This window comes from Callionymus lyra, chromosome 12 (assembly GCF_982586985.1).
Source record: "Callionymus lyra chromosome 12, fCalLyr1.hap1.1, whole genome shotgun sequence".
NCBI lineage: Eukaryota > Metazoa > Chordata > Actinopteri > Syngnathiformes > Callionymidae > Callionymus > Callionymus lyra.
The window spans coordinates 13,504,479-13,648,657 of record NC_141829.1 but is presented as its reverse complement, the minus strand read 5'-3'; the positions used below and the strand labels follow the sequence as shown (position 1 = coordinate 13,648,657).

Below are 144,179 nucleotides of genomic sequence, written 5' to 3'. Positions count from 1 at the left end.
GACTGATGGATGAAAGCTAAGTGAGGATTACCGCTTTAAAAAAAAAAAAAAAAAAAAAGTCAAGAGTTGAGAGGATCACGCAATTATCTTTATCACTGTATACCATGTTAAAAATAGGTCAGCAATATGTCTTGCGTCATCCCACCTGTGACACCGTTTTTCCCCCCCAAAATGTTCTAATAATTCATAGGCAGCAGGATCATCCTGGTCCTCCTGTGTGTTAATCTGGGCTCAGACTGCGTGGATGAAACTATAATACGTCTTATTACATCCATATCATCCATGTATTTTCTAGTTATTATCTATAGTATGGATCCATCTCTTACTAAAAACATTCAAAGAAACAGAATTGTCCTTATGTTTGCTCGTGGGTCAGGTCATATTGTACTTTAAAAACAGTGGCGGTTTAAGCCGAGCGGGGATTTTGATATGATGTTTGCTCGTGGGCAGATTATGAGTCTGGTTGGGAAGCGAGCCCGTGACGGGCTGCAGCTGTAAAAGGTCCACGATGTCAGATGACGGTCAAGGCAGGCGACAGATTTAAGTCCACAGTTGTTGGTACATCAGCCTCTGTAAACCCTCCGTCTGCTCTTTTTGGATGATGTCAGAGACCAGAAGTCGTGATCCGTCATAGCATGTTGGATCATTGAGAGGATCCAACTAGGAAATGGGGGTAACAGGTTATTAAGTAGGGCTGTGTATTGGAAAGAATCTGGCGATATACGATACATATCATGATACATGGCGATACTGTAGTAACAATGATAATATATATGCTTTTTTCTGGCTTTTACAATAAATAAATGAACAAATACTTTCTCCAATCAAATGTTGGAAAGTTTTTCTGAATATGACTCAAACAACCTGGAGCAACATGTAATATCCAGTATCTGTTAGTATTTAATTATTTACTTTAAACTTTGTTTTAAAGCTAAAACGAGTCCAAATATCAGCTTTAAAAGCTGCTGGACTCTGGTGTTTCCTTTATTTTTCACTTATTTCTGATATTTTTTTGTGATTTTTTGCCAGTTTTGTTGTGACTTTGGCACAAAAGAAATGAAGAATATTGCCAACTAGTGGCCGGAGGTTTATTTGCAGCACACAAATGAATAAACGCTGTGAATGTTTTGAGTCTTAATTGTAAAATAAAACATCAAATGATTGATCTTCTATACACAAACTATAGAACTATAAATAAAACAAAATGTTACTTCAAAGTTAAAAGAAAAACTTTTTATTTTAATTTTAAATATTGATACCGTGCTATTTAATATCGATACAGTATCAGGAATAAAAAAAATATATATAGTGATATATAAATATATCGTTATATAATCAATATTTTCCTACACCCCTATTATTAAGTAACACGTGACAGTTATTATTCCAATTTTTGGGGTAACAAGTGCTGTAACTAATTACTTTGTCTTAGATTTAAACAGGCGTATTTTGTTATTTCAATAAAGTTTTGGTCGGTTTTAATATATATTATTAAATAGATATCTGCGATCAAAAGTGAAACAAAAAGTACAAATATGACAATGTATTTATACATTTTGTTTATCGTTCTTACCATTTTTTTTGGATGGTTAAGGTAAGGTAAGGTAAAACTTTATTGATCCCTCAGGAGGTCAATAAATTGTTCTTCCGCTTATGTTAATCAAAGCATCTGATCTTAAACCGATTCGTACACTTGGCCAATTGTCTGTATACCTATATTACAAATATTAACGGTCCATAGTAACTAGTTACCATGAAAGGAACCTTTGAAACAAATGTTAACATGTGACAACATGACAGTTAATGCAAGAAAAAAACAACACTGTTTCTTTAAACATCTTATTTTAACAAGAGCAGAAAATAGTAAAAATAATATACATTTAATTTCAAAAGAACTAAGTTTTTGAATATTAATAAATTACGTGGAGTGCGAAGAAATTTATTATGGAGCTAATGCTCCTCAAAACCCTTGTATTCATTTTTGTTTTTTTTATATTTGTTTGTATAAATTAGATCTAATATTGGTCTCGGAAGGAACGCAACGCATCACTTCAGCCGAAAATATTTCAATATTTCACATTTGTATTTGTAATGTTTGGGATTTTCCTGAACCATGTCCTCGTCATACAATTTCATTCATTTCGAGTGAACTTGAGGATTTACTCGAGAAGGTCAGATCTAAATAACCCTGTTAGCATCTTCGTCCTTCGTCTCCCGACTGTTTCAAGATGTATTATGGGTAATCCTGATCCACCCAGTTTGCATTAAATCCATAAATCATCCGTGTTTAATATTCAGACTGGTGCGATTATAGCTTTAATTTATGCTATGTTTTTAAACTTTTGTAATATTGATGCAGCCTGTTAAAAACACATTTAAACACTATTAAAATGTTAAAATACAGGGTACAGGTACTTTTGAATGGCTCTTCTTCAGGTGCCAAGAGGAAGAGTGTGAATATCTACCGCCACTAGCAACCTTTTTATCTTTTATTTTAAGCAGAACTCTGTTCTTCCTTTTACTCATTTCAAAGCTACATTTATGAAATGTGTGTCAAAGTGAGTCAATATTAATGTTATATCAAAGATGTGTCAGACACTGATGATGATTTCATTAACAAGAACAGTCAGATCTTGTTCAGAGACTCAACACGGCCGAGTGACTGTGAAGAAAAACACTTTCTATTGAGCTCATTGTGGTTCCAGCGTGGACGGGTTTAAGATGATCAGACTTGTGAGGTTTGTGTTGATGACAAAAGTCCTTTGAAGATGGATTTACTCAACAACAAAAAAAAAATCAGTGTTTCTTCAAACCATGGGTGGCTAAATACATTCTACACCAAGCAATAAAAAGCTTTTTATAAAGAAAATAGTGATAACTAGATTTTATATCAATCAATGATTTATGAAAATATATCAGTGTTAGAATATTCAATTGAATTCAAATGAATGCAATTGAATTTAACTTGTCATATATAAAAAGTTCAAACTTCAATCAATTGATTTCTATATTAAAAGGTTAACATTTTCTTAATTGAATAATGGAATTTAATAATATGATTGTAACAATACATACGATATATAGCAGAACAAGAATATATTTGCAGTATAGTCGAGTACTTGATGTATTTACAGATCACATGACTCTTGACGATGTCGTAACTGCTTTCATTTGTATTGAAACCAAAATATGTCCAAATATCAGCTTTAAAAAACTGCTGGATTAGACTGTATCCTCTCGTCCACAGTCATTTCTGGGATTTTTTGAGATAGATTTTTTCCATTAGCAGTGGAGGACGTAATGACTGCCGCCATCTAGGGAATGGAAGTAATATTGCAACACTTATATTAACAAACTCAATCAATATTTGCATGTTAATTGTAATTGTTTTTTATTATTATTATTATTTTTTTAATGGGAAATGTAACATGTCAAATATAAAAAGTAGAAAATTAAAAAAAAAAAAAAAATATTGAATGAATTTGGGGGATTAATTCAATCAATTGATTTCTATATTATAATATTAAAATTTGTCTTTATTAAATAATGGAATTTAATTATATCATTACTATATTTTATATTATTTAAAGAAGCTGAATTAAATCATGAAATAAAAATGAACAAAACGCATTTATATTATATAAATACATCCTATTATGAAAGTATTTCTTATTCTCCAAAGAAAAGAGTCCAAAAACTTGTTATGAATAGTAAAATAACTTTTAAGTTGGTTATTAAAAACATTTAGTCATGATCCGTCTAATAGTTTAACACCGATGACCACAAAAATACACTCAAAAAAGGGCCACACAAAGTTGAATTTCATCCCTGAATGATGCGTCTCTCCTGCACCCTGTGTTGCTGGGACAGAACCTGCGTCAAGAGACACTCTCCGAACAGACAAACTGTTGATGTTTGTTGTGCTGATTCACTTCTTTCACCTCCTCCTTCCCACCTTCCCGGGGATTACATAAGCGCACCATCGTTCACACCACAGAAAGCTGGTTATCACAGTTGTCGGATCCAACGGCACCGAGCCACGTCCCGCTGAGTCCCATCGCTCTCTGCTGCCGCATGCATGGCCGACCAAACAACTACAATACAATAAAATAGCCGCATGTGTTTGAACGCCTCTCCGGGCTCTTTAATGACATTTCCAGTCATTCAATTTTCTCTCTTATAATCTGCACAAAAGCCTTTTCACTGAGGAGGATTATACACTCATTCTGCAGTTCTCATGCTCGCACAGATCACTTTATGTCCACAAATATAAACATCTGAATGGATCAGAGAAGAAAATATAACACAACCGTGACTAAAAACTGATGATAATGTGTTATAATTCAAACAGCTGGTGCGTTCACTGACCCGACCATTGAGTGGGACAACTTGTTTTTTTCTTTCACAATTTGTGTGTGAGATTATGCAAATAATTCTCTTCAAGGTACAGTTTGTTCCAGATGTTTGAATCCTATGTGTTACGCAGAAAAATGACGACGAGGCTGTGGTGGATCGAGGAGGAACTCGCTCGCTGCAGAGGTCCAACTTCGAACAGGAGGATCTTGAAGGTAACGTGCAGTGGTTGTCAAGGGCAACCGACTGAACACACGTAGTAAGAAACAGTGTTAAATATATTCGATAGGATGCACATCTTAGAATAATTGATGGTTATATTGTGATTTTATTTTAATTTATTTTGATGTTAAAATGTTAAACAAAAGCGTTTAAATGTTTTTTAAATAAAGAAAATAAAGCTTGAAAGTACAAAGGTATAACAGATGTTGTACTCAATATTTTTTTAAATAAAAATTTGATGAAATAGTCAAGAAAAAAAAAAAAAAGATTTAAATGGTTAAATAAGTTAAAAATCTGTAAAAAAAAAAAAAAAAAAAGTCTAAATATAAAATAAGACTAAGAAAAATTTGTAAAATAGTGATTTCCAGATGATGAACAAGATCTAAAGCACAATTTGACATTCAGTGACATTTTATGAAAAACTGTAAAGTAAAATAAAATAAACTAAACTGTTCGCATAATCCTGCCCCCCCCCCCAAAGAAAATGTGATGTATTGAGGGTTGTACGTTTCTAAACAAGTCGTGTGTATTGTAAATGATCTTACATATCACGATATATATTATATATTGCAATACTCTAAGACCAAGAAAATATTTGTAGTATTGTCCAGTACTTGACTCTGGTGTTGCAGAATTTACAGACCACATGACTCTTGATGAAGTCGTAACTACTTTAATTTGTTTTGAAACCAAAATTTGTCGAAACATCAGCTTTAAAAGCAGCTGGAGTCGACTGTATCCTCTAGTCCTCAGTCACAGCCAGGTTTTCATTGTTCATCTTAGCTGTGGAGGACGTAATGACACTGCCATCTAGGGACTGGAAGTTTTATTGCGACACTAATAATCGTGTGTCTTCAGGACACAGAACCCTTTACATCGGGGTCCACGTGCCCTTGGGCAGCACCAGACACCGAAGCCACCGCAGGCACCGTCACCACGGACCCAAACACAGACGCAGCCGGGACCGGACCCCCGTCCTGGTGGAGGGGAGAGAGTCCCCGATTTACGGTACCAGACTCAGGATCTTCTCGTCTCGTGCCCGAGTCGACCTCACGCTTGAGTTTCTCCCCCAAACAGACACCCCGTCCCAGAGGGTGCAGTTCCTGCTGGGGACGGAGGACGAGGACGAGGACCACCTCCCGCACGACCTCTTCACCCAGATGGACGAGATCTCCGTGAGGGAGGGGGAAGACCCGGACTGGAGAGAAAGTGCCAGGTTCTGTTTTCATGTAAAACCGTTGCTTGGCTCATTTTGATGTATGGAAGTAGATCCTTGTTGGAATATTGAACGACGAATTTAAAATCTAAATTGTTGAAAATATGTTGTTTTTTTATTGAAATGTTGCAGTTTTTTAAGAGTCGATTTTCTTTTTGACTAATTCATCTCAATAATATTTTGATGGGTTAAATATTAAGCATCGTAACTTTTTTTTATTACCTTTATTAAAAAATGTTGAAATTGAATAGTTTATTTTTTTTTAAATCCATGAACTGCGTCATTTGTATTTTGAGAGGTTAAAATAAATCTATATTACTTTGAAAATGTAATTGATACTTTAACTGAAACCATTTTTAAAATACTTGAATTAAAAAAAAATTGAATCCTTCCGGAAAAAAAAAAAGGTTTTCTCATTATTTTAATTGCGATAATTAAACATGACATTTCTTAAATTCAATGTTTTATTTTAAGCCTTTTTAAATTACAATATAAAAGGTTTGCTGTAATAGTGCCAACATTTTTGTAAACAATTTCAATATATAAATATATATATTGAATTTAGAATTTTAATTACTCGACTTAGGATGTTTCGAACTGTGTAAAAAACCCCAAAAACAATTCATTTTTAAAATTAACTTATGTTCCCGTTTTTTTTTTAAAATAATTCCACAAAAACGAATTCAACATTAATAAACAGAACATATTGAATTCATTTCAATCCAACCATATTTATATCTATATATATATAGAGAGAGAGATAAATAAAAAAGAAAAGAAAAAGAAAGGCTTAAAAATCAACAACATTTCATTGAAAGAAATGTAAAGTTTCAAAGTTTTAAATATTAAATTAAACCTTTCAATATTCTGATAGACTTCCATAGTGATGATGCCATAGACTTACATTTGAATCACATTAACCCTTGTGTTAACTCAGGGTCAAGGTGACCCAAAGGCCCCAAATAACAAATGTGTTTGTGGTTCACCTTGACTCAGAGACAACACAAGGGATACCACAAACACATTTGTTTTCGGGCCACCTCGACACAGAGATAACAACAGGGATACCTCAAACGCATTTGTTTCGGGGCTTTGGGTCACCTTGAGACCGAGAAAACAAGAGTTAAGAGACCCAGAAGGTTACATTTTCAGAAAGTCTCCTATATCACACACATTACGATAGTCAGGTCGGATTTATTTGCCAGGATTACCTGTAGACACTCGGCAAGAATGTTTCCATGGAGAGAAACGGAGACGGTTAAGGGTTATGTAAAGAAAAAAGTTTGTCAACCAGCTGGTGACTAAAATCCCAAACTGCTGTTGCAGGTGGTTGAAGTTCGAGGAGGACGTTGAAGACGGAGGCGAGCGATGGAGCAAACCTTACGTGGCGACCTTGTCTCTGCACAGTTTGTTTGAGCTGCGCAGCTGCATCATCAACAGCACCGTCCTGCTGGACATGAGAGCCAACAGCATGGAGGAGATCGCAGGTGAGGACCCCAACTAGGGACCCGGGAAACAAACGTGTTTGTGGTATCCCTCGTTTGCCGAGACCCTGAACCTTCTCCTCCAGATATGGTGTTGGACCACCAGGAGCTCTACGCTCCGCTGGGAGACGAGCTCCGACACAGGGTTCACGAAACTCTGCTGAAGCAGCACCATCACCAGAACCAGAAGAAGCTTTCCAACCGCCTGCCCATGGTGAGGTCCTGGGCCGACATGGGCCGACGCTCGTCCGACCATCACTTGGACAAAAATGGTGAGAATGAATCGTGCGACATATTTGCACAAGAGTGACTTCTGGTGAGAAAGGTTTCAGTTCATAAGTGTCAGTGATGGATCAAACTGCATTTTGATCACCAAGGTACTTCAATATCTAGTCGGGTTTTGAACCATCAACCTTCTCCCTAAACAAAGCATTTATATACACATTTATACGTGCATTTTTTTCACAATAGCCATTCAAAGGACTGTTTTTCCCCTGGATGCTGGATTATGGCACTCTGGGTATTCCATACATTAGAACCACTGTTTTATCTTAATTTACTTTTTGTATTATCTCATGTTTGAATATAACCTTTGATTTACTTTCAGTGTACACAAATTATACATATATCTTATGATTTTATTTCACAATTAAACCTTTACCATCAACTTATTTTGGAAAATATCTTCAAAAATGTTTTCAATTACTTAAATGATTTGTTTGTTTTTGCCATTATTGCATTTGATCAATTCTTTGCCATTTTTATTCTTGTTTTTTAGTCGTTCTTTCTGACCCAGTGAAAGACTATTACATTTCCTCGGGGGCCACTTTAATCAAAGTGGCTACAATGAGGGACCATTATGAAAAAAAGGAGCAAAACCTATAAAATAAAGTAATTAAATCAAGCTTAATATCCATACATTCTGAACACATTTAATTTAATTTAAATTTATTTAGAGCTCCAACAAAGCTCTTTTACATTCACCTAAACCGTTTTTAAATACTCGGGAAAATGACGGAAGCAAAGAAAAAATTCAGAAAGAAAAAACCTGGACTAATTTTAGAGAATAATAAAAAAAATTAAATAAATACTAAATAAAAACATCATATAAACGTGAACTTTGACCCACAGATACAAGGGTCACATGTGGGATTTCCATTTACTTCTTTCTCTCACATTTATTTACAATTTCAAACTGTCCAGCTCCAACCAACAATCTAGAAAAAACCAGGGGCCTCATGTACAGAGAAGTTTATGGATTTTCCACTAAAAACGGTCATGCACTCAAATCCAGAAAATGGTGCACGTACAAAAATATTCAGTACGAATCACACAAACACTTTTCCCATGTACATCCCCATCAACGGTGTTGATATTATTAAATTAATCAAATCTTCTGAGAGTCTCCAAGTGATCCAAAGAGGTTGTGCGTCTACTAGTTGTGTGATATTTGACGACACTGTGCGACGTGTTCCAGGTCAGATGACGTCATCAAACACTCATTTAGCTGCTCCTGACGGCAGAGCAGACGGTATCAGCAGAGACGCCAGCTCTGTGGACTTGAGTAAGGTACGGCAGCACTCACGTTATTATTATCATTATTATTATCATGAATACAGAGAAATGTACAGAATGTCAAGTGCCATGTGTCGAATGTCATTGATTTAGGATTATAAACATGTTAAATATGATGAGAAAACACACGTGTGTCCGGGTCAATGTTTGACCTTCTGCCCTGTGGAACTATAATCTTCTTAAGGCAACAATGCGGATGAACAATATATATTCTCTCTGCAGCTTTCATTAATGAAACACATTAAAGCTTGAGGATAAAACTCATCATCGATGTGAAATTTCTGCTCAAACAAAAACTCCATTCTTTCCTTTAATGCCTCAGAAAAGTGAACTGAAGATGTTAATATAGTTTAGCACCTTCTCTTGCAATTAAATAGATCATGACTAGCGACAAACTGAGCATCGATTTTCAGAATAATTTCATAGTACCTGTTTTCATTTTGCAATAATTAGCAGAGATTGAAACGGAATATCTCACCTGCTTAGAACTTCAGATCACTGTCACATTTAAGTGTTTGGGGGGGAAAAGATGATAATGAAGCCGAAATTACAGTTTTGTTTAGTGTAATTTACCACAATTCTTGACTTTTCAAGCAAATTTACTGCCAAAAAACCCCCGCAAAACTGTGAATTGCACAGCAATATTTAAAGGCAAAAATCAAACATATTTACCCATACAACACAAAATCTTTAAACGACTGATAATATACTAATACTCCACTGCCAAGTTATTTCTGAGACATTGGGATTAATGCAAGATAGTTTATTGAAGAAACGAGTATATTTACTGTATATGTCATGGAAGAAAAGTACAACAAGCGCAAACGCTTAATTCTTACATGTATAGAGTATATATTATAAAGATTATATAGAATTGTTATCATAATTCTTAGGCTATCATACTTTATTGAAATGTATACTATTCACTTGCTATGATGAAAATAAAGGGTGTACAAACCAAAATTTACAAGTAACATTCAAATATTCATATATAATATAGTGTTTGTTCATTTTTGTGTCGCAATTAAAGTAGCTAGATGGCTGCAATCAATGCGGCCTACGCAATTAAAGAAACTATGAAATCCCCGCAAGATCATGGCGATGACTAAGGACAAGAGGATACAGTGGACTCCATCATCTTTAAAGCTGATGTTTGGATATCATTTGGATTCAAAAGAAATTAAAGTAGTTACGACTTCGTCAACACCAGAGTCAAGTACTCGACAATACTACAAATGTATCCTTGTTACTACAGTATCGCAATATATCATATCCTTGCACCTGCATCATGATACGCATCGTATCGCCAGATTCTTGCCTGTAAGTCAAAAGTAATTTATTTTTGAGTGAATTAGTTGCACCTCAAAGATGTTTTGTTAGAGAATATTTCTTCATTTTCAACGCAAGTCGCTATAGAAAAATACAAAGAGACATATACTGCTGTTCGGGAAACGAATACAAGTAAAAAATGGTTTAATAAGTCAGACAAAAAGTGTTTCCGATACCACACAGACATAAGTAGAAGTGTTTGTGGGTGTTGAACTACAGGTATCCTGTGGTAGAGTGATGACCTGTCAACACTGTCAAGTAGCTGGAATATATATTTTTTATTTTTTTATTTTTTAGAATCCCTTATTAGTCCCGCGAGGGGAAATTCGGTAGTGCTTTTGACAGCCATTCACACATACTGACGGGAGTAGGCTGCACACCTGCGCCAAGTCTACCATCAGGAGCAATCAGGGTAAAGTGTCTTGCTCAGGGACACAACGACACAAGCTGGTCTGGAGCTGAACGATGGTAAAATAAACAGTTTCCACAGGAGATGATGCAGAATTATCCAGATTTTCAATGACCAATGAAACGTCTTGTAACCACTAGGACACAAACAATATACGTGCAGTTGAGTGGACGAACTTGAGAGGCTACCTTTGGTTTTATTTTCAAGTGTTTTTCATTCTTCATGACTTATAAAAAGCCTAGAAACTCGAGCTCGAATTGAAAGCTGAATATTCCACAGTGTTGGTCACTAATCTGTCGGATTAAACACAATAACTCATTTACAGAACCATCCCTGCGTTTTATATTCTCGCTGATGCGTTCAAAAAGTGAAAGCTGCTCTTAGCACAAAGCTGCCGCGGACAATGAGCTCTGATGTGCCGTTACAGACCGACCTCCATTTTATGAAGAAAATCCCACCGGGAGCCGAGGCGTGCAACGTTCTGGTGGGAGAGCTGGAGTTCCTGAACAAGCCGGTGGTGGCGTTTGTGCGTCTGTCGCCGGCGGTGCTGCTCAGCGGACTGGCCGAGGTGCCCATCGCCACCAGGTGCCAATCATGGGGGTCATTTCGTTTCAGGGCGGGAGGTTACATTTCTTAAAGGGGCCGCGACATTTTTTGTGACTGGTGCGGGGAGAATATGAAGAAAATGACGTTGTAGTAAAACTAAAGTAATAAGGATTAAAGGATAAGGAAGTAGTGCCATGATTTTATGTTAAGAAAATACTTTTTCCACATTTCTTCCATTTTATTTTGAAGGACAAAATCCACTGAAAATAGCCTCAAAGTAAAATGAATTGTTCAGAAACCCTTTTAAATGACCAGTTAAGTATTTTTAGTAGTTAGTAATAAATATGTAAATATAGTGGTCGCTCCCCATATTGCAGTTCACCTTCCGTGGTATTTTTTTGTACACTGTACTACATATTCAAGTATATAAAATCAAGCAGCGGTCAGGAACAACATAAAATCATTGTCATTGTTTAAACTGTTAAAGAGAAGTTAAAAAGTGAACTCCCATGATGCCTTGCTACACATTGCTCTATCAACCGACAGCTGATTGGTTGTTACAATTCTGTGTTTAAATTCTATGTTGGTATGTCAAAATTAAGTACCATATGTGATTGGTGCTGGGCGGCCAAGCACAATGAAAGCAGTTTAGGCCACCATTACTAAGAGGGCGAAAAGTAAAAATAAATAAATGTTCTCAATTTGAAAAAGTGAAAAATTTAATGTCGAATGTCACAGATTTATTTAACCCCTGTAAACCCCGCAATTAACGAGGTACCGCTTTATAGTGAAAGGGCCCCAAGTGGGGCGTCAATTGGCCCAGGATCTAAACCAGTAGCAGATTTTCATTTCAAAACTTGGATCTAGAGACAAAATATGTTAAAAGTTTGTATTTTGAAATATCAGGGGGCAGTCGTTCCTCACTGTAGTCAGGGTATATTCCAGAATATACATTTAATCCACACAAACTGTAATCTCAACATCATCATCAAGTAAAAATGATTGGTCTTTCGTCCAGGTTTCTGTTCATTCTTCTGGGACCCTGTGGACGTGGGGCTCAGTACCATGAGATCGGGAGGTCCATCGCCACCCTGATGACAGACGAGGTGAGACGGCACCGAACGAGACGGTGGAATGAGGAAAGCGTTCGAAGATTCACCAGATTTGTACAGTCGCTGTTGCATAAATTGACAGTTCCACAGGAAGAAAAAAAAAGTGTTGAAACACTTCTCAGCACGAAGAGAATCTCAGAGCTTTTCCATGACAAGCTTTTCTTTTGGCGACTAGTCGGGCCCTCATGTCCACTTTCTCTGGTCTGGGATTTAAGCTGTCAGCCATCAGCATGGTGGAGAAGATGCACTTGGACAACTCTAAACTCGGTCAGACATTCTTCGGGCAGATTTGTTCAGAACCCGACTTCGTAGAGCGGAGTCACTGCTTCTTTGTCCGTGAACAGATTGTGAATTCACCACAAGTTCCCTCTTTCTGAGTCGAGCACCAAACAATGCGAAATAATTCTATTTTTCTGACTCCTAAACTAAAAATGAGGGAAATAAACTTCCAGCTCTTACCTTGTAGGACTTGGATTACCTACCCCAAAAAAGACACAAATATTTTATTCTATTGATTTGAACGTTGATTAGCATCCATGCTAACTGTTAGCAAGTGTGTTAGCAACACACTGTTAGCAACCTTGTAGACTTGGATTACTTTATTAAAAAAACTGTAAATATTCGAGTCGTTTCATGCTAACATTAATAAGCATCCATGCAATGTATTAGCTAGTATTTACCTTATGGCTTGGATTGCTTTACTCTTAAAAAAACTAGAACGAACAAAAACAAACATTTGATTCTAATGATGAAAACATCCATGCTAATTGTTAGATAGCTTTTACATTGTATACATGTTAAATTTACTCTAGAAAAGACACCATTTTTGTAAAAAAAACAAAATGCTTTAGGAACACCTCAAAATCGATGCAGCTAACATTGCTAACACGCAAGATAAGGTGGCAAGTTTAGCATTCATGTCAAAGTTCTGTCACTTGACATTTACAATACAAAAAAATACATTCAATCATTTCTATCTACATAGCGTTACAGTTTGGTACAGTCAAGCTCAGCGTTGTAAGCTTTAACTTCAGGCTTTATCAAGTAACAAGGTCTTTGTAATAGGCAACTATGAGCGATCTTTTTAGACTTTGATTACTTTGGAAAAAAACATGCAAATATTTGATTCTACTGATGCAAATGTTGTTTAGCGAGACAGTATTTAAAATATTAGCCAACAGGATATCTGTGGTAATAGTAGCCCCCAGCATGTCTCTGATAGGACCACCCAAACACAGACCAGAAGATAATACCAGCGATAATAACATTTTTGTAGACGTTACAACTCAACAAAAGTAATGCACAGCAACAAGAGACACCAATGAATTCCCAAGAAAAAACAAATATAACACAGGATCTTATCTTCCACAAACAACTCTCCTAATCATACGTTTTTTCCCAGGTTTTCCACGACGTCGCCTACAAAGCTAAAGACAGAAACGATCTGATCGCCGGCATCGACGAATTCCTGGATCAGGTGACGGTCCTGCCACCAGGAGAGTGGGACCCTTCCATCAGAATCGAGCCCCCCAAGAATGTCCCCTCTCAGGCGAGTAGCGGGATTTACCAGCCATAAATAAAATAATAATAATAAAAACAAACCATAACAGCCATGTGAGTGACACTTCAAATGTCCGTTTCTCAGGAGAAGAGGAAGAAAAGCAACCCCTTACAAATGGACACAGAAGGCAGTGAAGAGGATGACGCAGGTCATGGTGGGCCGGAGTTGCAGCGAACAGGACGGTAATGAAGGAAATAACGCATTGAATCTTTAAATCAAATGTAAAAATTAGGGATATTTTATTTAGATTCATTATAAAACTATCAGATTGATTTACAGAAAACTAAAAAAGACTTTACAAGTTAATTTAAGGCTTTTAAATTAATGGTTAAAGGTAGAAGAGTAAAATACTTATATTAAAAGTTTGAATTATTTCTGTTTGTGTCACAAATGTCAGTTTAGTTGTTGCTGCTCGATTCTCCCTCCGACTTCACACACAGCCAAACACTTAAACACACAATAGGACGATTAAAAACAAAACACCACTGAGCACAGAAGTAACACAAAACAAAGAAACAAATACCTTTTCGTCGCAGCAGATCATCGGAATCCATTGTTCTTGAGTCAATAGTTTCGGTCCATATCCATGTGTTTGTGTTTCTAGTGCAAACTGACAGGAAGAAGGGTGTTTGGCTCCTCCCCCTTTTATACACACCTGTTGTTAATTCAACTGTGGGCGATAAGTAACTTAAAGTAATTTAACTTAAGTACTTTTGTTTTAGTACAGTAAATAAGGCATTAGAACAAAAGTGGTTGGATATATAAAACATCTACCTTTTTTTTTTATTCAGGTTTAGCTAAATAGTAATAAATTTACACAAACGTTTACTTCCTGTTAGTGGATGATACACATCCTGTTGACCCCTTCGCTCTACTTCCTATTTCTCCTCTGAATAAAAAGAAAGTGTTTAAATCAGTGAAAAAAACAATTTAAATGTAATTGAATGTAAAATTTAATTTCAAGTTTATCATATTTGTATCGAAATATATCTTATCTGCTTTTTAAAAGCATTGATTAAGTGTTTATTTAATCAATGAATTAAGGAATTTGTACATTGAATGGTTTATCTCGTTTTTATTTATAATTAAATCTAAAAAAGTTTGAAACTTTAAAATGTAATTTTTTCATGTCTTCCTTTTTACAATAATTTATCGATATGCAACAGCACTGTATCCATTTTTGTTCCGCTTTCAATAACCATATTTATTTTATGGTCTATCTATCAATAAAGTTTGTACAAAATAATATATACATTTTTTTTTTAAATTTACAATTAACATGCAAATATTACAGCATTTTTTTTATGTTGCAAATAACCTCCAGGCGATAGATGGCAGCAGTCATTTTGTCCTTAAGGACCAATGAAATGCCTGAGGATAACTGAGGACGAGAGGATACAGTCGACTCCAGCTGCTTTTAAAGCTGATGTTTGAACATATTTTGGTTTAAAAACAAAAGAAAGCAGTTACTCGACAATATTACACATATTTCCTTGTAACTACAGTATCACAATATATTGTATTGTGATAGGTATCGTACCAGATTCTTGCAGATACACGCGTCAATGAGACCTGTTCTTCCAGGTGGTTTGGTGGTCTGATCCTCGACATCAAACGCAAACTACCTCACTACTGGTCCGACTACAGGGACGCGTTCAGCCTGCAGTGCGTCGCCTCCTTCCTGTTCCTCTACTGTGCCTGCATGTCGCCCGTCATCACGTTCGGGGGTCTCCTGGGCGAGGCCACGGAAGGACGAATAGTGAGGCTCATCACAATGAATAAAACACTGAATCCAGAAACCATGACTTACTAACTCCCCTCGTTTATTTTCCCAGAGTGCAATTGAGTCACTCTTCGGAGCGTCGCTCACAGGAATCGCCTACTCACTCTTCGCTGGACAGCCTCTGACCATTCTGGGCAGCACCGGGCCGGTGCTGGTGTTTGAGAAGATCCTGTTCAAATTCTGCAAGTGAGTCCGACTGTGTGGATGAATAATCATCTTGATAGTCTCTTGCTTGTTTAAATCCCCGCACGGTTAATACTCTTGTCGGCTCGTGGATTGATCCGGGGCCAACATCTGGACCGCATGTCCATTTCATTGTCCAGGGACTGTTGGAAATATCGATATGAAAGTGTTGTTAATCCTCTGACCTGCGTCTCCACAGAGAATACGGCTTGTCCTATCTGTCGCTGAGGACCTGCATCGGCCTCTGGACGGCGACCCTCTGCATCATCCTGGTGGCCACCGACGCCAGCTCGCTGGTCTGTTACATTACCCGCTTCACGGAGGAAGCCTTCGCCTCCCTCATCTGCATCATCTTCATCTACGAGGCCTTGGAGAAACTCATCAACCTGGGCGACTACTTTCCGTTCAACAAGAACAACGACCTGGAGCGGCTCACCTTGTACTCGTACGTACTTTTTTTTTGTGTTTGTGTTGTCAAAGATAATTGCGCCGAGGTAACGGTAAATCCCACGACATGTGGCCCGGATTATTGAGTCACCCAGATGTGATTCCGCAGATGTTCATGTGTCGAGCCAGCTGACCCCACCAATGCCACCCTGAAGTACTGGGAGCTCAACAACATCACTGCCTCGGAAATCTACTGGGAGGCGATGGAGGTCAAGGTACCGAGCAGTCTGTTCGTTTTCACAAGGACGGATGAGGAACGTCTAGACAGTACATACTGTGGGGGCCCCACTATTTTTTTTTAGATTTATCGTCTTTTTTATTTTGTTTATTCATTCTTTATACATTATTTCAACATATTTAGGTGCTTCAATGGAACTCGTACCATTTCCACTTATATAAAACATCGAGACATTCACTCTATGTACTGTATGTTTATGACTTTACACAAAAACAAACTTGCATACATGTTTCTTTAGAAAATAAAGGTTTATTTTTAGACTTAACTTTTTGATTCTATTGATACCAATTTATAGGAACCATCCGAATTGTAGTTTTGTAGAGTTGGATTATCTTACTCTAAAAAACACGAAAATATTTGATTGTATTCATGCAAAATGTTGATTAGGAACTATGCTAACTGTTAGCTATCTTTTAATTATTTATGATGATGACTAGATTATCTTATTCTAAAAAAAAACAAGCAAATATTTAATTATATAGATTCAAATGTTGATTGGAAAATATGCCAATTCTTAGATAGCTTTTACCTTGTGAACTTGGATTACTTTAGTCTAAAAGAGACACACAAATATTGGATTCTATTGATTCAAACGTTGATTAGCAACCATGCTAATTGCTAAATATTTTTTACTTTGTGGACTTGGATAACTTTACTATTAAAAACACGCAAATATTTGATTCTATTGATGCAAACGTTGATTAGCAACCATGCTAACTGTAAGCAGGCTCTTACCTTGAGGACCTGGATTACTTTACTCTAAAAAATAAATACATATCTGATTGTATTGATGCAAATATTGATTGGCAACCATGCTAATTTTAAGATAGCTTTTACCTCATGGGATTTGAATACTTCACTTTAATTCATAAGTTCAATCACTTTACAAAACAGTACAAAAATTACATATAATAATCTTTACAATACTGCATTACGGCTTGATATGGTCAAGCACAACGCTCTAGCAAACTTATAAAAAGATGTAAAATGAATGTCCTCAGTTATATTATAAATTGCTTTTGAAGTGAGAAAATATTTTATTTAAGAATATAAATTTTATTTATTCAAAATATACAAAAATAATGTTACGAGGTTTAACTCTTACCTTAGAATGTATGCAACTAACACACTAACAACTGGCAAAGCTAGCTAGAATAGCATTCACTCTGATATTTGCGTTTTTAAGTTGGGTAAGTAAAAACGTAAATCATATTAAATTGTTTGGGAATTTGCCTGTTTATGAACTTGACTTCTGCAAGAAAAAGTGTCTTCGTAATTGCTGTATATTTAAGCATACAGAGTAGTACATAAAACTGCATAATCGCCATAGATGTTATAATAAAAACATTTTTTTTAAAGTTCTAAACTCTGAACCAGATTAATTATTCTTGAAAATGTAATTTACCAGTTGAGTTTTTATTGTTTCTGGTTTAAAAAAATGGATTAGTACTTTTTATAACATTAAATATTGTAGAAGTTTTGTAAAAATGTGTTTTGCAAATTAACTTCAGTTGTTACCATTGGGATTCAAAGTGTTTTTTTAAGTACTGTGTATTCCTAAAAATCCTAGGATAAAATCTTGGATAAAATCCACTAGTACTTCCTAGATATTTCAGTGTGTGTGACATGGATATTGTACACAAAACAGAAGTTGCAGCCACAAAAACAAATCCACCTTAAAGTGGCTCCCAGATGGAGATTTCTGAATTGAGGAGATTAAGGGCATGCATGCTGGATTATATTGGATTAGCGTCTGCAAATCACTATGAAAGCACATTTTTTTGTACTTTTTAAGTGTGTTTTCCGCGAACACTCAGTGGAGGTTCTTGGATGAGGCTCACGTGTGATGATCTGTCCTGCAGGACTGTGTGCAGAAACGAGGGGAGTTCGTGGGCCCGGCCTGCGGTTCGAACGGACCCTACGTGCCGGATGTCCTCTTCTGGTGCGTCATCCTCTTCTTCTCCACCGTCTTCATGTCTGCCTTCCTCAAGGAGTTCAAGTTCAGCAACTACTTCCCCACGAAGGTTGGTTTTTAGAAAACAATGGTCGATGCAAGGGGGCCCTCTGGTGGCCATGTGAGGTACTGCTGATAATTCTCACCATGGACTTTCTTCAGGTGAGATCCATCATCAGTGACTTTGCTGTTTTCTTCACCATCCTCACCATGGTGCTGATCGACTACTCTTTAGGGATCCCTTCTCCGAAACTCAAGGTTCCCAGCGTGTTTAAAGTAAGTTATATGGATGCTTACGTGTCATCAGAATAATTAAAGGTTATATATATCACATTTAAAATGTTGCAACTTTGGCATTTCCTTTTTATAAATGTTAAGCATTGAATCATTATTTTTTGGAACCATTTAATTCAATTATACATCTTATCGTTAGATTTGTTTTTATTTAATAATTTGATTCAATCATTTCGACATTGAAAATATAGTTCGAATATTTTTAACATGATACTATTTTTTCCACATAGTGTTGATATTTTAATTCCAATAATAATAATAAAATGATTTTAAATTCTATATTTTGTCGTTTGAAGCCTTAAAATTCAATGTAAAAATGTTGTCACTATTTCTATATTACATTTTAAAAAGGTTATGAATAAAAGAAATAGATCGAATCTAGAAAATGTATTTCAGTATTATTGTAATTTGTAATATCAAACTCTATGTGTAAAAGAAATTATTTATCAGTTATTTTGAATCTGAAATGTGTAAATCAATTAATTATTCAATTAGTATAAAAAATATTAAATTAAATTACTCAATAAAAACTAATTCAACCTTTCAATATAAATTATTAAATTGAAATATAAATATAATATATATTCAATACATTCATATATTCAATGCTTAAAAAAACATTTAGAAGACAGTGTGATTGTTACAAATTTGTTTAGTTTTTTAGTATTTAGGAAATTATCCGACTAAAATCTGAGACTATTAAAGACGCTCTTTTGAAACTTCTCCACATGTTTCTTTGGCTCAAGTCACAACTAGAAACCTTGTGTTCCGTCGTCTTCACAGCCGACCAGAGACGACCGCGGTTGGTTCATCAACCCTCTGGGTCCGAACCCCTGGTGGACGGCCATCGTGACGGTGCTCCCCGCGGTCCTCTGCACCATCCTCATCTTCATGGACCAGCAGATCACGGCCGTCATCATCAACAGGAAGGAGCACAAGCTCAAGGTGGCTTCAGAATCTTCTCGTCCATGACAGACCCGTCTCACTGTGTGTGTCCACGCTTGCAGAAAGGCTGTGGGTACCACTTGGATCTGTTCATGGTGGGGGTGATGCTGGGCGTCTGCTCCCTCATGGGCCTGCCGTGGTTCGTGGCGGCCACCGTCCTGTCAATCAGCCACGTCAACAGCCTGAAGTTGGAGTCGGAGTGCTCGGCCCCCGGGGAGCAGCCCAAGTTCCTGGGCATCCGAGAGCAGCGCTTCACTGGCCTCATGATCTTCACACTCATGGGCTCCTCGGTCTTCATGACGTCCGTGCTAAAGGTCTTCTTCTGCCTTTTCTTTTCTTCTCTCCCTTTTTTTTTTTACGCCGATTCAAATCTCCTTCAATTAATGGAATGCCGGAAAACAACACAACAATGATAACATTTTAATCAGTGTTAATTTAATTGATTTCAATTATTTAATTCGATAATTTCTATATTAAAAGTTTTACATAAAAAATAAAAAATGGTTTTCAAAATGTTTTTTTTTACACATAAAGTTTGATATTCTAATTCCAATTATTAGGAAATACATTTTCAAAATTCAATATTTTTACATTCATAGCCTTTTAAATTCAATATTAAAATCTTGGTATAATTGTGCCACCAGACAATAGCAACAGAACACCGAACTACTTGATCATGTGATGGCATCGATTCATCCTGACGCATTATAAAGCAAAAGAGACACTATTTAACATTTTTATTTTGAATTAGAAAGGCTTCAAAAAGAAAAATATTCAATATTTTTAATTATAGGAATTAATAGTGATGTGCTTCATGAAGCAGTGTCATGTTGTTTAGAGATCAGTAGGTGGCGCCATCAGTTTAAAAATGATATTTCATTAGAACAGTTGTTCAAAACAAAGGAAAATAGTGCAGAGACCGCCATCTACTGGAAAATAATGACACTGCTTCATGAAGCTTCATCAGACCATCACTAGGAATTAATAGACTAAATGTATGAATAGTTTTTGCTTTTTAACGTGTATTTAGGGGAGAGGGCTGGAAAAATGGCAGTTGAGTGTGATTGACAAATTACTATTTAATAAACTTGTATGGTATGGAAGTACATCGGAGCCTTCAAAATACTGAATGAATAAATTAAACATTTTAAATGTTTAAACTTTAATTATTTGTATGAAAATGTTGTTGTTAAGCGTTGAATTATTTAATAATTGATGAAATAATTGATGTACTGAAAGCTTAAATTTAATTTAATTGAATAATTTAATTAAATAATTTGTTAATTAAAACGTGTATTTTTTAAAATAATTGAATATTTTCAAAGTGGAAAACGTTTCTTACACATAGAGTTTGATAAACTAATTCCAGCTTCAACATTTGAAGTGTTGAATTCAACCATACAATATTCTGATAATGACACAGATATACTTTCATATCGATGGTGTGGTTCAGGAAAACATGCTAGTTGTTGTTGACTCACCTCTAACTGAACAGATACTGTCTTGCAGTTCATCCCCATGCCGGTCCTGTACGGCGTCTTCCTGTACATGGGAGCGTCATCCCTGCGAGGAATCCAGGTAATCTTGTAATAATCTGAGAGATAAAAGTCATTAAAACGTGTTGTTTCAATCTGTTAAAAGATGCCTCTCCATTATAATATGTTTCTCGTACACACTCGCCAACACACACTCGTCTCATAAAAGCAGAGTTTCCCAGCATTCAACGGTGGTTCTGCCCACAGAAGGTGTTAATTGGCCTCCAGTGCTTTTCTCAGCACCTGACTCTCCTTTTTAATTGTCCTATTTTCTTCCTCCGCCCGCTTCACTTTTTCTGCTGCATCATCCGACTGAACGCTAGTTCTTCGACCGCCTGAGACTGTTCGCGATGCCGGCCAAGCACCAGCCGGACTTCATCTATCTGAGACACGTCCCCCTGAGGAAGGTCCATCTCTTCACCGTCATCCAGCTCAGCTGCCTGACGCTTCTCTGGGTCATCAAGACGTCAAGGGCGGCCATCGTTTTCCCCATGATGGTAAGAACAACTGCCTACGGTTCGTCCTATAATAATATAATAATTGTATTTATTTAGCACTTTTTCGAAACAAAGTTACAAAGTGATTGACATAAAACAACTATAGTTAAAAATGACACGATACATTAAAACAGTAATAAAACAATATAAAAAAACACATTTTCCATTCAAGGAAAATATTATTAAATAAAATGATAAAACACCGAAAATAAAGGAGAGTAAAAGCCCATTGATGAACTGAGTTAAGGGTTAAAAGGCATAAAAGCCAGTCTGTAAAAGTGTGTTTTTAAAAGAGATTAAAAAAAAAAAAATCTTATAGACTTAAAGACTCACCTGATAAATGTGTGGCCCGCGTTCCACTTGTTGTCCTTCAACTGTACTATTGCGGCCATCATAAGATACAAGATATTTATTCTTCCTTTATTAAGGAAATGTACAGTAAGTTGTCCCAGAAGTTCCCAAAAGAAGACTAACCATTCTGTTAACATATTTAAAATAATAACGAAATAATTATAATAAACATAAAAACAACAATACATTAAAATGATATCATTGGAAAAGTAATAATAAAATAAAATAAGCATAATAATAAATAATAATAACAAACAATACATAAACATTAGTACACGTAAGTGGGACGAGGGAGTTATAAACATGAATTAAAAAACATTATATTTATTTATTACATTTCCTTATTGCAGGAAAAAAAAGAAAATACTTTTTTTTTTTAAAACATTATTCATTACTAGTTCAATTCTAGCATAACTGGTTTAGGATTTTTGTTTTTATAATTTTTCTCATTTTTGGTTGGTGTTTTTCTTCTTCCAATATATAATAGAGAACACAGTTTTTTTTTCGCTCATATTTATTACATTTAAAATTTGAATTATATGTATTTCAATGAAACTATGATGTCATTGGATTATTACTCGTTTTTTGTTTTCCCAAAATATTAAGTCAAAAGTGGGCAATTCAATTTTATACAGTGGCTGTTTTGAGGGACCGTCAAACAAAAATAAAAGAGAATATCTTATTAAAATAACGAAAAAATATGATTGTATTGCAATTTTTACCCAATGTTAAAGCCCTCTTTTCCCCACTTTCTTTTAATATTCTCTTTTTTCGAGGGGCAATAAACACAAAATCGAAGGATAAAAGTCCTAAAACAAAAACCCTATTGTCATATTTAGGGGTTAGAAATGAATAATGGAAATAAATAAACAATAAAACTGTTTTAACATGATCTACGACCTCATGAGGTCCACATGAATGCAGTCTCAAATACAGTGGCACCGGACCACTAGGTCTATATTCAGACCATTTCTTCTACCTTTGGCGGCCCCTAAGTCAGAGAAAATCCACTGCTCACCTCTACTTCGATCGTCCTCACTATCATGGTATCACGGCTCTTCTAGCTTGAACCATCTCTGACGCCTCACTGGTCTCCACAGGTGCTCGCTCTGGTCTTCATACGCAAGCTGATGGACTGCATCTTCTCCAAGAGAGAGCTGAGCTGGCTGGACGACCTGATGCCGGAGAGCAAGAAGAAGAAGCTGGAGGACGCCGAGGAGGTGAGAGGACAAGCCACCGAGGAGGTGTCGATGGTGATGTATTCATGTTCCTGATCTTCAGGAGGAGGAGCAGAGCATGATGGCGGAGGACGAGGGCGACGGCGAGGGCGCCGAGGAGGTGCCGTTACAAGGGTACGAGACCATTCCAACTACAGGTCATCTGGGGTGTGAAGGTGACCCCTCTCTCTGCAGAGGAATCCCCGTCATCAACATCACCGATGAAATGTCCAAAGGCTCCTTCGGAAACTCCTGGAACGCCCACAGCTGAAGATGAAATATTACTAAAGCGCCGTAGATCTCTTGAGTCTCAAGAAGTCCATCTCTTCGCTCAAAGACCTGAAAACAACAACAACATGTTTAACTAACTTAAAACGTGCTGGATTGTGTTATATTTTTAATCTCTACGTTTGTCTCGCCCTTTAAACCACATTTATTTATCCGTAAAACTGTCAGAAGACACGCTTTCTGGCGTAAAAGAGACATTTTTAGTATTTTTTGTGTTTGGATTTATTTTGGTAAATGGCAACAACGTTTTTTTTTTGCTGGGAGATTATTGTAAAATATCATATATTTTGGATTTATCATGTGAAGATATTAAAGATAAGAGATTTAGCTTGTAAAATTTGCGTTGATATACACAACCATTTTAATAAATAAATTAATAAATGAATGTCCTGTTTAAAATAAGATGCAGCTAATATGTAATACCAACAGTTTGATTCCAAATATGTAGAAAAACTAAAGATTTAATATGTATATATCTATTTTAGTGAACTATTTTATATTCAAATTCTAAATTATAATGTTTAATTTTAGTGATTGTGTTTGGACTGTATAATAAAATGTGTTTGAACATGATTTTTTTTTTATGAATTTTGATTTTTGCTGCTAAACGTCGAACCAAAATTAAGAGAATAAAAAGGGACGAGCATCCGTTAAAAATAATCTATGATAAAGGACAAGAATGGCGGGAAGAAAAATAAGGCTAAATTCCTTTTACTCACTCACTTGGAGAACGAAGCTTCTATAATGTAGGAAGCTAAAAATAAAGCATGAGAAGCTAAAAAGAAGCTAATTAGGTTTCAGTAGAAACTTAAAAAATAATTCTATAAATGTTAAGTTAATAAAGAAGCTAAGTATACTATAGACATTCTTGAAGCTAATGTGGCTAATGTGGGACATATGCATCGAGAAGGCTAAACAAAGGAAGCTATCAAAGGACCTCAGTTAGCGTCATGGGAAGCTAACAAAGAAGCTACAGTTGCTAAAACGAGAAGCAAATATTTATTCTAAATCTTCTCATATCTACATTGAGCTTTAATGTAAAGTCTATTGTTAACCAGATGACACTGTTTTATAAGGAAAGCTAAGAGAAAATCAACAACAGGGGGCGCTAAGAAGATTTTAAAAGATAAATTATGATGCTAACAGAAGAAGCTAATTGTAAAAGCTAGCAAGGTAACAAAGAATGTGATAATTGTCTTCATTGAAACTATATCGGGAGAAAAACAATTAAACACAAATTTGTTAACTAAAAAGGTAATAAAGTTCTCATGTATTCACTCTTTCAACACTATGTATTTATTTTTATGATAAAAACGTTTTAAACCAATCAGAAGCTACATAAGACAAGTCTTGACGTCGCTAACTATCGCTCGCGGTTCGAAGCATCGTAAATTAACGACATTTTAACACGACAAACTCATAAGGAGTAAAATAAACTGGTTTGTTATCTCTTTATCTCTTTATTCATTTTTATAATGTATTTTATTTATCTATCGATTGTTTAAAACTAATTCAGATTTGGATTATTTCATTTAACGTGGCAAGTTGAAGATGAGTCAATCAATACATTCAATAATTTTCTGCCATAAATCTCTTTTTAAGGATTTAGACTAATATTTTACTCTCTGTTATAACAATTGTAATGTAGAATTTTAGATAAATTGATAGTTAAGACTTGATATTTTAGCTATATGCATATAAGTCTATTGTCAAAGATGTTTATGATGCTATAAATCAATAATTATCTTAAGTTCTGATCAATATAAAAGCCTCAGGTGTCTTCTAAAGACGACCATCTCACAAAATATCACAATATTTCAGTTTAAACTTAAAATAAATAATTAGTGAAATCCTCATTTTTTGACCAAAATTACAAGGTGAGGACATCAGTCTTATAAATGGTATAAATTGACATTTTTCTCTCGAATCTCACCGAATGAAACCCCGTCACTGAACAAACAAGCGAAAACGCTTCCAAGCGTCTTCCAGGCAACCTTGGCTCATTAGCCGTTTACTTGTCACATGATTTGACGCGAGGCCAGCAACACGGCGCCGAGTCGGCCAGAGGTTTCCAACAGATGGTTCTCGGAGAGAGGCGACACATCCCCGGAGCACGTCAAGCTGCTGGCTCATGATATTGTTTTTTCTTATACGCGAGAGTAGCTCATGAGTGTCGACCCCGTCAATGTTCCCCATCATGTCGTACGACTGACGCCTCCCCCCCCCCTCGCATCGCTGTCAAACTGTCACTTCTCTTTTCTCTGAGGAACCTTTCGTGAAGCTTTCGGGAATCCAACCTGCATCCTGATTCTGGAGACAACAGCTTTTTTTTTTTATAAGGAATGTTTAATAGCAACATTTAAACAGATCCAAAGACTTGATTTGGCACAAAGTTGGTGTTGGTTGGTTGGTGGTTGAATTCCTTCTCTAGGTTACGGTCTACGGTCGCCGGCTTCGACCGCTCTTGAGCCAAGACACAAACTCTTTGGCCGCCTGGTCCTTCAAGTAGCTGCTGAGGTCGCTGGTGTAGGTGCCGTCCGCATGGCGTCTGTGCAGACTTGCATTAAAAAGTTAGCATCTCAGAGAAGAATTGTTGAGGAGGTGAAAAAAAAGGAGAGGAAATTACCCGTTTCTTTTGGAGTTCTTCAGCCACTGGACGAAGTCTTGAGCTCTTCTGGTCTCCAGGTATTTACTGTAGTCGTTGGAGAAGGTTCCCTCGGAGTGACGCTTCATGGCGAGCGGGTGGACGGGCTCGGACGAGAGCGAGTTTTGCTTTATGAATCTAGAGAGAGTGTGAGGGACACCATGATCTAGTGAAGGTATGAAACAGTTTGACATTATCAACCTGTGTGTGATTCAAAGTGTGATTCATTCTTATTAGTGTTGGTGAAGATTTACTTATTATTTCTTCCTTTTGTTTTGATTTTTTTTTTTGAAGAGTAAATAAAACCTTCTTTGAACCATCAGACATTTAACACTATATTTAAAGATGCAATTAAACATTAATAAATGCCTGCAAAAACATCATTTTTACGTTGGTATCATCAGTATCTGAAAAAATATTCTCCTGAAAAAAAAGCTAAATTTTATTATTTAAGATTTGTTGAAATACTTTTTGGAATTTTCAATTGTTTTTTATTTTTTCCAATTTTAACAATAAAAACGTTTCATTTATTTACAATTCATATTTCTATTTATAAAAATAGTATTAAAGTATATTTTAATTAATTATTTTTGAAAACACTATAGTTAATATATATGCTGTAATTATTTGCAAACATTTTTATTTAACACAAATTTAAACAGGATAAAGTTAATGTCTACATATCTTATAACTTATTTTAGTTTAATATATAATATTTAACTAAAAAACAATATATATTTTTTTGTCTGTTGGTGATTTAAACAACTGTTACAATTATTTTTGGGTTTAAAAAAAAAACGGGTTTCCAATTACTTATTAGAAGTTAATGTGTCTTTTATATTTGAATTAATTATTTTAGAATACTTCTGTGACACATTAGTATCATTTTTTTATTATTTAAAACAGAAAACTTTCACGTATAAACTCTATATATCTAATTGTTAATATTCAATTTAATTTAATTTTCTTTAGCTGATTATTTAAATAACTTTCTTATATATAGATATATAAATGACATATATAATGAAATATTGCTATGTGTGTCTTTTAAAACAGTTTCCACATTAAGTAAATATTAATTTGATTTAATATTAAATATTCATTGACTTTCTCTTGAGGCTCTAGAGTTCTATCTCTTTTTTTTTGAACCTCTAAACAGTGACAATGACGATCATTTCACATGCTTTCAAAAATACTCGTTCAAAGAATATCCAGCAGCAGAAGAAGCAGGAGAAGAACGGTTGAACTTACATGGGGTTCAGGTGTTTGTCTTGATCTGGAACCTGGCAGCTGCTGTGGAGGATGACGAGGAGCAGGAGAGCAGCCAGAGAGTTCATGGTTCAAGTTCCTGCAGCAGGAGAAGGAGTCAGAGACGGCAGGAAGGAGGCAGCGACGCTCTCACCTGTACGACTGAGAGTACGGCAGCAGCGTCCCCGTTCTCCTCTTCGCTTTCATGCTCCCTCCTGGCGTCCTCGCTCTTATAAAGCTGATCTCTCCCAGGTGACCTCTCCGTCACCGAGTCGTCTCCACCGTTCCTCGCACTCCATTAATTCAGCTTCTGCTTCACTTCTTCAACCTGTTTGACTTCCACAAACAACGGAGCTGGCGTCGGCTTCAGGGTCAAGTTCACGCGTCACCTTTGCGCTGATGGCTACGGACCATTGGTTACACCTCAGGTGCTTCAGGATGAATTGTGTTAAACATCTGAACTGTGTTGAGCATGGACACAATAAAAGCGTCTTTAACATGAAACACAATGAATATTGAGAAAAACAAAAAGAAATTGAACCCATAAATTATAAGTAAAGTAAACATTTTTTAATGTATTTTTAATGGCTTGTATTTAAAGGTTTACAATAATATAACTTGTAGATTAAATTACTACATTTTTTATTAAAACTGAAATACTTAATACTACTAATATTAATACTAATATTAAAATGCAACTTTTTTATACAGTATATATATACTGTATATATATCATCCTCTGCTACTGTTTTTTCTTCTTTTAAATACAATTACTAAAAGATAGATTATATATATTGATAAGAATAAATGATTTCTTCAAATAAATATATATATACATATATTTATGTCTAATACTGTATCTTTAATAATATAGATAGATGGATGGATAGGTGGAGTTTTATCTTGACCTTTAAAGTATATACTTTATTGAATATTGTTTTGATTGTTTATGCGCTTTGTGACCCTGGTCTGGAAAAGCGCTATATAAATACAAATTACTTACTTACTTACTATAGATGGATAGATGGATAGATGGATAGATGGATAGATGGATAGATGGATAGATAATAGATGTTAGATGGATGGATGGATAGATCCCTCTGAAAAATATATAACAAAGATTAAATATAAACATATTTATATATACATATACAACTAACACAGATTAAAAAAATATATAGAATTAATATTAACTTCACCAAGTTTATTTTCTGTGGTTTTTATGTTTTATTTTTTATTTTCCAGTCACTTAATAAAGTATTTTTCTTATATATACTAATCTTTCATATATATATATATATATATACACGGTCTTTTTTAATTATAAATCACACACACTATAAAAAAGAAAGTATTCAAATACTGCTAACGACCTTTTTGTCCAGCAGGGGGCGTTAAAGTCTCCGAAGGGAAACCTTAATGATCCAAACCAGAACAGGAAGAAAAAAACGATATCAACCAGTTCCAATGAAAATCAAGAACTTCAGACTTGTAAAATATTTATTCATAAAAGTCACATCCATAATTAAAAAAAAATCGGAAAAGTCAAATGAGGAGAAAATAGAAACATGATCATATGTATAAAAACACTCTGATATGTAAACTCATAAGAAGCTTCGCTTTTATTGTTCTTGGATCTATTCTGGTTCATCTACTTCTACACAGTGACGATGCCTTCAGGAACCTCATAAATCTGATCCAGAAACACTATCTTTGAAACAATGAGCTTGATTTTTTTTTGTTTTTATTTCAGCTTGTGCTGTCTCCAGTTTCCTCCCTAAATTACCCTTCATTTTGTTCCGTGAGCTAGTTCCACCCTGCCTTTTACCCTAAGTAGCTGGGACAGGCTAGGATAATCCACCTTGACGTGGTTCCCCGAGTAGTCCGTGTCCAGGAACCATAGAGGGACACCGTCAACATATCTGAACTTTACAAAACAATAAAAACGGTATAAAAAGTGATATAAAAAAAGTTGTGATCCGGCGTCTTCATCTACTGGGGCTGGACGAGGCATCTCTGCAGGAAGTGACTCATCAGCGAGTACACGTGGTGGGTCGCCGACCCGCCGAGGGAGTGGTCCTTGTCCGTGTACCACTGCGAGAACAACACATCCGTCCATCAACACCATTCCGGCGTCAATATTAGACCCGGGCCAATATTTACCATGGCCTCGAACGCCACTTCGTGGGCCACCAGAGCTTTGGAGATCTGCGCCGCCTGCTGGAAATGGACGTTGTCTGCGGGAAAAAAGACGCGAGAGACGTGACTGAACGCACGAGGACATAATGCTGTTTGTGCTCGAAGGCACTTCCTCCCGCTTCCGTTCGTCTTCGAAGGCAAATAAAGAAGGCGCCGACTCACCATCTGCCGTGCCGTGAACCAACAGGTAGTCCACGGTATTGAAGTTCTTGGCTCTGGACGTCACGGTTGAATTCTGAGGAGATGAAAAAACACTTTTAAAAAGAAGATATGAATATTTAAAGGTTGAATTTAAACATTTTGAAACTTTGGACCAATCACGTGACTGATCGATCAAGTAGCTCGGTACTCTATTACTTTTGTCTGGAGGCACTTTTATACCAACAATTTTGCATTTAAATTAAAAGGGAAAAAACTGAATTAAAACAATATTTTTTAATATATTTTGATTTAGAATATCAAAATCTATGTTAAAAAATAAAGAAATACATTTGGAAAATAATACATTTTAAAATTCAATTATTAAAAAAAAGAAAAAATAATCAGTTCAATATATAAATTATTTAACTCCAATTGTTTAATACAAACAAATTGAACCTTTTAATACAGAAATTCTGGACTTCTATTTTTTATAAAATTAATTCAATCTTTCTATATAGAAATTTAGTCAATTAATTAACAATAACAAATTCAACATTTAACCCTTATGTTATTTCAGGGTCAAGTTGACCCGAATAAATGTGTTTTTCTTCACCTTGACCCAGAAGCAACACAAGGGACACAAATAACACATTTATTTTTGGGCATTTGGGTCACCTTGACCCTGAGATAACACTGTATATAAATTACTGAATCAATTTATTTATATATATACTGTATATTTAAAAAAAAAACACCCTTTTAAAATATACATTATTTAATTAAATGTTTAAAAATACAAATAAAATCGATCCTTGAAAAACATTTCAATATAAAAAATTTAAAGTTTTCAACATTTGAAATATTAAATTAAATATTCTGATGACACTTATATACTTTCATACCAGACACATAAATAACAAGACACAATATTGTGCGGCAGGACAATTCACATGTGTGTAACAGTGTGTAAATCTCACTCTGTAGGCGTCAGAGTTCTCAGTAGGTTTTCCCATGTAGCGTTCAGTGTAAACAGCATCTGTAAAGATAAGCACAGACATGGTGCATACCTCTGCCAAGGATCTCATTTCATTTCAAAAACTAAAGATTTATATGAAGGATTATTCAATTTGTCAAAAATGATGTCACTAGCGGGACTTGTAATCAAACCATAAGTGATAAGTAGGTAAGCAAGTAAGTAAATTATATTTGTAGAGCGCTTTTCCAGACCAGGGTCACAAAGTGCTTATATATACTTAAAAGATCAAGATAGCACCGAGAACAACTCAAGAGTCTCAGAAAATAAAGGAAAAGCCTGCACTCAGCCAGTGAAGAGTTTTAAGGATTGGAGAAATGTGAGTTCTTCTACTAGAGCGGGTGAGAATTCTCTCTGCAATAAGTCAAGAACGTTTAAAGCACATAAAGATATAGATGTTTCGATGATGACTATGGTCTACGATATGTTGACCATTGAGCAACTCTTTAGGAAACAGTCGGATACTGTTGGTTTGCCAACTTCAAGGGACTCGTTGTATAAAGAAAGCGGGCGGGATTAAAGCTGGCTTGAGGAGGAGTGAAGCCAGTATTACGTCATAATGGACTCCGCTCTGGTAACCTTTCGTTCGCTTATATTTCAGACGACTTTGCTCACTAGCATCTCACCCACCGTAATATTCCCACTTCGCCACCGGTGCGACGGCGATCCCACACTTCAGAAGTCCAGATCCAGCACCCAGAGCCATGGAGGTGACGTACCCACCGTACGACTGCCGACAAAAAGAAAAGTTACCTCGAGACACAAAAAAAAGATTGAGGTGGAGAAGGACTCACCCAGCCCCACATGGCGACTCTGTCCTTGTCTATGAAGCCCATGTCCACGAACCTCCTGCACCGAGACCCAAGAAGCATCAACACCTCATCTCCTACCCCGAGGGTCGCGGTCGTTACCTCACGGCCTCGAGCTGATCCTCCACCTCGAACGTCCCCAGGCGCTGATAGATGGAGTGCATTATCTCATCGCCCTGGTAACCGCTGCCTCGCCCGTCGAAGCTGGCGACGACGATCCCGTGCGAGCTGGACAAGGTGGTCCCCCAGTTCAGCTTGAAGCGGTAGTCCACCTTCTGGCTGCCGGGGCCGCCGTACCTACGCCGGGCGGATTGCATCGTCTTAACATCCACCGTCATCAGCAGAACTCGGTTTTTTTAAGAACCTACACATCAATCAGGAGCGGGTACTTCTTGGACTTCTTGAAATTGGGCGGCAGCATCATCTGGTACCACAGATCTAGACACAAGGACAGAGTTCATCTCTGGGAGAAAACGAACTGAACCCGAGACTCACCGAAGCCGGCGACTTTGAACGTGCCGTATTTCATGGTCGGCATTTGGAATTCAGAGAGAATGTTCTCCAAGTCCTTGTTGTCTTCCAGAACTGCGATCTCTGGAGACAACCAACATTGTTGCACTTGTCAAAACAACAAAATGTTTTTGGAAATATTGAAAACTGGTATAAATCTAAGTAACATCTCGGACTCTCAGCCCTGAGAGAGACACTAAAGTGATTTATGGTCAGAGAGTTTTTGGAGAGAGCAGAAATATAAAACAAGAAACTGACTCAACAAGAATCTTTATCTAAACAGATTCACATGTGGTTATTGGCAACGGAGATTTTACGACACTGCAGTGACACTCTTCCGACACTGGGGGAGCAAGTGTCCACTTATTTTAAGGGGTGTATTGGAAAGAATCTAGAAATGCGCTATATACTATAATATAGGGGCAACAATACTATATATTGTGATACTGTAGTAACAAGTATATATTTGTAGTATTGTCGAGTACTTGACTCTGGTGTTGCAGAATTTACAGACCACATGACTCTTGATGAAGTCGTAACTGCTTTCAATTGTTTTCAAACCAAAATATGTCAAAAAATGTCTGCTTTAAAAACTACTGGAGACGACTGTATCCTCCCGTCCTCAGTCATCGCCATGTTTTCACTGTTCTTCTTAGCTGTTGATGACGTAATGACACTGCCATCTAGCGGCCGGGAGTGTAATTGCAACACAAAAATTAATAAACGCAGAATGTTAAGTGTAAATAACTTTTTTTAGATCAGATTATTTTATTTTTTACACCCTATTGAAATATTAACATTAAAAGAAATAAAAACGAAACAAACACGTTTTTTAATTGATTCAGTGCTGTTCGAAGTATCAATACGGTATCATTTAAATATGAAGTATATCAATATTTTCTTACATCCCTGGATGTTAAACAAAATTATTTAAAAATGAATAAATAAATAAAAATAATAAAATGTATTTATGAAATTGACGTATAATAATATGTTCCATTTTATTTTATTTGCAGCACAAAAAAAACGCTTTGAATATTTGCATATTAATTCCCAAAAAGTTATAAAAAAAAAAAACACTTCTTTAAAAAATACACTATAAAAACTATGATAAAAAAAAATAAAGAAATCGATACAGTGCCGTTGAATATTGATATAGTACTGTGAGAATATTCATATTATACTCCCTGGAATCTTGTCTATTGCCTTCTTAAATATAATTTAGTAACTTACAATCAACATTAAAGGAGTTAAATTAAACATAGAAACAGGAACCTAAAGTAAGAAAAAAGTCTATTCTTAGTGATTTGACAGACGGGCTCACGATGACACAAGTACTAGAAGAGCTGACGTACTTGCACCTGCTCCTCGGTTGTCCATCAGGGTGTACAAGGGCAGACCAGGTCCTGGTGTCCAAACAGAAGATCAGGTTATCTCTGGCAGCAGAACAAACCGGATGAAACCGACCGTAGCAGTCCAGGCGGTAGAAGGAGGCGTGGAAGCTGAAGTAAGCCGAGCTGTACTGACATCTGTCCTCGGAGAAGTCGCAGGTGAGGCAGCGAGAGGTGGACGAGCTGCCGAGCGTCAGCCTGACGACGAGACGAGGACGAGATATGACGAGATATTCTCTTATCTTTGAATGACGAGACGAGTGTCTTACTTGTACATGTTTCTCTTCACTGCCGTTCCTTTGTATTCGTTGCTTACGTAATATCTGCAAAACAAACAATTAAATAGAAACAATTTCAACCTTTTAATAAAAAAGTTATTGAATTAAATTATAGAATAAAAACTAATCCAACCCTTCAAAATATTAAGAATTAAATTAAATTATTAAATAAATTCAACCAATTAGTATAGAATTGATTATATATTATATAGATTAAAAACAACCTTTGAAATGTCAACTTATTAAATCAATTTATTAAATAAAAACAAATTCAATTAAGTATTTTAATATACAAATTGTTGAATTAAATTAGTAAATAAATAAATAAAATAAAATATATATATATTATATATTATTTAAAATATAAATATATAAATTATTAAATTTAATTATTGAATTCAAACAAATTTAATATTTCAATATACAAATATTGAAATAAAGTATTTAATAAAACGAATTGAACCTTTTAAAATACAATTATTTAATGAAAACATTTAATAGAAACAAATTCAACTTTTCAATTTAAAATTATTGAATTAAAACAAATGTAACCTTCAAATATACTAGTTATTTTATGAAATGATTAAAAAAATAAAGAAATTCAACCTTTGAAATGTCAACTTGTTAAATCAAATTAATAAATAAAAACAAATTAAAGTCTTTAAATATACAAATTGTTGAATTCAATTATTAATAAAAACAAACAGATTTTTAAATATATGAATTATAAAATTAAATTATTGAATAGAATTTATATATTCTTATATACAAATTAGTGAAATAAAGTATTCAATAAAACAAATTGAACCTTTTGATTTACAAACAATTCAGTGAAATTTAAAACAAATTCAATCTTTTAATTTAAAAATGATTTAATTAAATTGTTAAATAAATTACATTTAATATTTGAAAATACAACCAATTGATTTAAGATATTGAATACAAACAAATTCAAATTTCCAATATACAAGTTATTGAATTTAATTATTCGACAAAAAACTAATTTAACCTTGTGAAGTTATTTAATTCAATTATTTAAAAAACATTTTCAATCCTTCTAGTTGAATTACAAAAAAATACATAAACATAGGAAATGTTTAATTCAATCCTTCAATATTCTGACACTGATATACTTTTATAAAAAAATATTAAAAATATTTTGGAGAGATTGTCACGCGTCACAACTCACATGGCGTCTTTGGTCAACTTGGTAATAAAAATCACTTCCCACTTCCCGGAGGTCACGGGGGTCGCTCGACCCTATGGGAGAAACCATGACTCAGCAGAAAGACAATTTTATTTGTATTTTTGACTCACATCTTTGAAATGATGGATGTGTTTGTAGCCGCTGATGTCGCTCTTGATTTTGTAGAAACTGCTCTTGTCCTCGGCGAAGAATATGGGCAGAGGAACGTACTGACGACCGAACCAAGACGTTAGCGAAACAAACCCAAGAGGAAGATTCTGGAGATCAACTCACGTATCCGATCCAGCCGGTGGACGAGCTTTGCTCATATTTCTACACGGATTAACCAGAGGGTCACTGGAAGCAATCGTCACGTTTCAACTCAAAACTACCTGACTGGCTTTCCAGCTGCTCCCGTCGTAGTCGTAGATCTGCACGACGGCGAAGTTCTGCTTCCTGGCGAGCCACTGCACGGCCACGCGCTCGTCCGTGGCGAAGGTCACCGAGCAGAGGATGTGGTCGCTGGAGTCAGAGAGAGAAAACCTGAGCGACGAACACGACCTCATGACGGCAGGAAACAGACCCTGAAGCCACGGACTCCGGCGGAGACACTTGAGATCGACGAGATGGATTTGTCGTGTCCACGATGAAAAGTTTCACTTTGGTGAGCGAAGATCCAGCCTGAAGAACAAACATTGAGATAATCCACCTTCGAATTATTGTCTGGATCAACAGTGTTGTTACAAGAGCTTCTACTAATAAATGTATAATCTCTTAAACAAAATGTTCCATCTCTGGAACAAATGTACAAACATCGGAAAAATAATTGTACAAACCCTGAAACTAACTTACAAAAACGTTTTCCAAATGTAAAAACTTTCAAAAATAAAGTCCAAAACAAATAACTTAATATCAAAATATTTTTATGAAATATTCAAAAAATAAAACTTATTCGGAAACAAATGTACAAACCTTGACACAAATTGAAATATTCGGAAATAAATTCAGAAAAAATGGTTTTGAAAAACTTTACCAATTCTGAAAATGTTTTACAAAACATGAAATATTTTTGCAAACTTTGAATTTGGTTTAAGAAAGAAATTCAAAAATATATATTTAAAAAAATGAACAAATTAAAACTAATTCAAAATCTCTAACACAAGTGTTAAAACTATAATATAAATATATAATAATAAGATATTATTTTTTATAAATTCACAAAAATGTTAACAAATGTAACAAACTATGAAACAAATGAACAAATTTTACTAAATATTGAAAAGAAATTATATAATAGTGTAAATGTATATATAAATGTATGTACAGTATGTATTGGCATTTGTACATTTTCAAAAATATATAAAGTACATTTATTGAATTTTTTTCTTAATTTACATCAGAGTCAGTTTGAATATTTTGTATTTGTTTTTCAGACGATTGTACCCGTCAGCCACCATACTTTACCGACAACTTTTACGATCATTAATGGTGGCGCGTGAGACACAAACTTAATCAAATTCAAAGTCACCTTCGGGAACGGAAGAGAAACTATTTCCGGATATTGATTCGATCCGAACCAAGAAAATTCCACTTTGCCGACGTCTGTGTCATTGAACTCGGCGTACGCCAGGAACACCCCGTTAGAAGACCACCACAGAGCCCCGTTAGAGGCAAACACTTCCTCTGAATTACACACAAAGAAGAACATAATTTAGAAAAGTAGGTTGAAAGATGAACATGGCGGACTCACCCTCGTAGATCCAGTCGGGGATTCCATTGAGTATCTCGTTCTTCTTCCCGTTGAGGGTCAACTGAACTGCTGTGGCTTCGACCTCAGGTTTATAGAAGATGTTGTAATTGTGGACGTAAGCCTGGAAGACAAGAGCAGAAGTTGGTTTTGTGTTTTGTAATTATGTTTCTAGATGATGATTATGAGGCATTTTATTTGTATAACAAATCTTAATAAATATGGATAAAAGCGTGTGAAGAATACTCAGACAAAAAGGTCAAATGAGCATTAAACTGGTGATAAATGATCAAAATAAAGACAAAATGAAATGATAAAATTTAACTGGATCAGAGAAGCCAAAACACACTAAAAACACACATACAGTATATAAGAAAACATTCTCAGACATGGATAGAAACATGCAAACAATGCACCACTAAAAAGACCCACACTAAAACAAACACACACTTAAATAGATATTGCTAGATAACCACACACAAACCCTCACACACATCTGTTAATCCATCAACAATAAAACACACATCAATGCACACACAAGTTATCAAACTGAAAGACATTCATCAAACCTACAGATTCACAAAACAATCAATAAACACAACTTTGTACACACACACAACAATAAAACAAGCACACACAAGCTAATGTAAACACAGACATTACCATACGCAACTTTACTTTACACACACATGTATACAGGCACTCACACTGACACACACGCAACCTCTATAACACGCAAAAAAACAAACAGACACATTGAGACACACAGAGACACACAAACACTGACAAACGCAAAAACACTGACACACATGCAGACACACTAGCACAAACCCTGACAAAGACACACACAAACAATCACACACATACATACAGGCACACACACAAACACTGAAAAACACACACAAACACACAGAGACGCACAAATACTGACACATAAGACACTGATACACGCACAAACACTGACACACATACACAAACAAACAGTGACAAAAATACACCTACACACTAGAACAGTGAAACACAAAGAGACGCATACACACTGACACACATGCAGACACACAAGCACCAACACAGACACACACTCAGACACTGATACATGCACAAACACTGACACACATACACAAACAAAGACTGACACAAATACACCTACACACTAGAACAGTGAAACACAAAGAGACGCATACACACCGACACACATGCAGACACACAAGCACCAACACAGACACACACTCAGACACTGATACATGCACAAACACTGACACACATACACAAACAAAGACTGACACAAATACACCTACACACTCGAACACTGAAACACAGAGACGCACACACAATGATACACAAGAACCAACAAAGACACACACTCAGACACTGATACATGCACAAACACTGACACACATACACAAACAAAGACTGACACAAATACACCTACACACTCGAACACTCAAACACAGAGACGCACACACAATGATACACAAGAACCAACACACCCCCACACGAAGACACTGATACACGCACAAACACTGACACACATACACAAACAAACAGTGACAAAAATACACCTACACACTAGAACACTGAAACACAAAGAGACACGTACACACCGACACACATGCAGACACACAAGCACCAACACAGACACACACTCAGACACTGATACATGCACAAACACCGACACACATACACAAACAAAGACTGACAAAAATACACCTACACACTCGAACACTGAAACACAAAGAGATGCAAACACACTGACACACAAGAACCAACACAGACACACACGAAGACACTGATACACGCACAAACACTGACACACATACACAAACAAAGACTGACACAAATACACCTACACACTCGAACACTGAAACACAAAGAGACACGTACACACCGACACACAGTCAGACACACAAGAACCAACACAGACACACACTCAGACACTGATACATGCACAAACACCAACACACATACACAAACAAAGACTGACACAAATACACCTACACACTCGAACACTGAAACACAGAGACGCACACACAATGATACACAAGAACCAACACAGACACACAAGAAGACACTGATACACGCACAAACACTGACACACATACACAAACAAACAGTGACAAAAATACACCTACACACTCGAACACTGAAACACAAAGAGACCCACACACAATGATACACAAGAACCAACACAGACACACACGAAGACACTGATACACGCACAAACACTGACACAGACACACAAAATATGGAGACACACACAGACATGCACAACATATCCCTACTACACAACAAAAGGCCAAAACAACACAAAACTGGACAAATCCCTGAAAACGATCTACAGTGAAATACACAAACACAAGAGTCTAAAGTAACACTGGAGTTCACATAAACACACATCAGTCCATCAACTATGTTGGTCAGTGTTGGGGGGGGGGGGGGGGGGGGGGGGGACCCCCTGCTGCAGGACACAGGTCAACATACCTGAGACGCAGCGATGCCGAAGAATGTAAGAACTCACCAGTTTGTTGTCGGTCGGGGCCCAGAGGAAGTACTGGACCTCGTGAAGAGGATCCTGAGCCACGAACTTCCTGCGACCAGTGGAGACAACATTGAGGAGGAGAGAAAGAAAGAACGAAAGAAGAAGGAAGAAGGAAGAAGGCGTCACTCACTGGTTCTCTCGGTGGAAGATGGAGTACGACGCCGTGTAGGAATGTCTCCACTTCTGCAGAACACAAGTTCAGCCCGACGCGGGTCAGAGCGGCGCCGGAGGAGGAACTCACCTTCGTGAAGTTGCTCTCGAAAGCCACGAACTGGTAGTCGCCCGACAGCCAGTAGTCTGTGGCGTCGACCCTCGCCTGCGGCACAACAGGAGGTCACGACCCTCACCGACACATTTGAAACACGTGCAGAGAAACACTTTATAACTCGAGAGACTTCACGGGTGGTCGACGACAACGTTTACACTGTAGCCATTAGCACTGTAGTCAGAGAAACCAATGAGACGAGATAAAGTTGAGATTTTGAAACCCAAACTTACAAAAAAAAAAGAACTAAAGACATCATCCAGTCTGGTTATGCTCGAGATTTCTGCCTGTTTAAATAATTATTTTCAGTTACAGAACAACTTGCTAATGACTGTAACACACAACACTTTGAATAACAACAATAAACACAAACACACAGACTGCATCGACACTAAAACAAACACAACTAAAACACAAGATCATTTACACATTCCATTGTGCCGACTTAAGCACAGACATGTTCAGAAACGCACACACATACACAAACTAACATATACTGAGACAAACACACACACACCTTGACACCCACATGCACACGTAGACACTTACAAACACACTAAAACACACAGAGAAGCCCTAACACTGACACACACGCATAAACACTAACAAATGTACAACACATGCACACACACAGACACACACACACTGCCATAAACACAAACATTGAGATACACAGAGATAAAATACACACATACTGAGACAAACACACACACACACACACCTTGAAATGCACATGCACATGCACATGCACATGCACATGCACATGCACATGCACATGCACATGCACATGCACATGCACATGCACATGCATACATTACACCTTCAAAGAGACACACACCACACACAAACATTGACACGCACACTTTCACCCACTGATACACAAAAACACACCTTGCTTGTCACACACGCACACATTCACCCTCACACACGTACACACACCCAAACACCCACACACACTGTTGCACTGACACACATGTACATAGATACAAACACACAAACACTGACTAATGTACAATCAATGACACACACATATGTACAAACACACACAAAAACGGACTCATGTACAATCAATGACACACAAGTATGTACAAACACACACAAACACTGACTCACGCACAAACACTGACACACACACATACATGAACACACTCACAAACACTGACACACACATACATGCATACATAAAAATTATTTGTTAAACACAAACTTGACTTGTGATTGATTTTTGACTGTTTTTGTGTAGCAATGCTTGTCCTTCCTTTTAAAATATTGCTACTCTTTAAAGTTATTTCATATTTGTATTAAATTTCTTAGGCGTAAAATAAAATATATTTTTTCTTTCATCGTGTCTTGATTTTACGAACCACCAGTGAAGGGGACCCTCGTTATAAAGCGTTACCGTGGCGACGGGTGCGTTACAAAGGAGGAGTTGCTCAGGTAGACGGACTCCTGGTTCGTCTCCAGGTCGTGGACGAAGACATTTCCGTCCTTGGCTTTGTTCAAATACTCGCTGTCTGCTCAGAGACGACAGGCGTCAACACGCGTGTGGCTCCAGGACACGGACTACAGTACCTGAGATCCAGTACAGGCTGTAGGACTTCCATCGGACCGTGTCGTTGAAGTAGTCGTCGAGTGTGTACGGTCGCTTGGAGACGTCGCTTCCTTAAGAAACACACTCATCAGGTTCAGTCTTAGACACAATTAAATCACGTTCTGGCTGTAACAAAGACACTGTTTCTTTGAGTTATATCATATAAAGAAGATCACTAAAATCCCTATAGGAGCCAAGGTCTCAAGCAGTGAAGTTCCCAATTCATTTGAAGTGATTTTTCTCTAAAACACATTATTTTATCTTATATTTAATTACGCACATATAATTGTAAAACATACACTAAACATATATTGTAACCATGTTTTATAATTAAAAAATAATTATACATACATACATTATGCTTAAATAGCAGTTTTAAGTTTTGCTGTCCATCAAAAATTAAACACAATAATTATCCATTAATATATTTTATTATTATTTGTTCACTATTGTATTCTTTATTCGTATTTTATTCAATATTTTTATTTTTGTCAATGTCTTGTTGGACATTGATAAGTTTATTTATAAAAAAGGTTTTGCATGTCTTTGAAAATGAATAATCTTTATTTCTCTTTGTGAGATCAAAGTATAAATATATCCATCAATCAATTTAATCCATCCATCCATCCATCCATCCATATATCAATCCATCCATCCATCCATCCATATATCAATCCATCCATCCATATATCAATCCATCCATCAATCCATATATCCATCCATCCATCCATCCATCCATCAATCCATATATCCATCCATCCATCCATCCATCCATCCATCCATCCATCCATCCATCCATCCATCCATCCATCCATCCATCCATCCATCCATATATCAATCCATCCATCCATCCATCCATATATCAATCCATCCATCCATCCATCCATCCATCCATCCATCCATCCATCCATCCATCCATATATCAATCCATCCATCCATCCATATATCAATCCATCCATCCATCCATCCATCCATCCATCCATCCATCCATCAATGGTTCCATTCATCCATCCATCCATCCATCCATATATCCATCCATCCATCCATCTATCAATTTATCCATTAATCAATCCAACCATCCATATACCCATCCATTTATCCATCCACCGATCCATATATCCATCCTTAAATCCATTCATCCATTCATCCATATATCCATCCTTAAATCCATTCATCCATTCATCCATATATCCATCCATCCATCATCCATCCGCCTGTACATTTTCTTTAAATTTTTTTAGGTTTTACATTTTCCTGTTACAGCCTCTAAATCAGTGGTTCTTAACCTTGTTGGAGGTACCGAACCCCACCAGTTTCATATGCGCATCCACCGAACCCCTCTTAGTGTTCCTTTAGTTTTTCCGTCCGACCACTTTCTTCTTTTGTCCGACATAGTTAGTATGGATTAAAATATTAACAAGGAAATCCAATGACGTACCACCACGACAGTCACATGTTGACTACTGAGCACTAAATTCGCCTCGGCACTGATGGGCCAAACAGTGTAGCGTGTCATCACGAATTGACACAATAATTCTGGTGTGTCCGGACCTCGGCGGTGGAGGCTCTGCCGAACCCCTGAGACCGACTCACCGAACCCCTAGGGTTCGATCGAACCCAGGTTAAGAACCACTGCTTCCTTTAGCTTCTAATGGGAGTCTGGAGGAAAATATTATTGCACTGACCATGATGAGATTGCCACCAAATTTTTACTGTAAGCAGCCAGATTTTTCTTTTCTTTTCTTTTTTTCCACCAGAAATCTGTTAGACAGCGTCTTTATCCTTCCCCTGAACCTCAACTTCTGTAAATCATATCAACTTTATTTTGCTTCTCGAACATGACTGTGTTTGTCTCCTTTATTATATATTTAACTGAAATGTATTATCCGAACAACCAATGATTTAGAAAAAAAGAATCATGAAAATCTAAAGTTTGTATCTAAATTAATTTTGGAAGGTAGTGTACAGGTCTTGCCACAGGAGGGCGCTCTACACTGAGGGAAAAAAAAGATTCTCAGAGGTTTTAGCGTTTCCAAAGTTTAAAATAACGACATGAGTGAAAGTATCGTATCTTCTCGAGGTTCCTCCGGTAAGACTGTGACAAAAGAACTCGGTGGAACTTACTGACGTAAACGGCGGTGATGGTTATCAAGGCGATGACGAGAAGAGCCCCCAACAGTCCCAGCAAGAGCTTCAGGAAACTCTGGAGACACGAAAAAAAACTCTTAATAAAATGATAAAAAAATCAAGTTTTTTTTAACGCTTGACAGATGAAGAGTGACTGACCATGATCGAACCAAGTCTTGTGTCCGTGTTCGTCCGCCTCAGATCACTTCATCTCGAGGAGAGAAAGGCAGAGAGAAGCAGCTCCGTGCAGAGTGTCGGGATTCGAACCTCTCACTGGGGCGAGCCCGAGCGAACCTCCCGCATCATCATCATCAGCAACTTGGCTTTTCCACGAAACTTCTCTGACATATAAACTCATCGCATACTTTGCACTTTTGACACGTGGAACCGGAATTTCAGGTCACTCCACTCGCAGGATCTTATGGTGTCGAGATGCGCAGTGACTCACCAGGAGATTCAAACCACTGACATCTGTTCGGAGAAATGACTCAACGGGCTCGTCCACGCTCGGTGGCTCCGAGTCTCTGGAGAACATTCAGAAATGATGATTTTTTTTTCTTTCTTTTTCTTCCTCCTTTAACCAAATGATGTCCGGAGCAGAGACTTGAACGAGATGTTTCTAGTTCGGTGACGTTGCTACTGACAAGAATCAACAACGAGTCCAATGATTTGGATTATTCTGCACCATAAGTAAGATGATAAAAGTGATCATTGCTTCCGAGGAATTATCTATCGTTTTACTTCTAAATACAATATTTTCCAGGATAAACTGAAACATTTGAAAAAAAGACAATAGTTTTTATATAATTTAACTTGTTATACCTGCTAAACATCTTCATGTTGCTTAGATTGTATCTCTAAAAGCAACACTTCCACCTGGGAACACGTTTCTCTCCTTTTGAATCCATCCAATAATAAAAGTTCAACTTATGTGATCATTTAATTTTTTTTCACATTTTTTAATTTAGACGTCCACCGAAGCAGGAAAATTAAGGTAAATACAAATTCAATTCAAAACTGTATTTAAAGCGATAATAGATGGAAACAATTAAACAAACTTATAAAGATGTGAGGAGAATTATCGTCTTTAGATCCGTGTGATCATCATTCGTCTCAGAGAAATTCATGTTACATCTTAGTCGGACTAAGGCAATATTTTTCTTTTTAAAGATCAACTAATGTGAAAACCCAACTCTCCTGACTCACTCACATGTTTCAAATGTTGAAGTCTTTCTCTCCAAGATGCAGTAAGTCTCTCATCATGACCATGTTTTGAACTTATTACTTTATAAAGTTCTCCCCCGTCTGAAATCCCGGCAAACGAGAGGTTACGAGAGCCGAGTCCGTTATGACCTATTAATCGCTTCACTCCTCCTCCACCCAGCTGTAATCACGGCCCGCTTTGTTTATACAACGAGTCCCTCAGAGGTGGAGACATCCTCGATGGATAACGCTGTGTGACAAGCCTCAATGCTTGACCAATCAGCGCAAGTGTGGTGATCGGAAACAAGATTTTAGTTTCAAGAAAAAACAAGCATTTTCAGTGGGCGGGGCTTAAACACAATTCCTAATGAAAATATTTCAATAAAAAGAGTTTTGTACAAACATAAACATACTGATTTTACAATAGAGTCCAACATCTATTTAAGACAAACTTAAAGGAAATTGCAGCAATAATATGAAGATTGAATAACTCTTAAAAAAAGCAACATGTAAGATTTTAAGTGTCAGAACAGTGTAACTGTTGAAAACCCAATTATTAAAAAATCCAAATATTAGGTCGTGCAGCTTTAGTCCACAGTTGAATTGTCAAAACGTGAAGTATTTTCACAGCACATCTTGTATTCAGTATTTTATTGTGTTGTAGAGCAGCTGTGCAGACATCAGTGAACACACAGAACCATCAACATCCCACATGATTATTCAGTTTGACTCCATCAATGTATTAATCAACCTCTAAAAAGAGCCTTTTTAATACAATGTGAATACACACGTAACAGTTTGAATCTGTGTAAACATGTTTTTACCTCCAGGACGACACCATGAACTCATCAAATCTTAAAAATGTCTTGTTCTCAAGGGAAAGAAGATTTCGGATTGTTTTGAACAACTGTTCAGTAAATTTAAGAGAATCTTGTACCCATGATTTAAACCCCAGAGTTGAATTACTAACCAAAATACTGCATATATTCAATATTACAGTCCTTTATCACCGTATATTATTTAGTTTATTGTTGAAGATTCTGCCCTAAGATCACCAGTAATCCAGAGTCAGTCATCTTAAAAACAATCGTGTTGATCTGATCCAATGTTGCTTTTAAAATAACTAGCATAAAATTAAAACGGATTAAATGACCCTGGATAGAAAAACATTATTGATTCCAAAGGCACTTTTCTTTTTAAACGTTTTTCTAACTTTGGTACGAATCACTCGTCGTCCGAGTCCGAGTCCTCCACCACGTGTCGGGCGTGCTCGGCGTAGTCGAAGGCAGAGAAGTTGATGGGCAGCTGCGACCACTTGTTGCATTTGTTCATCTTATTCCCGTTGAGCGACACCACGAAGTTCTTGACGTGGAGGCACGGGCAGTCGATGCCTTTGTAGAGCATCATGGAGCCCCAGCGCTGCAGCCGGGGAAGAAACCACACCGTGTAGGCATTAGCGCAGCTATGCTATCGAGGTTCAAGATAAGTTACTTTAATCGACCACCCCCTAACACCCCCCCCAAAAATAACCCCCCCCCCCCCATCACACCTGAAATGTCCTTACCTGACCACATGCCTTGCAAGATATGAAGCCGTTGGTCTCGTAATCTAGAAGACGTTCTTGAAGCGTCGTGTTCTCCGTTTGTATGAAGAGCTCGCTTCACATACAAGAACAATCAGAACTTTATTGATCAATAAGAAATGAACACAACATTAACAAAAAAAAGAGAAGGAGGAAGAAGAACAGGAGAGAGATGAAGGGAAAGAACAGGAGGAGGAGGGAAAGGAGGCAGATAGATGGTTAAAGAAAAGAAGAAGAAGAAAGAGGAGAAGGATGGAGGCGTCACGTGTTAGGGATATGGAAACAGAAAAAAAGAAAAAGGATGAAGAAGAAAAAGAACAGGTGGAGGAGAAGGAACTAGAAGAGAAAGAGGAGAAGGAAAAGGAAGAGGAGCGTGATGAAGGTAGAGCAGAAGGGAAAGGAGGACAAATAGAATAAGGATAAAAAGAAGGAAGATGAGGTGGAGAAAGAGGAAGATAAGAGGATGGAGGCGGAAAAGAAAAACATAGAGGAAGAGGGGGGAGGAAGAAAAGGGGGATTAAGTAGAAGAAGGTAGAGGAAAAGGAAACAGAAGAAAGATAGAAAAGCATAAGGAAGTAGAAAAAGGGGTGGAGGAGAAGGAACAAACGCATGAAGACGAGAAGAAGGAAGAGGTGTAGGAAGGGATGAATAGGAGGATGATGAAGGAGGAGAAGGAAAAAACACATCAAGAGGAGAAGTAGGAGGAGGTGTAGGAAGGCATGAAGGGAAGGAGGATGAAGGAGGAGAAGGAACAAGCACATGAAGAGGAGAAGTAGGAAAGGGTATAGGGAGAGATGAAGAGAAGGATGATGAAGGAGGAGAAGGAACAAGCACATGAAGAGGAGAAGTAGGAAGGGGTATAGGGAAAGATGAAGAGAAGGATGATGAAGGAGGAGAAGAAAAAAACACATGAAGAGGAGAAGTAGGAGGAGGTGTAGGAAGGCATGAAGAAAAGGATGATGAAGGAGGAGAAGGAACAAGCACATGAAGAGGAGAAGTAGGAAAGGGTATAGGGAGAGATGAAGAGAAGGATGATGAAGGAGGAGAAGGAACAAGCACATGAAGAGGAGAAGTAGGAAGGGGTATAGGGAAAGATGAAGAGAAGGATGATGAAGGAGGAGAAGGAACAAGCACATGAAGAGAAATATGAAGAGGTATAGGAAGGGATGAAGAGGAGGATGATGAAGGAGGAGAAGAAAAAAACACATGAAGAGGAGAAGTAGGAGGAGGTGTAGGAAGGCATGAAGAAAAGGATGATGAAGGAGGAGAAGGAACAAGCACATGAAGAGGAGAAGTAGGAGGAGGTGTAGGAAGGCATGAAGAGAAGGATGAAGAAGAAGGAGAAGGTAAAGGAGATGGAAAAAGAAGATGAAACGGCTAAGGAACAGTAAGACACAGAGAAGGAGAAGGTGGAGGAAGAGGTATAAGAAAAGGAAGAGGAAAATAAAGAGGGGATGAGGAAAGAAGAGGAGGAGGTGTACAAAGAAGGAAAGGATCATCATCATAGGTGCAACATTTTACCTGAACTCAGGTGAAACGTTGACCTTGTGCATCTGCGCGATGACCTGGATGTTGTCTCCGCTGCAGATCATGGCGTCGCAGCCTCGGCAGAGCAGCTTCAGGTTGGCAGGATCCTCTCGCTTGATGCTCTTCCTCTTCTCCTTGGTCTTCCTCACCCTCTCCTCCATGATGGCCTGCAGCTGAAGCTCTGCCACCTGACGGAGAGAGAGAGAGAGAGTGACTCGCAGCACGACGACGACGACGACGGCGCTTGAGATGAAAGCTCACTCGTTTGTCGTAGTCCTGCTGGCCGAACGTCTGGATCTTCTTGATGGCCTTCTCCATGATGCTCTGGCGGAACTCGTTCACGCTCTCTTTCTCCACCACTCCGGAGCCTTTGATCCCCACCAGGGTGTAGCTGCTGTCTTCTGCCCTTCCCCGACCTTGAGCCTGCACCGTGAGTCAAGTGAGGGTGTAAGAAAATACTTGACACACTTGAATATTACAATAATACATCCATGTATCAATATTTATACCTTTTTAATTGAATGGTTTCTATATAGAAATGATCTCTTTTTTCTATATATATATTTTGATATTTGATTTTTTAGATGTTTTGGTTCCAATATTTCAAAAATAAATAATAAGAATAATAAATAATATACTTTTTTAAAATATTATTCTATTATTTATTATTATTTATATTTATTATTATAAAATGTATTATTATTATAAAATTTCAGGCTTTCGTATGAAATCTTTTTCTTTTTTTTATTCAGAAAATATGATTTTGAATTATTGGATAAAATGATCAAACACAATTAGACTATCGATTTTTTTTTTTATATTTAAAAATATTAAATTTTGTTAAAGAAATGATTAAAAACAAAACAATTCAGCCTTTACAACTCAAACGGACTGTTACAAATGATTAAGAATGCATTTCATAGGAATTAATAATAATATACATTTTTAATTAAAAGTAATTAGTATTTATGGAATTAATATTAATATTCGTTTTCTATCACTATTTCGTTTTCAGGCTTTAAATTATGTTTCGCAATTTAACGTCAGGCCGCTAGACGGCAGGGATCACTACGACCTCCGCAGTTAAAGAGACAATCACATTCCGCAAGATCCCGGCGATGACTGAGGACGAGAGGATACAGTCGACTCCAAAGCTGATGTTGTGACATATTTTGGTTTCAAAACAAATTAAAACAGTTACGACTTCGTCTAGAGTCATGTGGTCTGTAAATTCTGCAAAGCCGGAGTCAAGTACTCGGACAATACTACAAATACATCCTTGTTACTACAGTATTACAATATATGGTATCGTCCCTGTATCATGATACGTATCGTGTCGCCAGATTCTTGCCGCCAGATGTCGAGCGTCAATTTCAATTTCGCTGAACTGAAACTCACTGACCTGGATCATGGCGATCTCGTTGGTGACCAGACCGTAGCGGATGACGAAGTTGCACTGAGGTATGTCCAAACCTTCCTCGGCCACCGTGGTGGCGATCAGCAGGTTGATGTCTCCCTTGTGGAATTTGTCCAACACGTCCCCCTGCTCCGCCTGAGCAACAGAAGACGGTGGTGAGTCCAGAAGGGAAAAAAAAACACCCATCGGCGCCGCTTCACTCACCGCGGTCATCGGCATCACGACGCTCTGGTTCCCTCCCCCGATCAGGTACGCGGCGTTAACCCCGAGGTCGTCGAACTTGGGGTTCTCCTCGACCCAGTGGCTGAGGGCCATGGCGCTGCGACGGGTCTTGGTGAAGATGATTCCTCGGGCCGACTTCCTCGTGCTGAACTCCCGCAGGATGGTGGTCCGTAGTTTGGAGAGGCTGTCGTTCTCGTTTTTCGGATTCTCAGCCAGTTTCTGCAGATCCTCTTTGTGATCTGGACGACAAGATGACTTAGTAGAAATATGACATCGCTTGAATCGCAAGCAAGCTAATGCTAACAGGACGTGATAGTGTGTGCTAGCTCACAGGACGTGATAGTGTGTGCTAGCTAACAGGACGTGATAGTGTGTGCTAGCTCACAGGACGTGATAGTGTGTGCTAGCTAACAGGACGTGATAGTGTGTGCTAGCTCACAGGACGTGATAGTGTGTGCTAGCTAACAGGACGCGATAGTGTGTGCTAGCTAACAGGACGGGATAGTGTGTGCTAGCTAACAGGACGTGATAGTGTGTGCTAGCTAACAGGACGTGATAGTATGTGCTAGCTCACAGGACGTGATAGTGTGTGCTAGCTAACAGGACGTGATAGTGTGTGCTAGCTAACAGGACGTGATAGTGTGTGCTAGCTAACAGGACGGGATAGTGTGTGCTAGCTAACAGGACGTGATAGTGTGTGCTAGCTAACAGGACGTGATAGTGTGTGCTAGCTCACAGAACGTGATAGTGTGTGCTAGCTAACAGGACGTGATAGTGTGTGCTAGCTAACAGGACGTGATAGTGTGTGCTAGCTAACAGGACGTGATAGTGTGTGCTAGCTAACAGGACGTGATAGTGTGTGCTAGCTAACAGGACGTGATAGTATGTGCTAGCTAACAGGACGTGATAGTGTGTGCTAGCTAACAGGACGTGATAGTGTGTGCTAGCTAACAGGACGTGATAGTGTATGCTAGCTCACAGGACGTGATAGTGTGTGCTAGCTAACAGGATGTGATAGTGTGTGCTAGCTAACAGGACGTGATAGTGTGTGCTAGCTCACAGAACGTGATAGTGTGTGCTAGCTAACAGGACGTGATAGTGTGTGCTAGCTAACAGGACGTGATAGTGTGTGCTAGCTAACAGGACGTGATAATGTGTGCTAGCTAACAGGACGTGATAGTGTGTGCTAGCTCACAGGACGTGATAGTATGTGCTAGCTAACAGGACGTGATAGTGTGTGCTAGCTAACAGGACATGATAGTGTGTGCTAGCTAACAGGACGTGATAGTGTGTGCTAGCTAACAGGACGTGATAGTGTGTGCTAGCTAACAGGACGTGATAATGTGTGCTAGCTAACAGGACGTGATAGTATGTGCTAGCTAACAGGACGTGATAGTATGTGCTAGCTAACAGGACGTGATAGTATGTGCTAGCTAACAGGACATGATAGTGTGTGCTAGCTAACAGGACATGATAGTGTGTGCTAGCTAACAGGACGTGATAGTGTGTGCTAGCTAACAGGACGTGATAGTATGTGCTAGCTAACAGGACGTGATAGTGTGTGCTAGCTAACAGGACGTGATAGTGTGTGCTAGCTCACAGAACGTGATAGTGTGTGCTAGCTAACAGGACGTGATAGTGTGTGCTAGCTAACAGGACGTGATAGTGTGTGCTAGCTAACAGGATGTGATAATGTGTGCTAGCTAACAGGACGTGATAGTGTGTGCTAGCTAACAGGACGTGATAGTGTGTGCTAGCTCACAGGACGTGATAGTGTGTGCTAGCTCACAGGACGTGATAGTATGTGCTAGCTAACAGGAACCGATAGTGTGTGCAAGCTAACAGGAGCCGATATTGTCTGCTAGCTAACAGGAGCCGATATTGTGTTCTAGTTAACAGAAGCAGCTATTGTGTGCTAGCTAACAGGATGTGATAGTGTGTGCTAGCTAACAGGACATGATAGTGTATGATAGCTTACAGGATGTGATAGTGTGTGCTAGCTAACAGGACGTGATAGTGTGTGATAGCTAACAGGACATGATAGTGTATGATAGCTTACAGGATGTGATAGTGTGTGCTAGCTAACAGGACGTGAACGTGTGTGTTAGCCAACAGGAGCTAATAGTGTACTAGCTAACATGAGCTAATAATGTGTGCTAGCTAACAGGAGCTAATAGTGTGTGCTAGCTAACAGGAGCTAATAGTGTGTGCTAGCTTAAAGGACTGATAGTGTGTGCTAGCTAACAGGAGCTAATAGTGTGTGCTAGCTAACAGGAGCTAATAGTGTGTGCTAGCTTAAAGGACTGATAGTGTGTGCTAGCTAACAGGAGCTAATAGTGTGTGCTAGCTTAAAGGACTGATAGTGTGTGCTAGCTAACGGGAAGCGCTTCATATATATATAAATAACAAATAACAATATATTTATTTTTCGTTATGTTTCCTACTTGAATAAATAAAAGTAAAACATTTTTTTTTAAATTAAGACACCAAATGTAATACAAAAAAACTAAACAAAAATAGATTATAAATCTTTAAAGCAAAACAAGCCTGTCAAATGTTAAATATACAAAATGGTTTAAGATTTTAAATGAAACATAACAAAACATAAAAAATAGTGTTATTTGAAGTGACCACGAGTTTTACCTTGGAACAACCGGAAGAGGAACCTCTCCGTCTCTGTGATTTGGATGGTATGTTCCTCGCCGGGCGCCTTCTTCTTCATCTCCTCGTCGTAGTACTTGTCCAGGAAGTTGAAGGCATCACAGAGGCGGATGGTGTTGCTGAGCATCACGGCCTCGCAGTACTTAGACAGGTGATTGGCGCAAACCCTCACCTGCAGGTCTCCGTCTTTGGCCGCTGCCAGGACCAGGACAGCGACAGGAAGTCAACTTCAGAGGTTCTCATGGCGAATACAAGCTTGTGGGCCAAACCTTTTCGCTCCTGCTGGACGACCCACTGCTCGTAGTTCTGGGTGCCGACCAAACATTTAGGGCGCAGCCGGGCGTGATCGTGGATGTCGCTCATCATCTTCTTCATCAGGTCCTCAAAGGGATTCTAGAGACATACCAGAGATATTTTGTTGGAATGTGTTCTCTATGTTTATAAACTTCTCTTTGGCAAACGCACCCGTTTTCTGTCTTCAGCGATTATGATCTGTTTGTTCGGTTGTTTCTTCAACTGTTCCGTGTTTCCCGTCATGATTTTGGACGAGTCCAAGTTGGCACAGATCTGTCAGAGAGGAGAGGTTTGTCCTTAAGTCACGTCATGACGGACACTTACTACCTTATATACTGTAGATTTCAGACTATAAGGCACAATGGATTATAATCTGCAATCTCTTACTGTGAGAGTGAGATCTGCTCCATGAGAGTGAATAATACTAAGAAGCCTTGCGTAGTTATACTACAAAGCGTCGCTGAGTTATACTACAAGCCTAGCAGAGTTATACTACAAAGCTTCGCTGAGTTATACTACAAGCCTAGCAGAGTTATACTAGAAAGCTTCGCTGAGTTATACTACAAAGCTTCGCTGAGTTATACTACGGACCTCGCAGAGTTATACTACTGAGCCTCATAGAGTCATATTAAAAATCCTCGCTGAGTTATACTACAAAGTCTCGCTGAGCTATACTACGAAGCCTAGCAGAGTTATACTATGAAGCCTGGCTGAGTTATACTACGAAGCCTAGCAGAGTTATACTACGAAGCTTCGCTGAGTTATACTACAAAGCCTCGCTGAGTTATACTGCAAAGCCTCACTGAGTTATACTGCGAAGCCTCGCTGAGTTATACTACGAAGCCTAGCAGAGTTATACTCCTAAGCCTTGCTGAGTAATACAACAAAGCCTCGCAGAGTAATTTTACAAAGCCTGGTGGAGTTATACTACGAAGCCTCGCGGAGTAATACTACAAAGTCTCGTTGAGTTGTACTACAAAGTGACACGGAGTAATATTACAAAGCCTGACGGAGTTATACTATGAAGCCTCACAGAGTTATACTACAAAGCCTTGCGTAGTATTACTACGAAGCCTTGCAGAGCAATACTAGGAAGCCTTGCAGAGTAATGCTACAAAGCCTTGCCGAGTAATACTTCGGTGCCCAGGGGAGTAATACTACCAATGGAGTAATGACAGAGGAGTGTCACGGAGTTATTCTAATCAGGTATTGTGATGCCTTCAGAGTAATACGACGAAGCCTCGCCGATTAATACTAAAGAGCCTCACAGAGTTATACTGCTGAGCCTTCTGGAGTAATACTACAGAGCCTCACGGAGTAATAATAATACAGAGTTTGCAGAGTAATACAACTAAGCATACGGAGTGGGGTCATAAGGCTGAGTTATAATACACAGTCTGCCGAAGTAATACCATAAAGCCTTGCATAATAATACTACGAAGCCTTGCAAATTAATACTACAGAGCCTGGTGGAGTAATACCACTGAGACTCGCGGTGCAGTTTTATAGTTTACCAAAGTCCTACTAAAACATTTTGACAGATTCCATAGTGCCATGTACCACAACAAAATCATATCAAGGTCAGTAAGTACGACCAGGCTTCACACGTAACTGTGTATCTTTGATAATTGTAGCTCTAGTGCAAATGAAAATGACGATGTCAGAAAATCATTCATGATTCACAGCCGTTTACCCGAAGTATGTGGTCGACCGCCTTTTCCGTCTTGGAGGCTCCGCCCACCCCGGGTGAGGCGGTCAGACCCAGGATCTGAGGCAAAGGGACGACTTCCTTCTCCTCCTTCTTCAGGCTTCTGTTCTTGTGCTTCTGACTCAGGTAGCGCATCATGATGTGGTTGTAGACTTCTCCCTTCTGGGTGTGGTGGCACTCGTCGATGATGACCAGAGTCAGGTCTGCGGCGACACAAAGTCAAACACATTTTAATCGGGATTTGCTAAAAATGCCAAAATGAAAAATGTAAGGTTTTCAACATAAGTGCAATCAGAATATTGAATGATTTGATGTAACATTTTAAATATGAATAATTCGTTTTTTTATTTATTTAATTCAATTATGTTGAAACCTTTACTTACTTACTTACATTTATATATATTTTTATATAGAAATGATCTTTTTTTCAATATATATTTTGATATTTGATTTTTTTTTTTTTAGATATTTTGGTTCCAATATTTAAAAAATAAATCATTACAATCATTATTTTTTTTCATTAATTAAATACATTTTAAATTCAATATATACATATACTTTGAAACCAACAGTTTTATATTAAAATTTAAGGCTTTCGTATAAAACCTTTTTTTTAGTTTAAAAAATATGATTTTGAATTATTGGATAAAATGATCAAACACTATTAGACTATCGATTTAAAAAATATATATATTTAATTTTGTTAAAGAAATGATTAAAAAGAAAAACAATTCAGCCTTTACAACTTAAACTGACTGTTACAAATTATCATGAATGCATTTCAAAGGAATTAATAATAATATAAATTATAATTAAAAGTAATTAAATATTTATGGAATTAATATTAATATTCGTTTTCTATTGAGAATAAGAATATCAAACACTATGAGTTAAAATTTATTTTGAAAACAAACAAAATCAACCTTTAATATAGAATATTTTGAATTGAATATTACAAAAAAGTAATTAAATCTATTTTTCAACATTTTGAATGTTCAATTAGATTCAATATTTTGATGGAACTGAGATCACAGTGAGACGATTAATACTTTGCGATCGAAGCTCTCATGTGGATAAATCCAGCCTCACACTGATGGTTCGAACAGACGTGTATCCAGGAATCCAGGAGGAAAAAAAAAAAGAAAAAAAAAAAAGGACTCGAGCTCTCAAGCGTTTCGACAGACAGCATATGTTCCGCTGAGGTGGCTCCTCCACCCTGGACCAGTCGGTGCCAACAGCAGAGCCGGAAGACTTTGACAAGATCCTGTCAGGTATCATCGAGGGAGAGGTTCTGTTCCGCCCTCAGAGGGGGCTTCTATTTTAAACACCGTGAGATTAGCCAGGAGGGTTCTAGACCACGACTTCCTGTGACTTCATCAGAGATGTCGGCTTCGATTCAGACGGTTCTATGAGCCGTTAAAAACATCCACTTTCAGTGATTGATTTCATTTGTAACTACTTCTAGAACAAGGAGCGTTTTTTTATCCTTGAAGACAAACCTCGGAATTCCACGCCTTCGTCGTCGCCCGTCTTGGATCTGTCCAGGAAGTTTTCCAGAATCTGAGCCGTGCAAATGATGACGTCGTTTTTCTTCACGATCTCGGTGAAGGAGATTTTCAGCTGCGAGTCTCCGCTGACTCGGGCCACTTCGTACTGGCGCTCCAGGAACGGCAGGAACTCGGCCTGGTAATGTTGCTCCACCAGAGGAATCTGCAGGAGAGGCCAAAATGAAAAATCCACTTGATCAGGTGAAAGGAAAGGGGGCACAAGGGGGGCACAAGACTTTACATTCAAATATGTGACATTTTGAAGAAATTAAAGAGTATATACCAAGTATTATATACCAAGTAAGGGAGATTTCCAAAATGTCTGATACTTTTTTTAATTGTAAGGGGGTGTGAAGGGGGGCAGAAGACCCCCATTAAAAAAAGTTAATTCTACCAATTTCGATGAAGACAAAAACTTTTGAAAATGAGCACGTAGACTAGGGATCTCGCAGGGAAGGTTTTAGAGGGGGAGAACAACTCGGTCAGGTGAAAGGAAAGGGGGCACAAGGGGGGCACAAGACTTTACATTCAAATATGTGACATTTTTAAGAAATCAAAAGAAAGTATTATATACCGAGTAAGGGAGATTTTCAAAATTTCTGATACTTTTGTTTCAATTTCGATGAAGACAAAAACTTTTGAAAATGAGCATGTAGACTAGTGATCTCTCAGGGAAGGTTTAAGAGGGGGAGAAAAACTAGTTCAGGTCATGTATAACAAACAAGGTATGGGAGATTTCCAGAATTTCAGCTACTCATGGTAATTGTAAGGGGGCAGAAAAGGGGGGCAGTCGACCCCCATGAGAATTCAGACACATACAATTTTGATGAATAAAAGACTGTTTGAAAATGTGCGTTACAATTACTATTGATCTTTCAGGGAAGGTTTTGGGGGGGGACAGCAACTCGATCGGATTCAGGGGAAAGGGGGCACAAGGGGGGCAGAAGACCCCAATAGATTATTTTTAAGAAGAAATAAAAGAACAAAACATGTATTACAAACCAAGTGAGGGAATATTCCAGATTTTTAGAAATGGGGGACAGGAGACCCCCATGAAAATGTTTGAATCTTCCCATTTTGATGAAGACAAAATGGTTTGAAAATGAGCGTGTAGAATAGACAACTGGATCAGGTCAAAGCAAGGGGGGCAGAAGACCCCCATGAAAATCCAAATACTATTAAATATCTATGAAATTAAAAAAACATGTATTACATAGCAAGTCACTAATATTAACAGAATTTTCAGATCATTTTGTTGGGGGGACCCCCTTCAAAATTCTAATCGGTCCCATTTCAATTAAATTTACAGCATATGTAACAGATATTTAATTATTATTTCCAGATGAATTTTTCAATTTGTAAAGAGCAAACTCTGTCTAAAATTACTGTCTAGAAAAATTAAAATAAATCGATACAATAGAAAAATTAAGAAATGATTTCTGAAATAATACGATATGAATGCGAAAAAACAAACAAACAGAGTTATCTCACAAAAATATAAAGATTAAAAAAAATAATTAAAAAAATTCCTAACCATTTGAAGATACTGATACTCAAACAAACTGAGGTAATAAAAAAAACCATAATATGTTGAGAAGAAATGTTTAGATATTACAGAACGTAATTAAGAAATTGTAAAAAGAAATTAAAATAATAATGTTTAATAACAATGTCCAGAAATAAGAAGAAAAAAAAATATTTTGAATAATATTTGACATAATATGTTAAATCATAAGTTGATTGAAAAAGGTCGGGAAAGTTCCAACAATGAGAGAAAATACTTGTGTGGTCATGTGACTCTCTTCTCCAGGTGTGTTCCTAAATAATCCTGTCGCTCCATCAGTCTCAGCTCCGACTGGAAACTCTTTAATTCGAAACAGAAGAAAAAATAAGTTTGTTCCACTTGGACTCGGCTCGCGGCTCAGGAGTCGTGTTGGGGAATATCTAGAACTCCTGGCACGAGGTCTGTGGTCTGCTGACTCACCAGATCGGTGGATGCTTGCGTGAAAAAGTGGGTCAGAACCCGCGTACCTTGTTGACAAGGACCACCACTTTCCCTGGCCGTCCCTCGGACCTTCTGCTGTCCAGATGTTTCTTGGCGATGTAAACGGCGACTCTGGTTTTACCACTTCCTGTCGGGAGGCATATGATAATATTCTCCCCCTTCAAGGCCGGCCTGGCCACTTCCATCTGATAGTTCCGCAGAACAATGTCGGACTCCTCGTCCGGCCCCCTGCAACCATCTGGAACGTGGAGAGGGTTCGTGTCAGCAAGAAAGCACGAATCCAACATATCTTTTAATTCAACTTTAATGAACCTTAAATGCGTCCAAAACAGAAGAATTTCCCTGAAAACGTTTACAAGTTTAACCGTTTGATCACAGGGACTCGTTTCGATTTGTGGGACTCTCACCAACTTCCTGTCAAAGAACTTCAGTCATTAGGGCTTGCTTAGATTCTCCATCTGGTGAAGTAAGTCCTACAAACTCACTTAGAATTTTTGAAACTTAACGAGTCCATGAGTTGAACACTTCCTGCAAAACAGGTTGTAGTTCTGCGACTTATTTGAAAATGACACTGGTAGTAATTCAAACCCAGTCTAACGTTTGGGACTCAATTAGTTAATCCCACTTCCTGGTAGGTCATACAGGGTTGCTACGGATTACTGCAAGTAAAAGTCAAGACTTTTAAAGACTTTTTTTTAAAACCTTGTGTTATCTCGAGGTTAAGGTGGCCTCGTACATGTAGAATGAGTTAATCCCACTTCCTGTTTGGTCATACAGGGTTCCTACAGATTTTTGAAAGTTAACTTCAAGACTTTTATCTGAGGGTCAAGGTGACCCAGACATTTAAGACATTCTTAGCCTATTTAAATATCATTTAAAATCAAATTTAAGATAAAATCAACAGAGATAAAAATAAACCCACCGCATCAATTTGTGTGTTTTTTTAATTTATTTATTTAAACGTTGCATCTGAATGAGTTAATCCCACTTCCTGTACAGGGTTCCTGTGGATTATTGCAAATTAAATTCAAGACTTGTAAATACATAAAATAAAACTTGATTTAAAAATTACGTAAAATAATATATATAACTAAATCCATTAGTGCATTAGTTGCCTGGTATCCATCTAAGCCAAGAAAAAAAACATTTTTTATTTGATTTTCATTTTTCCTAAATTGCCCAAAGAAACGAAGTAGCGAAGTTGCTACAAAAAAAATGGGCAACTAGAACCGCGATGTGTTTGTTCCGCTAATTTTGGAAAAGCTATAAATTTTAAATAAATAAAGTTTATCAGATATTTAGAGATTTTAAACTAAAGTAAAATCTTAATATTGATGAGTTTTTAAGACACTTTAATGCCAATTAAAACCTTATTTTTTAGATTTAGGAATAAACGCCTTTTGAGATATTTGAACTAACTTACAAGCTAACAACTAGATCATTCTTTTGGGTTTTTCAACGAGTCTCCGGTAATTAAACAAATCTCCATTAACCTAGTGTAATATTAAAAACATGCGTGATGGACGAGTCCTACAGTTGTGGGACTCGAATGGAGATGAAAGTCTAGAGTCAGAGTAAGAGAGCGTGGAAGCTAACGGCTAACGCAATAACTAAAGTGTGTATCATGGATTCTACATGGTCTGTACTTGTAAAAATCCCATGATGCAACACTCCTATTAGCACCTTAGAGCCATTATCAACCACCTGAAGAGTCGTGTTGTATAAACGAGCTTGTTTATACAAGGCTGCTGACGTTTCTTAATATATTCGCGTTGGATGTGTCGAGGAATGTTGGTCGACTCCCTGAACCCACCATTAAAAGCGTCTTTTGCTCAATCGGTCATTTCCTCGTCTTTCTTTTAACGGCAGAAAAAGTATGAGCAACAAAGATGAAGTCGGGCCCCCGCGGGTGAGAAGGAGGTTCCACTCCGAGCAGCAGCCAGACCCAGAACTTTACGTTCTCCCGGGCCAGTTACGGAGTCAGCATGTGGTTTCCATTTGCCGCGTCGGCCACGCGGTGTTTTCTTTAACCCTGTGCGGGTCGTGGTCTCGCAGACGTTGCTCTCTTTGTTGTCACGAGGGCGGAGATGTATGAAGAACTGCGGCTGCAAATACCTCGACATGTTAGTGCTTTGACTCGGTGTGGTCAGCCCGGGGAGAGGATAAATTATAGAGCAGGAATGTGAGAGTTAAATTCAGCTGCACCGCTTTTTTTTTTTTTAAACACTTGATTATGTCTGTCGTGAAGCTTCGCCGTGATACTTCCTGTGAACCTGGTGAGACTCAGAGTAGAGCCATTGCTGCTTAAAAGCTCTTATTTCCAACTTTTATTTTAATAAAAATTCTATCAAAATCGTTTTTTCGGATACTTTTACATATTTCCCTTTTTTTAATTATTAACATTTTGTAATAAAAAAATACTTTGAATTATTTTATTATATGCAAAAACATTGAAATCGATTAAAACCAACATTTAAATAAATATTTTGTAAGAATTTTGTTTAACATGATCCTTAAAATAGTGCTTTTTACATTTTTTATACTTTTATATTTTTTTGTCTTACAGACTTTTTTTTATATTTATGTAGATTTTTTTTTTTCATCTATTAATTGTATCATCAATTTTATTTAATATTATTATTATTATTATTATTATTATAATTTTCTTTGCTTTGTATTTTAAGGGACTAAAATATCCAGATAATTGCAATTCTCCCCTGAATAATATTGTACTTTTATAACAATACTTCACATTACCTCATTTTGCAATCAATGTTAGATATATATTTTTATTTATCCATTTAAAAAAACTAGTGTAAAAAGTGTTCCCCTGATATTAAAAAATGTATTTTCATGTTTAAATAAATGAATAGAGAAAAATATACTATTTTTTAAATATATATTTATATTTAAAATGTTTATATATATATAAAGTATATATATATATAATTCTGCATTTACATTAGGTAATTTTTCAATCCATGTAAGAATATTTTCATTAATTAAAACCTGTTTTTAATTTTTATTTGTAGCACAGAACACTTTTGGGTATTAGGGTACCCCTAGACATTTAATTATGGTTTATAAATTAATATATTTTAAATCTTTTGAAATAAAAAAGTATATCACACATTTAATTTAAAAATCCTCATTCTAAATGTAGAAGTTATTGCGATTTTTGAATAGTCGTCCTATAAGTCATGAAGTCATTGTTTAAATCCTGTTTTATTTACTTGTATTTATATATTTACGCCATGATAGTTATTTCATGTACTGTACCCTTTCTCTTTTTTTAATGTAATGAATAAAGTACTGTGTCTTTGTGTTATTTGCTATATATTTACAAGGTTAGTTATATTTATAATTTTTTAGATTTCTTTTTAAAGTTTTGCTTCATTAATATTTGTAGGTAAAAATGGACGAATATTGTTATTTTTTTAAATGACTCTCTTGTATTTTCTTTTTGAGTTAAAGCGATCTCTGTGATCCAGGAGTGATGAAAATAAGTAGCATCAACTATTCATCCATCCATCCACTCATCCACCCATCCATCCATCCATCCAGTCGAACCTGAACTGAGAGGCTCTGGTGTCTCGGCTACTTTTCCTGCATCTCCTTCTCCGTTCAACTCTGAAACTGTGAGAAGAACAACATCTATTTTATCGTTTTTTAATCAAATAATTATTTAAATCTCATCCATTCATTCATCCATCCACTCATCCACTCATCCATCCACTTATCCATCCATTAATTTTTCTGTGTCTGGTATTTTAATAAAAAGGTATCGTCTTTGAACTATCCTGATGGATGCACTTCTCCAGTTTATAATCATTTAAATAATATTTTTAAAATCAAATAATCAATGAACAATAAAGTATTTTTTTCTTTTTACAGTTCCTTAGATATTAAAATAACACTTTTCATGTCATAACACCATTCATAAATATCATTTATAAATCTAAATATATTTTAAATACTTAACATCACTATAATAGCAATACTTTTGATAAGGTTCCCTCAGACATAAAAAAAAAATATTTTGTAATAAAAAGTTTATTTCACATTCATGAAGAAATATTTTTTTAATCCAGTTTACTTTTGATTTGTATGTTCATTCCAAATGAAGAATCTTCATCCTTTATTAGTTTATTTGCTATATTTACAACATCAGTTATATTTATAATTATTTGGATTCAAAACTAAAACGTTTTGTTTCATAAATATCTTTTATAATTTTATTTTTTTTAAATAGTTTTGTTTAGTAAATATTTTTCATAACTATTTACATTTATTTTTAATCGTTTTGTCTCATTAATATTATTTTTTAGTAATTAGATTATTTGTAAATAGTTTTGTTTCATAAATATGTTTAATAATTATTTTGATTCATTTCTAATCGTCTTGTTTCATAAATATTATTTAAAATGATTTAGATTTTTTCTTATCGTTTTGTTTCATAAATATTTTGTATCATTATTTTGATTATTTCTCATCATTTTGTTTCATAAATATTTTTTATAATTATTTAGATTTTTTCTAACCTTTTTTTTGACATTTTTTATAGTTATTTATATTTCTTCTAATCGTATCGTGTCATAAATATTTTTTATAATTATTTAGATTTTATCTAATCATTTTGTTTCATAAATATTTTTTTGAATTATTTAGATTTTTTCTTATTGTTTTTTTTCGTAAGTATTTGTTATAATTATTTAGATTTTTCTCATCATTTTTTTGGTAAATATTTTTTATAATTATTTAGATTTTTTTCTATTCTTTTGTTTCATTAATAATTTAGAAAAAGTAAAATAAAAGTTTATTATTTTTTTTTACTTTCCTGTAATTTTTTTTTATAGTTAAAGAAGAAAATAAGTATCCACTCATCCATCCATCCACTCATCCATCCGTCCATCCACTCATCCATTCATCCATCCACTCATCCATCCGTCCATCCATCCACTCATCCATCCGTCCATCCATCCACTCATCCATCCATCCATCCGTCCGTCCGTCCGTCCATGCATCCATCCATCCATCCATCCATCCATCCACTCATCCATCCATCCACCCACTGATCCATCCACTCATCCATCCATCAACTCATCCATCCGTCCATCCATCCATCCATCCATCCATCCACCCACTGATCCATCCAACCACTGATCCATCCTTCCACTGATCCATCCATCCATCCATCCATCCATCCATCCATCCATCCATCCATCCATCCATCCACTCATCCATCCATCCACTGATCCATCCACTGATCCATCCATCCATCCATCCATCCATCCATCCATCCATCCATCCATCCACTCATCCATCCATCCATCCATCCACTCATCCATCCATCCATCCATCCAGTCAAACCTGAACTGAGAGGCTCTGGTGTCTCGGCTACTTTCCCTGCATCTCCTTCTCCAGCGACGTACAACTCTGAAAGTGTGAGAAGAACTATTTCAACTAGTCATCATTCCAGGACTAATTGAAATCAGATGGATTAAAAAAAAAAAAAAGTTCAAGGCAAGACGAATTAAAGCTGAAAACAACAAGTGATGAATCCTCACTTGGATAATGAACATGAGGATTAATCTAAAAACACTCAAAATAAAAACCTGTCTCCTCTATTTCTTCAACAATGACGTCCACGCTGGAGTTTTCTTCTGGAGAACAAACACTGGAGGCTTCTGGGAATCAAAATGTGTTTTTTTAAATAATGAATTTTATTGACAAACACGTCACAGACAACAACTCATGTTCGATACTGTTATTGTCAGAGTGAATTCACCTGCCGAGGGCGAGTCCTGAGACTCTCCCGTCAGTTGGAACGACAACTGAGAGTGTTCTGTGTCCTTCAAGACCTTCAGGAAGGTGGAGAACCATCCGTACGGTCGCCTCACGATCCTCTTCAGCAGCTCTCGGGCTCCTCTCTGGTTGCCATGCCGAGTTTCCGCCTCCACCTGCGACACACCTGAGTCAGATGTTGGCGAAGGATCTCGACTGCCATCTTGTGGCCTAAATCGGGAACTGCACTGAAAAGACGTTCTACTCTATAATAATAATAATAATAATTATAATCTCTATTTATATAGCGCCTTTCTATACCTGAACTTACTTGATGTTGCTAAGGGATGTAAAAGTAAACTCCAAGTATAGTACTTCAATATAAAGTATGTATAGTCATAGTACACTTGAATATATACCCGTCTTTTCTAAGGTATTTCAAAGTAAAATTCAAGTATACTTGTTCTATTTTGTATAAACAATCACAACTACAGTATAAAGCAAGTATACTCATAGTACACTTGAATGTACCCCTTTTTTTGCTAAGGAATGTCAAAAGTACTCCGCAAACACGCAACTGCAATTTTGTGTGAAATAAGTACACTCATAGTACACTTGAATATATACCCGTCTTTGCTAAGGTTATTCAAAAGTAAAAATCAAGTATACTGGTTCTATTTTGTATAAACAATCACAACTACAGTATAAAGTAAGGAGACCTCCTGAGGGATCAATAAAGTTTTACCTTACCTTACCTTACCTTACTCATAGTGCACTTTAATATATACTCGTCTTTGCTAAGGTATTTCAAAAGTAAAAATCAAGTATACTGGTTCTATTTTGTATAAACAACAATAACAATTAAAGTATAAAGTAAGTATACTTACAGTTCACTTGAATATACTGCTTTTTGCTTAGGGATGTCAAAAGTAAAATGAAAGTATACTACTTCAATTTCACTATTAAATAACAATATTACTTTATAAAAAAGTTTACTTAAGTTTACCTAAAGGTGTATTACTTCAATTCTAGTATAAAGTAAAATACTTATTTAAGGCTGAAATTGAAGTAGTATACTTTCAGCAAAAAAAAAAGGATATTCAAGTGTACTATAAGTATACTAATTGTATACTTAAATTAAAGCAGTATGCTGGTGCTTTACTATTCATCACAGACATCTCTTAGCATAAAGGAACATTCAACTGTACTATGAGTATAACGTAGTATAATCTCAAATACAAGTAGTACTTAAAAGTTTACCTAAAGGTCTACTACTTCAATTGAATTACCACTTGTATGTTAGTATAACATTATACATTGTACTACGTTGTACAGTTGAATGTGTTTCTTTATTTTAAGAGATGTCAATAGTACACTACAAATTTGCTAGGAAGTATATTCAAGTGTACTATGAGTATACTTACTTTATACTGTAGTTGTGATTGTTTATACAAAATGGAACAAGTATACTTGATTTTTACTTTTGAAATACCTTAGCAATACCTCACTACAAATATACTGCTTCAATTTAAGTATAAAATAAGTATACTCATAGTATACATACTCATATACTCATATACTCACATCACACTTTTTTTGTCAAGTGACGTCAAAATTAAAATACAATTTTAATTTGATTATACTTCTAGTACACCTGAATATCAAGGGTAGTCTTTGACATACTTTATAGAAAACTTGATGAAAACTACTCACAGCTTCTCTGTCCTCCTTCGTCAGCAGCTTCTCGGTGAAACAGCGGAAACAAACCTGGTCTGTCTTCATGGTGACCAGACTCGGGGACAGGATCTGGACCAGCTGGACCAGAGCGTCGTTCTCCGCCTCCAGCTCGGGTTTAGGCAGGTTGAGCTGCATATAATCCGCCGCGGGTTCACAGCCAGAGTGGTTCAGGGCATCGACGAAGGCCGTGAACCAGCCCACCTCCCGGGGCCTCTTGACGATCTCATAGATCAGCAGGTCCACGGCCGCCGGGTTTCCTTCATTCCGCGCCTTGTTTCTGATCCAGTCCTTCTGGTCCCGGCCTATAAAGTGGATGTGATCGAGGACCTGCTCCACCACCATGTACTGTCGCAACCTGGGCCTGAAGGACTCGATCACGTTCACCCAAACCTCGTCCTTGTCGGTCTCCATGGCTGTCCTGACCCGAAACTGACGCGAACTCGCAGAGTCACTGGAACCGAGACCAGGAATGAAAACTAGTTTACTTTCGTTTTCGTTTCTCCGGAAATGACGTTGATAATTTTGACCAGTAGGGGTCGACATTTCCCAGGTTTATTAAAGTTGCGCAAACATGCATTTAGTACGAGATTAACGTTGTGCAAAAATGTTTTTTATCAAGAAATTTAAGTCATACAAAAATGCTCTCTATACAAGATTAAAGTTGTGCAAAGATGCATTTAATACGAGATTATAGTTGTGCAAAAAGGCATTTATTACGAGATTAACGTTGTGCAAAAATGTATTTTATCAAGAAATTTAAGTCATACCAAAATGCACTTTATACAAGATTAAAGTTGTGCAAAGATACATTTAATACGAGATTAAGGTTGTGCAAAAATGCATTTAATACAAAATTAAAGTTGTGCAAAAATGCATTTAATACAAGATTAAAGTTGTGCAAAAATGCATTAAATACGAGATTAAAGTTGTGTTAAAATACATTTAATAAGTAAGTAAGTAAGTAAGTAATATTTATTTATATAGCGCTTTTCGAGACCAGGGTCACAAAGCGCTTTAACAATCAAAACAATACTCAATAAGAGATTAAAGTTGTACAAAAATGCATTTAATACGAGATTACATTTGTACAAAAATGCATTTAATACGAGATTTAACTGGAATCTATTTTTAGTTTATAAATACTTCTGCGGCATTTTTTGTCGTCGTTACAACTCATATAATTTTGTAATAACATCAGTTTCCACTTATACATTATATTCTGGCGGCAGTTGTTTTATATACAATATACAAACGAAATTAGTTTCATTTCAAACATCTTCCTTTATTTTGACAAAACAGTCAAGTTAGATTGTGCAATTAAACACATATATTTATTAATAAATATTATTATAAATAAATAAAAAAATCTTACAAGTTAATTACTAAACTTACAAAAAAAATATTTGTAAAGGATAGTAAATTATATTAAAATTTAAATGCATTTGTTTTTCGTATCGTATTTTCATATTTGAAAATGTACGACTTTTTGAGTAAATCACTCTGGTCCGGGACCAAAACAGGTCCGTCGGCCGCATATGAAGAAAGAAAAAAGAAGTTATTCTTTTGATTATTACTGTGTGTAATATCTTTCTTTTTTTTTAAAAATATTATTATACTTTCTTTGAAGTATTATTAGCCTCTGACTCTTGACACTTCAAGATACTAGTTTAATTTCAAGTTTATAATTTTATACAACATATTTTAACTGATTTATCTAAAGGTCCTTGAACATAAGGCCGTCATTAAACTGATCCGTGGTTAGTTTACGACGCAAGAAACAACCAAACCGTCTCAACTCACAAAGAAATTCCCATTTACACGTTGACAAAAGAACCAACAAAGTCAGTCGTGTGCATCGACTTTATTGCTCCCACGGCTTCAAAACAAGCATTTACTACTTTTTTTTTCCTCTTATTTATTAACCTCAGTTAAAAAAATATCTGTTTTCTTACATCTCACAATGTATTTTCCAGCCCAGTGTCTTAACATAGTTGAATTTACACCAAAAATACACAGAAGAAAAATTGTCAGATTCTTTTCGATATAAGTAAATAAATAAAGATGCTGACTTTTATTTGGATCGAGTGTATAGGCACATGTCCCTGTTGTGTTCAAATTTACCCCTAAATATGCTGACATCGTGGTTTCAATTCTGTGATGTGCTACGTTTGGGCCTTCAAGCAGTGCAAAAAACATTGACTAGAGTTTAAAAAAAAAAAACATGCACTATCAACGCGTCAGTCATAATGCACGTCGATCCTTCGAAGGAAACCGTGGCTTTGATGCAGAGACAGTCCACGACCCCTGAGTCGACCTTCGAGAGAAGACGACGGATATGTGTTTCGGATACCTCCGCGATAAACACTTTATTCAAACCACTCTAGACTCTACTCCGAGTCTGCTACAGACGACAGCCGACATCCCAGAAAGGTCTAAAACAATCTATGTACGAAGCAGAATCTTGACTTTTACACACCAGATGTGCAAACTACTTTTTTTTTTAGAAAAAGGCATCTGATACAATATTTAAATATATTTGTTCTTCTAATGTTAGTACAGTGAAGAAAGATCCTCTAGAAAAGTTAGTACGGTGTCGACCGGATGAGTTTCCGACAGCTTTATTTCTCAGAAGGTCTCGCCGAGAAGACACCGAACCGAGGGACACGTTTCCACCGGGGTTAGCTAGTTATGCTAAATGTAGCATATCGTTGTTTTTTCGTTATTCATCCGTTTTTATGACACCATGGTTGTTTGTCCAAGAAGCAAACAATGAGTTATTGTTATTCTACTTAGATTATTACCGTCTGTAATAATAAAAGTCTGTTATAAAGTTGTTTTTGTTTTTTAAATTGATCAGATTTTTTTGCTAAAGTAACATTAGCCTGTGAATTGTGACGAGTCAAGACACATGTTTCAATCGAATTTATATATATATAAAAAACTGTAAATTAGTGAAAATGAGTAAAACAAAAAGTCTATATCATTTATGTTTACTCTTCTTATCTGAAAGTCTGTGAATATCCTTTTTTTTTTTATTATTTTGGTAACATTATCATCGTCATTAATGGGATAAAGATCAAAACCTTTATTTGGAAACAAATCTTTTTTAAATATAAAAAATTGTATTTAAAAAAAAGAAGCATCTCAATCTTCTGCTCATCCTTACATTTTGGCGGGTTATTCCCTCTTTATTTGCGGTATTGACGCTTTATTTCTGTTGCTATGATGGCTTGAGTCCAGCAGGGGGCAGTGTTGCGTTGACCAGCCTAAATCGTGAGGTAGGTTAGTCAATGTTGAAGAAGACAAATTGAAGAAGAGCAAGCACAGGCTGGTGAAGCAAGCATTCATGCTGATAAATACCAACGTAAAAGTTAAATCCATGGATCCTTTAAATATGTACACGTGTCGACTTTTGAATTTTGCTGCATGTTTGGTGTGAAGAGAATTTTAAAAATACATCACAAGAAGAAGAAAAAAAAAAAGGAACGACAAGCTGAATGTCTGCAGATCCCGGGGCCGCCCGTCGGTCAATTACAGCATCACGAGTCAGAAGTTTGAGGTGTTTTTATGGAAAAGCTGCACCTGGTCCGTGAGAGTCGGGCGGCGAGCTGGAGGAGGCCGGGCTCGTTTCCGTGGAGATGAGGATGAGCGGAGACGGTGGGGGTCCGGCAGTGTGGTGCTGATGCTGCCGCGCGTGTCTCTGGACACATGCAGTAGTAAGGCTGTCAGCAGTGGGGGCGCTCACGCTCGCCAGGCTCGGGAAAGAGTCTTTGGATTCGGGATTGTTCCCGTCTGGGCGGAGGTTCGGTCCCTGAGGGTTGGTTCAGAACATGACGTGTCAATCAATGATCAGAAACTACATTCAATGTATTTGTCCAATAAAGTTTCTTCTGAGCTTCACTCAAACAAACACACAATAAAAAAGAGCAGACACAAAAATAATCATGGGTTTAAAGAGGTGTAAGAAAATTTAGATACACTTAAATACACTTAAATATAGTTTAATATATATATATATCGATATTCAAAAGTGTTGAATTAAAAAAGGATATATTTTTATTATTATAGTTGTTTAAATGTTTATATTTGAGTTAAGTGTTTTTAAAATAAATAATTAGACATTTTAAACTTACAATTATCGTTCAAATATTCAGTGTTTGTTCATTTTTGTGCTGCAATTAAACTTCCAGCCACCAGATTGCAGCAGTTATTATGTCCTCTTGAAGCTAAAGGGAAAAATTAAATCCAACAAGATCCTGACTGGGACTGAGGACGAGAGGATACAGTCGACTCCAGCAGCTTTTAAAGCTGATGTTTTGACATATTTTGGTTTTTCAAAACAAATGGAAGCAGTTACTTCATCAAGAGTCATGTGGTCTGTAAATACGGCAACACCAGAGTCAAGTACTCGACAATACTACAAATATATACTTGTTATTACAGTATCACTATATATTGTATTGTCGCTCTGTATCGTGATACGCATCATATTCCAAAATTCTTGCCAATACACACTCCTACTGATTTATAAACGCATCAGCAGTCTCAGTGTATACAAACCATAAAACACAAATATATCACAAACCTACACACAACACGAAAAAGCACACACTGACAGACACACACTCTCGATGAGTTCATAAATCTGATACTAAATGAATCCATTACAGTTTGACCTTCAGGTGACCCTGGACTATGAATAGAAACCCAATAACGAGATCCTCACCTGAGGCCCTGGATGGCTGAAGAAGTGGGCGGCGGCCGTCGTCGGGGTCGTGGCGGGGGTCGCGGTCGTCGCCGGTTGAACCTTGACGGCCAGCCTGTGATAGTCCGGGCTGGAGGTCACGGTGCTGTAGGCCGGGGGTCCCGGGGTCGGCTGTCGCTGCAGCAGCTGCAGGATGGTCTGGATGTCGGACATCAGCTGAGACTCGAGTCTGGGAGAGAGAAGGAATTAAGAATTAAACTATTTTAACAAAAGATTGAGGTAAAAAGGTCGTTACGACAAGTGGGTTTTTGACCAGCAGGAGGCGCTGCCGCACCTCTTCACCCGGATCGTTGAAGCGCGTAAACTGCTGCTGCTCCTCAACTGAGATAATGAGTCTGAATTTAAGGTGTGAATTCAGTGTTTTGCAGCTTAAATTAACTCCCGGGAGACGCTATGAACACATGAGGGTGAGTGGATGATGGGTTTGTAGGACTCCTTGTTTATTGTCCTAGTTTTTTTCCTACTCGAAGTTGTCGCTCACTGATGCGCCTTCATCTAGTTGCAAAAAAACAATGTTTTTTGGCTCCACATTTCGATTGTTATATTCCGGCCAGGAATACCACCTGCCGTGGATTTGCCCGTTTGTTCAGGTGGCTCGCTGGCAGCACATGTGTGCAGTAATATCTCTTCCCTGAAATATTCAAACGGCATCAATCCTCACTCCTGTTTTATTCATTTCACTCCGAGTCCGAGCAGGTATTGAGTGTTTTTTATTAAGTCCCAAATCGACGGTTTGGGTTCAGTGTTGGAAAACAAACAAGACATATTTATACTAAAATGAAGTGATGATCATCATGTTTACTGAAGGAATTGTTTTTCGTCTGTTTACAACATTTTACTTAACTTTTTAAGGTTCTACTGGGTTGTACTTGGTATACATTACTACTTTTGAGATAAAGAAGGTATCAAACTACAAATATTAAATATATTTCAGGGAAAATTGGTTAAAATAATTGGTTTAAACTCTGTTAGGGCTTATTTTTATTATACAAGTTTTCTTATTATCTAGTAGAATTCAAAGTTTTAAGTCTCATTCAAGTATTAATCAGCATTTATCGTGTAGAAAAACAATGTTTTAAACAATTCTAACAAAGGCTGTTTTTTTTTATAGCAAACATAATAGTTAGTTTTTACCATTACATGTGCTGTACAAGGTAAATAATAAAAAAAAAAAAATTGTTGAATATGAGAAAAAACTTTGTGATATTGATAATTAATTTAAAGCTCAAACAACAACTGATATTTATGAATTTATGAACAATATACAAATACATTTTAAGAAAAAAATGTATGCTATAATTATTTTAAATAAATATGTTTCTTTTTCAAATAAATTGTTAATACGGCAAGTATAATGAAATATAATTAATTTTTTGAAAAACAAAAACCCTACGTTTTCACGGAATAAAGTAATTATCCGTGAAATTTAGAATAATTTACTTATATAATAATAGTATAAATACATGTATATAGCTGTATAAAATATTATTATCATTATGAATAATATGCTTATATTTTCAGTTTAGAAAATGGCAACTAAAAAGGAAAGATAAAACAAAATAAAAAACATATATTAAAAACAAAGTAATTGATTTAAAGCAAAATACTGAAATTATGAAATTCAACAAAATCTAAATAAATATATATTACATTAAAGTATAATCCAGAATAAGTATTTTTTTAAATGAAATAAATATGCTTCTGTTTAAGTGTGGATGTGGTTACACACAATATTAATGAATACATAATTTAATAATCTTTACACAGAATAAATGATAAATGTTGCTGAAATTGAGTTAAAAAAAATACAAATCAATACAAAAAAGGAAATAATTGTATAAAACTTCTATAAACCTGTATGAATATTTACTATTAATATTGATAGTTTGATAATGTAAATAGTTTATACTGTAGTTACTAAAAAGGACATATAAGATAAATAAAATAAAAATTAAATATATAATAAAATAAATTTAAAGCAAACAACAACTAAAATTATATAAAAGATATAAAAGGTAATGTGAATATATATATTTATTGTTATATATTATATGACTAGAATTACTGATAATATATCAAGGTTAATTGTTTATAAAATGAGGGATAAATCATATTAATTTATACAGAAATAAATTAAAATAATAATGCAGTATATACTGATATACTCATTTATTAACTCATGTCCAGGTTTTTAATGATTTTCCGTGAAGCACCTCATCTTTGCTGATGGTGTGAAAAAGAAAAGAAAATCCAGTGGAAATTGACCTAGAAAAGAAGAGCTGACGAACAACTACCTGGAGCTAAATGTTATTCAGAGGGATGAGATCCACCATCAACGCTGCTGACTCGGGACGATTTGTACCTGTTCAGGTGTTCCTGGAGCTGACCTAAGCGCTGTTCCACCTCTCCGAACGTGAGCTCGCTGGCAGAGTTATCGTCCTCCCTGCAGTCCGGGAACTGTGCTGACTCATCCAGGTAGTCCGCCGGCTTCTTACAGACCCATTTGTCACAGCACAGATCTGCGAGGACGCGAACAACATGTTAGTAACGGCCCGCACATGTGGGTCGACCCGCGTCATCGCCGGAGAAACAAGAGGCGCCCCCAAACCCTAAAATAGGGTGTAATTAATCTCCGAAGAATAGCGGCTCGTGATTCATCACACTTTTGTCCGGAGAGGATCTAGTGTAGCCAAGAGCGCGGCGGTGTTATCGCCCCGGGCCAGGCCTCCGTCCAGAGAGTGTCATGACCCTTTTTTAAAGGGGATCTGTGATTACTCTATCAGCTGCTGCTCAGGTGGCTTCAAGCAGCCACCGTGAGTCGTGGAGATACCGGCGTGGTTTGTTCTCTCAGCCGTGAATGGCACTTGGCTTTGCACCTGTGTGGCTTTTTTTTTTTTATGTCCAGCCTTCCTGCCACAAATACAGATGAACACGAGCTCAACTCTGATCCCAGACCATCTATGATGAATACAAAATTGTATATCACAGCTGCAGGGTAGAGGCTAGTGCACTACTACTACTAAATACTGTATCTTTCAAAATCTTTTAAATAATTTTCATTTTTTTGCTGTTGTTGTTCCTTTTAAATCAATTTGTTATTATACAGTATATATATATATATTTTATATATTTATTTATCTTTCATTTTTAGTAACCATCTTGCTTGATGGATCTACTGACTCCTTTAAGAAACATCTTAAGACGTTTTTATTTGTTCAGGCTTTTCCTTGATTTTCTGGAACTCCTGTTGTGTTATCAGTTTTATCTTGATCTTTAAAGTATATACTTTTTTGAATATTGTTTTGATTGTTCAAGCGCTTTGTGACCCTGGTCTAGAAAAGCGCTATACAAATAAAAATACTTACTTACTTATGAAGATGTTCTAATAGACGTTTTATTTATTTTTATTATTGTTATATTATTTACATTTTTTGTTTTTTGTATTTAATTTTAAACTATATTTCAGTGATATTTATCCCTCTCCTTTATTCAGTGGAAAAAACATTACATGTTACAAATATTAAACAAAATACATGTTGCCACACTCACAATACATTAAAACGTAACCATATTTATTTAATCTTAAATAAACCATCTAATCTAAACCATTAAATGTAAATATGCTGCAAAAACATTTGAATAATTATTATAATAATTATTTATAAAGTTATATAGAGGTTTTATACACATTCTTTTGTCTTGTTTAGCATTTATTTTCTATTTTCTCCTTTATTCAGTGAATAAATAATGATTATTAATAAATTAATTCAAGTTGCCACATTCACAATAGATTTAAAACAGAAACATATTTATTTAATCTTAAATAAAATATTTAAAATAATTTCCATTGTTGTTTGCTTTACGTCAATATTATTATTTTGTATATGTTTATTTTTTCAGCTTTGTGACCCTGCCCCAAAAGTGCTATATAAATACAAATGACTTACTTACTTCCTTACTTTTTAGTAACCATCTTATAAGCCGTTAATATTTTTATACTATTAACAATTATAATCATTATTAACACAGGTATATAGATAGATTTAATTCAGTTGAGTTTGCTTTAAATCAATTTAAATATATATTTGTATTACAGGATTCAATATATAATATATATAGTGGTTTATATTCAGAAAATCTCCAGAATGAAATGAAATAAACTGACCATTTCAATTTTTTAAACTTTTCATTTAAAATATTAACATACATTTTATCTTGGAAATTCAACATGCTTTGCCGCCCAGCTGACCAATCACAGCGGTCGATCAGTTCTAACATCATGGGAGTCACGGTTCGGTTGCCACCATAAGTAAGGTTGGTACAATAAATTAGTTTTTTAGTTTTTTTTATCTGCCGTTTTACTTATATTTTCTGTTCCAACATTGTGGAAAATTACAATTTTGGCTTTCCTGATACATCCTGTGCAAAAAATATTTTAGGTTAAAAACTCGTGTCATACTCTAAAATGAACAAAATTAAACTTCAAATAAAAGTTAAACTTGATAATGAAAGACTGGAACTCAATGAGAAATAGTTAAGATAGTTGGAGCCTTAAAGGAATACAAGCCAGTTTCTGACCCAGAGAGATTCGGATCTTTAGGCCAAAACTGTCCCAGAACTCCCTGATTGTAATCCGTGTCATGCATTCACACAGTAAACATCTTGAAATCTATCTGTATTTTTGCCAGAAAAACATGTTTTTTTGTCAAAGAAAACAGGAAGTTTATGCAAAAAATTCCCCTCATACCATCAAAAGAAGGAGTCCTCGAGCTGTTCCTGGCCTGGATGTGTCCGACGAGATTTGAGTCCGACTCCGGGGCGCAGGGCGACGCGGGACCCAGGAGTTCCGAGCTTCTCTTCAGGCACGAGTCCGACTCCCTCTCCCGGTCCAAGTCTGCACCCACTTCCTTGTTCTCCCCTGTGGAGCCGCCATCCACTCAAGTCAGCGTCACGGACCCTCGACGCCATCGAGAGCTTTTTACTCGACATTCAAGATGCGCTCGACTCACCTTTGGACTCGTCCGGAGTGAACGAGATCCTCCGCTTCATGTTCTTGGGGGGCTCCAGGTCCGAGTCGCCCCCTTGGGAACCGGAAGGCTGCAAAAGGAAAACCAACCCGTGAAAATTTGTAACTGAAAATTCCAACGTTTTTAAGTACAAACTCTTAAAAGTCTGACCTTGGGGGAGTCGTCTCTGAGGTTAAAGGTCAGCTCCAGGTTGTGGAAGAAGGTGTCGGCGAACTCGGGGTACATGTCCAGCACCTCCATGAGGTCCTCCCTCTGAATGGTGCTCATGTCGCAGTAGCTCAGGGCTCGCACGTCCGCGTTGGACTTCCCGGGTTTGGCGAACATGTGGATCATCTCTCCGAAGATGTCGTTCTTACCTGGTCCGGGAGGAAAGATCCATTTACACATCGATCCGTCACCAAGAAAGAGTTTTTGAAAAGTTACAAAAAATTAATTTAACTAAGTATAAGTAAAAGTTTAGTAGGAATACTAAGGTATATGTACTTGCAGTGTACTTAAAGCATAGTAATGTGATAGTTCTGAGGCACAATTTAAGTGTACAGAAGTATACTTTCAGGCATACTTATCTTAATACAACCAGTTTACTCTGAAAACACTCCAGGTTAGTTTAGTTAACAGAGATACACTTACGCTATTCTCTCTACTACCACTGTACTAGGTATATACTACTACTAGTAAGTAAATAAAGAAGAGTAGACTTGGACGTCAAAGTAAACTTCAAGTATACTATTTCAAATTTGGTATTAAATTAGTATACTCAAAATACACTTGAATATCTTCATTTTATACTTAGGTATTTCAAAAGTAAAATTCAAGTATACTACTTAAATTTGAGTATGAAATTGAAGTTAAATTCAAGTATACTACTTCAATTTGAGTATGAAATTGGTATACTCACTGTACACATGAATATCTTTTTTTTGCGGAGGGATGTCAAAAGTAAAATTTAAGCATACTACTTCAAATTTAGAATACAAAAAGTATACTCATAGTACGCTTGAATATACTCATTTTGCTAAGAGGTGTCATAAGTGAACCTCAAGTGTACTACTTCAATTTAAAGTGTATGCAAAGTACATTTGAATAGACATGTTTTTGCTAATAGCTTTCAAAAGTAAAAGTCAAGCATTCTACTTCAATTTAAGTATAAAATATGTATACTTATAGTACACTTGAATATACTTGTTTTTGCTAATGGACTTCAAAAGTAAAAGTCAAGAATACTTCCTCAATTATAGTATTAAATATGTATACTCATAGTACACTTGTATACATTTGTTTTTGCTAATGGATTTCAAATGTAAAAGTACATCGTACTACTTAAATTGTAATATTAAATATGTATACTCATAGTACACTTGAATACATTTGTTTTTGCTAATAGATTTCAAAAGTAAAAGTCAAGTATACTACTTAATTTTGAGTATTACATATGTATACTTTTAGTACACTTGAATATACTTGTTTTTGCTAATGGATTTCAAAAGTAAAAGTCAAGTATACTACTTCAATTTTAGTACTAAATATGTATACTCGTAGTACACTTGAATATACTTGTTTTTGCTAATGGATTTCAAAAGTAAAAGTCAAGTATACTACTTCAATTTTAGTACTAAATATGTATACTCGTAGTACACTTGAATATACTTGTTTTTGCTAATGGATTTCAAAAGTAAAAGTTAAGTATACTACTTCAATTTTAGTACTAAATATGTATACTCGTAGTACACTTGAATATACTTGTTTTTTCTAATGGATTTCAAAAGTAAAAGTTAAGTATACTACTTCAATTTTAGTACTAAATATGTATACTCGTAGTACACTTGAATATACTTGTTTTTGCCGATGTAAACCTGACTGACTAAATGACCCTCAGCTGCGTCCTGGAGTAAACATCCAACAACGAAGGACACATTAGCATCAGAGCTAAGTGGGCTCATCTCTCAGATCGGTGACTTTCCCAGCATGCCTGTTAATAATGGGTTTTGTGTGATTCGGCAGCTTTTCGATTGAGCTTAAACCTCGTTCTGTCAGGTGCAGCTTTGGAAAGCATTCATCTCACAAATTATGTCACGTTTAATCCGGCTTGGCCTGCATCACCTGATAATGGTTCAAACATGATGAAAAATGAGGGGGGAAAAAAAAACATTTTGCTTTCATAGGACAGTGAACCGAGTTGCCCTTGTCGGTGCAAATCACTAGAAGTGACCTCTGACTACCAAGCTAGCAGGTCCAGCCAGGACGTTCACACCGGTGTGGTCGGCTGGTCTGGAGGGGTTTGAACTGGAAAAATATCATCATTAAAAAATTAATTAAAATTAAAGTGTTGATTAAATTGCTCTTAAATTAATCTTCGACCTCTATTGTACTTTATAGAATTCTTTTAACAGGATATTAAGCCCCAAAAAACACTTTTTGGTTGGTCACCGCGCATAATTAATCCCCCGGAAGTCTCCAACTCCAAGGGACTCGTTGTATAAACAAAGCAGGGCGTGATCACAGCTGGGTGGAAGAGGAGTGAAGGCATTATTACGTCATAATGGACTCTGCTCTCGTAACCTCTCCTTCGCTGAGATTTCAGACGGGGGAGAACTTTATAAAGTGATAAGTTAAAACCATGGCCATGATGAACTATAAATATTTAATTTGTGGTATAAAGTGTCCTGGTTTCATTCAGTTGAAGTTTTTTTGAAATAGCTTTTTAAAAGACGATAGCATATGCGACGTGTGACGTCATCACGTAGGTACAACCTGGACAAAAATAGCAGGACACACTCAAAAATCGTACTTACACTGGTACAACACAAATGGGAAAGCCTTGGCTACCATGCTAGCAAGCTAAAGGAAGTGACTGATAAGATATTTGCTAAAAATAAATAAATTATAATACTGCATTGTGCCTTACTAACGGAAAATTCCTTTTTTTTTAAACATTTCTGTTGTAATAACATCCAAATATATTTAACAATATAATCGCTAATGATAGGATGCTAACACTAGCAAAGCAGTTGTCTATGCCTTGCGGCTAAAGCTACGAGGAAAGCTAAAGTAGGTTATTTTCTTGACTTACTTAACTATCAAAAATATGTTGTTTTTGTTTAAGAAATAAATAAATATTTTGCACTAGCATCTAAAAATTGGTGAATACATTTAAATCCTTAAACGAATATATTGTGTAATTTCCCCCAGACGCACAAACATTGCTAGATTTCTCTGCTACTGTTTTGTTCCAAACCTGAGATGATGGTGATTCCACAAAGGTGTGAAAATGAAAATAGTCATCCATCCATCCATCCATCCATCCATCCATCCATCCTTTTATATTTTGTTTACACACAACATTAACTCAGTTTACCTCCATTTTTACCCTCATAATTGTTCCGTCAATCCCGACACATGAGCTGAATTTAAAGAGGTTTCATTTACCCAGAATGGCGACCACGATGTCGTCCTTCAGGATCTCGATGGATCCGCGGGAGAGGAAGTACAGCGCCGTGAGAACGTCCCCGCTGTGGACCAGGGTGTCGCCGGGAGGGGCGTGAGTGGTTTTGAAGTGCATGGCCAGTGCCCTCAAGCAGCCTTTGGTGGCTCCTGTGAACGCCTTGCAGTCGTCCAGAAGGTTCTTGTTGAGGTGGAGGCAGATATCCGCCTGCAGGCACTCGGGAAAACCTTTTAGCACCTGCGAAGCCGACAAATGATGGTGAGCCGTGGCGCCGGGAAAACTTGAATTTTCAACGATACAGTCCCTAAGGTTGTTGAGTTAACTTGTTAATTTTGGTCAGTTGCATCCACGATACTTCAAACACACAACATTCTTTAGTTAAGATGCTTCATTGTGTCCCAAAATGTATTTTTCTAAATCGTTATTGAAATAAAAAAGAACCGTCTGGCTTCTTGTAACTGACCTCTCTAATAAATACACTTATTTCTAGTTTAAATTTTTTTTCGTTGCAAGGAAATGTACATTAATATTTACAAAGTTAAGGGTTTTTAATAGCAGTTACAACAAAAACACTTTACAGAAAAAAGTAAAAGTACACTCAAATTTGTTAAATTCAGTTTATAAACATTTAAATGGCTACAATAAATACATACTATTTTTTTTAACTATTCCGACACCATTTTATTCCTAACTTAATATTTGACGTACAAAATATTGAACCATTTAAATCTGCAAAAGTAACAAAACCAAGATTCTCCACAGCAACAATGTGAAAATATTGTAATTAAGAAAATATTTAAATTCCTTCTAGGGTTGTCAAAAGTATCTGAAAACACCAAAAAAAAGTATCAATACACTAAAATCTGGATCTGGATCCAATCCTTGTTTTCAAAAGTGTCAATACCACCCACCAACTGTTTTTTATATATATATAATGGTTAAATGTATGTATTAATGTAAAAAAATGGATTATTCTTGGATTTTATTATTTTGAGTCTAACATGATTTATTTTTCCAGTACCGCTGTCAAGTTGAATCTTTTATTTTTGTCATCGTTAAACAACCCTCCTCCCTTGCTTTTTTACCTCTTTTATTGTTTTTTTTTTCAAAATGGTATTTAAGTGGCCGCCGACCAAGAATCAGGCTCTTGAGGTTTGTGCCTCAAATCGAGTTTCTACCGCCTCAGCATGCTGCCTCTCAGAGGGGGGTCTCTTGAAAAATGGATTGAACAAAAAGAAAAAAAACAATTCAGGGAATCTGCGGTCTTTCCAGCGTGTGAAAGAAATAGAGGTTTACATGTAACGTTTTTCAAAGCACGTCCGTTTATCTACTTATAATAAAAAGGTGAACAACTACAAATCTGTGTTGACTCAAGGTAATAACTCGTTTAAACAAACTCAACTATTATCGTGTTTTATTAGCAATAGTAATATTAAATCATGACATTATTCAGGATAAAATGCAACTATTTGTCTTTACTTGCTCAGCGTGTTTAACTTTAAACTTCAGCCCAGTTTTTAAGTTATGTAAAGGTGTGGACTAGGGGCTAGACGGGGGCCCTTTGACTGTATTTATGCGGCCCTAATGAAGAGTAATAATACTGATTATGAAGAAATGTTTCTGACGGCAAATATTGAATATTGTTACTGCTTTTTATAATTTATTATACTTATAGTTCAACTCGTAAAATGTATTCTAACCTTTGTGTTTATCTCAGGGGTCAAGGTGACCCGAAGGCCGGGAAAAAAGTTGTTTTATCTTTTGTCTTGCTTCAGGGTCACGATGGACGACCTCCACCACTGCATATGTTATTTATGGAAGCCAGGGAGGTCGTTCACCTTGACCCAGAGACAACACAATGATTCATGTTTTTTTCAGGACTTCATTTCTCATTTTGCCCAATTTTTTGTCCTTTAAAAAACTAGACAGATAATTGCAATCTGTATATACTGTATACAAATATAAAGTAAATCAAGTTTAAATTATTCATCCAGTCGTTATTCATTCATTCATTTTCTAAAGGTTATTTTTCTTCAAAATCTTCTCCTCCTTGAAGGTCCCTCACAGTAATCCCAGGAGAAAATGTGGACCTTAAGGAAATTAAAATGCTTACTGCTGCCCTTGAAGTTACCGAGAAAATTATTATTAAACCTAATAACTAGTAGATCACCACATAAAGGAGCTCAATGTTGTACAGAACTCTCTCATGTTGAGAAAAGAAAACTTAAACAAAATAAAAAAAAAATAGAAATTACCTCCTGGAGTCCAAGACGAAGAGCAGGGAGTAAAAAAGAAACAAGATGTTTAGAACCGGACGCTAGTTTCTGTCGGCGATCCGCCGTCATTTACCGTGTTCATGTCGATGCCGTTGGTGTAGGTCCAGGAGTGCTGGAAGTATTCCTCCAACCTCTGCCTCAGCGGGTTGGGAATCTGGTGGAAGCGGATGAACTCTTTGACCCGGAGCATCTGAGCGTGGTACCGGGCCGTACCCGAGTACAGTCTCTGGATGATGGCCGAGACGTTTCCAAAGATACTGGCGTACATGAGTGCTGCCAATCAGATATGAGATGTCAATCTTAAACAGTCGGGTAAACATTTGAATGACTATGGGAAACTACTGCTTTATCAGAAAAACTGGAGGAAAACAATATTGTACATGAGATACAATCACGTAAAGGATAGTAAATATATAGCATCCAATGAAGAGAAAAAGGTTAGCATTCAGTTTAGCCACATTATAATGTTGTTATTATGTAATTACAGCCACATTCCAATGTTGTTATTATGTAATTACAGCCACATTCCAATGTTGTTATTATGTAATTACAGCCACATTACAATGTTGCTATTATGTAATTACAGCCACATTTTGTGACCCTGGTCTAGAAAGGCGCTATATAAATAGAGATTATTATTGTTATTATTATTATTAATAAAATGTTCTTATTATGTAATTACAGCCACATTCCAATGCTGTTATTATGTAATTACAGCCACATTCCAATGTTGTTATTATGTAATTACAGCCACATTCCAATGTTGCTATTATGTAATTACAGCCACATTCCAATGTTGTTATTATGTAATTACAGCCACATTCCAATGTTGTTATTATGTAATTACAGCCACATTCCAATGTTGTTATTATGTAATTACAGCCACATTCCAATGTTGCTATTATGCAATTACAGCCACATTCCAATGTTGTTATTATGTAATTACAGCCACATTCCAATGTTGTTATTATGCAATTACAGCCACATTAAAATGTTGTTATTATGTAATTACAGCCACATTCCAATGTTGTTATTATGCAATTACAGCCACATTCCAATGTTGTTATTATGTAATTACAGCCACATTCCAATGTTGTTATTATGTAATTACAGCCACATTAAAATGTTGTTATTATGTAATTTCAGCCACATTACAATGTTGTTATTATGTAATTACAGCCACATTCCAATGTTGTTATTATGTAATTACAGCCACATTCCAATGTTGTTATTATGTAATTACAGCCACATTACAATGTTGTTATTATGTAATTACAGCCACATTAAAATGTTGTTATTATGTAATTTCAGCCACATTACAATGTTGTTATTATGTAATTACAGCCACATTACAATGTTGTTATTATGTAATTACAGCCACATTCCAATGTTATTTTGTAATTACAGCCACATTAAAATGTTGTTATTATGTAATTTCAGCCACATTACAATGTTGTTATTATATAATTACAGCCACATTCCAATGTTGTTATTATGTAATTACAGCCACATTCCAATGTTGTTATTATATAATTACAGCCATATTCCAATGTTGTTATTATGTAATTACAGCCACATTAAAATGTTGTTATTATGTAATTTCAGCCACATTATAATGTTGTTATTATGTAATTACAGCCACATTACAATGTTGTTATTATGTAATTACAGCCACATTACAATGTTGTTATTATGTAATTACAGCCACATTACAATGTTGTTATTATGTAATTACAGCCACATTACAATGTTGTTATTATGTAATTACAGCCACATTACAATGTTGTTATTATGTAATTACAGCCACATTACAATGTTGTTATTATGTAATTACAGCCACATTACAATGTTGTTATTATGTTATTACAGTTTCATCTTATATCTTCTTGTTGGAGGTTGAGAGGAATTGATTATACGCAGTCGAACTTTTGGCAGAGATGGTCGGTACCATAGTGGTACCGGTTCTACTTTTTGTTATGTTTAATAATTGAATTATTGTTTTTGGTAAATATTGAATTCAACAAAAAATTTAATTCAATGGTTGAATTTTATTCAGGTGAAGAGTTTTATTTTGTAAACACAATTATTAAAAAAATAATCATTTAAAATTCACCATTTTTAATTCATAGCCTAAAAAAATGTTGTTATAATAGCGCCAACATTTTTTAATTTTTTTTTTTTACATACAGAATTGGATATTCTAATTCAAAAAATACAACAATACATTTTCTTAATTTGGTATTAAATAAATATTCTATGCCTTTATATATATAATATATATATATATATATATATATTAACCTAAAATGGCTACAATAATTATATATAATAATTTGTACTCTTTGATTCATTTTGAAAATTTAATTCAGAAAAAACAACCTGTCAATATACAAATAATTTAAATCAATTATTCAATAAAATAATGAAATCCTTCTTTGAATATTTTTAATGTAAAAATGAAACCAATAAATGAGTACACCCCTCACATATCTGCAGATATTTAAGTATATCTTTTCATCGGCCAACACTGACAAAAGGACACGTTGACACAATGGAAAGTATTCTGTGTAAAGTTTATATAACAGTGAAAATGTATTCTTCCCTCAAAATAACTCAATATACAGCCATTAATGTCTAAACCACCAGCAACAAAAGTGAGTTCACCCCTAAATGTCCACATTGAGCACTGCTTGTCATTTCCCTCATGTGACTCGTTACCAGGTCTCAGGTGTGCACAGGTGTGTTTCGATGACAGCTCCGTGAAATACTAAAGCAAAGCATGATCCCTTCCCTCTGCAAACTGGGTCGCAGGGCAGTGTTCCAGCATGATAATGACCCCGGACACTATACTGGTGGCCATATCAAATACTGACACTTCAGGAACGTTCACTAAGGGGTGCACTCACTTTTGTTGCAAGGGGTTTAGCTAGTAATGGCTACATTTTTAATTATTCTGAGGGGAAAATAAATGTAACCTATTATGGAAGCAACACAGAATACTTTTTATTGTGTCAAAGTGTCATTTCTTCAGTGTTGGCCCCTGAAAAGATACACTTACCGTATTTTCCGCACTATAAGGCGCACTTAAAAACCTTTAATTTTCTCAAAAAACGACAGCGTGCCTTATAATCCGGAAGCCACTTGTATATGAACATTACCTGGTCACATCGTGACGGACGTCTATGGAGTGATATTACTGCCACCGGTTTGAGCGAGTGTGTCTTGGTTGTTGTACACTCAAAGTCACTCTGCTGCGCACTCAACCAGTCATATATGTGCGTTCAACATGTCATACACGCGCACTCTAGCCGTCATACATGCGCTCAACTTCTCTGCTGCGCACTCAACATTTGTCTGCTCACAACACCAGTCTCACGCGCAGCTGCTTGAAGCCTTTTAAACATAATTTGAACATCGTTACCATGGGAGGGAATTCCTAATAGTGTGGAAAATACGGTAAATATCTGCAGAAATGCGAGGGGTGTACTCACTTTTCTGATACACTGTACTTATGCTAGCTTCACACAACCTCGCTCTATTTTGAGAAATGTAACGGCAGATACACAATATTTTGTGTGACACATTTTTGAATGACAACAACATTCAACAGGAGCTACTCACAGCCGATCAGCATGACGCAGATGGAGAAGATCTTCTCCGAGTTGGTGTTCGGAGACACGTTGCCGAACCCCACACTGGTCAGACTGCTGAAGGTGAAGTAAAGCGCCGTGACATACTTGTCCTTGATGGAGGGTCCCGATGTGGGGTCGCTGTAGTTGTATCTCTTCCCGATCGACACCCCGAGATTGTCCAACCAGCCGATCTTGTGCTCCAGGTAAGGCTTCTCCACGTTGCCGATGGCGTACCAAATGCACGCCAGCCAGTGGGCGATGAGGGCGAAGATGCACATGAGCAGCATCAGGACCGCCGCGCCGTACTCGGAGTAGCGGTCCAGCTTACGAGCCACACGGACCAATCGCAGGAGCCTCGCCGTCTTCAACAGTCCAATCAGAGTCGTCGTCTGAAGAAAGACAGTTGTCAGGTTTTCAGTAGAAGTTCAAGGAAATTTAAAATACCTTTTATTTTTTCAAGATACCGTATTGATATTCAATTAATTAAAAAATATAATAAAATATATATATCTATATATATATTTTTAATCCCTGGCTTTCAAATCACATTTTATTTGGAATCAAGGTTATTTTAATGTGTTTAAAATATAATAATAGGATTTTAAAAATGTACGATTGAAAAATAAAAACTTTTAACAAAACAACTGCAGTATTTCAGGAGCTATGAATATACTGTACATAGTACATAGGAACCGGGGTGTAGAAAAATATAAGTATACCGAAAAACCAACAGCACTGTACCGATCTTTTTTTTTCTTTTTTTCCTTGTCTTTTAAATCATTTTTTATTTTTATCATTGTTAACCAATGATATGTCAAATAAATTGTGAATAAAATAAATTGATTTTCTTATTTACAAATAACATAAAATAAACATAAATAAATATAAACACTGTTTGTTCATTTTTGTGTTGCAATTAAACTTCCGGCCGCTAGATGGCATCAGTCCTAACGTCCTCCACATCTAAGCGAACAATGAAATCCTCTGAGATCCCGGAAATGACTGAGGACAAGAGGATACAGTCAACTCAGGCCGCTTTTAAAGCTGATGTTTGGACATATTTTGGTTTCAAAACAAATGAAAGCGGTTTCAACTTCGTCAAATTCTGCAACACCAGAGTCAAGTACTCGTCAATACTACACATATATCATTGTTCTTACAGTATTGCAATATAGCGTATTGTACCACATATTCTTGCCAATACACAGCCCCAGCTTAGAGACAGTAACGAATCATGAAAACCGAGATCGAGACAAAATACTTTGACGAACAAACTCTCACTTTTGAAGCTCAGAGTCGTACACATTGAGAGGTTCAGACGGGGGAGCGTGATGCGCTCGGTGTCATCAGCGGTGTCTTTAAGGAACACTAACCGCCATTGCTAACAGCGCGGTCGTTTCTCTACCTGACAATTACAACGCGACCTTTGAAAGGGAAGTTAATGTCCTGTACGCGAGAGACGCTCGCCCCTCACCGCTGATGATGACAAATTACAAACAGAACCAGCTCCCAGTTTTCCTGCCAAGTCCAAGAAAGGCTCGTCTGAATGTCCACACACCGAACAGGAGCGTCACACAAGGACGGCATAAATAGCGGTATTTGAAAACCAGCTGATTAAACCAAGTGTATTTTATCATATGAAGTGCAAGTTAACGTCAAGGTCAAGTCTTCATGGGGTAGATTTGTTGGTAGAACAACAAACGTCCCTGATGATTAACGCTAACAAGTCACTGGATTAACGGTAATGAGGATGGAAACACACGAGAGAAGCACGGCGATCGATACGCTCCTCCGCTGGATACTGGACAGAAAGTAATTTTGCAAAACATTATGACCAGCTAATGTTGTCCATAATGAGTCTGCTTTAAGCCTGATTTATACCTTGTCGATCCGTGATGGAACAGTTTGTCCTGGTCTAGATGGAAAACCAGAAGATTTTCATTCGTTTTACAAAATGTATTTAATCATTTTCACTTTACTTTATCTAACATACTGACAGATTTTTTTTTCTGATCAAACTTGCACACATTGATCCTGTTGCGACAGCAATTGCGTGACACCAACATGTTTTTCCTCATTGGAGTCAATATAATTGCCTTCGAAAATAAAAAAAACAAATGCTATTCTTTATAATTACACATTTAAACATACCTGTAACTAAGCATCATCTGATGCATTATTTATTACAGCAGAATGTGAAGAAATTCAACAACAAAAATGATAACCATAGGGCAATAAATGCACTTGATGTGTAGCAAGACTGAGATAAAAGTGTTTCTGTATCACATCAGTAAATATCAGTAGTAAAACTCAGCACCAAATCTTTTAATTAAGGCAAAATTTCTCATTTAAACTCAGTTGACAGGGTTTTTTCCAGTAATTACAGATCTTAAGTTGAAGCGAAAGGAACAAATACGGAATATAAACGATAATTTCTACTATACTATTAGTGTTGCTATCGATTTTAAAGTATATTATTCAACAATTACATTATTTTGCTCCACAGAGAGTCACTGCCAAAGTAAAATCCTTCCAGAAATACCTTAACATTCATTTATTTATTATGAAAAGATTATACGAACTTAACAACCAGCTGAGAATTTATAGTTTTGGACAAAAAAAACATTAAATTTAAGTATCGCATCCATTCCTAAAATACTAGACGCTACTGATGCTGCAAAAGAATGATCTTGTCACAAACACACCATGAAGTAACATTTTCATTTGTATCGTTAAGTATCCACATAGTAATAACATAGTCAATTCAAGGAAATGAACAGAAGCAACATCACAGATGGGAAACTGACACTGAATGTAAAGATGAAAGTGTTATTCAGATTCAGACAATATAATGATGCAATTAAAATATCATGTCAGCACATCGTGTGTGTTCGCTCAGATAAACCACAGGGAGTGTTCCACAATCTAATAAAAGTTCAATTAAATTTGAAATGTACCTGCACGACCGAGTACAGAGAAAAAGTCACGGAGCAGATCTCGTCTCTGTCTCTTTGTAATTGGATCTTTGGGTTTTGTGTTTTGGATAAATCAATCAGCGTTCATGTTCTGGAGACCAATCCATAGCGGCCCGGACGACTTTATGGAGGATATTTTTCTTTATTTTCTACTGAAACCGACCACTTCAATGATGGATTGTCCTAAGTATTACTTTGTAGGAGAACTTAGAGGACTACACTTGAACGGTAAAGCTAAACTTTGTTTTAAAACATTTTATATTTATGGGAAAAAGATGGCGGTTTTGATTGGGGAATTTAGTGTCACACCTCAATGTTTACAGACTGAGCGGTTTCGGGTTAGGAATCCGACTCACAGTTTAATTAAACAAAGAATAGAAATCTGATCTGGTTCAAACACACATTGGTTTACTTGTATACAAGTGAGAAAGTAAAAGAGTTTAAATGTCTCTCTCACTTCTTTTTGAAGCACTGAGCTGTTAGTTCGCCATTATATCATCCTCATAATTTAACAAGCAAGATAGTTATCTGGCTTTAAAAGTTTCTAACAACAATTTTTTTTCGATAAGTTACTATCCTCAAGGTCAGACGTTACGTTTACTCCTTTAAAGACCGGTTTCCTGGCACAAATAAATCTCTCATATACTCATATTCCTTCCTCATGCATGCAGTGATAACCATCAGTGATACAATTACAATTAATATTTTATGTGCTTCAGGACTGGTGTGATGCTTTATTGCCAAAATTGTGAGTGATAAATATTTCAATATGATAATATCTTAAAACCACTTTTCAGAGGCTTTTGAAATTAAGCAGATTAAATGAACAGATTTGTAATATATGTTTTAGATTTTTGTTTCCCAAGGATAATGGAAAGGAAGGAGGCGTTATTGGAGATGGTGCTGACATACATGGTGAATGACTCAAAGTAAACATGTTGGATAAAGAAGGAGGAGAAGAAAGACGAAAGGATTCATGAGTGGAAAGATGGATGAAGGAGGAGACCCTGGTGCAGCTCCTATAACCGGAAATGATGCTCAAAATGGAGAGATGTTCATTTTTTTTAGATATAGAAAAAGTAACAAAGTAACTTTCTTTTTTTAAATAAATCTGCTTAAAAAAGATCCATTTTTTCACAAGGGGAAAGATGTTTTTTCCTTCCTTTAATTGGGAAAAGATAAGGCAGTCTTTAAAATAAATTCTAAACAAGGATTCTTTAACTTGCTTGAAAAAACAACAAGTTTTCACACGTACCAGATTAGTTTAATTACGTAAATGTGTTGTTCAGGTATTTTTTTCCAACTGATTCGTACCAATTAAAGTAGTACAGATGTTTTTATTTTTTGTTTGAAATGATCATTTGCACTGTTTAATATAATCTTTGGTTTGGTTATTTATATATTTGATTATTTGTCTGTTTTTGAAGAGTATTTTAGTGTATTTTTGTTTATTATTATGGGAGGAGAAACACTTATAAATGTGCAATACTGCAGTTTGTGAATGGCAACGTTTTCATAAGTCCTTTCCCGACTACATAATACTTCCCCCGGTTACATAATATCAGGAATTTCCGACACATTCCGACTCGTTGTGTGGATTAAAAAAAAAAAAAAAAAGGAACTCTTGTGCCCGAGGCTACGCGAGGGCAAGATGACATTGGATACTTTCTTCCCACAGCTTCAATGGCTTTAGCGCTCGTGTGTTAAAACCATCTTGTTAAGCTGCTGAATTAAATGAACCTTGTGGGAACCATCTGTCTACCGCCCTGGCTTTATTCTCTGAATGAGACGGGCGGCTGAATGAGAGAAGAAAAGAGTCCCAAAAAAAAAAAACGCATTAAAGACAATGGTAAACGAACAATGGTACGGGTCGTAATCCCGACCGAAACAAACTGCAAACTTTTTTTTTTAAATAATCGTCGTCATTGACAGAAATGACTCAGCAGTCGGGTCGGAAAAGATGATTATGCTTCATAATCAGGAGCTTTCCCAGTGTAATGGAGGGCCTACAAAAGCACGATAAAGCGCTGAAGTGGATCCAGAGCGCGAGGGGGCAGATCCCCCCTGACGGACGAGCCAGCCGGCCTGGCAGCCCGCCGACCAATGGACATCTCACATCTGCATGTAAGCCGGGCGCACAGCGCTGTTGGCCGGCTCCTCACATAAATGCATCATTGATTGCCATTTGGTAAGCCATTAATCCATCTAAATGGAATCTAGAATGAGGACCATTCAAAAAAAAAAAAAATCATGCAATTTAAAGTAATCCTTTCAGAGCCGAGACAGAAAGATTCCAGCTCTAAGCAGCGGTTCTGCAGTCTTCGTAAATAGATAACAGGGATGTTCAAGCGCTCGGGAAAAAAACATACCTCGTCCGATCCGGAGCCGAAGATGAGCAGGTCGAAGGGTATGGCCGCCACCATGTCGATAAGGAACCAGCCCTTGAAGTAATGGATGGCGATCTTGGCCGGGTGGCTGACCACCTCCTCGTTCTGGTTGACGTAGGTGGTCCTGAAGTTGATGAGGATGTCGATGATGAACATGATGTCCACCATCAGGTCCACCACGTTGAGCGGGCTGCAGGAGTAGCCGCACTCGCGCCTCTTCTGCTCCTCCTGGTCGTTGAGGAGGAAGGCGGCGGAGTACGGCGTGAGGATGGCCGTGTAGATGACCAGCAGCAGGATCAGCCAGTCCCACACCGCCTTGAAGGGGCTGTAGTGCAGGATGGTGAACTTGTCGATGCGGGTCGTCTGGAGTTTGTACTCCGGCAGCACGTCCGCTCCGAGAGACAGAACCTGGATTTGGAAAAAAAATAATCTTTTTTGTATTCCATTATTGCGGTTGAAAGCCTATCCCAGCTACTAAGGGCGAGAGGCAGGAGACTCTCTGAACAGGGTCACACAAATAGTAAGTAAGTAAGTAAGTAAGTAATATTTATTTATATAGCGCTTTTCGAGACCAGGGTCACAAAGCACTTAAACAATCAAAACAATACTCAAAAAAATACTCCCACCTTAAGTCATCAATGTACGTTTTTGGACTTTGGGAGGAAACCAGAGTGCCCGGAGTAAACCCACCCATGCACAAGGAAACATACAAACTCGCAGATTCATAAATATTTTGGTGAAAATATTAACAATAATGTTTAAAATAAAGACAGTCAAGTGACGCAATATTACGACTGATGAATCCTGTTTATCATTCTGTTCCCAAAATAGCTCAAAAACGGAGTTAAAATGACATTAATGGGATTGGACAACAGGACAATTTATATATTATTTCATCTACTAAAAATGTAGATGATGGGAAAATGTTCAAAATATGAACTTTTCAAAGTGAGTATTTAAGTAGTAAATAATACAAAACAAAAACGTGAGGCATTAAAAAAACAAGGAGCAATAATCTTAGAAGAAGGACAAAGATTTTACATAAAATAAACGTTTTGTCTCAATAATTAAAAAACCCTGGAAAAGAAAAACATTGTTTTATATGAAACAAATTATGCATTTCAGGGGAAAATATTGAGACACACATCATACATCATTTGTCTAAAATAATATACAATTATTTTAAAGGAAAACATGTCAGTACACAAATATCTTTTAAAAGATAATTGTGGTAGATATGAATTATGCACAGAACCCCCCCTAAATATAAAGGGTATAAATGTTACACAGAAAAAAAGTTAAATATTGATACAATAGGAATTTTAGCTCAAATGACAATAAAATAAGGCAGAATATTTTCAGTAAATATATATATGGAAAGGAAAAAACTGTCATAACATATAAATAATTTTGAAAGATATCAACCAAATACGCATTTAAGGGAAAACCCCCTCGGTTGTAAATTTTACCCCAAAAAATAAAAAAAATATTGATACAATGAGAATTTGATTTAAAAAATGGTGATAAAAAGCAATTATCTCAAGCAGTACAAAGTAAAAACCTCCAAAATATAAACCTTGTAAATGTTTCACATAAAAAAAGCCCAAATATTGAGACAAAGAGAATTTATTTTAAATTACAATAAGAAGCAAGAATCTCAAAAGTAAGGATAATATTTTTTGTTCAGATTATTTGCATAAAATAATATACAACTCTGGGAAAATGACATCAATTGTTTTGAAAAATATGGAACAAAAATACTCAATTAACAGAAAAATTCTTGATATAATGAATGAATATAACAGTTTCAAAAATGTGGACGATGAAAAAAATGATGTTGAGGTAGAAGCAGAAGACGACTGTGATAACAAATACCTCAGTATCAAAGAGGTTGAATTAAACAAGAGCAATTTAAACGTGGCACTTGCTAACAGGAGCTGGTTATTTAAGGTCAAAGGTCAAAAGCCAGCACTTTGACCAAGTGAGTGTAGTACCAGGATCATTAAATGTTTGACATTTAAAAAAGCGTGAAGGGTTGACATTTACCGAGAACACAGGCCGGTCTCCCAAACCCTCAATAAAGACCTGGAACCTTTTTAATGCAGTGGTTTGCTGAGTGAGCGCGAACGCCATGAACCAGATCAGAGCTGGTGACGGGAGATGATGCAGTGCTTGCAGCTGGAGGAGCCCGGAGTCATTTCTCTGCTGTGTTTAACAGCTTCTCAGCCCAGCAGATACTTTCTTGGGTCTATTTCATCGAGTGGTTCTTTGGCTTCGTTGTAATGAAGACACAAAAAAGTAGGGGTTGGAGCACAGAAGTATATCAGAGCCATCAGAATATTGTAGGGTTTAATTTAGCAGTTCAACTGTCAAAACCTTGAATTTATTTATTGAAATGTTGTATATTTTAAGCATTTAATTATTTTTTTTAAATAATTAAATTCAATAACAATTAGTATTAGTTTGTTTTATTACAAATTAGTATTGCATTAGCATTAATATTCATTTTTATTTATTATTTTAATTGAATTGAATATGAATATTTATATGAATATTAAAAGGATCATTTTGTTATTACATTGACACAATACTTTTATATTTAATTAAAAATAATACTAATTAAAATTGAATTTAGAAAAGTATTTTTTAATTTGATGGAATTATAAAATCACACTATAAAGTGTCGATTCATGATGGAACTATAATTTTTATATTGAATTTAAAAGATTCTATATAATTAAAATTACGTTACAACTGGATCTGCAGCTTGTGATCCATGTGTTTGTGTCTTCTTGTTAGTCCATTGTAACAGTTTATTTTTGTTTATTTTTTATAAGGAGCTGTCTGGCCTGCAGTTGATACAAAACTCTACAGTGAGAATTCTGACCTGCTCTAGTAGAAGAACTCACATTTCCCCCCGATCCTTAAAACTTTGCATTGGCTGCCAGTTTCTTTCAGGATACATTTTTAAATGCTGGCTCTTACTTTCAGATCTATTCAGGCTCCTCCTTACATCAGTGATCTGATCCGGTCTTACACCCCAGCTCGGGCTCTGAGGTCTGTGGATCAGAATCTACTGATGGTTCCTGAACACACTTCCGGACCAGAGAAGAGAACTGGGACTTCTGTCTTATGTGTCTTGATCTTTCAAGTATATATTTTGACTGTGTATTGTTTTGATTGTTGAAGCGCTTTGTGACCCTAGAATCACGCTTTACAAATAACCATTACTTACTTACAATTACCTACAAGAGTTACTTGGAACGTCCATTTTCCTTCTTTTTTTTCCAAAATTTCTGTTAAGAATTACATCAATTAACTCATCATACAAAACAGAAAATCTTTTCCAGCTTAAGGTTGCCACAGAAACGCATCAAGACAAGAGCTTTTCGCTAAATATTCCATTAGAATCTGCACAAAATGAAGAAAAATGTTCAGTAAATTATGGATTTATTACGAAATAAAAAGAATTCATCCATCTTCTACCATTACAGAAAGAAATCCTGGCAAAGTCTGGTATAATTACAACAAAAACAACTTAAAATAGCGTCTTTATCTGGCAGTTGCACGACATATGACACATGCTGCGAACAACAACTCAGTCCAGCAGGTAAAAACACGTCCTCGACTTCCTGAATAATCGCTGACTCAGCTAGAGATCGGACCAATGTTTTAATTACCAGAGGATTTAAAAAAAAAAAAAAAAAAGGTCGTCTTATCTCTAATGATCTGTGCAGTGCATCCAATTTTAATCCAATCTGTGTTTAAATAATTGGAGGTTGTTGGAGCAATCCCGCCTCGCCTCAGTGAGCAAGAGAGGATATCTCATAAAACTGTCATGGTGGATATGTTTCATGTAAGTCTGTTACAGTCCAATATGAGCTGCTCTGAGTGTGGTCGGCGAGTATTAACTCCTGACAAACACGTCTTCAGATTTCTTCCGACTGCGTTATGATGAGGAAATGTTGCGACTGTTTATTTCTTTCAAGATTTTGGTTCACGTTGCTCTGTGTCTGGATCCCTGCGGAGTCATTTAGCAGAACAAGCCAAGAGCTTGAATGAAAAACATTGTCAGCGTTTCCCAGGAGATGTTTAGAGACCAACACGAGTATATTTCTACCATGAGGACACCTAGGAGGACCAAGGTCAGAGGTCACGACAAGACTCACTTTAGTTAAGTGCTATTCAGTCCAAACATTGTTTTATCCCTTTTTTTCCTTGCAAAATTATTTGAATGAAAAAAACAGAACGGATCAAATACAGTTTTTCAATTTAAAAAAAATTAGTTATTTGACTAAAAACTGCAGTATATATTAAATATATTATATCGATATTAAAAAAAATGTGTACACTTTGTCGATATTACACAGCATTGAGTCGAGTTTTTCTTTTTCTTAAAATATTTTTTATATATATATTTTTTTTATCAAAGTTCTCTAATGGTTTATAGTTTAATAAAGTGTGTATAAAATAAAATAATTTGTTATTTATTATTTACGATTAACACAAAAATATCCACAGCGTTTTTTCATTTTTGTGTTGCAAATAAACCTAAAGCTGCTAGATGGCAGCAATCATTACATCGTTTGTAACTATAGGAGCAATTAAATATCATGACGGCAATGACTGAGGACAAGAGGATACAGTCGATTTCCAGCAGATTTTAAACCTGATATTTGGACATATTTTGGTTTCAAAACAAATTAAAGTAGTTACAACTTCATCAAGAGTCATGTGGTCTGTAAATTCTGCAACACCAGAGTCAAGTACTCGACAATACTACAAATATATCCTTGTTACTACAGTATCACGATATATCGTATCATTGTCAGTGTATCGTGATACATATCCAACACATGATTCTTGCCAATACACACCCTTTATTCATAGTAAAACCAAAATCCTGCAAAACTTTTGCAAAGAACAAAATATGCTATTTGATTTGAATTCCAGATAGCTATTGAGATTTACTTTTAGTATTGCAATACTGTGGAACAAACTTAATTTTAGTTATGTATCTACTATCCATCGACTATCACACCATCTTTCTGTCTCACGAAAGAAAACACAGCGTCAGAAAATTCTAATTTTATTTACTTTTTTTCATATTACAATACTGAGAAACAATACCAAATGTAAACTTACTATCTAGTTAGCATCCTTGGGGTGGTAAGTCCTAGCTTACTTATGGCGCTACATGCTAAACTACATGTTGATCCCGAACATTTTTAGCACCATGGTTTAATTTCGGCAGAATATTGTCAAACTGACCACCAACATAAATCATATAGAGTTTGTGTTTCACTCATTTTTACTAGTTTTAAGGTATATTTTTAGTAGTAGAGTAAACTTGACTGAACCGAGCAACTTGAGTTCTCAAGAATCATAGACTAATCTTACAAAATTGTTTAAGAACCAAACACCTTTCAGGCAGTTTTAATATAAATTATCATTTCGATCTCTCACGGCCAGGTACAGATCCCCTGACCAGAGGTTAGGGACCACTGTGCAAAACCACTGTCAATAGCTTTGGATTAAAACGACCAGTAATAAAACGCTTATTTTTAAAATAAACATAACATTTCCAAAACCATATACAGTAAATATACATCGTTTTGTTAAACATATGAAGAAAACATTGAAGGAGGTGAAATATTAAATGTTGAAAAACTGAAGCTCAATCATCCAAAAAGAGTCGTGCATTTTTATTTTTATTTTTTTTTACCAGAAACTAGTTCAGAGACGTGAGACATATTCTCTCTGGAGGTTTAGGTTTTTTATTATTTAAATGAATATATTTCCTTCATTAGAAAAGTTTCGAGAGGATTTCTGGCCGCCTGGTATTTTTCCATTTTTATTTTCCCTCTGTTTTTGGAAACTTCGACTGTCTCGTTAGCAAAGCAACAGCCAACCCGAGTGTGACAGGAGATGGTTCGACTCCTTCAAAATCAAACGTGTCCGACGCCGACTTCCTCCAATACATTAGGTCAAAAAATAAGCATCAGTACGTCTGCAAAGTTTTCCCAACAACTACCTATAATTGCTTTTCAACTGGTGAAAACATGACTTGATGAAAGTGCTTTTGAATTATTCAGTGTGCAGAGAAATTCCAGCTCCTTACTCTGTTTTGGTTTTTCCAAGACACACTTGACAAAGAAAAGAGGAAATGGGCGAATAAGCGAGGTTGAGGATGGAGTGTCCTGCTGTTGGTTATATATTCCCCCGTGTTCAGCACATGAATTATAGATTTGGCAGCGCTAACAGTCAGGAAGTAGATGCCCCCCGTTCACGTCTCGGTGGGGTCTCCAGACTGCAGGCAGCATGGAAAGACGACGGTCTAATCATCGTGATGGTTTGTCCTTATTTATAAATGAGAGCGATGCGCTGAAAGATGTGGAAATGGAGCGTCTCATGACCCACTCCTGTGTCCGGATCAGAGGTCTGACGGAGCAGCTTGTCAGTGGACACCGCTGGACGGATTATATAAGCCGTTTAACTATGAAGCCTTAGATCGAATCAAATATTTAATGTCACGTCAACTCTTTCCTAAAGCCATTCGTTATTATTACACAGCTTTGGAATTTTGTCATGGAAGAAGAAATTGTTTTATTTTTTATTTACATTTCTTTGTTGCTCTTAAATTAGAGGTAGTTATGCGTGAAATACAGTGAAGTTGTGAGTGTAATAGTCGTTTATGTTGTCGATGTTTCCGTTGTTGCTATTAAAACCTGACGGTTTCACTGTTCATTAGTAGTTGTTGTAGTAGAACTTATGCGATTGTAATCTCTGTCTTTTAGCAAAAAAACACAAAAACTAGTTAAAAGATCTCAATGACATTTTCAGTAGTTTTCTTGTCATGAATTACCATCTGGATCCAAGAATCTTTGAAAGGTTTGGTATGTGATCGTCATGTGGTTAGCTCACTGGCACTCAAATTTCTACAAAATTTTGAGGAATAAGTGGTTTTGTTTAGTTTTGAATCACTATCTGAGTCCGAACATTTTTTTAAACTGGTATGTGATTAGTATGTTATTATCTGTAGGTCTGTTAACAAAATACCTCAAAAACAAACTGACAGATTTCACTGTCATTTTCAGAGAGTATGTGTTTTCTATTTACAATAATAAAAATAAATACATTTAAAAATAATTTACACAGCTCAATGGAAATTTCAGAAAAAGTTGTTTTATTTTGAATCACTATCTGAATCCGAACATTTTTTAAAGGTTCGGTATGTGACCCTGATGTGATTAGCTTACTGTCCGAAAATAACTAAAAAAGGAATTAACTAACACATTTCAAAAAACATTTTCAGGAAAATTAAGTTTCATTCTGTATAACCATCTCGATCCCAAAGGTATGAAGTTTCATTTTAATGTGATAAGTTATTGGTCTGTCAGCAAAATAATTAATTAAAAAATTTCAATCAAATTTTCAGAATTATTTTATTTCTTTTTTTATTCCGAATATCCATCTGGATCCACAAATATTTTAAAGGTTTAGTTTGCTCAAAGAACTTTAAAGGGTTGTCAGAAGTCTTGCTGTCCAATCAGCATTTCAAATGCTAAAAAAGATTTCAAATTAAACAAAAGTATTACATTTGGGGCGAAAATATTGGATTAAAAAAAAGGTGGAAAATGATCAGCTTTGTCTTAGTTTGTGTTTCATTTAGAGTTTTTCTAGTTTTACTTTTTAATATTTATTTCTGTAGATCAGAATTAAAGCCATTTTTAAATGCATCGAGGATTGTTTTATGCCATGAATATAAATTTAAAAATAGCTTATAAGTTAATACCGTTTATAAAGACACCACAGTGAGACTCATAGCAATGAAAAGAAATAGTTCTTTAATTGTTATCCAAGAACAATTGGGTCTATTTTTAAAACTCTATACCGGGAGATAAAGAGTGGATTATTAGTTATTAATACATGTAATGCTCAAGTACACCGAGCTGCTTTTCTTCGAACCGTGAGTGGGTCCAGGAGGCACATTTGTATGAGCGACAGCGTGATGGACGTGACGGACGTCCTTGACTTGTCACTAAACCAGTCGACAACGTGACGTGATGCGTTTCACGAAGGGAGCTCGACCTCGCGGGCCTGTAGGTGCACATTGATTTGTTAAAATTAAACACAATTTTCATCACTTCATTTATCTTCCTTAAGCAATTAGCCGAGCAAGACAGTGAACCCCCCCCCCCCCCCCCCACACACGTCTTCCTTACACTCTGCATACATTTATGGTCTCAGCTGGTGGCTGCAGCTTCTCATTTGAAATAAATCATGTTCAACACAGAACCTCAATTTTACTACATTAATATGAATCACGCCATGAAATTACGTGTCAATTGAAGATGTTGAATTTAATATTTTTGGGGGTGATTTACAAGCCAACTTCCCCGTGTTTACGAACCAAAACTGTGCAAATACTTCATCACATATGGTGACGAACCTAAATGTGAGACGTTTTAATCTCACCTGAGGTTAAGTGATTTATGATGTTCAAAATGATGCATCGTCTTCTACGACAGCTTTAAGATAAAAAAAACAACAAAAAAACAAATGTGAAAGTATGTTTTCTGCTACTTCTGCTGCCTCTGTGAACCTGCCTCTCACCCTTAGTAGCTGGGAAAGACTCCACCCCTCCTTCCCTGTGACATTGATACACAGATCGGTGGGGAGAAATGATTCTGTTATTTTTAGAGGTGTGTATTGACAAGAATCTGGTGATACGATACAGTGGCAACAATATGATATATTGTTATACTGTAGTAACAAGGATATATTTGTAGTATTGTCGAGTACTCAACTCTAGTGTTGCAGAATTTACAGACCACATGACTCTTGACGAAGTCGTAACTACTTTCATTAGTTTTGAAACCAAAATACGTCCAAACATCAGCTTTAAAAAGCTGCTGGAGTCGACTGTATCCTCTTGTCCTCAGTCATCACTGGGATCTTGCAGGATTTTATTGTTCCTTTACCGTGGGAAGTACTGGACGATGCTATCTGGCGGACAGAAGTTTAATTGCAAGAAAAATGAACGAACACTGCATATATACGAGTGTAAATTGTAAATTCAAAATTATACACACTTTGTTAAAAAACAAACCAACAAAGTACTATGATGCAAAATTAAATATGATTTGAAAGCTGGAAAAAAATAATAAGGTATTGTGAAGAAAAACGCTATCACGATATTTAAGTGCATATATATATATTCATACACTCTTTAAAAAATAAGTGAGTAAGTGAGTTCTTAGATCATCCACACTGTGGCAGATTTAGAACCTTCACTTTCAAATATTGTTAGTTTTGCGGCTATCAGAAACCCACTAGTGTGTATTCAGGCTTCAAGTGAGCTTATAGAGTACTAGTTAAATTACTTTTTATGAGATATGAGATTTTCATTTTATGAGATTTTTATAAGATACAAAACCGCAAAAAATATTTAAAATGAAAAATACAAAGACTATGTAAACATATTTTTTTAACATTTTATTGTCCCTTTAATCTGCATGGACGACAGGGTGCTGGTGTAGTTTTCGACCAAAAGTGATGGTTTCCGAAAAATTTGAGGAAGCTGCAAAGTCCAAAATAGTTGGAGAACTTGCAACTTTTTATTTATATATTTTCAATATTTTAGCTTCTAATTCAGTCCTAAACCTAAATGATAAAAAGAACAATTGAGTCACTGATAAAAAGTCAGTAGTTAGTGCACGACCTTTTAGATCAAACAAAAAGGATTATTCCACAGATCAAAGAGCAGTTCATGGTGGTCATTTTGAGCGTAAAAAGAAACTCTGTAGCACCCGTGAGTGTGGACTCAAGCGCCCTTTATTGATACAGATGATGTATCTGCGAAAACCACAGTTTTATCATGAGACCTAATCCTCAGATCAAAGCTCCCACTGATCCACCTAACAATGAGTCTATGATCCGTTCAAAGGATGCACGGCCTCACCTGTGTCACTTTCTCCGTCACGTTGTGCGTCCTGTCCTTGACCTTTGGCGCGATGATGGTTTTCTCCGACGTCGGCGGCGAGTGCGTCTTCTTATCTCCGGCCTCGTTGAAGTTGAGCGCGATCAGGGGGATCTTGTGGATGGTGCTGTACTTGTTGATGTTGGAGTCCGACGTGGAGCTGAGCAGGCTGGACTTCACGTGGTTCAGAGGACCTGGAGGTGCAGAACCAGGACAGGATGAGAATGAATCGAGGATTTGCGGAGCTAATATTTATAGCAGCAAATAAAGAACAAATCTTTGCTTGTTGTTGCCATTTACCTTCAGCTTTGATCATCAAATCTAGCTGATTATATAAATATAAACGAGCTAATATTACAATATATGATATTAAAGGAAAATGTTAAAAAATGTAATTTAGAAAACAGTAAGAGATACAGACACACACAGAGACAGACATTCACACAGAGAGACAGAGATACACACAGAGAAAAAAAGCACAAAAACACACAAACAGAGCAACACACACAGAGGCACAAACACACAGACGTACATGGAGACAGACACGGAGAGAAATAGACAGACACAAAGACACACACAGACACACAAAACACAGACAAAAAGAAAAACACACGGATAGACACACAAATAGAGACAAACACACAGAGAGACAGACATACACACAGAGAGACAGACACACAAACAGAAAAAAACATACACAGACGGACACACAAACAGAGACAGACATACAAAGAGACAAAGGCACAAAAACACACAAACAGAGCAACACACACAGAGGCCAAAACTCGCAGACGACGTACATGGAGACAGACAAACAGAGCAACACACACAGATTGACAAACTCACAGACACACACCAAGAGACACGCACACACACTGCCACACAACCAGAGACACACACAGACAAACACATGTACACACACACAGACAGACACATGTACACACAACCAGAGACACACACAGACACACACACACACACACACACACACACACACACACACACACACACAGACAGACAGACACATGTACACACAACCAGAAACACACATACACACACACACAGACAGACACATGTACACACAACCAGAGACACACACAGACACACACACACACACACAAACACAGATAGACACATGTACACACAACCAGAAACACACATACACACACACAGACAGACACATGTACACACAACCAGAGACACACACAGACACACACACGTACACACACACACAGACAGACACATGTACACACAACCAGAAACACACATACACACACACAGACAGACACATGTACACACACCAAGAGACACGCGCACACACACACACACACACACACACACAAACACAGACACACACAGAAACACTAAGACATAAACACCTGTGTTAGCTTGTCGATCTCTGTAGCCACCTTTACAGTTGGCGCTGTAACCTTCGATCTCATGGGCCGACGACGCCCGCCTCATGCTGCTGACGCTCCCTCGGGGGAAGGTGTTGGACAGCGACGTGGACGACTGATGGAGGTCCGTCTCGTACAACTTCTCCCACGGCAGCTTCGGGGACGAGTGGTCGACCGGCTCCGGGCCCACGCTGGCCTGGGACGAGCGTCGGCTGGAGCCGATGAGGGCGTGCCGGTCGTTGGCCTCGATGGGACTGCAGATGCTCTTGGTGGGCGACGGGAAGCTCTGCAGCGCCAGCGAGTCCTCGTGGTCCTTCGGCGAGTCCACCATCACGGCATCCGGATCCTCTTGCGGCAGAGACTGCTGTTTGGTGTTCATGAGACTCAGAGCGGCCTGGCGGAAGCGGAAGAATCTGCTCCTTCCTGGGACAGAAGAAATAGGGAAATAGGAAATTAGGGGCCACTGCTCGATATGACATCACAAAGTATAGGTTTTTTCAATTAACCGAGTTTAGAAAGTCTATAAAATCTGAAATACAGAATGATTTTCTTTAACCCTTGTGTTATCTCGGGGGTCAAGGTGACCCGAACTTGACCCCCAGAGATAAAACAAGGGTTAAAAAGTTGGTCTTCGTAAAAGCATCCAAAACACGGGTTTGAAACGAGTTTAACATTTGGGGTAATACTAGGGTTGTTAAATAATATCGAAATGGCAATATTTACACAATAACACAATTAATAATTAACATATTAATACACAATTTTTACGATTAAAATTCAAATATTCACGGCATTTGTGCATTTTTCTGTTGCCATTAAACTTCCGCCCACTAGATGGCATCAGTCGTTACGCCCTCTGCTGCTAAATAAACACTGAAATGTTAGAAAACCCTGGAGATGACTGAGGACGAGAGGATACGGTCGACTTTGGCAGAGTTTAAAGCCAAGTCGTGTCACTGTGGCACACCTGAGATAACACAAGGGTTAAAAAGTGTGTCTTCGTAAAAGCTAGAACATCCAAAACACGGGTGTGAAACGAGTTGAAAATTTGGGATGATGAGTAGGGTTGTTGAATAATATCGAAATGGCAATATTTACACAACTACACAATTAATAATTAACATATTAATACACCATTTTTACGATTAAAATTCAAATATTCATGGCATTCTCGCATTTTTCTGTCGCCATTAAACTTCCGCCCACTAGATGGCATCAGTCGTTACGTCCTCTGCTGCTAAATAAACACTGAAATTTTACAAAAACCCCCGAAGATGACTGAGGACGAGAGGATACGGCCGACTTTGGCAGAGTTTAAAGCCAAGTCGTGTCACTGTGGCACACCTGAGATAACACAAGGGTTAAAAAGTGTGTCTTCGTAAAAGCTAAAAACATCCAAAACACGGGTGTGAAACGAGTTTAACATTTGGGGTGATGAGTAGGGTTGTTGAATAATATCGAAATGGCAATATTTACACAATAACACAATTAATAATTAACATATTAATACACCATTTTTACGATTAAAATTCAAATATTCACGGAATTCGCGCATTTTTCTGTCGCCATTAAACTTCCGCCCACTAGATGGCATCAGTCGTTAGGCCCTCTGCTGCTAAATAAACACTGAAATGTTAGAAAACCCCGGAGATGACTGAGGACGAGAGGATACGGTCGACTTTGGCAGAGTTTAAAGCCAAGTCGTGTCACTGTGGCACACCTGAGATAACACAAGGGTTAAAAAATGTGTCTTTGTAAAAGCTAAAAACATCCAAAACACGGGTGTGAAACGAGTTTAACATTTGGGATGATGAGTAGGGTTGTTAAATAATATTGAAATGGCAATATTTACACAATAACAGAATTAATAATTAACATATTAATACACCATTTTTACGTTTAAATTCAAATAGTCACGGCATTTGCGCATTTTTCTGTCGCCATTAAACTTCCGCCCACTAGATGGCATCAGTCGTTACGTCCTCTGCTGCTAAATAAACACTGAAATCTTAGAAAACCCTGGAGATGACTGAGGACGAGAGGATACAGACGACTTTGGCAGAGTTTAAAGCCAAGTCGGGTCACTGTGGAACACCTGAGATAACACAAGGGTTAAAAAGTGTGTCTTCGTAAAAGCAAGAACATCCAAAACACGGGTGTGAAACGAGTTGAAAATTTGGGGTGATGAGTAGGGTTGTTGAATAATATTGAAATGGAAATATTTACACAATAACAGAATTAATAATTAACATATTGATACACCATTTTTACAATTAAAATTCAAATATTCACAGCATTCGCGCATTTTTCTGTCGCCATTAAACATCCGCCCCCCTAGGTGGCAGCAGTCATCACATCCTCTGCTGCTAAATAAACACTGAAATCTTAGAAAACCCCGGAGATGACTGAGGACGAGAGGATACAGTCGACTTCTGCAGAGTTTAGAGCTGATGTTTGGATGTATTTAGGTTTAAAACAAATGAAAGCGGTTACGACTTCGACAACAGTCATGTGGTCTATAAATTCAAGTACTTGACAATACTACCAATATATCGTGGAAATATCGTATTGAAATACTGTATATCGTTGCCCCTGTATCGTGATACGTATTGTATTGCCAGATTCTTGTCAATACACACACTAATAATTAGGGCATAATTGTAACTATGAAATAAATGGAAATGTGGGTAAAAAAAAGATATTTAAAATGCTTTTAATTCACAAAACTTCAATTCCACTCCAGAGAGATCATTAAAACGTGAGAAGCTCCAGCAGATAAAGTGAAGCGAAAACATCAATTTGCGTACGACGTGATGTTCGAAGAGTCACATGACGCCGGTGGAGTCCGGAGGCGATGGTGCGATGCCTTCCAGCAGACGGTGAGGACAGCGAAGGGGTCAGTGGTTCTATCTGCAGCAAGTAGCAAAGTTTTGGTGCCGTGGGGTCGAGGGCGTTGCTTAGCAACAGCCTCGGCACAACAACAGGGGGCATGCAGTCATGTGGCCGTCGTGTCAGGTGAGCGAGAGAGGAATCCATGAACATCAGCAGAACGGGGTGACGGACGGCGTTTTCTGTTCTCGCTTGAAAATGAGAATTACATCTTTTTCTCGACAGCGTGTCGTGTAAGAACCTCTCGGTCTGCTGTGTTGACAAATGTAAACTGCATTAAAATCTGATAGTTTGTGTGTGTGTGTGTGTGTGTGTGGGGGGAGGTGTGTGGGGGTGTGTGGGGGTGTGTGTGTGCGTGTGTGTGTGTGTGTGTGTGTGTGTGTGTGTGTGCTGAGATCCCTCAGGGGCACAGAGGGCAACTAAGTAAGAAATACAATTTCGACAGAGTTGGTGTGTTTTGGTGAAAAAGTTGATATAATGACACATCCATAAGATTCTACACTGTATTAGTACTTCAACTATATTTCTTAAGGGCTGAGGAACCAGATCACAAGGTGTATTTTGAGAGAGAAATACTATGGAGCGTTGTGAAGTATTACTAGAGAACCTTGTCAAGTAGTATTACAGAGCGTTGTGCAGTAATACTACAGAGCCTTACCAAGAAATACTACAGAGCCTTGTGAAGTAATACTATAGAACCTTGCCAAGTAATAATTCAGAGTGTTGTGAAGTAATACTACAGAACCTTGCCAAGTAATACTACAGATCGTTGTGAAGTAATACTACACAGCCTTGCCAAGTAATATTACAGAGCATTGTGAAGTAATACTACACAGCCTTGCCAAGTAATTCTACACAGCTTTGCCTAGAAATACTACAGAGCGTTGTGAAGTAATTCTACACAGCTTTGCCTAGTACTACTACAGAGAGTTGTGAAGTAATTCTACACAGCTTTGCCTAGAAATAGTACAGAGCATTGCCAAGTAATTCTACACAGCTTTGCCTAGAAATACTACAGAGCGTTGTGAAGTAATTCTACACAGCTTTGCCTAGTAATACTACAGACAGTTGTTAAGTAATTCTACCCAGTTTTGCCTAGAAATACTACACAGCCTTGCCAAGTAATTCTACACAGCTTTGCCTAGAAATACTACAGAGCGTTGTGAAGTAATTCTACACAGCTTTGCCTAGTAATACTACAGAGAGTTGTGAAGTAATTCTACACAGCTTTGCCTAGAAATACTACAGAGCATTGTGAAGTAATTCTACACAGCTTTGCCTAAAAATACTACAGAGCGTTGTGAATTAATTCTACACAGCTTTGCCTAGTAATACTACAGAGAGTTGTTAAGTAATTCTACCCAGTTTTGCCTAGAAATACTACCCAGCCTTGCCAAGTAATTCTACACAGCTTTGCCTAGAAATACTACAGAGCGTTGTGAAGTAATTCTACACAGCTTTGCCTAGTAATACTACAGAGCGTTGTGAAGTAATTCTACACAGCTTTGCCTAGTAATACTACAGAGAGTTGTGAAGTAATTCTACACAGCTTTGCCTAGTAATACTACAGAGCGTTGTGAAGTAATTCTACCCAGCTTTGCCTAGTAATACTACACAGCCTTGCCAAGTAATTCTACACAGCTTTGCCTAGAAATACTACAGAGCGTTGTGAAGTAATTCTACACAGCTTTGCCTAGTAATACTACAGAGCATCGTGAAGTAATTCTACACAGCTTTGCCTAGTAATACTACAGAGAGTTGTGAAGTAATTCTACACAGCTTTGCCTAGTAATACTACAGAGCGTTGTGAAGTAATTCTACACAGCTTTGCCTAGTAATACTACACAGCCTTGCCAAGTAATTCTACACAGCTTTGCCTAGAAATACTACAGAGCGTTGTGAAGTAATTCTACACAGCTTTGCCTAGTAATACTACAGAGCATCGTGAAGTAATTCTACACAGCTTTGCCTAGTAATACTACAGAGAGTTGTGAAGTAATTCTACACAGCTTTGCCTAGTAATACTACAGAGCGTTGTGAAGTAATTCTACCCAGCTTTGCCTAGTAATACTACAGAGCGTTTTGAAGTAATACTACACAGCCTTGCCAAGTAAGACTACAGAGAGTTGTGTAGTAATACTACAGAACCCGGTCAAGTAATCTTACTGAGCCTTTCAGAGTAATACTTTGGAGCTTCATGGTGCAGCTTCCAAGTCGTACTAAAACATTTTGAAAGATTTTTAAGTGCATTAAGTAAACCGACCAGAATTAATACACAAGACACTTTTGAGATCATTTTAAACATTTTAATTGTGCCTTATATTCTGAAAAACACGGTTAATATTTTTAATTAAAATATAAATAAATAAAAACTATAAGGAAAACAGAATATTTTCTACACTATCAATGCAGTTTTATTTGGACAGTGTGGGGACCGCATGAATAAAGTGGAAGGGCCGTATGTGGGCCCTCACTTTTCTTTAATACATGGAAAACAGGAGGCAAATTGTTGTGGATTTGAACCTGTGACCTCACCAGTGTAAAATCTCCATTGAGTCTTGAGGTATTAGACACGCAAGGCTAACATTTTAGACACATCTGGGAACCAAAACACCTCCTGAGTCCGGAGCGTTTCTTCCAGGACGAGATGCATTATTGACATCCTGCCCTGAAGCAAACCAAGTGTGAATTTGAACCGTTTTACTCTCGGGTCATCTGAAGCATCGGAGACAATCACAGTGACAAGGTCATGTTTCAAGCCTTGCCGTGAGAAGGCAGGCAGGACTTCGGCTCTAATCTCGAGTCACATCGTATGTTAGTCTGCGCCAGCGACTCCACACGACTCTCCTCGCCGGACTGAGGTCACGAGATACATCGGCTGTGATTAGACGGACCGTCAGGTGCTCATGTGTGATCAGACTCAAGACGTCTTCCCTCACGGTGCACTTCAATGAAGTGGCGACTCGGAAGTGGATTCACACGAAGTGGGGAAACTTTCTTTTTAAAGACACAGTTTGGGTGAAAAGCTCAATTCAGAGTTGATTTAATAACATTATGTTGAACCTCAAAAGTTTTTTTTAGCGTAGCATGAACGTAAATAAAAGTTAAAACTTCCCAAAACTTTAATAGAAGAGAGCTTAAAGTTCAAAAGTTAATTTGGAAAATGTATGCTGCACTTCTTTCTGAGTGACCATTTTCTTATATAGTAGTTTCTTGTAAAAAGTTTCAGAGATTTCTTGAATGTACCAGGAAAAATGGTTAATGTATTGAATTAAACTTGCATTTTAAACATTGAAGGTTTCAAGCATTTAATCTTATATTTTAATAATAGTATTCAATTATTGATATATTAAAAGGTTGCATTTGTTTTTATTAAATATTTAGTTAAATAATGTTGTATATATTGAATTGTCGACACAATACACAAAATAAAACTTTTTTTTTTATATTACTTGGATATTTTAATCCCAATAATACGAAAATGTATGTTCTAAATTTAATATTTTTTGATAAATAGCCTTTTAAATTCAATATACATTGTAGTTTGGGATGAGACGTGTCAGAGCATTGAATACTTCCACACGAGTGTATTTAGCAAAGATGCTAAAGTACTTTCTTGCACATAAATGAAGTTGTTTACTAGTTTCAGATGAAACAAGACCTGTTCCGCGTCCTAATATGAACATTTCTCGGAAATTCCATTAAAATTTGCTCATGTTTAATTGAATTTTCTCGCTTATACAGGTACTATAATCTCTTGTTTTATTGTCTTACTTGCTTTTCTTTTTTTCCCCAAAATATCTTCCCTCCTCTCTCTTGGCTTGACAGCCCCAACACTCACAGGATATAATGTGGCCCCTGAGGAAATGGTGTATATTGTGACAAACTCACACACAGCCCTCAGGTAAAAGAGGAAAAAAATATGTCCTTGGCAGCGTTTCCTTCCTCCTTCCCTGGTCACCTCCTGTCTGGATTACTGCTTCTCTCGGACCGTCAACATATACACTCAGATCATCATCTCACTCTACCTCCTGTTGGAATGGCTACCTTGGGGTCCCTTCCAGCTCTCTACCACCCGTCTCCCCTCCTCGACATCCATCAACACTCTTTTTAAATCACACCTCAAAACCTACCTGTTCAGGCTCGCCTGGTCACTGCCCTTCATCTTCTGTAGTTCATCCTTTTTTAACTTGTTTTTCTACTGTTGTAAATTACTGATGTTGTTACGTTAAATGTATTATCATTATTATTATAAAGCTCATTAAAAAGTTGTCAATTTCAAGTCACTGCTGCACTTTGAGAGGGCATTAAAATATGGAGAGAGTAGTTTTTGGTTGTGTTTTTATCATTGTTATTTAAAATGGCTTTCGTCATTGTTTTTGTTTACTTCATTTACTTTTTTGTTATATAATTTATTGTTGATTTCATTTATTATTGTTTATGTGTTTTCTTTGGTCATTTATTTCAATTTGATGTACAATTTTATTTGTTATTATTTTGTAATTTTCTTTGGTTATTTAATGTTTTTCTTTATCATTTTTGTTTACTGTTATTTTTCATAAAAAAGTGTCATTAATTTAGTTTATTAAATTTAGTTGTATTTATTTATTATTATTTTTGTTATTTTCTTTGGTTATTTAATGTTTTTTTTGTTTAATGTTATTTTTAATTGGAAAAAAAAAGTGTAAATATTTTGTTCATTTAATTCAAGTTATTGTTATTATCATTCATTGTTTTTGTCATTATTTAGTATTTTTTTTATTTTTGTTCATTGTAAGTTTCACGTATTATTATTTTTCATCATTATTTAATTTAATGTATTGTTATTTATGTTTATTATTTATTATTGTTTTTATCACAATTCTTGTGTATTTAATTGGTTTTTTTTGTTAATTGTTATTTTTATTTATTATTGTCATTATTTTTAACATGTGTACTTTATGTCTTAATATAACGCTGGTGACTGCTTGAAAAACCTACATTTCCACGATGTGAAGAGGATAAAAGAATATCATAATTCATATCACGTGAGAAAATATTTTGGCTTTTTTCCTTCCCAAACAATCTGCTTTAAAAAAAAACGGTAGAGTTCAGAATAATCCTGACAGCAAGTAGAGGAGCAGTCAAACCTTCATGCTGTCTGCGTCTAATGCAAATGTGTTTGGCTGCTGGATAAACAAACTGTCAGCATCTTATAACTGCAGCATATTCTCCGCTGACCTCATAATTACATCCACAGCAACATAATGTTTTTCAAGAACCTACACCAGGAGATCACTTATTGTCACATTAACATAAAACACATGTGAAGTCTTCTTGAAAATGATTAAGTACAAGAACAACTACTTTTGGCTCCTCGTAGAACCGCGGACAGAACGGAATAAATCACGAGGAAAGATTTACGACTATAAATCACCACTAGGAGGTTTTTTTTTGAGTCATTGAAAAATGTTCTTTTCATCTTTAAAATCACAATAAATCATTTCATAATGTCATTATTGGCGTCCAACTATCTCTGTAAAGGAACACCTTGGTTCGTAGCTATAAATCTGTTTATGACATTAAAACTGTCGGTATGCAAATCATTTCCACAAAAAAAGAGACGCGACGGACGACATGCTGAGCTCAACAACGCTGCGAAAATACGCTGACTATTTAAGTGTAATTGTTCGGAGGTAGTTAGCATAGAGCCGAATATCATATCAGAATCTTTTATCGCCATTGTTTTATACACAAGCATGCTTTTTTTAGTACAAAATGAAGACAACACGTAAAAATAAGCAATAGAAAAACAGAACGATATTACCCCATTTTGTTTTCAAAACCAGCAAGTGCTAATGTTGCTATGCTAACATGCTAGCAAGAGCAGCTAAGGACATCTGACATCTTTTTCCAGCATTTTTACTTGCACATCCCTTAAGATGTCTGTTTAATGTGCACATAGACATTAACTGCAAAAGAAAATCCCTTTTTAACAACAGAATAATGTAGAAGAACTTTATTCGCAGCTGCTCAATAAACGCTGACTAATCGCGAGAAATTAGGCTTAAGTACAACGACTGATAAATACACTTTGAAAGGTAAAAAGTTAATGTCTCCTGTCACCAATTTAAGATGTATTTACCTTATAATTGAGCCACACTTCGAATTGTATATCGACTTCAAACTTTATTGACGATTATTTCCCGGTCAACAATAATTAAAATCAGATAGATTATAGGCATAAATTTACACTAGGCTTAAGGTCAAAGGTTAGTTAAACAGTCTCGAAGAGAAGCAAAGGAGATCTCCAGAGGGATTAATAAAGTTAGTCTATCTATCCATCCATCCATATATCCATCCATCAATTCGTTCATCCATCCGTGCATACATCTATCCATCTATCCATCCATCCATATATCCATCCATCAATTCGTCCATCAATTCGTCCATCCATCCGTGCATACATCTATTCATCCATCCATCCACCTAAAAAATGCAACATCAACACAGAGGTTTTTCGAAGTGGTAAAGGCCTCAGAAAAGTATAGTAAATGGAATAATGGAATTTAATAACATATGATATAATAAAAAACCTGCCTTAATCTTAGGATTCTCAAGTTTCCTACTGTACCTAACCACACCACCTGTGGAGAATCTGTCCGTTTGTGCTAGCTTGTAGCTCGCTAGTAAGTCAGAAATGGACGGGTTTCTGACAGAGTAAACAGACAAAAAATGCAGATAGTATTTGCCCTGCCAGGCATGTTTCTGTTGTTAAAAAAGCTAAGATACCATGGACATCTAGAATTCAAAAATATGAGGCAGCAAATATCAAGTATGGATTCACAGCCATATAGAAAAATGGCTGACATTGCACTTAATACTAACAAATAAAACATATTAAAAAATGGGAAAGAACCAGCCACTGTGTTTAAAAAAAAAATAGGTCCCCAGCCATAGAATACATGTGTTCAGGGGTTTGGGGACCCCTGGTATGACAGTCGGGGATCTGTGGAACCCACAGAAAATTCATGTTTCTCCCATGATCGTAAATTAAGCACTCACTTTGATCTGACTTAGTCGGCGACGTGGGGCTTAGCTTCTCCGTGGAGCTGTCGCTTCCCTCATCCTGAACACAGTCAAAATTGAGGATGAACATCATCACGACGCCCTCTTCGTTCTTGACTGGGATTATGTGAATGCAGCACTGGAAGTCCGACCCTGGAGAGGGAAAAGAAAGAAGAAAAAAAGCGTCATTTTAGAGTTTGTTTTTGACATTTTAACAGTCAGACGTGTCATTTCACTTGCAGCAGGCAACTTAATGAAAGCATAAATTGACCGACAACCACTCCGTGGTTCCACATGGATGATGTGAAAACTGAGAAGTTGATCCGATTTAAAGGTCAGTGCTTTGCACGTCAGGAAAAAAAAACAGTGGGGGGAAAAGAAAAAAAAAAGGAAAAAGCCTGAGGGTTCAGCTAAAGTTGTCTCAGCGCACTGGTGTGTTTTATTCAGAGCAATATTAATGATGTACGGCAGCCACTCCGGCTAAGGTGACACAAGCTAATCCCACACAAAAACATTGACACAGAGGACAAATCGGAGCCAAATTAGAAGGTTAGGACGAGCTCGCAGGAATAATCAGCAGAAGTGAGCATCATGTGAGGCAGCCGAGCGGAAAAGCGGCGCTAATCTAAACTTATCGTCCTCCCGGAATATCTCAACTGCTCGCTGCTGTGTGAGTAAAAAGCCATCGGTGCCCGAGGGGGAGAAACTGCCCACCAATAAAACTCAGTGGGACGTAAACAATGGAGCCATTCTGCACCGGCGTCCAACACTACATCACCGCTTTAGAATATACTTTCAATTTCAGATCCAAATGAACGCTTCAGGGATTCACGGTAAATTGGCTGGAGAGCCTAAATCTAAATCCTATTTTTTTTTCCGTCTTCCCAGTTGTTCTGTCGGCGAGTGTGTCGGTCCCTCGCAGAGGACACATATTACCAGTGTTCACTATAATCTCCGGCGGGCTCCACAGACACCCTGCCAGCAGTGTTCATTAGCCAGAGACTCGCTGTCGGTCTATATATAACGAGCTTGTCTGCGTCAACGTGCCACGGCGCTGTAGGAAGGATTTCCACGTGCAAACCCCCGGAAATAATGGTGCACAGTCACCAGTGATAATGAGATTTTGGTGCAATTAAAACTGAAATACATTTGTTTTTTGGAATCTATGATATAATTCCATCAGAGTTATTGGTTGGTTTTTACCCAAGAGCCTGAACTCTTCCTGCATCTATGTTGAAATCTAAAAAAAACCTTAGTGACAGAAATACAGTTGACATATTACGACTATGAAAAAATATCATAACATCAACAAACTGAATGTTCTCTTTAGAAAAAAAAAAATATATATATATATATATAAAATAAATATTTTACTCTATAGAATGTATGTGTAAAACATTTTTTATTTTGTATCATCTTGTACCATATTGCATAATGATTTTATGGTTAAAGGTTCAATAAAGGGTGTTTAAAATAAAATATTTCTTTTTTTTTTATTGACAATTAACATCTTAACATTCATAGCATTTTTGAGTTAAAGTTGAACCTCCAGCCACTAGATGGCAGCAGTCATTATGCAGCTAATGAACAAACAATGAAATCCAGCTGTTTCCAGGAAATTACTGAGTACGAGAGGATAAATGCACTTTTTACGGAGTTAAATTATTCCTTCCGACTTTGGTAGCCAGTAATGAATTGCTGGTTAGATTTCTAACATATTATTTTTGATTACGGCATGAAAATGTATTGTTTATTTTTTACTTACAATTATCATGCAAATATTTAATCCATGTTCAATTTTAGGTTGCAATAAACTTCCGTCCACTAGATGGAAGCAGTCATTACTTCCTCCACAGCTATATGAACACTGCAATCTTGCCAGATCGCGGCGATGACTGAGGATGAGAGGAGACAGTCGACACCAGCATCTTTTAAAGCTGACACAATATATCATATCATTGTCCCTGTATCATGATAGATATCATATCGCCAGATACTGTCAATACTCGACACAAACTAAGACACATAAATGTTTAATGTTCATTGTTGTTGATATATTTATCATAATTTTAAATAAACAAATATGTTTACTGTAGGTCTTAATATGATGTGTTACATTTATATCAATCAATACATGTAAATACTAAAATAATTTAATTATTGTAGTATAATATACAGGTTTCCCAACCTTTTTTTTACACACAAGTCACGAGTTAATATCGGAATTATAATCACAAACCGACCATTAGATAAAATCAGTAAAAAATAAACACATATAGAGTTGGTTTTTATACTCATTTTTACTAGTTTACAGATATATTTTTGAATTAAACAAGCATTTTTACAACTCAATGGGTAGGACACCCTGGAAAGCTCATACTTGTATAACTCTAACTGAGTTTTACATTGGTTTAGGTCCAATTGTGCCAGACTATAAGTTAAAGACCATATTGTCAAACACATCTGGCCCGCCAAGTCATTTTATTTGGAGTATTGAAGATTTTACAGAAAAGGAATTTGACACAGAACAATAATGATGAAATTAGGATAAAAAGAGCCTTCAACATTGAAAAGACAGTATCGCAATAATACTCATACTTCCTGTTTAGTAAATACACATTTTCTTTGACCCCGACCGAATGAGTGTGCTATAGTCTGTCATTGTGTTTGACTTGCGGGTAAAAAAACAAAAAAAAACATAACACAACAAAGGCATGTCACAGAGTTGCTGGATTTGAACCAGATACTTTTTTTTTAGATCCAGTATTAACCACTTCTTCAAAGTGTATCTCAAGATTGACAGTGCCAATAATAATAACAACAAATATAATAATAAATGAATGTGTATCCTAAAACCTATTAAACAAACAAACACCTTAATATAAGGCCAAACTTATAGAATCATTTGTTTTTTGTTAGATAACCTTGATGACGCCATTAAAAGCTACTTAAGATTCAGTATTTGTTCATGTTTAAGAGCATTTTTATTTTTGTATTCATTAGCATAAACACATTTAATCATAATCTATGTTCAGGTTGTGCCGTCTTTGACCCAAATCAATTGAATTGAAATATAGTTCAGCTGCTGGAACGCGGTGTCCGTGCAGAAAAGGCTAAACACTGGGGGTCTATTTTTTCATCTCCTGCCCTGCTGAATGTCACCTTTGTCAGTCTGGATCAAAGCAGCACTTTTTTTTTTTTATATATAAAACCTTTATTAACGTGGAGACGTCGACAAAAATCCAAACGCCAGTCCAACGCTCCTTCAGTGGATGAGGGTGTTTAACGTCTCAGCGGTTGGCGATTATCCGTGACGCCGTCTTCATCCTTACCTTTTGATCTGAGCATTAAAACTGATGAGGACTGACTTCTGCACAGTACTAACCCAACAAAGTATTTTCTTTCAAACCGTCACATGCAACGTTTATGATGCTCTATCTTTTTTTAAGCAATTATAAAGAACGATTTAATGTTTTTTCTGCTCATTATTAGTGTTCCGTGACACAGCACTTGATTTAGAACAACTGAGGTATTCTTCCATCCGATGCCTGCTTACGTCAATGACTACGCAAAACTTCTTGTTGAACTGATTTTCAGAGGCTTTGATTTGAAGGGAAAAAAAAACCCAAAACCACAAATAAACCGAAACTAATTGGGTCTATTTTTAGTCGTGGTGGACACACACAGCGGAATACATGGATATGCATTATTCATCCATTCATTCATTCATCCGGTGCCACTTGAACCCTGGAGGCATTGTGGGAGCGTCACTGGATACGAGTCAAACGCTACTTTGACTGGCGTCTTTTCATACATGAATATATTTATCGATCCGACATCGTGCCATTTGTAACATCTGCGATCCAAAGGATCGAGCAACTTGAAAGGAAACGTCGCTCGTCTCCAAGGAGACGGTCGTGTCTTCAAAGTCAACAGTGAAGATGTTTATTTTCCAAGATCTTCTCACAGCTTGTGTTGTTCCACTTAACATTGTTCTTTTTAAATATATTATTTCTGAACAAACATGTTGACAAGTAGTGCTGTATATCAAACTTCAATACTTATGTGGTACCGACTGAAGTGCGTTTGTAGTACAGATTATCTGAATACGCTTAAAAGTGTCCAAAGAACATCAGATTGATTAGTCCAGTGTTATTTTGCACTGAAAGCTTTTTCATTTGTAATTTGAGTAACTTCATTTCATTTTTGTTACAATTGCTCTCATAAAATTGGTATAAAAAAAATGATCTTTGAGGAATCAGTATCAAACATAACAGATTGATACCCAGACGTACAGACAAGTGTACGCAAAAATTGCATCATAATCAATGATTAATATTTATCTTAAGCAGAATATATTGGTAATATGACATTTTAAAGCATTTTAAAGCATGTTAGGGCCATGTAACTAAAATTAAAATTGTAATTAAATTGGTCAATAGAATCTGGCGATACGATACAGATAACAATACAGGTTCAACGAAACGATTCGATACTGTAGTAACAAGGATATACTTGTAGTATTGTCGAGTACTTGACTCTGGTGTTGCAGAATCTACAGACCACATGACTCTTGACGAAGTCGTAACTGCTTTCATTTGTTTTGAAAAAAAAATATGTAAAGGATTCTGAAGAGGACTGTATCCTCTCGTCCTCAGTCATCTCCCTGAATTGACTGTGGATGACTTAAGGACTGTCGCCATCTAGAGGCAAGAAGTTTAATTGCAAATTAAAATGAATAAATACTGTACAGCGGTCCCTCGCTATTCAATTCAATTGAAGGCACAAAAAGTTATGCGTCAGAAATGATGAATGTAGTCACATGATCAGTTTTCTCCAAATAAATAAATATTGTGGACTAGAATAAAGACAGAGCATCGCTCTGGAGGAAAATAGTGCTGCCATGTTAGACAGTGAAACACTAAGGTTGGGTCGTCTATCTTGCTGCAGTCTCCGGTAATACGATTTCTTGAGTTACGAAGCTACTGTACATCACTTTTATTTCTCAAAAAACTGTATCTTTCCTATAGAGTTTATGTTCTCTGGAGACCTTGAATCCAAGTGAACTTCAGAGAGAATATGAAGTGTTTTTGAAGCATTAAATTAGTCTCTGACCGGACATCGCAAGAGTCAAACACTGTTCTTGTCGAAGTTGAAGTGAAGGAAGAAGACCGGGTGCTGCAGGAATGTACTTGAATAACTTTTTTAATATGTGGCTATGAATCGGTGAACAATTTGTATTCAATTGAGAACAAATAAAAAACATGTTGGAAAATGAGTCATATTTGCTTAAGTCATTAAAGAATAATAATAATGAAAAGTATTTCTTATAATTTCAATAACCAGTTTATTAATACAGATAAAATCGAGGATTGCAATAATACATATTATACACATTATAAATAATTTGTTTGAAGGTGGCAGGACACGTTTAAAACAAAAATTTTAGAGACAGGGAAATTCAAAATAGTTTCTTTAATTAGAAGATTCATCTTCCGACAAATGGACATTACGGTAGCAACTTGTAATGTCCGGGAAAGAAAGATCTGATAAGCAAAATTAATAAAATCCAGAACTGCCCAAGGCAAGTATTTTAACTTTCCTTTATTTTATCTTTGTTAATAAAGTTGATATTAAAAAAAAAACATTATTCATATATATTTTTGGTTTTAAAAATGATAAAATAAAAAATAAAAAATGTTAATGCTTTGTGTTTTCATTCTTAATTGAATAATACGTCATTCATTTCTCGTGCTATTGGACCGTATAATTCTAAATTGAGGGGCAGGAGCGGAGTGTTCTAAAGATGGCGGTGATGACAGGAAACCCAATTTTCCAAAAGAGCGGGGTTAAAATAGTCAATCCATCCAACCATCAATCCATCCATCAATCCATTCATCCAACCATCCATCCATCCATATCAATGGATTGACGACCTGAGACTTCTACACTATTCAATGTATACGTGTGACACTAACCAATAGTTCAAGAATTCCAAAAAATAACTCAAATGCATTCCAACCATCAGTTTCTAATTACAAGCTTATTAGGTCAGGAATCTTCGAGGAATTGAAAGATAAAGTTTGTGACGAATTGTTTTGAGTCAGAGACACAACGGCAGATAGATGCTCCATTGACAGGAGTTTGTTTCTGCGAGCATGAGGGAAGATTAACAACATGACATTATTGAGATGGATAATAAAAATCATAAAAAGATGACAAAAAGTTAACTTTTAAAATGTGGCCTTATTATAGAAATGCGACCATTATTTCAGCGACAGCGACTCAGACCAGTCAACATTTTTGACTTGACTATACCATTAGCTCAGATAAAGAGACGAAACAGTCAAAATCTCTTCCCCCACTCTTTAGAAACTTATTTGGAATCGGTAGATGTGTCGAAGCAGCGACGACTCAACAACTTTATGAAAAAAAAAAACCTCCCTAAAAACTTCCTGTCCAACTCAAAAGTGTTGATTTTTTTTGCAGCGTTAGTCCACAACTATTTTTGACACGCCGAGGCCACGGGTCATTTTAGCCGATGCAAACTGACACCGTGACAAGTGACGAGGATGAAGGACACACTGACGGACGAGCGCCAAATAAATCGGCCGGTAGAGAGTTTCATGACGTGTCAAGGAAGGAAACGTGATTCGCCAACGTTGCTGAAACTTTTTTTGAGGAGATGAATAACATATTGTGCTTGAGAACAAGAGTTGTGTGCGAGTTGGACACGAGTCGTCGCAGTAATGGAAGAGACGGTCTCGCAGTCATTCATGCAAAGTTGCTGCTGAAATTGATGTGATTCCCCGAGTCCATGTAAGATAAGTGAACAAGAGTCTTTGAGAGTGTCGAGCGAAGATTCAAGACAGTCCATCTCTACATGCAGGACTTTCTGGCACTTTCTTCTTTCATTTTTTGGAGTTATAGGCAAAAGTATATGTTGATTTTAATGTAGCAACTGCAGCTCAGTTGATGTTTTGATCGAGCTTTCCTGACTGTGTAGCATGTTAGCCTTTTAGCTTCTGCTACAAACTAGGTTAAAATATAAACCTGTTACATTTTTTTTTAACAAACAATTCCTCATGTCGAGGCTTCAATACAAGATGGACGTCACAGCCAAGCAGTATGAAGGTATTTGGAAGTTTTTAAGAAAGAAGTCTTTTGGGACAAAGACAAATGAGCGCTAATCGCTACATTAGCATGGACAAGTATTTTTGCCTATAACTCTTTTTATTGACACTACATAATTATTCTTCTAGAAGATTAATGTCTTTGGATATAAACAGTATTTATACCTCAATATAAGTTTGTAGAATGAACATTTCATAACTTTTTAGAATAATTGTTGTTATTTTTTAAAGCTTCATTAGCATGTACAAGCATTTTTGACTATAACTCTTTTTTATTGACACTGCATAATTCTTCTTCTAGAAGATTCATGTCTTTGGATATAGACCATATATTTATAGCTTAATATCCAAGTTTGTAGGATGAACATTTCATACCTTTTTAGAATAATTGTTATTTCTAAAGCCTCTGTTAATTGTAAGTTCATATCCCGTAGCTTAATAATGTATTAGCCTATAATAAGGAAAACCTTTTATGGGTCCCTGTGAGGGAAATCAAACGTTTCTATTTTTAGCGCTGACACACAAGCTGTTACAAACATGCTCAAGGGCTCGTCTTAAATTTAAATATGGCTGCGACGTCACTGCGTTCCTTATAGATCGTGGAGTGAATAAGACGTCTTGTTAAGGACGCGTCGGTGAATGATGTAATCATCTACGACTGGTTCGAATTGTAGCTCTTTAAAAGACGTCTCTATATCGGGAAAGTCATTGAAAAGTGAGGGCGTCGTAGGAATTGAAAAGAGGGGGTGTTCACTCGTGGAATTCTGATGAAGGGAAACACTCTTCAAGGTCATGACGTAGACGAAAAAACACTGACTTCTTTCATCTTATTTACGCCATCACACTGTTGATTTCTGTTCCAAGGAACCATTTGTGTTTACGATTTTGGGTCCTTGAGGTCTCGGCACACACGTCAAATATATCTATATCTTTTTTATATTGTAGTTGTTATATTTCTTAAAGCACCCTCTGATTTTGTCGGATTTCCGACATCATTTGTAATTCAAATGACCCTGCCTTGATCTTGCGACTTACAGGGAATTAGTTTAATGAAGATCGAATAACTTTATTTACCATCTTTTTAAATGTCATTTTTGGTTTTAACTGCCTCAGGATTCTATTAGTTTTGGTTTTTGTCACCTAGTTTCCTAAATAATACACAAGTAAATTTGTATTTTGGTTGCATTTTATCAATCACAACAGTTAAGAAGGGATTTCTTGTAAAGAACCGGTCAGTGGAGGAGTAAACGCCAGCCACGACCTCAAGGAGATCAACTCGTTCAGGTTTGTGTTTGGTGGAAACACTTGGAGTAAGATTGTTGAACTTCAACAAAGATATAAAAAGAGAACTAACAGCACAGTGCTTCAGAAAGGATTCGGACAGACATGTAAACTCTGTGTTCTTCTTCTTTTCTCATTTGTATACAAGTAAAATGTGTGACTTTAAAGCAAATTTAATTTCTATTATTTTCTTAGTCAGATTCCTAAATTGACTAATATAAAGTATCATAATTTAATATTTGTATTGTATTATTTGTTTGTATTTTTTGTATGCATTTGTTTTAGGTAACAATATGAGATAAAAACCACTGTGGAATTTTCTTGATGTTTATTTTGAGAGGTTATTAACATTCACATTATAAGGAAAAAAGTTTTAAAGTAGAAGTTTAACAACTTCTGATCTAATCAAAAGCACAGATACTACAAATACTTTGTAGACAATATAATTTATCCAAGGGGAACTATACATACAGCCATGTAAACTAATCAATGAGGATTTATTAGTCAGTATTTTTGCACCTGCATGAAGCGTATTATATTAATGATTTCCTCCGCTGCTTGTATCGATAAACGCTTGTACAGCTGTGAAAATGCTTCGAGGTGCAATTTTGGCAACAACTTCGGAGTCTTGAACTCACTTCTTCCAGAGGTATGGATCACTCGCTTGTTGACCTTTTAGTTGAGGACAAATGGAGTCACCCGTGGGAAGAAAAAGAAATGCAAGTGAAAACAGCAGAACATTTAAAGTTAAAGCCTTTTTCAATTTTTCTTTTATCTCCCTCGTGCCAACTGGAAGCATCAAGAAACGGGAAAGATTAATTTTAGCCGACGCGGAGGCAAAAAAACCCATCCGTCCTCCTGAGATCCGTTCCTGCTCTTCCTGAGCCAAAATATGTGTTCACACCTGCTGAAACCCACTGATTGTGATGCATACGCTCGGCTCTCATCGTGGAAATTTCATTACTGGAGATTATATTTCCGACATCAATTATTCAGGCGAGCCTGCTTAATCAAGGGACAGTATTGCTACAACTATTATTACATGGACTCACGGGTCAAACAGAGTGGTGCTCGAGTTTAACATGCTCCTGTCATGTCGGGTTTTGTCTTGATTGAGTTTTATATATTTTTTTAATGGTCATCCAACATGTCAGCTATATTTTTGATATTTGGTAAAACAAAAGTGACCTCTGATTGTTTGATGGCCACTAATAAATCATAAAATACCTTAAAATAATATATTAAATGTTTTTATTCCAAGTTCTTTATTCATTCACTGCATAAAGGTCTAGAACTATTGGTAATTTATATCTTGTTCTATGGATATTATACAATTTATTGAGCTTTACAATTCCTGCTAAAGGACTGCGCTGCCCGTGTATCAAAATATACACACTTGGATAAATCATAATATCCATTTAACCAATATGTTCTTTGAGTGTGTGAGTGCTTGTAAGACACCCTCGCTCGCACAGCTTGAAAATAAAACAGCACAACATTCCAAAGTGAACTTACAATGGATCCATTTTAACAGAGAGAAATTACAATAGATTAAAAAATAACTGCAGGGAGGAAGTTCGTATGAAATACACATGTAGAAAATACACATTTGGGCCCCATTTATTAAACATTATTTTTTAATATCCAAATAAATCTATAAAAAAATATATTTATTGGCCATTTATTGTCCTAAATATATATGAACACGTTGAAGTTGATGATTAGTAGAATTTAAACAAATAAAGCAAGGCTGCAGGGTCTGCAGTCAGACATTTATTCCTCACACCATGTGGAAATACAAGAATTGTACACGTAAATAAATATTTAAAATACTGTGCACACACAAAATAAGATAAAAATGGTAATAAAAAGGTTTAATTACAAATGAATCCTTGTGTTATCTCTGGATCAAGGTGACCCGGTTGCCACCTAAATGTGTTTGTGGTATCCCTTGTGTCGTTTCTTGGTCAAGAAAATAAATGAAATATGCATAAAAAAAATAAAAACAGCAATTTGTGCAGGTTTATACCAAAAGTTAAAAATTGAGTCCTAACTTTGCGTTAAAAAAGTAAGTAAATAAATAAAAGATCTTCAGGGATGAAGGTCATTCTAGATAAAGAAGTCTTCTCAGCCATACGTTGTATACCGACTATCAACTCAGAGGTATTGCAGAGCATGAAATATTCAGGCCAAATGAGAAATATCACCAGAGTTTGTTAGGACTCAGAGCACGCCACTTCCTGAACAATTCATGTGCTGAATCATTTTCATAATCTACATAGGCTGGCTTGTGCTGGAGGTAGAAACATGAATAATAATGTCAGAAAATGGTTTATGTATCTTCCCACTAGTGAAGTGCAGCTTTTTAAACAGCGCCGCTTCAGTCTCCTAATGAAATCTGACGTGTTCTCGTTCAGGGCGATTCTGCTAAAGTCAGAGCGTTACTGGGGCATAGCCAATCGGGGGCGAGGGCACGGACGCAACGGGCGATGTAAGCTAGCCCCATGTTTGGATTCTTCGGGCCTCGTGGCGATATCTCGCCTGGATGAAGCGCGCTGCGAGCTACATCGCCTGGCCTAATTTCATCTTCAATCAGTGTCATTGGAGCCGTCGTGGATAACAAGCGGCTCCAACAACACCTCGCTCGTGTTTGCTTTCATCGATTCATGAGGTTTGTGTTGGACTCTAATCACACGGCTGAACGAAGAGGGGGCTCAAAAGTGATAGAAGAAGGGAAAACACAGATGGTAAGGAGACGAATATTAAGATTAGCGCCTCCAACACAGGGCTCCCGAGCGGTTTAAATAACTCGTGGGTAAAATACATCTAATTGTATTTCATTTCACTTTTTAAAAGGCTCCATCTGCTACTTCTCAACACCCACTGCGTCTTTTAGCGAAACCACCGTCAAGAAAAATTGTTTTTATCATCATCGTTTCTTCATGCGAGAGTTTAAAAACACGACAATCTGGTTCAATGCATCAACACGGACGGCCGTCAATAAGCCTTCGTCCAATATATTGATGTGAAGAAACGCTTCCAAAACAATCAGGCTGTGACGTTGACTGACAGGTTCTCGAAGCAGAAGCACTTATCACAGAAGCGCATGTATCTGACCAGAGAACATAAATGGACATCAATGATTCATAAGCTGCGGTGAAGAGTTTAGAGGCTCTAAAATGATAAACTTGTACTTTAAATGAGATAAACTTGAACTTTTAAAACCTTCTCTCTGTACAAAAACACGCAACACTGACTAAAAGTCAGCTAAAAGGAAACCAATTTGACTTCTTCTTATTCTTATTCTTATTCTTACCATTAACAAGAATTTAAATAACATCACAGTGTCGCACTTGTTAGTTAATTATCCTTTGGAAAGGATGTGTTTATTTATTTATAAAAATAAAGGAGGACAAAAATATGTTACCATTAGTCTTGAATATGTACATAACTGCATATTTATATATCAACTACACAACTGAAATAACTAATGTCATATTGTGTACATATAAACATACTTTAATTTTCCAAACATACTCATACTACCACAGATTTATGCACAATTATCACTGCTATTCTTTTGTGTTGCTTGGTTTCTCCAGTTACATTTTTAAGATTCATATATCATTAATTTAATCTCAGGACTTGTTACTACAATTTCCTATCCAACAACATGATAAAAAACATTTAATTCTATGAATGGACCACCGCATCTACCTCATGCACTACTTGTACATTTGTTGCTCTGTTTTTAGATGTTATCCTTTCAAATGTATATATAGTTATTTATATATGTATGTATATATATATGTTTATACTGTGCACTTGTTGGGGGTACAAAGTAAGAATTTCATGGTACATAGTACCTATGACAATAAACGCTTTGAATCTTGAATCTTGAACTTCTGTCTGAGTCCCAAGAGATGCGGGAAATATGACCGAGTAAAGTGAACTGGGAAAAAAAATCTCCAAAGTAAAATGTATGAAGTGCAATCAACCATGTATATGATAAACTTGTTAAACGATTTAAGAACAATTTGCAAGAGAATGCTGTTCTGTAGAGTAGAACTGCTTTGTTGTCTAATGCTAATGTTGTCGTAGCACTTTTTCCATAAACAATTTTACAGATAAACTTTGATAAAGTTGAATTAAATGTATGGGGTTCAGTCTTAATTTCTTAACAGATCTTGTTTTAGATCCTAAATACCCCCCATTTCGTATATAAAGCTCATAAAACATTCCATTCATAAGGTCCTGATTTGATAAACTTCAACCTGATTCAGAATGTACTTTATTATTTCTCTACATCTACACAACAGTTTCTACCTCATTCATGCTCCGCCCTCCTACAGGCTGTCACATAGGTGAGCGCCCGAGGAAATTCATAGCGATCACATGCGACAGCGACTCTCGCTTCCGACTGCGTTTCCATTCAAACGTCATGTTTTACTCGTTCATCCGTCCTAGAAATAATTGTTTCAGTCAGATAATTAAGTTGTTGTCGGAAGCTAACGTTAACGCGACGTGATACCTTTTGTCAGTGGGTGAGTATGACTGGGACGGTCATGATGACTTGCAATAATCGATGCATTCTTTAAAAAATAATATTATACCCTATGTAGAAAATTGCTCTAGACATAAAACTTGGTTAACCTTTTGCTATGAAGTTAAAAAGGTGAATAATCTTTTTTTATTAACAATTTTTTCTTCTTAGTGGGACAGACTTGGGGTCTCCACTTGTTCATTTTTATGTTACTGGCATGCGTTTGTTTCTTCTCGTCTGGACTATTGCAACAGTTTATTTTCATGTCTTAACAAGAAGGATCTGTCTCGCCTGCAGTTGATTCAAAACTCTGCAGCGAGAATTCTGACCTGCTCCACTAGAAGAACTCACATTTCTCCGATCCTTAAAACTCTTCACTGGCTTCCAGTTTCTTTCAGGATCAACTTTAAAATTCTGGTTCTTACTTTCAGGTAATTCATGGTCAGACTCCTCCTTACATCAGTGATCTGATCCAGCCTTACACCCCAGCTCGTGCTCTGAGGTCTGTGGATCAGAATCTACTGATGGTTCCTGAACACACTTCAGGACCAGAGGAGAGAAATCCTTCCAGGCTGTTGCTCCTAAGCTTTGGAACGATCTTCCTCTCTCATTGCGCTTGATGGATCTACTGACTTCTTTAAGAAACATCTTAAGACGTTTTTATTTGTTCAGGCTTTTCCTTGATTTTCTGGAACTCCTGTGTTGTTCTCAGTATTATCTTGATCTTTAAAGTATATACTTTATTGAATATTGTTTTGATTGTTTAAGCGCTTTGTGACCCTGGTCTAGAAAAGTGCTATACAAATAAAAATGACTTATTTACTTACAGACTTGGGGTCTCCACTTGTTCATTTTTAGTAACATCTTCTTAATCAGATTTCTCTTGTTTTTCTTCTTTTGTTTACAGCAGTAATCCGAATAATGTCGAGTGACAGCTCTGGCAGCTAATATTATTTATGACGCAAAACTGTGGGCCACATCGAAAACCGATTGCGGGCTGATATTGGCCGCCTTTGGACACGCCTGCTGTAGCAAAAACATTTCTGGGACAGATCGAGAAAACTCAAAAAAAAAAAAAAAAATAAATAAACGTGACTGTGGTGATAAAAAATAATTAGTTTCACCATCATCATTTTAAAAATTGTTTGCTACCAAACGTTCGCCTCGTACGGTAAAAAAACATGATGAAAAATGGATGCGTTTCGAAGGGCAGTCATCCAAGTGTCCTGCAGCAAAAACCTTCTGCAGCGTCAGGCCCTGGAGTGTCTCCGTCCCTTAGCTCTGCTGCCACTAAAAACTCCACGGGGGGGGGCGGGAGGGGGGGGGGGGGGGGGTCCTCGCTGCTTCTCGGTCCCCTTGCTGGGGAGTCACCTATGAAACCCAGCACCCACGCACACCACATGTCTCTGATCATTCAGCACGCTCAGCTAAGCTGCCACTGTTATGTAGCCATTATCCATTTAACTCGCCTGCTGCACGGTGTCGGCTTCCTTTTGTTAAGACTCATTCGAGTACAAAGTATTATTACACCCGGGGGAATCGGATAGCTCCGCAGAGCCATCAGGGGAAAGCATTTATCTCATTGATTATGCATCGTCGCTGGAAGTGCGCACACGTGGCAGCTTCCTCTTTCGCCCCGGCGTGTTTTCGGGAAAACACGAAAATTTTAAAAAAAGCTGTCGTGCTAAACGTTTTCCGTCTGGTCCTCCTCGTTGTTCCTGCTCTTCATTTTTCTAAAGATACACATAAGCAGCTTAACTTACTGCCTTTTCACTGAACACTCAGGCTTTGTGGAGGCTGCTGACTTTTTTCCCGAATTTCCCTCTGACAATCCCGAATCCCGATCAAAAAAGCCCCCGTGGCCACGCATCTCCGACAACCTGGATTTTAGTGTTTGCTTTAATGCATCGGCGTCTAAATCAATCACACAAGGGGACAAAAATCTTTTAGCAGTTTTAGTCTTGGGCCGGATCTTATTCGTATTTAACAAACTGTCTTTGACCAGAAGAATCAAATTCCTATCAAATGTACTTATTGTTCACATTCATAAGCTCTGTTACTCGTCTTATCTTAAACACTGACATCGTTAAAAGTTAATATATAAACATGAACATTAGAGAAAAAAGTAAATAAAAAAAAGAAATGAATATAGACCGACATATATTGTTATGACATTGATGTTTACAGGAGAAAATTCAAGGTTTTTATACAGAATGATCTTTTTTTATCATTGTTCTTTTATGGTTTATATTTCAATAAAGTCTGTGTCAAATAAATTAATTTACAATTTTACAATTAAAATGCAAATATTCATTATATCATATCATTGCATCCTCCGCAACTAAAGGCACAATGAAAGCCCGCAAGATCACGGAAATGACTGAGGACAAGAGGATACTGTCGGCTCCAGCTGCTTTTTAAAGCTGATTTTGGGCGATATTCTGATTTCTGTGCCATTATTTTTAGATGTCTTGAAATTCAATGTCTCATAAAATTGTTCTGAAATTTTTTGCGGGTGTATCAAAAATATATCGTATCATGGGCTAAATATAGATAGATAGATGGATACTTTATTAATCCCTCTGGAGATCTCCTTCGAGAAATTGAGTTTCCAGTTCACAGCAGACAATAGGCAATATATAGGCAATCTGCAGGAAAGTCCTCGGCTTGTTCTACCAGTCTGTGGTGGCCAGTGTCCTTTTTATGTTGTGGTGTGTTGGGGTGAGAATGTGTCCAAGAGGAGTGTCAACAGGTTGGACAGGTTGATCAGAAGCTCTGTGGTTGAAGCTGGACTCACTGGTGACAGTTGCTGAGAGGAGATCACTGAACCAACTACTGTCAATCATGGATGATGACAGTCATCCTCTGAACACTGTCATCAGTGAGCAGAGAAGCAGATAGAGCACTAATCCTCCTCCCATGATGCAACACTAATAGACTCAGGGACGAGAATGAAGATGATTCGATTCTATGTTAATCTTTGTATCCTTTTCTTTGCTATCTTTATTTATCTTTACATTTAGATTGTGTCATCTTGAACTTTCTTTTTATTGCTCTTTGTTCTTGTTTTATGAATCTATTGTCTAAGTTGCTGTGTGCTGGAAAATCAATCTCCCGAAGGAGACCTCCAGAGGGATCAATAAAGTTCATCTGTCCATCTATCAATCTATCTAACTTGATGTTTATCAGCACGAATCAAATCACCTGCTCTGACGCGGACGTCACTAAACTTATCTCTAAAGGTGAAAGATATCGATTGTCGAGCTTCTTCATTTGACATCCTCTTCTTTTACCTCATTCAAATTCTGGACTCGGAAGATAAATAAATATAAATATATTCGGGCGTTGACTACAGGCAGGTGTCCAACGCAGATTTACTTCCCTGGCTTTATAAAGACGACTTTCAAAAGAGGCTTCAGAACACACGGAGACAGGAGCAGCTCAATGAATATAAATGACTGACTGAAAAAGTATTTTAAGAAAGACACACACCTAAAATAAGAATCACCTTTTAGCCCTAAACCATGAATTATAACCTCTATGGTCGTCGATAAAAAGGTTTTAGCTTACAGCTAAAAAGAAAAAGTCCAGTTATTAATGTTTGTATTTTTACTTTCTGAGGTCCCTGAACCGGTCGCACAACCCCTAAGGCAACACAACTATTTATACTCACACTACGGACTGATTAGAGTTCTTAATCAACCTCCGTATGTTTTTGGTCTGTGGGAGGAAACCGGAGTAAACCCACGCAAACATGAGCCTCAAGCTGGAAGTGAACCCGCAACCCTGCAGCAGGGTCGGCGGTCGCGGTAACCACTGGCCAACGACTCAAAATCCAATCATGGGAAAATTGATTTTGCATGATTGAATTCTCAGACGTATATTTGGCAACACACAGTGACTTGTGGTGAAATTTCATTATTATGCTAAAAAAAAATACAATAACGTCAACATTGAATAAATCAAAACGGATGATGTTGTAACTGAAGTGGTAGAAGATAAGATTCCTCCAATAGTTGGTTATTATTATTAGTTTTTTTTTCCAGTAACCTGTTCACATAAAAGCAGACAATTTAACATTTTCTTCTATTGTCTTGTTATCGTTCATTTCAACTCTCATGCCAACAGTATTTTTTAAGACTTAAGCAACTTAAAATAACATTTGAAACATCCTCACATATCAAGACAACAAGAAGCAGCAACAACATTATTATTTGCTAGTAAAACTCAATTAACCCAGTAAGTTACACAATAAAATAAGAGTTCTGTGGCCAAGAAATCATCTTCAAACTGGAACACTTAAAAAAAAAAAGGGATGGAGAAGTCGAGCTGTGGCAGCGACTGTACGCTGGGGAAACCAAAAAGCATAAAAATGTTAACACACAAGTCGTTTTGTCAGCGGAGGTATTGGACGTCTCCAGAGTTTCAAAAATATAAGGACAGCAGGAGAGCCCATTACTTTGGCGAGTCGATCACATGAGGTTTAAAAAAATAGATTTCAGAGATAGACGTCGGTGTCTGGAACACCGGCGTCCACGAGTCAATTGATTGACACGCAGTCGTTTTTTTACGATGGAACTCATTGAGAATCACACAGACTGAAAGGGGGAGATTTCACCAACAAAAGCTAAGCTTGTGGGTCAGGGAAGTGCCGTTGTTGTAATGATTAACCATTCATTCACCAACCCTACATTCATTCCAGAACAAAAGATGAGTGCGAGGCAATCTCTTAGTGACAGATACAGTGTTTCTTCTGAAATCACTGCAGCCTGCTGGACACAATTCCACATCTGTACTACATTTTGGATCTTTTTAGATTATCTCCATTTATTTTATTATCATTTATATTATATTATCAACTCCCACTTAAAATGTGAAAACTTTTACATCAGCTTGCAATAGTTCCACCTCTTAAAAGACAGTATTTTTCTGACTGAAATTTAAACTATAAATTAAGTCATTTGGAACATTTTGACTTTTTCTCCCACATTTTGTCATGTGCGGTGGCGGATGATGGTTGCATTGGTTATCATTTATATCATGTCTTAAAGTATTCATCAGACTTTTTGAATATTCCACGAAGAGAAAAACATTAATTTTGAACACGTAAGGTTGGAGATATTTTCACCGTTTTAACAGTGGAGGGAACCAGAAACAAATATGTTCGATCTTACTTACGGTTACTTTTAATTAATGATCATAATGATACCGACAAGTATCGATCTTTATCAAAATAGACAAAGTAAATGTTCAAATCTGTTCATCAACTGACTGACGGGTACAACATGGATGAATATGAAGGAAATATCGTATCAAAACTATCACTCGTGCACGAGAAATGTATCGTTACTGTGATCCACAAATGCGATGTTCAATTTACAAATGGGTAACTTAATTTAAATGTGTAATTTCGAATGAATATGCAGTAATCTTAACACCCACCAAAACTGCGAAAAATGATACATTCATTTCGACTGATCATGATTTTTTGGAAGTTTCGAAATTACACGTTTAGAAATCCAGATAGAAGTTTGTAAATCTAGTTGCGCACACTCTAAAATTATACACACAAGTATAAGAGTATGTTTATCTTTGCGTCAGTGTAAAAGAAAAACATTGGAGAAACACACACCGTCTCTCTTCAAACACTCTCCGACATCCCTCGTTTGGCCATTCACACCAACTCAGCAGTTTTGGTAGAACATCTTAGGGAGCTTTCAAAGATGCTTAACATCCTCCCCTCTTTTTTTTTTAATTACCCTTTCCTTAGGAGGACGCTTCTACGCGATCCCAAGATCCCTCACACTTGCACTAACTTGCATCACTCTACTTCACTGGAAGTAAAAAAACATCTTCCACCAATAAACCACCAGCTGAAACTCCAGGAGAGATTAGCTCCTATCTAATCCTCTCTTCTTCTAGTTCATCCGTTCCCTCCTTAACTCTCACCCCCTCGTTCCACATGCTGGCGTTCACCTCAAAACAAAAGTGTGGACCAGGTTTTCCCATTCATGGTGTAGTTTCATTCGAAAGAGGGGGGGGAAAAAAATGAAGTCGTAGAGGAGACCAAACGGTGGAGCGACTGGAATCAATAGTGTTTGATGCTCTGGTGGCATGAATGTTTCATTGACTATAGCTGTGTGTGTGGAGTGTGTCCTCCATACCAGTTTAATGCATTTACCCTGTAAGCTGCTCATTCCCAGCCACTGCACTGTCAGCCCTCAAAATCTTTATTCATGAGCACACACACGCTCCGCCATAAATTCTTCTGAGGAGTATTAAGACTTGTGTCTTGAAGACGCTCACCGAGGGAGGATTGCGAGGAGACGGGAAAAAAAACGATGATTGTGTTAGAAGGTTCCACTGCCTCACAACATAGGGATGGAGAGAAGCTCACGGGCGGGAACCAGGAGAAGATGTTTAGTCAGAAAAAAAACAAAAAACGTCGCCTTTGACGTCTGATTGGCCGGCGTGTTCCTCTGAAACCTAAAGATTCTATTTTTGTGTCGCAGCTGGTTTCTGGTTTCCATCTGATTAACAAAAGGAGGGGAAAAGCCCGGATGATGGCTGCAGATTAAACATGTATCCATGGCCTAGAATCTAACTCACAATTAAATATTTACGACCCAGCTCCTTATGATTAAATAAAGTAGTATTACTTTTTTTTTTTTCCACCACGTTTGTGTTAGCACACACCACAACACAACACAACACAACACGACAACCGAGGGGCACAGCGGCGCTGCTAAAGGTGCTCTTTGGGATTTGACTGCGCAGAGATGTCATGCTGACCATGAAAGGCTCATGTGAGAGCTTGGCAGGAGGTGGTCAATCTGGGGATTTATGTCACTGAGCAGTAACATCATATTAATTCTCTCTGACTCGGGATTGCTGCCTCTGCTGAGAGCCATTCACACAAGACGCAGGATCGGCCCGGAGATGAATGACAGCCGCTGATGTCATTGTCGGCGGGACCGTTTCCACTGCGAAACTTCGGAAAAATCCAAAAACTAGTTGGGCGGGGGGGGGGGGGGGGTCTCCAGAAATGAGGGTTGGAAAAAAAAGGAAAACTTTCATGGGCATCATGAAGGCAAACACGGCTTACACCGCTGTAAAAGCTTTAAGTTCTCATGGGAGCGATGCATCATGTCTGCAGGATTTGAACACAGAGGATCATGGGTCAAGATGAGGTCAGAAAAAAGGGTTTTCCATTATGTAAGGTGTCCGAAGAAGGATTGCTATTGTGATGCCATTGAAATAAAAGTACTCGGAACCTGCGGTAGGAAATTAAAATTGAAAAACCTTCTGGATAATGCTGATGGGTAGGGACGTGAAATCAAAGCGATACACTTAAATATTGCAATATTCTTTACATAATACTGTATCGATATTCAACTGTTTCTGTATTGTTTGCCTTCAGCTTTCAAATTTTCCTTTTTATCATATATATTTTTATATTTCAATACAGTGTGTATAAGATAACATCATTTGATTCGATTTTTTTTATTACAATTTTCATGAAAATATTCACGTGGTTCTTTTTTAATTTTGGTGTTAAAATTAAACCTTTGGCCACCAGATGACAGCAGTTATTTAGTCGTCCGCAGCTAAGGGAAGAATTAAATACAGGGAGATCCCGGAAATTACTGAGGACGAGAGGATACAGTCGACTCCAGCAGCTTTTAAAAGCTGATGTTTGGACATATTTTGGTTTCAAAACAAATGAAAGCAGTTACGACTTCATCAAGAGTCGTGTGGTCTGTAAATTCTGCAACACCAGAGTCAAGTACTCGATAATACTACAACTATATCCTTGTTCCTACAGTATCACAATATATATCGCAGTAAATTATATAAAAACAAACTCGCTCAAAAACGAAATGCTTGTTTGCAGGTGATCATGGATGTAACGTTGTCCAAACAAAATGATGTTGAATCATCAGGGTCACATTATATAGTAAACAATTAAAGGGACACTCAGAGGTAGAAGTACAGTTGCGTGTCTGACAACACATTGCGTCATCCATTGTGCATTGAAAACACGTGGAATGCACGCGTTTACACATGACAAATTAATCAGTTGCGTTTAAAGATCGTTGCACGCTGCACTATTATTAACAAACGTGTGCACAAGAGCACAAAGAACATCTTACAGATTGACAACAATACTCTTTGTATTGAAAAAAAAAAAAATCAGAAAAGCATGAGAAATACACAACAATCTACGACTGTCTTACTTGAAGTTGTGTAACTCCACTTTAACATATGGAGCTAACGGCTAAACCTTTTATCAACATTTCAAATTGAGAGGTGAAGGAGAAACTTTTACTAAACTGCTTCCACAAACAAATAATTAAAAATAATGTATTTAAGATTCGGCAATAGAAGACCTTGAACGTCACCTTGAAATATATACAAATAAAGTCAGATATTTTCTTCTGTAAGGTAAGGTAAGGTAAAACTTTATTGATCCCTCAGGAGGTCAAGTTTCAAAAAATAACTTAATCATTAATTTTTAGTTGGATCTCCATGTCTCAGCACTTGTTTCCTATCACAAAAATATAATTCTCCAAAAATCCATTAAAAAAGCAAACAATTAATTATCCTTCTGAGAAATGTCTTGTAATTTTGAGAATTCTTAGATCGGCAACAATAACAACTTGTCATGGCGAAGCATGTCTGATGTAGTCGTGATCATTTCCCCGTCAAATTACATTAAATGCAGTGCGTCTGATTGACAGATTGTTTGAAAAAAACCCTGTGCAACTAAAAGTTCCGACACGTCTGACAACTATTAATGAGGCGGTTGAGGTTTGTTATGTTCTGGTTCTGTCATTTCCTGAGTGATACCGTTAGTTATTTTTTTAGAAGGAGCAGTTATTCTCATGTTCCCTTGAGGAGTGAATCGATTCTGACGGTGACCGGTCAGGTCGCGTTATATCGCGGACGTCTACACTTGGTTCCTGTCGGAGGGTGACGTCTCGGGAGGAAACAAACAAGCCGTGACAGCAATATGAGGCTCAGCCTGCATCACTGACTCACCCTCCTTGCGGTAGTAGGTGATTTCCACCTTGCGCTCCTCCGACCCCTGCACGGCCTGAGCTACCTGGCCGATGGCCTCCTCGTCCGTCAGGTCGCCGTGCAGGAAGTCGCAGGTGCACGGCTTCTGCATGATGTCCGGTCTGGAGAAGCCGGTCATCTCGCAGAAGGCATCGTTGCAGTAGATGATGGCACAGTTCTCCACCCTGGCATTTGCGATCACAAATTTCCTGTCTGTGAGAAAGAAAATGAAGGAAATTACTTTTTAAACACACAAATCTCAACCAAATCTTTTCAATTTATAGCAAATATAAGACCACAAATGTTACCAACAAGACCACAAATGTTACCTACAAGACTACAAATGTTACCTACAAGACTACAAATGTGACCAACAAGACCACAAATGTGACAAACAAGAAGACAAATTTGATCAGCAAGACTACAAATGTGACAAGCAAGACCACAAATGTGACCAGCAAGACCACAAATGTGACCAACAAGACCACAAATGTGACAAACAAGAAGAAAAATTTGACCAGCAAGACTACAAATGTGACCAGCAAGACCACAAATGTTACCTACAAGACTACAAATGTGACCAACAAGACCACGAATGTGACCAACAAGACCACAAATTGACCAGCAAGACCACAAATGTGACCAACAAGACTACAAATGTGACCAACAAGACCACAAATGTGACAAACAAGAAGACAAATTTGACAAACAAAAAGACAAATTTGACCAGCAAGACTACAAATGTGACCAGCAAGACCACAAATGTGACCAACAAGACCACGAATGTGACCAACAAGAACACAAATGTGACCAACAAGACCACAAATGTGACCAACAAGACCACGAATGTGACCAACAAGAACACAAATTGACCAGCAAGACCACAAATGTGACCAACAAGACAACAAATGTAACCACAAATGTGACCAACAAGACCACAAATGTTATTATATATTATATATTATATATAGCAAATAACTTGGGGTGTGTATTGGCAAGAATCTGGTGATAGGATATGTACCACGATAGAGTATCTTGATACTGTAGTAAGAAATATATATTTGTAGTATTGTCGAGTACTTGACTCTGGTGTTGCAGAATTTACAGACCACATGACTCTTGACGAAGTCGTAACGCTTTCATTTGTTTTGAAACCAAAATATGTCCAAACGAAAGCTGCTAAGAGTCGGCTGTATCCTCTCGTCCTCAGTCATCGCCAGGCTCTCACAGGATCTAATTGTTCCTTTAGCAGCGGAGGACTAGAATATTTGATTTTTTGATTTGATTGTTTAAGCGCTTTGTGACCCTGGTCTGGAAAAGCGCTGTATAAATACAAATTACTTACTTACTTACTTAATAACTGCTTCCATCTAGAGGCCAGTAGTATAAATTGCAACACAGAAATGAAAAAATGCTGTGAATATGTGCATGTTAATTGTAGGTTTATTCATTCATTTTTTTTAATACATATCTATATATCCGTTTTCTTAATGGTTTCAGTACTGTCGATAATCTATATAGTGTCATGAAAAGTATCCTGATATTAAAGTGAATCCCTATCATTCAATTGTGTATACGGCGACCCCTGAAGGTCGCAGCCGAAAGGTAAAGAAGAAGATAAATTAATTGTTTAGACATTCATCTTTGTATCCTGTTCTTTGCACCATTTCCTTCGATCTATGTTCTTTATATTTGCACTTTGTCACCCCTTGCACTTTGTTCTTGTTCTTATAAAACTTGCTGTACCTTCTAGTGTCTACCGTGTACTTGAAACAACAATTTCCTTAAGCAGATTTTCAGCGGGATCAATACAATCTATCAATCCATTTATCTATTTTGTTTTAAATCAAATAATGTTATTTTACACACACCATTAAATAAGTATTTATTGTAATGGATAGAGGAAGTATTCAATATAGGTACAGTATTGTGGGGGGGAAAAAATGACTTATCGGTATATCAATATTTCCTTATACCTCTATAATTCAATTGTTTTATGTTAAACACGCATTTTTGAAATTGCAAAACATAAAAAAGTTAAAAAATTGATACAGTGCTGTTGAATATTGAGAAAACTATAAACCATTAGAAATTGAATTATACACAAGAGAATAAACTAAAACTTGAGTTAGATGTAATCATTATTAAAAAAAAAATGTTATCTTAAGAAATAAATACTCACTTTGTCCTTCAAATTTCCGAATAATCATTCCCAAGAATGTGTTTTGTGGAGCAACGTGACCTCTTCTCACAGGCATGGCTGGATTCTTGGGGGGTTTTTTCTCCTTTAAAGAAAACAATACAAGAAATCCCGAGGCTTACAGATCGCGCTGGTCAGAATGTGTCCGAACCATAGCGAGGACAAGAGGCTTTTTTTTCTCTCTTTCTCTCTGCGTTTACTTTTTCTTTATCCCGTTTGGATACACGAGCAGGTCACCGTCTCTCGCGGGCGCGCGGCGAGGACACTTGAAGTCATGTCTCCACGCATCTCGCATCTGTGCTGAGGATCAACAAAAAGAAAGTCCCGGCAGAAGACGAGGAGAAGTTTGGTTCGGAGTCTCGGTGTCGCCAGACGTGCAAGTCTTTAGTTCGCGGCTTTTTCCACGAGTGTTGTTGAGCGAGAGACGCGCAGCAGCCGGGGCTCGCTCCCGGGGAGCGTCGACAAATGTTCACCTGCGTCTCACCGCACGCACCGCGCTCTGGCTGACTTTACGTCTCGAGAAAAATACGTTAAATAAATTCGTTTTATGAATATGTTCTCATGTTGACAGGCGTGTTTATTTTGAATGCGTAACTACCCGTCTTAAGGATATTTCTCAATGGAATGTAGCGCGAAGAAGTGGACACACCCACAAAAGGTGGGCTTTATTGTGTCGCATACGTCACTTTATTTTGTGCCGTAATTTAAACATAAAAGAGCGAGAAATATTTATTAATTCGTCTTTTATTTCAATTTAAAGCTACCCTTTATTCAAAGCTCGCTAACTTATTGATCATATTTAATGTATTTACATTTTTATCATATAAATGTTTTTGACTTATTATAAAAAACATTAAAAAAAAAAAAAAGATTCACACATATAGAACAGAACTTTTTTAGCCTAAACATATTTTAAAACGTTTTATTATTGTGATTTACTTTTGGTAGTACTTAAGTGTATATTTATTTGTAGTATCTGAGTATTTATTTTTAATATTAAAGGCTGTCTCTGAGTAATGCATTTTGTTAGAGTTCCCAAGCTTTTCTTTTTCTAATTTTCACATTTTGTGTCTTTGTCAAAAGAGATAACAGTAAGTAAGTAATAAATAGATAAATAAATAAATGAAAAAATCTATAAACCACTGGATTTGTTGCATTTATTCATTGTTGAATTGTTTTTTTTAATCATACAATAAATAATGTTCTTAAATAATGAACATTTAGATTTTTAAATAAGCAAGATTCAGGTTTTTTATTTCAGTGAAACAAATGTATTTAAAATGCATTTTTCTGGTAGAAAAATGAGAAAGAAATACATTTAATTAGTATCTCAAAGAGAGCTCAATCTGGGATCTATGGTTCCTAAATGAAGTGATGCTGTGGCACTGGTGAGAAGAAGCTGCTGGATCATTGTCCAAACTAAAACTGGCTTCCTAGCAGCGATAAGCAGGGCAGGGACCTTTTCCCATGCAGCTTAGTCCTCTACAATTCAGGGATAACCAGATAACTCTGAGCTGAGCGGAGTTGCCTATAATCAGAATGAGATTATTATTTTTTTTTTCTGCTGAATGTCATGCTTTACAATTTGTTCCACAATGTCGGAGGTTATCTCAATAAACAGGCTACGACAAAAATCAACGGTTCGTCCTGATTCTAGTGCAGCGGCGTTGGATGTTATTGAGCGAAGCACCATCACATCTCGCTCCTTTTCCATCTTTGTCCGTCTGCATTGTCTATTTTTAGAATGACAGATCATGTGTCTGTCACTCAATGTCTACCATCATTTAGGTTTAGGATTATCCGGTAAGACTTTTTTATCCCGAGGTTGAGCAGAATGTGAATCATTTTTTAAACACTGTATTCTCTCACATTATCATTCAAAAGAGTCTCCTAGACTGTTCTGTTCCCTCTGCTCCGATGGTAGATCAGTGCAGAGCCGGAGTGAAAAAAAAGCGAGTGAAATGAAAAGGAGAAAAAAAAAAGTGAAATTATGATCACAGTCACGACTGAAGGAGAAGTCTCACGTATATTCGCCCCAAAATCATGACTTGAACTTTTCAAAAATCAACCTGATGCAAGACGTTTCACTTCAGAGAAATACTGTTTTTTCTACAAACAACTCCCTGAAAGACTTGACTTTAACGTCACTAATTCATCCTGACGTTTCCAGTTTCTTGTCAGATTGACGAGAAAGACTCTTCAGGTGTTCAATTAAACGCCATGTTTGACATCATTGTCAAATGGACCTAAATGTTAAATGATATTAAAAAAACAGATTAAATATTGATTTCATATCAATATTGATTGATACTGATTATTTTATTTTATATATAAATAGGGTTTACATTTCAATGTAATATAGATTATAAACCAGGAATGGTTGTATATTTTATTGAGTTTAATTAGGATTTAAAAAATTAAATGCTCTTTACATCAACAAATGTTATAATTTAATATAAAGGGAAATAATAATTTTCATCAAAAATGTGTAGTTAAGGCACATAACAAAAAAAAGGAGACTATTTATATTAATTGTTTTAATCACGTTTTAAAAAAGGTTACATTCACAGTACTTTCGTTCCAGGACTGGGATTGTGAGAAAAAAATGATACACTTATATATTGCCACATTTTCTTTATGATACTAAAAATATTCATGTCTTTTCTTTTAAACATATTTCAATTTGATCACAATCCTTAATGGTTTATATTTCAACCAAGTGCAGATTGATTTGCTATTTGAAACATTAAAAGTGCATTTTTGTGTTGCAATTGAACCTCCGGCCGCTAGATGGCAGCAGCCATTGAATCTTCTGCCCCAAAAAGAACGATAAAATCCTGCTAGATTTCAGCGACGACTGAGGACAAGAGGATGCAATCCACAGCTTTAAAAGCTGATGTTTGGACATATTTTGGTTTCAAAACAATCGAGCAGTTACGACTTTGTGAGTCAAAAAAAGAGGGTCACGTTCATTTCAAACAAACATATAATAACATCAGGAAACATATCCTTTGAAGTCAGATCAGAATGTATGCATTTCAAAGATCCTACACATCACGTCAGCAGGAAATAAGCTTCATGATGATTTATTGAAAAAGCTGCAGCCGCGAGTTGACCGAGGTGCTGTCCATGGTGCTGAAGCTTTTTCTCTCCTCTAGAGACACTGGACAATACACACAGCAAAAAAGTAACACACACACACATACACACTGACACTGTTTAATATTTATTTCATCATTCTTGCAATTTTCATGAATGGATGCCTGTATAAATATTCCCGACTTGGCTTCTGCTCAAACCTAAGTGGTAGAAAAATGTATTAATAATTCTGATTCATGGTTCGGGGCAACATCTGTTATGGTATTCCAGATCATCACCCATCTGGTGAGTGCATGAACAACAAATAAACACATATACATACATCCTAATTATAAATCCTTTCAGCCTGGACTTGATTTCTTCTTCAACGTGTATAACAATGCGAGAGGTTATTGATAAGAACTGTGTTTTTTTTGTTTGTTATGGAGCCTCATGCTTGGCTGATTGGACGCCGCTGTGGACTATGAGTGGACTTTAAAAGTCGGCCGGGACACGACTTTGCAAGTCACATGCAAGATAATCTTTGAGTATGTTTCAGACCAATGAACACAAACTCACCCCCACCTCCCCCACTGTCCTGCAGTTGTTGTTTTTTTTTTTTATCAAATCACGGTTGCATTAAAAGCCATTAAAAACACAATCATAATAGTTTTTAAACTCTGTTATCTGCTACCCCGGCTCTTTTTATCCTGATCGTTTTATTGAAATCTAAAAGCAAAGCCACAAAGATCTTGATTTATTCTGGTTCATTTTCAGCGTCTCTAACAACTTGTTTTTTTTTATCTCATAAGAGAGAATCCGAGCCAAATCGATGGCTGCATTGTTTCCTTACGGTCGCGCCGTACATTACTACTGTCACATGTGCTGACTGCTGTAGGAAATAAAGGGCAACAAAGTGTGGGTGAGGGGTGATATTTACCGCGAGGAGAGCACGGGGAGAACAATATTCCACAGAGAATGAGACGCCTTTGGGCTACGTTGACTCCAGTGTGGGGGTCCTTGACGCATTACAGGATCTACAGCAGACGTTACATCTTTTGCAAGAGTTATGACAAAAAAGAGTGGATGGTAGTGTTGAAAACTGTGATGAACATGGCCTTAAATATCCAAAAATCAACCCTACTATTGACTGGCGTTTCTAAAATAACCACATTTTGCTACATGACTTCTTCCCTCGCTTCCCTGTCACCGGATGATCGTGAACTTTTCACTTAAGGCCACTATTCGCTTCATCCGACACCATCTCTAGACGACCGATCCGATTGCACCAGGGAAAGTAGTGCCCTTATCACAACGATTCAGTGTCCAGACAGCTGCAACTCAAGGCCTCTGAGAAAAGTTCTTCCAAACAAAAAAAGGTCAGAAGTCAACGAGTGACACATTAAAGGACAAATGGAAGAAAACTCAACTCTCCTGAGGAAGTCTTCCTCTCCAAGATGCAGTAAGTCTCTCATCATGACCATGTTTTAAACTTTATAAAGTTCTCCACCGTCTGAAATCTTGGCGAACGAGAGGTTACGAGAGCATTAAGACGTAATAATGGCTTCACTCCAACTGTAATCACGCCCGCTTTGTTTATACAACGAGTCCCTTGGAGGTGGAGACTTCTGGGATTGATGACTCGCGGTGACACACGTCAATGCTTGAACAATGACAGCAGAGTGGGCGTGGTTATGGTAAACAAGATTTAATCTCCAGAAAGTGTTTTCAGTGGGCGGGGCTTCATTTTCTAATGTAAATATTTCAACGAAAAGAGAGTTTTGTACAAACAGACACTGATGATCCAATAGAGTCCGACATCTATATAAGACGCACTTAAATCCACACATTAGTTGAACTTGAAGTGAGCGAACCTCGTAGGAAACATTCGAGCTGATCCTTTTCTCTTCTGACGCTCGAGCGAGATGCTGCGAGATGCTGAATATTTCATCAGCGTCTGCTACAGTTGTGTCTGACAAAGATGTCATTTTGTAGCCGTGCTGAACACGAGCGACCTGTCAGGAATGCGAGCCGGGCTGGAAGAGATCTTACTTAAACGGAGACGGGGATAAACCCGAGAGGTTGGGTGTACGGCAGTGGCCCCAAAGCCCGGGTCCCGGGGACTGGTATTTGTTACTGGGCCACACAGAAAGGGAAAGGAATTCATTAAATGAATAAATGATGGGATTGTGATGAGCTCCAGTATGTTTATAACAACATTTTTTAATTGCTTCACTGCTGGAATTTTCCGCACTGTATGTGTTAGAAGGAAGTAAAGGTTGTGCCAGGAACTGAACTCTAAGAAGCAATCCCCACCTTGGACCTTAACCCTTGTGTTAAAGGCCGGAAAACAAATGTGCTTGTGTTATCCCTTGTGTTGTCTCTGGGTCAAGGTGAACGACCTCCCCTGGCTTCCATAAATACATATACAGTGGTTGAGGTTGTTCTTGACCCAGAGACAACACAAGGGATACTAAAAACACATTTGTTTTCGGGCATCTGGGTCACCTTGACCCGGAGATAACACAAGGGATACTACAAACACATTTGTTTTTCTGGCTTTCGAGGTTCCTTGACCCATAGCTAACACAAGGGATACTACAAACATATTTGTTTTCAGGCATTCTGTTGACCTTGACCCGGAGATAAAACAAGGGATACTACAAACACGTTTGTTTTCGGGCATCTTGGTCACCTTGACCCGGAGAGAACATGAGGGTTAAGGATAATAAACTTATCTCACTTTGTTTTTGGTGGAAACCTTTGGAGTAAGATAATGAACGGCTTGTGGAACGGCGAAGATATAACAGCGAACTAACAGCTCTGTGCTTCGGAAAGGATTCAGACAGACATGTTAACTCTGTGTATACAAGTCAAATGTACATATGTATATATATATATATATGTATATATATGTATATATATATATATATATACATATATATAAGAGTCAAATGTGTCTTTTAATCCAAAACTCAAATTCCTAACCTGATAATGTTCTACTATAACTGTCTGAAAAGGTGTTTTATTTTGAAAAAGAAAACTGTATTTTCTACTTGAGATGTCAAGTTTTTTATCCTATCAAATTTGCTCAAAAAATAAACCTGTAAACTAGTGAAAATGATGATTTATATGAGTCATTTTTTATTATTTTTTATCTTTCGAACAGTAACAAGTACTTTAACAGTATTAAAATAAACCCGAGGGACCCAGACGACATGTCCTCTATACTGTACCAACCAGTCCATTCATTTACTCACCCGTTTCATTCATCCATTTATTGAGCATAATCTCTGGGAATTTAGAGAACAGCCGTGTTCACGATCTAATCCCGGTCTCACGGCAGTAGCCCTCTCTCTTTCTGTCCCCATCCCATGCTTCTGTGGCCTTACATGCACATCCATTGTTCCTCTCGACTATTTCAGCTTTTCTCAGGGAATTATCCAGCACAACAGTGGCCGGGCTGCTCCTCATGTGCAACGCCACGTTCCTCACCATCTGCCCTCATTCAGAAAAATAGAGAGAGAGAATGAGAGAGAGAGAGAGAGAGAGAGAGAGAGGGAAAAAAAGCCACCCTGCACTTTTGGCTTAGCACACGACTTAACTATATCATTTAATCTGCGCGAGGTCGGCCTCTTAGGGAGGAGTGGAATCACCATTCGATCCGTGGCATCCAGCAAAAAAAAAAAAAAAAAAAAACATATTTGAAAGAGTGACCACACACTCCTGCACACGTGAGACAAAAAAAAAAAAAAAACATTTCAGAAGGATTGTTTGGGACTATTTATTTGGAAGGTCAGACGAGCCGCAGCATCTGTCCCCCGGCGTCGGTCCGAATGTGGACGCAGCTGCCTTCTCTAGAAACAAGCACCATATGTCGCCACCCAGTGCTGCAAAGTCATCTGACAGCGTTTCCATCTCTGCAAACGACTGCCTTCGCCTTGACGCCGTCTGCTGATTCATCATGAGGTCCACTGGACTGGAGGACGTCCGGCCATCATCAGCATAAGGAGGAAGAAGATGTTCACTTTTCTTTGACCTACCATGAGTTGTGAAGAAGTGCTGCAGTGAAGTTGACGTCATGACACGAGCGACTTGATAAAACACTTTTTTTGTTTGGTTGTGTTCTATTTTTTTTTAGTTTTAAATCCTGCGCTTCGTGGTGCCAGTTATATTATTATTATTATTCTTTACATGTGTAATTATGATATATTGTATTTGTGTGACACATTTTTAAAAAGGAATTCTATATAGTTTGTTGTTGTTTTTGGTCGTGATTGCTTGTCATTTTAAATTTGACCAAACACACCATTTTAATTTTTAATAATTTAATTATTAAATAAAATGTAATTATTGTTAATAAATAGATAAATAGATTTATTTTTATTGTATTGTTTCTGTTATCTGTTAATTTGTTATTCAATATATGTTGTTATGTTTTAAAGTAAATTGTGATGTTATTTGGCAAAATGTGTTCAGTATTCATAGTTGTGTTTATTTTTTTTAAATGTTTTGTTATTGTCTTTTCTCTTAAAGAAAATATATTTAAATATATATAAAATATTGTTTAGCTTGTTTTCTTGCTGTGTTATAAATATATTGTATTACTTGTTACATTGAATTATTATTTTATGTGAGCATGATTTCATTTTTTCATTTGATTATTTTTGTTTATAAATCTGTTTAAATGTATTGTATGGTATAGTTTAGTTGATTGTTTCATTCTAATAATTAAATAATTACAGGTCAAAATAAATAAAAGTCAAAATGTATAAATAACTATAAGTTATTAATTTATTTTGACATTTATTCAGACATTTATTTATTTATATATTTAGTTGTGTATTTATACTTATGTCGTTTATCGTCCTTCATATCATTCAGCCTCTCCAATTACTTTCTCTTTACTCCTTTTAACTCTCGCCACGTTAGTCAAGGAAGCTGCAGCGCCCCTCTATGGCTGATCTAAGAATTACATCTATAGACCATTAACTTCAATGTAAAACAATATAAACATTAAAATTAAATTAAAAACATGTACTCACACCGTGTTTTCTTAACACATCAAAACACGTCTCCATAATCCTTGACAGATAATCCGGTTTAAAAAACACTAATTAAAGTGAATTAATGAGCGAGTTCACATGAAACATGTGGTCAAAGCTTTTCATCTTGTCTTGCTAGGACGAACATTTCCACAGAGATTTGTGGTCTTTAATCTTCTCACCAGACGGTTTCACGGGTTGTACGTTCTTGATGGAAGCATCAGTGGGTTTCATGGAAATCATGGGTTATTGTTATAGAAGCGTTTGACAGATATTCAAGGCTTTTGTGAATCAACTGTTTTGTGATGTCAGAAAAATCTTCATTTATTTTAGGTTTATATTTTATTTTGGGGAAATGAACACAAGATTTATACTTTGACTTTGGGTAATTTAATTTCAAATAAATATACACAAGTATGTGTTTTTATGTGAATTATTCTTAACTGTGTGGATATTTTAAAGACTAGGAAGTTGATGTTCTTGAAGTGTGAACATGAAAATGACATTAAACGCTGGTGATGTTGTTTATCCAGCGCGAGGACCGATGGCGAGGCGTTGAAAGCCACTTCCCTGCCTCGGGGCACGTTTATCTGAGATCGAAACCTTTTCCCTTGTACCCGGAACTCAAGGCTCTGACCTTCTGCTCCAAGGTCATTGGTGTTGTTTTTTTTTTTTCCTTCTACGTGATCATTTTATTACATACCAAGTTACAAGAAGTCGGATCAAAAAACATACCTATTACATAAGTTAAAGTTTAAAAACAGACTTAAATATTGTATTTATTGAATTCACTTATAGTTGCAGAAAAAACAACAAGTGTTTCAAGTGTATTATACCAATGGTGAGTTACAAAAGCTCCTTCTTGTTAAGACATTAAAATAAATTGTTGCAATAGTCCAGGCGAAAAGACAGAAACGCGTGGATTACAAGCTCCAGATCATGCTCTAACATTTTCCTAAGTTTAGAGATTTTTCTCAGTTGAAGGAAACAGTTTCTGGTCAGTTTTCTGCAGTGTTGAACAAGATGATAACATGTCTTTATCAAACACAACACCCAGGTTTCTCAGGCTCAGTTTGACAGACTGACCTG

At 36.8% G+C, this 144,179-nt stretch overlaps 5 protein-coding genes across 7 annotated transcripts in view; 1 reads left to right on the top strand and 4 right to left on the bottom strand.

Annotated features, from left to right (window-relative positions):
- Positions 1–23,925, top strand: part of slc4a10b (solute carrier family 4 member 10b) — a 29,038-nt gene extending 5,113 nt beyond the window's left edge. The window contains exons 2-23 of one of the 2 annotated variants that reach the window (XM_087804414.1): positions 4,487–4,568; positions 5,434–5,583; positions 5,653–5,791; positions 7,118–7,278; positions 7,362–7,547; positions 8,753–8,844; positions 11,016–11,173; positions 12,153–12,240; positions 13,649–13,795; positions 13,892–13,989; positions 15,392–15,566; positions 15,643–15,776; positions 15,973–16,218; positions 16,330–16,435; positions 18,321–18,482; positions 18,575–18,688; positions 19,490–19,651; positions 19,714–19,965; positions 21,161–21,229; positions 21,510–21,683; positions 23,135–23,254; positions 23,316–23,925. In XM_087804414.1, the coding sequence (XP_087660540.1) occupies positions 4,487–4,568; positions 5,434–5,583; positions 5,653–5,791; positions 7,118–7,278; positions 7,362–7,547; positions 8,753–8,844; positions 11,016–11,173; positions 12,153–12,240; positions 13,649–13,795; positions 13,892–13,989; positions 15,392–15,566; positions 15,643–15,776; positions 15,973–16,218; positions 16,330–16,435; positions 18,321–18,482; positions 18,575–18,688; positions 19,490–19,651; positions 19,714–19,965; positions 21,161–21,229; positions 21,510–21,683; positions 23,135–23,254; positions 23,316–23,522 (3,222 nt within the window). In that variant the 3' untranslated portion in view covers positions 23,523–23,925. Of the gene's footprint in view, positions 1–4,486; positions 4,569–5,433; positions 5,792–7,117; positions 7,279–7,361; positions 7,548–8,752; positions 8,845–11,015; positions 11,174–12,152; positions 12,241–13,648; positions 13,796–13,891; positions 13,990–15,391; positions 15,567–15,642; positions 15,777–15,972; positions 16,219–16,329; positions 16,436–18,320; positions 18,483–18,574; positions 18,689–19,489; positions 19,652–19,713; positions 19,966–21,160; positions 21,230–21,509; positions 21,684–23,134; positions 23,255–23,315 lie in introns of both variants that reach the window. The other variant, XM_087804415.1, reaches the window with a different exon arrangement.
- A 2,053-nt stretch (positions 23,926–25,978) lies between these two features.
- gcgb (glucagon b) lies at positions 25,979–27,520 on the bottom strand. Its single transcript, XM_087804411.1, has 3 exons — positions 27,435–27,520; positions 26,166–26,321; positions 25,979–26,096 (listed from the first exon to the last, which is right to left on the bottom strand). Exons 1-3 carry the CDS (start codon positions 27,518–27,520, stop codon positions 25,979–25,981), a joined length of 360 nt encoding a protein of 119 aa, XP_087660537.1.
- A 1,448-nt stretch (positions 27,521–28,968) lies between these two features.
- fap (fibroblast activation protein, alpha) lies at positions 28,969–43,567 on the bottom strand. The gene is made up of 26 exons (XM_087804401.1): positions 43,407–43,567; positions 43,245–43,323; positions 41,102–41,191; positions 40,949–41,043; positions 39,506–39,580; positions 39,395–39,447; positions 39,244–39,313; positions 36,729–36,849; positions 36,507–36,661; positions 35,562–35,659; positions 35,371–35,500; positions 35,273–35,311; positions 35,110–35,208; positions 34,982–35,052; positions 33,784–33,837; positions 33,591–33,712; positions 33,479–33,529; positions 32,109–32,207; positions 31,982–32,051; positions 31,716–31,910; positions 31,599–31,653; positions 31,435–31,534; positions 30,749–30,807; positions 29,793–29,865; positions 29,595–29,668; positions 28,969–29,525 (listed from the first exon to the last, which is right to left on the bottom strand). Exons 1-26 carry the CDS (start codon positions 43,407–43,409, stop codon positions 29,424–29,426), a joined length of 2,232 nt encoding a protein of 743 aa, XP_087660527.1. The 5' UTR covers positions 43,410–43,567; the 3' UTR covers positions 28,969–29,423.
- A 1,517-nt stretch (positions 43,568–45,084) lies between these two features.
- ifih1 (interferon induced with helicase C domain 1) lies at positions 45,085–65,405 on the bottom strand. 2 transcript variants are annotated; one of them, XM_087804399.1, is made up of 17 exons: positions 64,911–65,405; positions 63,202–63,373; positions 63,029–63,100; positions 62,784–62,849; positions 60,984–61,049; positions 57,440–57,651; positions 55,361–55,571; positions 53,847–54,064; positions 52,325–52,426; positions 52,129–52,252; positions 51,842–52,054; positions 49,181–49,437; positions 48,962–49,111; positions 47,821–47,982; positions 47,554–47,747; positions 46,015–46,108; positions 45,085–45,869 (listed from the first exon to the last, which is right to left on the bottom strand). In XM_087804399.1, exons 1-17 carry the CDS (start codon positions 65,343–65,345, stop codon positions 45,675–45,677), a joined length of 2,943 nt encoding a protein of 980 aa, XP_087660525.1. In that variant the 5' UTR covers positions 65,346–65,405; the 3' UTR covers positions 45,085–45,674. The 2 variants fall into 2 exon arrangements, with proteins under 2 accessions (XP_087660525.1, XP_087660526.1); XM_087804400.1 differs by lacking the exon at positions 60,984–61,049.
- Positions 65,406–66,780: 1,375 nt separating this feature from the next.
- kcnh7b (potassium channel, voltage gated eag related subfamily H, member 7b) lies at positions 66,781–135,342 on the bottom strand. Its single transcript, XM_087804412.1, has 16 exons — positions 134,950–135,342; positions 132,750–132,980; positions 110,748–110,903; positions 100,797–101,237; positions 99,403–99,614; positions 89,421–89,846; positions 84,066–84,465; positions 80,518–80,717; positions 80,424–80,426; positions 78,153–78,405; positions 74,877–75,082; positions 74,709–74,796; positions 74,447–74,617; positions 72,062–72,218; positions 69,661–69,868; positions 66,781–68,745 (listed from the first exon to the last, which is right to left on the bottom strand). The coding sequence occupies exons 1-16, from the start codon at positions 135,023–135,025 to the stop codon at positions 68,500–68,502; spliced, it is 3,474 nt and encodes a 1,157-aa protein (XP_087660538.1). The 5' UTR covers positions 135,026–135,342; the 3' UTR covers positions 66,781–68,499.
- Between the last annotated feature and the right edge of the window lie 8,837 nt (positions 135,343–144,179).

Excerpts from the sequence above, each read along its gene's own strand:
- gcgb (XM_087804411.1), bottom strand. The coding sequence starts at position 27,520 with ATGAACTCTCTGGCTGCTCTCCTGCTCCTCGTCATCCTCCACAGCAGC. Across the intron at positions 26,322-27,434 it reads GACAAACACCTGAACCCCAT|ATTCATAAAGCAAAACTCGC; the intron begins GTAAGTTCAACC and ends CACTCTCTCTAG. Across the intron at positions 26,097-26,165 it reads AAGAACTCCAAAAGAAACGG|TCTGCACAGACGCCATGCGG; the intron begins GTAATTTCCTCT and ends TTTTAATGCAAG.
- fap (XM_087804401.1), bottom strand. Across the intron at positions 30,808-31,434 it reads GGCGAAGTGGGAATATTACG|ATGCTGTTTACACTGAACGC; the intron begins GTGGGTGAGATG and ends TTATCTTTACAG. Across the intron at positions 29,669-29,792 it reads GGTTCACGGCACGGCAGATG|ACAACGTCCATTTCCAGCAG; the intron begins GTGAGTCGGCGC and ends TTTTTCCCGCAG.
- ifih1 (XM_087804399.1), bottom strand. The coding sequence starts at position 65,345 with ATGGAGACCGACAAGGACGAGGTTTGGGTGAACGTGATCGAGTCCTTC. Across the intron at positions 52,427-53,846 it reads CGGTCGACCACATACTTCGG|ATCTGTGCCAACTTGGACTC; the intron begins GTAAACGGCTGT and ends CCTCTCTGACAG. Across the intron at positions 46,109-47,553 it reads AACGTTTCACCTGAGTTCAG|CGAGCTCTTCATACAAACGG; the intron begins GTAAAATGTTGC and ends TTGTATGTGAAG.
- kcnh7b (XM_087804412.1), bottom strand. The coding sequence starts at position 135,025 with ATGCCTGTGAGAAGAGGTCACGTTGCTCCACAAAACACATTCTTGGGA. Across the intron at positions 80,718-84,065 it reads CTGCGTCATGCTGATCGGCT|CACTCATGTACGCCAGTATC; the intron begins GTGAGTAGCTCC and ends TCTGATTGGCAG. Across the intron at positions 74,618-74,708 it reads CACTCCGGACGAGTCCAAAG|GGGAGAACAAGGAAGTGGGT; the intron begins GTGAGTCGAGCG and ends GCGGCTCCACAG.